The following is a 124506-nucleotide window of genomic DNA, read 5'->3' as shown; positions in this document are numbered from 1 at the left end:
AGTTCCGCTAGTAGTGTAGACAAGCAGGCGGCTGGGAGGCAAACATGGCCCTGTAAAGAGCCCCATTCCCTGGTCTGCCCATGGCTCCATCATCCAACAGAGGGAAAGGAGGAAGAGCAAGCTGCAGCAGTGCTACAATTCATAGTAGTGACTTCTCGCACCAGCCTTCTTCTGGGAGCTGTTGGTCCCTGCCCTATCCAGGACTCAGACCACTGGCTCTTAGCAGTAGCTTCTTGCCCACCCCACATGAAGTGAGTTTTACCCCTAGCTTGGGACTAGTGGCCTGAGGGATATTAGCCCACTGGGATTTTCCCAAGTAGCTTTAATAGTCAATTTGTCCCTGAGTGTAGAGCACACCAAACAAAAGCAGACTACAAATGAATGAATTAGTAGTCTGCTACAAAGCAGACTACAAATAAATGTAGTATTAGTCTACAAGGATCTTGCAAAAAACAAACCCCATAGGGTTGCAGTTCCCTATAATTGTGATCGTTAGGGTTGCCATTCCCCCACCCGGGGTGGGGGATCCCCTGATCCCCCCCTTCCCACCCCGCTCCCACTTACCCACTTGGCAGGGGGGCGCACACCCTGGGGTGCCCCCTTCTCGGGGGAAGGGGGCGGCAAGCCCCTGGGTGGGAGGGCGTGCTCCCGCACCGTGAGAGCAGGCGGCGGTGGTGAAAGCAGGCCGCTCTCGATGCCACCGCTGCTGCCAGCGTCTCCTGCTTACACCACCACTGCTAGCTCTCATGATGTGGGAGCCGCAGCACTGACGAAAGCAGCTTGCAGCGGCAAGAGCAAGCGGCAGCGGCAGCGAGAGCGGCTCGCTGTCACCAGCGCCAGCTGCTGCTGCTTGCTCTTGCCGCTGCAGGCTGCTTTCGCTAGCACGGTAGCGGTGGCAGCAGGTGGTGCTGGCGACAGTGTGCCACTGCTGTCGCTGCTGCCACCAGCAAGCTGCAGTGGTGGCAGCCAGGAGAAAGGGGACACAAGCACCCTTTCTCCCACGCGCACAGTGATGCCAGTCCCGGAAGTGCCATCATCACGCACCTGCATGATGACATCACTTCTGTGAGTGACATCATCACGCACGCCGAGGGGCGTGCACTTTGTGCGTGCGAGAGAGAACTTGAAGAAGAAGAAAAAGTAGGGTGGGTGCCAGGATCCCAGTCCCCTGCTGGGGGACACGAGCGATCTGGCAACCCTATTGAGTGGTCTGTGCAGGCACACACTGGGACTGTGCACATGGAAGCCAGCCATAGAGATTTCCCGAGCTTTCTAAAGGAGTAGGAGAGCCCCTCCTCCCTTTGGCACTTTCCCACCAAATGCATCACATCACTAGAAGGGGCACTATTACCTCAGTTCTCTCCATGCTGTTACCAGAGACCCACCAAAACTAAGGTTACAGAAAGTTCTGAGTTGGGCAGGAGGTAGGGTTCCCAGTCCTTCAATGGGGATGAGGGATCCCTTGCTCCCAGCCTCTGCCCCCTCACCTCTTACCTGGCTGGCGGGGGGAAAGGGTGCAGGGAATGGACCCGGGAGCTGTGGAGCTGGAAATGATACCACATCTTGTGCTTTTTATGTATTTGTGCATTCTGCCATCACAGTTTTGTATCTTTCTATCAAGGGCTGATTGATCCTTCCATAAGAACACCTGGCTCTGTACATGTGTCCTTAACACCTGTATCTTGAAATAATTTTTCTGTGTTGAATAGGGAATTGCAGAGAGTATGGAATGTCTCTGTTGAATAACGTTGGTATACTGGTCTCCCTTTGCCCAAGCTGTTTCTGTGGTTTTCACATAAAGAGCTTGATCTAAGATTACAAAGTATTTTGCAATTCTGGTTCTCTTCTAGTCAGCTCTTATTGGGTCAGAATGTCTATAACTAAATCCATAATTGTGTGGTTTATAATTCTATGGTCTTTATTACATAAATATGAATGTCACATTCATATATGTCCCTACTATAGATGGGCACAAAACAAAACACGAACCAAAAAGAACCACAAACCAGCCTGGTTCATGGTTCTCAAACCAGTGGTTCATGGAAGCTCCTTTCCACGTACTTCCGAACTGGTACACTGGTTCGTTTGGTTGGTTCGTTTAAAAAAGCAATGCCCTTTTCCGTGCTGCTGCAAAGCATTTAAACCCGCCGATCAGCTGCTTGTCGGGGAGATCCTTGACAAGCAGCTGATCATTTAAACAGCGGGGCTTGGCTGCCTCACTGGGAACTCCTGGCCGGCCAGCCAAGCCCCACCTGCAGTTTAAATGGCCATTTCCCTGCCGATCCAAGCAGCGGGGAAATGGCCATTTAAATTGTGGGTAGGGCTTGGCTGGCCGACCAGGAACAGCACTGTTATTTCTCACCTACTCCCAACATTTATGTTCTTTGGCTACTCTTTTAAGATAAGATTTGTTGTGTCACAGCTTTCTGAAAAGTGAATGTTGGAGAGGACACTGCTTTGTTAGACAAGTGCAATGACAAAACTGGCCCACTAACGTTTTCATGCATAACACAATTTTTTGATACATTGATGCTCGTGTTCTATAATTCCTCAAATAGATATTTTCAGATTCCATTCTCCTCATACTAACTGTATTATTTTGTTATGAGCAAAGGAGACCACACTATATAACCCAGCCTAAGGCAGGTTTTGCATTTTCTAGCAGCTACTGACTAAACTAAGGTGTGAATTTTCCTTCTCACAATATTTCTAAAACTGTACTTTGAATGTACTCTACAACATGCCTCAGGAAAAACTTGCAATAGTAGCTGCTCTTTCTCCAGGTCCTTATCCACATCAGGTTGTGTTCCTCAGAAGCCATAAGGCAAAGAAACATACATCTCTTTTCTTTGTTCTCAGTTATACAGTGAAAAAGGAAGACTTGCCAGTACTGACCAAAAAAAAGGAAGGGAAAATGTGGACTTTGACTAAATGAATGTGGTCCTTGTGTATTTTTTGCTTTGAAGGTATAATGTACAATAGGGTAGACCTGAAAAGGGTTACACCGCCTAAAAAGTTGGTTATCATTACACTAATTCTATAATACTCATTTCTGACTACATATTGTGGCATGTTGCTTTACCTTAAAGGCTTTAAAATTTGTAAAAGAAGCACATTTGAGTGAAATGCTTCTGTCCAACCGGAAATCCAGCTTCATCAGAATTTGTTTGACAAGCATTTCTGAGAGGTTCTATACTTTTAAATGGATTAATCAAGGGGGAAATGGCAAGAGATTTAGATAAGAATGGAACCAACCATCATTACTTGGATTCTAGCAAATTAGGTCAGAACAAATTTTTAGCAAAAATCAAATATTGTTCCTGTTTCTAAGAAAGCACGGATCAGACTTGTTGGAAGTGGAAATTATATAACTGCATATTAAGCTCAGAAGAAAACATGCTGGTGTTTCTCAGAAGATTGTTTCTCTCCCATCAGTCAAGAGTGCCAAATAATAGGCCTGTTTTGTCTCTGGGTGGGTGGATGGGGAAGAAAAATTTAATTGTGAATAGTCCACTAAAAAGAAAGGAATGAGCAACTATATCTCCAGAGACAGTAACACAGAAAAGAACACCGATACTCCTAACAAAACAAGCAAGTGAACATGAGCTCTACACTGCTGTAAGAGGGTTGATATAGCCTTTTAATATTTAAACAGAGCTAGAAATGTTTCCCAGAGAAGATCATCCCTAGAGAACCAGTTTTGGATGTCCACTTTTCAAAATAGGCACTAAAGAGTCTATGTTGCAGTAGAAATATACAGATAATTAACATATAACGCAAAACAAGGCAAAAGTATCTTTCAAATTAAATGTTATAAAAGTGAAGACTGTTCAACTATTTCTAGTTATTAACAAGCTAGTTAACCATGTCTAATTTTTTTGCCCTGTAGCACTGGTAAGAATCAAATAAATACAGTGTATCAGAAGCATGTTGTTTCATACAAATATGAATCAAGTGATAGTCTTAATTTCTTAGGCCCAGTTCAGACTTCCAAGTGAAATACATCTACATATGCTGCCAACCTGGATTAAAATGCAGTTTGGGTATGCTGTTAAATCACAAAAGCATACACTAATACAGGGGAAATGGGAGAACGCATATTATCCTACAATCTACTTCAAATTCCTATACCCTGGTTTAAATTTTGTCTGAACTGGTCTCAGTCATTTTATCTTTTAACTCAGTTGACAATATTTTGTGTCACTGATGTAATGTTTTTGGAATGGTCAATGTATTTCCTCAGCTTTGCTGCAAGACGAGAATGATATAGCCCTAAAAAAGTCAAGAAGTATGTTGTTAAGGGACCAAAACAGAAGATTGGTATAATCATAACATAAACTAGCATCAAAACCCAATTAACAGCAAACATGGTTAAAGTTTGTGTGAATTTAACCCTTAATCATATTTAAGGCCAGTAAGAGAGGATAGGGAATATGCATTGGAAGGAAAAGGGTGATTGGGCGGGGGGGGGGGGGACCGTTTCCACAGCTTGTTCCAAATTCTTTAATTGTGGTAAAGAGAGAGGTTTTTCTTTGTCGTCGTCCCCCCCCCCCACACACAGGAGCTGTTCCACCAGAGGCAGCTAAACTAACTCACAGTCCTTCCATGTACAATTCATATATTCTAGATTAGACCTGCAAACTACAAACTCATAACATTCTTATTAGCTTTTTTGCTCATTTGTTGATCATTTGAGGCCTAAAGTTAAAAAATAACCCATTTTCAAAAAAATTCCTGTTTAGTTTCCAGTAAGCAATTATTAATTGCCAGAGATGACCTGTTTAGTACAAATCTATGCTCTCCGGTATAAAAAAAGAACAGAAATTGGTCTGACAATATAATGGTATGGATATTTTAAAAAAAGATTGTGATAGCATGCATCACAAAGCCAATCACATTGTGAAATGGATATAATTTAACCTCTCTAAAGACACCAGCATTGAATTTTATAACATAACCAAGGGTTTATTCCACAATATAAACTGCAACATTTGATACAAGCTACTAAAAAGAAGAAAAAGCCAAAATACAGCTGTGGCCATTACTTTACAGAGCTTTTCTGTCTCCTACATCACTAGTCCGTCAGTGACACTAGAACCTAAACATTTGCTTCCTGTACATCAACCAATGCTAAGAGCACCAACACGCTGTTCAGAATTATAATTCCAGTCACTGAAACCAGACACAGAAGTTATTGCTCAGATAAATAAATCTAGTCTACAAAACCAAAGTGAGGGGAAAAAATCTAAAGTTTTCAAAATTGTCAATAGAGTAAATGGGGATTTCTTCAAAAGAGGACTTATGGGAATTCTTAGTGCAATGCTTTGCACCTAAACAAAGATGATTAAGTGTGCTGGTATATTCAAAAGAGGTAATTTAATGCTGTACATGAAAAGGTGCATGTTGTATGATGCTTCCAAACCGGTGAAACTTTCTGGCTAGTCAGCATTTCAAACCTCAATAATCACAAACAGCTTAAAAGATAAAAATACAAAAATGTGTCAAACTGTTTTAAGTTCTGAAAAATGATCCCATGAGGACAGAAGTAGCACCATTGCAACTTGGCTCTAAAACCAGCCCCGTGGCTTGATGGGAGAAAAATCTAATCATCTTCTCTTGTAGAGTTCTGAATGTTCAAGTAGGCATTTTACTTTTGATATGGAGAGACCTTTCCAGTACAGCTCACACAGATGTAGTCTTCTTTTTCTGCCATCTCTGGAGAAACACCCACACACATCTGATGGAACCACTGGTTACAACAGCCATCACATTGGACCCAATCCACCTAGACACAAAATGCAGACAAGTCTTCAGGGAGGGCAATAAATATGATACATCACTTTTATGTGCAGTCACTTTCAAGTCTATGTAGCTCCAAAAACCAGCAGTCTACTATTTCACAAATGTCATATAATTTCTACATCCCCTACACGGTAGTGTAAGTTGTTTCCCTTCCATTTACCTCATCACCTTCAGGCTGCAGGCAATTCACAGCTGGACAAATGGCATCCTCATCTTCAGACTCTTCTTGTTCAGAGAAGGACATATCTGAGAGAAGCAACTGGCTTTCACTGGGGCGCTGAATGTCAAACAGCCTCTCTCTTTCCAGTTTGCCAGTGCTTAGCTCCCTCAAATGAGTAAGTTTCAGTTTTTTCTTGTTGGGAGTTATTTTTCTGACTCTTGTTCTTATCTCACTGCAGAAATCCCCTCTCTCAAAGCGCCTCTTTAGTTTTCTTTCCGTAGAGCAACTTGCATCTCTCTTTCCTCGGAAACAGTCGTTCTATGAGAAATATAATTAAAATAAGAATGTGAAGCATGGTACAGCTAGTTGTTTCAGTGACTTGATCTTTCCTTCCACACCCTGAGAGCCAGACTGCAGGTTATGCAAGAGATTCAATCACCTGACATTTTTGTTTTTATTTTAAAGCAACTGTAAGGGGCTTCTAATCTGATCAGAGTGTGATGCTGGATGAAGAAATATTTACCTCACCGTATTATTTTCTTGTCTTAAATTGGCTCACCAGGCTAATAAGTACTTGGGATGAGGTGGATTTACAGTAGAAAAATGGAAGAGTTCCCCCTATACCACTGCCCAATCAAGCTGATTTCCAAGAATGCTTTAAATTCAAAATAAGAATATCAAGGTGTTGCAGTAATACAGATTGAAGCACATTACACAAAGCAATACACATGAATCCTAAGTGAACTGCTACACTTTGCATACACTGTCTTGTGTGGGTTTTTTTCAGAGCATTGTATAACTAATACAGGTGTATTTTCATCTTTGACAGCTAATTAAAAATAGTGGACACTATCTAGATTAATGTTCTCCAATCATAGAATAGACCAATGGTGATCTACTAACTTAACTCTTTCTGTCATTTCTCACAGATTTATAGTTTTGTTTGCAAGTTGGATATAACGTCACTTTTTGGCTAATAAGAATATTACACAATAGAAAATATGAGTATTTAATTAAACATTAAACCAATTATAGTTTATCTATGCTATCACATGAAAAAGATCTCAGATATTTTCATAAGATAACCTGTAAAACATGTCAACTCAGTATGTCAGAGTTTTGATTAGAAGAAATCTCATGAGAATCTAGGTGAGAATCTTACCTTTGTATTGTATGCTATAGGAATCTTAATGCATTTCACAGGAACTTTGTTTTAAACAGAGTTAATTAGGAAACCTAATTCTTATTGCGTTTCTGTGTTCCATCTTTGTAGGATTTATATTAATAATCATATATATTTTGATATCTTGCTTCTTTTAAAGACTAGAGTGTATTTCAATAAAAATAAATAAATAAACTCTAGAAGGTTTCTGTATGCCTTGATGAGAAAAAGCTTTGCAAGAAGAATCCTATAATAGACATGGGTACAAATCGAAATACGGGCTGATTCGTGTTTTATGAAACGCGTTTTGTGGGGCCGTGGTTTTCACAAAATTCACGACTTTGGGGGCCGATTCATTCGATTTGTGAACGATTCGTGATGCCAGACAGGCTGGCGCCAATCCATTGATTCCCTAGGCAACATAGGCCCGGAATGTCTGCAGACCCTTTGTTTCCATTGGAAACCCCAATCTTAGCCCACATAACCTTGATAGGCAGCTCTCCCTGCCAACTGAACATCTTCCATTCTGCCCTATACAGCAAGGAGCAGGGGGGTTAATCCCCTAGGCAACTGAGGAGATGGGCCTTCTGTAGCTATGAGAACACCAATCTCATCCCTCCAAATCCTGTTAGGCAGGTCTGTCTGCCAACCAGTTCCTGTGTCCCTGTTCTGCTCTTATGTTTCTATTTCTTATATAAGGAACAGCTCTCTGCCTTGTGCTTTTCAGTTCCAGTAGCCAGAGGGAGAGGGAGGACCTGTTGCTGGGATTTGGAGTGAGAGAGTGGAATTGGGAGCTTTTAGCTGGATTTGCTGCTGCTTTAAAAGAGACTGAAAAGCCTCTTTCTTATTTTCAGCTCTTGGCCTTGCTGGGAAGGTCGTTGGGTGAGGGTGCCTTCTTTCCTCCACCCCACCCAACCCCAGTCTCAAGGCATTGCCTGGCTCTGGGGCCTAGCTTGACTGAGGCCTACCTTTTTTCCCCTTTAATTTTCTTTGTTTATATTCTCATTTAGAACATTTGTTCTTCTTGGCTTGTTGGGTGACGGTGGGTAGAGGAGCACCTGCTGAAGTCTCCCTGCGAGTTTGGCATCTCTAGGTATGAAAAGGGCCATTGAAGTGCTCTGGGTTCTGATGAATCATGAAACTAATGAATCATTTTGTGAAACGGGACAATTTCGTGAAAGTTCATGATTCGTGGAATGTGAAGAAACATGAAACGCTCGTTTCAGTTTTTTCCCATTTTGTGCCCATCTCTATAAATAATGTACTGATAAAAAGAACTTGTTCAAAGAGCAGGTTCTGTTTAGTAGGTCTTAACTTATTGCTGAAAGCTATCCAAGAGGAAAGATAAATCTTTCTTCTGGGATAGCGGAAGCCTTAGTAAGACACAAATAAAAATCCATTACAAAGGGATCTCAGTTATGGCTCCCAGCACATACATAGTTTGAGATCTTCAATTAGAAGGACATGTTCAGCATGTTACTTCTCTTCTGGTCAATTCTGAAAGGAATGTATATGTTATATTGCTTTGTATAATTTTAGAATTATATAGTTAAAAAAAGAAAGATATTTTTCTTTCTTGCAAAGTGCTCAAGTATATATTAATAAGATTTGATGAAAAAAATTCATGCCAATTTTCAAAACTTGTAATTAAAGGTGAGGGGTCTGCCATAATAGCTGGCTGCAGGTGTATAAGTTTTTCCCATTGTTTGAGCTCATGATGCTGCAGTTAGTGGTTTCATGGTTTGTTGAAATGATTCCACAATAACTACTGGCTGACTTTGTGTGATGCAATGAAATGTTTACAAACAAGCAATTTAGGAAAAGAAGAGGTTGCATACAATTCATGTCAGGAGTAGGAAAATGTTAGGAAGACCAAATTTTTGATGTATCCTGTTTCTCAGACCACTTACATCACTTGCTGGTGGCTAGCAATATTAGGAGGAAACGGTTATCCTTGGGAGAGAGCTTCTAAAGCTGAATGTATGCTGTGGGTGAGAAGCTACATTTATAATAAACCTTTTGTTTCTTCTAACATTCATTGTCAAGAACTATTGCATTTCTAGATGTATGGAACTCCTTACGAATTGTTATATTTTGGGTTTTCTATGGTTATGTTTTAAGTTAATGTGGAATGGGTTTTGTATGGTTATGTTTTAAGTTAATGTGGAATGGGTTTTGTATGGTTATGTTTTAAGTTAATATGGAATAAATTTATTGTAAAAAAAATAATAAATAAACCTTTTCACAAAATTTTACTTATGTAACCATTAAAATGAGTGAGCAATTGCTCTCTTTCTTGGAGAAACTCTGGTCCAAAAATACATGCCTTTTCACTTGTTGATCCTACTGATGACTTCTGTTCAGTCTTTGTCATAGGATTCTGTTTTGTGAATAAGATCTCGTAGAGCTCTTGTATTTCAGGTAGTGAAACCTGTAGCAACTGGGCCTCCATCATCAATTCATTCAGTTCTGCACTTATAGCTATAATGACAACACAAAAATAGGTCTTTTTCCAACAGTGACAGTCATATATTTTTAAAATTCTCTTTCCAAACCAAAATTTGTTCACAAGATCACCCCTAACATATGAATGTACACTTCAAAGCTGCAACACAAAGAAGATCCTGTAATTTTATGTTTAAAATATCACCTTTGCTAACAAGTAAAAACATATAAGGACCCACAGCAAATGCTGCACAAATGTTTTCAACAAGCTCTTCATCACTCCTTCAGCCTTAGTCCTCCATTACATCCTCCCTGTGAGGTTATATTTTCAGGAGCTTGTTAATTTCCTCTCTCATGATAGTCCTAAGGGTACCCCTTTAGGGTATGTTTCCCAATAGTCTTGCAAAGCACAAGATAGTGGCTTGAAGGTTTGGAATTATTGGAAAGGGGGGGGATTGATTACTCTTTACCACACCCTCCTTACCACAAGAGGACTAAAGTTGATCGTCCAAAATCACTTTAGCAGGCTTCTCAAAAATCTGCCCCCAAAGCTCTTGGTGAAGGGTGGTGAGCAATAGACAAATATATATGTAGCCTTACTTCCTCCTTGAATACATATTGTTACACACAGTCTTCATATACAGACCTATACATCCTTCCCCAGGAGCAGCATCTGACGTTTGCCTTAGTGGAGTTTGAATGGGAGCTTTTAAATACTGAAAATTACGTTGGTGAGATAACCATCTTTGAAAATGACTTAGAAATGGGACCACCCCCACCCCCAAATGAACCAGTCTGCCCGTCAGATGGTCTAATCCAACCTGCATGTATTCGGACCTATATTTGAAATTTGACCCTATAAACTTTTTGAGTGTAAACTAAGAAAATTGATGGACTTTAGAAGTATTAATTGTTCATAGGCGGTATCATCATGGTTTTGCACTAGCACTTTATGTATAGGCCTGTATATGAAGACTGTGTGTAATAATATGTATTGAATGGCAGTTTGAATTATAAAATAACAGTAAAAATAATTTTGTAGTTTTGTAATTTTTCTAAATCTTTATTTCGTTAAGTTTTCACGACTATTGTAACTTTTTGCTATCTCTTTTTGTGATTCTTCGCTTTTTGTTACTTCCCCCTTGGGCAAACATACTAATAGCCTTTCCTGCTTTGTTAATGCCTGGGGTGAAGATGAAGTAAAATCATGCTCAACCCAAGCCCCAACCAAATCAAGAGTGCTGGGAGCAAACATTCCCACAGGATGCAAAAGGTGAAGAATAGAAATTGAAAAATCTAAGCTTTAGCTTTTAAAATTACAAACGGAAATCTTCCTGGGGTAACAGGGAGTCAAGGCAACATTCTCCTCACCTGCACTTTCAGTCCCCTATAGCGAGGAAAGCTCATCATGAATATGCTGCCTGTACTCGACGAAAATCTGCCCAGCATATTTAAAGATTCTTCTTTTCTAAAGGCAGCCAATACATACCAGTGGCCCTCAAATTATACCAATCCAAAATGCTTCCCCAACTTTTGTACGGTACCATGGTTGGTTCCATCTTCTTCGTGTTTTGCTCCTTTAGAGAAAACACAATCGAAATTTCTGAGAGCTTTATTTCAATTCCCCAGTAGACATGGGCACAAAATGAAATATGACGCAAATTTAGTCACGAGATGGGCCGTTTCGTGTGTCACAAAAAAGCATTTTGTGGGGCCATGGTTATCATGAAATTATCATGACATTCATGACTTTTTGGCCTGTTTCATTAGCCTCGTGAACGATTCATTATTGCAGACAGGGTGGTGCTGATCCATTGATTCCCTAGGCAACAGTGGGCCCAGACCTTTGTGGCCATTGGAAACCCCAATTATAGCCCACTTACCCTTGATAGGCAGCTCTCCTAGCCATCTGGAGAGCTTCCATTCTGCCCTATGCAGCCAGGAGCTGGGGGTCAATCCTTTAGAAAACCGAGGAGGTGGATCTTCTGTAGCCATGGGCACGCCAATCTCATGCCTCCAAACCCTGTTAGGCAGGTCTGTCAGCCAACCACAGACCTCCTGTTCTCCTCTATGTCAGCGTTTTTTATAAAAGGCCCCTCTCTCTCTGCCTCGTTTTTCAGCCCCAGTAGACAGAGGGAGAGGGAGGAGGACCTGTTGCTGGGATTGGAATAGTGAGAGAGAGTGTGGATTTGGGATTGTGCTTTTGGCTGCCGCGGCTTCATAAGAAATGGAAAGAAACCTCTTATTTGAAGCTCTTTGCCTTGCTGTGGGAAGGTCTTTGGGTGAGGGTGCCTTTTTCCTTCATCCCACCCCACCCCTCCCAAGTCTCAGGCCTTAGCCTGGCTCTGGGGCCTAGGTTAGACCTCCTCTTTTTTATTTGCTTGTCTTTGTCTCTTCTCAATTCTTTCTCTGCTCTTTTGAGGGCTCATTCTTGCTGTTTCCTTGTTTCCTTTGGTTTTGGTTTAGGGCCTCTCCCCCAAGCCCAGTCCCAGGGTCACTGCCTTGCTCTGGAGCCCAGCTTTGTGTGGGTTCCTTCTGAGGTCCCAACTCTCTTGCTTTCTCTGTCTCTCTTGCTGAGCACATCTCTTTGTTGCAGCTCACTCTTGTTTTTGGGCACCCACTGTGTGCATCTTCTTTTTTATTTTGAGCACCTCTGCCACCTGGGCAGGTGTCTTTCTCTGTGCTGTTTCGGGGCTCTTCCCCAAGCCCAGTCCCAGGGCCACTGCCTTGCTCTGGGGCCCAGCTTTGTGTGGCTTTGTCGCCTGAGGGCAGAAATTCCTCAAAGTTATCTTGTTTCTTTTGCTTCCAACTTACTTTTGTGTGCAGCACTATAAGGTGTGGAATGAAGAGCAAGGGTGGTCATGGGGGAAGGAAGTGCACAGCTTGTCCTGGTTGCCCATCAGAGCCCAGCAATACTGGTGGGGGGAGGTCTCGGGGGCACCAGAGACTCCAACTGTGATAGATCTCCCTGCAGAGGCTGTAGAGAAGGCAGAACAGGTCTCACCACTGGCGGGACTGGATCTGAATTTCCTCAAAATTTTTGAGGAAGATGACGAGGAGGAATCTCAGGAGGAATGGTGGGGTTTTGGAGAGACATCCAGCTCCCCCCAATCCCAAACTCTTGGGACTGTTCCTGCCTGCAGTCTGCCCCTCACTCCGTCTTCCAAGCCCCATGCCACACCGCAGCTGGTAATCCTTCATCCTCCTCCTGACTCGCCAACTCCAGGTCGCCGTTTTGGTCAGGCACTGCAGCAGCACTTCCAGCCCCTTCCCAACAACCCTGGTGTGGTGCCGTTCCTGCAATGCCCTGGTGCGTAGGGGCTGTGACCCTCAGCACCTGTTGTCAACCGCTCTCCACTTGCATCTGCAGAGGCACCACCTGAGCCTGCTGCCTCCAGAGCAAAGCAAGTCATCTGGCAGGCGGAAGAGGAGGGCTCCTGATCAGAATGAAGGGGGAGGGTCACAGGAGTCCACCCCAAACAAGAAGCCTTGCCCCGAGGGTGATGCGGGTGGGAGTGGAATGTCCAGGCAGCCTACCTTGCAGGAGGTTGTCCCCTCAGGTTCGGGGACAGTACCTATCAAAAGAGTCGGGGGAGGGCTCAGCAGGCGGGCACTCATATGCTGGCGGAGACGATTGCCCTAGAAGGACTCCCTTTGTTTATCATGGATGGTGTGGGCTTTTGGAGGCTGCTGCGTCATTTCGCTCCCTGGTTCGTGATGCTGTCGCGACGGACCATTGGCTGGTGAGTCATTCCCGCCCTCTACCTCAGTGTGTGAAGCATGGCTGCTCAAGAGCTGTCGCGTGCCAAAGGTCATACCGTGCTCTTCACGGCAGATATGTGGAGTGGCTGCCATCACGGCTACCTTGCCATGAAGGACCTCCGCTGCCCTAGGGAAACATCCAGGCCCCGGGATGAGGTGATACCCTTGCAGCTGGGGTACAGAGTGGTCATGCTCCAGGCACAGGGGATGGATGATGATCACACAGGGAAGAACATTGCTGCCACGATCAAGACTGGGCTGAGGGAGTAGGCGCCTGGGGGTGATTTTGTCCATAGCATCATGGTCACCGATGCAGGAAGCAACATGCTGGCAGCCCTGAGAGAGGCATCCCTCGATGGCCTTGTCTGCCTGGCACATAAGCCACACCTGATCTTGGTGGATGCTCTTGGGCTAGGTAGAAAGGTCAAGGCCACCTGGGACCATGGAACGTTGTCCCTGTGTTTCTCGTTGGACATCTGCCAGTGTCTGACTTTGCACTTCTCGTGCAGTGTGAAGTCTTCACATGAGCTGCTCCAGAGGCAGGGGGGTCGATCCCAAGCACTACCTGTAGCAGGACATGCCCACCCGCTGGAACTCTACCTATGACATGGTTAGTCGTCTGGTGGAGCAAAAAAACCCAGTCCAGGACATCATGTCATCTGTGGCTATTATGTGGGAGAGAGAAGAGGTCAGCATCAGCTATGCGGACTGGTTGGCCCTCTCCCAGATGGTCCATGTCCTTAAGCCCTTTAAGGACGCCACTGAGCTCCTATGCTCATACCAGTCCACCCTGGGACAGGTCATCCTCCTGATCTACAGGCTGGACCGGGTGCTGGTCAATGAACTGGAGAATGAGGACGATCTTGCCCCCTGGTCTGGGACTTGGTCAGGAGGTTGCAGACAGGCCACCCACTTGCATCCTCTCTGCCAGGAGCAGCTGTACAGACTGGCCAGCATATGTGACCCCTGGATAAAGGGCAGCATCGCCATGTGGGACGGCCAGCTGCAGGACTGGAAGAAGGTTCTGCGCAGAGCAGTGCACAGGTATCGGGCACAGGAAGCGGGACAGAGGGTTGAGGGTGTGGCGGGGTGGTGGTGGTGGAGGAGCAGGAGGCTGTAAATGATCCGGCCGTCCCCAGCCATGACAGCCCTCCCAATAGGAACCTCTGGTCATATTCAGTGGGCTGTGTGGTGGACGCCAGCAGGGTTGGTGCATCTGTCAGGGCGGAGGACTCGGTGGGGGCCATGGTGCGAGAGTACCAAGCTCACCAAGTCCCCCCCCACACACACACACATCAACCCCCTGAAGTATGGGGCATGAAAATCTGCCATCCGGCCAGACCTCTCCATCATGGCCACTAACATCCCCTCCTGCCCTCCCACAAGTATCCAGAGTGAGTAAGTATTCTCCCACCTGGGAGACCTCCGTTTCTGCTGCGCATGTCTGCACCCGGACCTGGTGGAAATGTTGTCCTTTATTAAGGTCAACCTCCCCCTGCTTGGGTACCCCTCCCTGGACCTGGACTTGTCTGGGCCCTGAGCCACCCCAGATCAATGTGTGTCTGCCCTCCTACCGCCAGGCTCCAGGGAAAACTTCCTCCTGCGCTCCTGTTGTGAGGACTCAGTCACTCACTCTTTGTTTTATTTAATCCTTCACTCTTGTTTTCTGCCATCTTCCTGCATGGGAAGGTGTCTAAGTGCTACTGCTGATTTGTTGGGGGGCTCAGGGTCAAAGCACAGTGGGCACCTCCCCTGGAGGCTCATGCAGGACAACGTTTTGCTTTTGTTCCTCCTTTCTCTTGCTTTGAGCACCTGTCCGTATGCTGTTTTGGCACCAGTCTCGGGGCCACAGCCTGGCTCTGGGGCAAAGCTGAATGTGAGCATTTTGTGGGCATTTCTCCTGGAGGCTCACACAGGACAACCTTTTGTTTTTGTGTCTCTGTGCTGTTTGGCACCTGTCTCGGGGCCACAATCTGGCTCTGGGGCAAAGCTGAATGTGGGCACCTCCCCTGGAGGCTCACGCGGGAAAACCTTTTGTTCTTGTTCCTCCTTACTCTTTCTTTGAGCACCTGTATCAAACAGCAAGGTGTCTGTGTGCTTTTTGGGTGCCAGTCTCGAGGTCACTGCTTGGCTCTGGGGCCAAGCTTATAGGGATCCTCCCCCAAGGGCTCACAGGACTGATATTCTTTCTTGGAGCACCTGTCCTTAATAGTAACAGGTCTGTGGGTTATGTCCCCCCTGTGCCAAAAGTAAAGTGGTCCACCATCAGGCTCTGTCTGGGCCACTCTCACATCCTTGAGGGGGAAGGCCATGTCAGTCGGTCTGTAGCACTGTCAAATCTCACGGGGGAGCTGTTTCAATTATGTGTTGCTGTAGGTACTGCTGCAAACCAAAGAGCAGGAGGAATCTGTCAATGCTGCCAACTCCAACTAGTGGGTTTTACTGGTAGAAAGCGGAGTCTTATTTTGAACACTGGTCCCTCTTGAGAGGGTGTGGAGGGCATCTGTCAGTACCGCTATATCCAGAGGATGGGTTCTGTCGGTGCTGGCAGCCACACAACTCCTGAGCATGAGGGACAGGCATAGCTCAGCTGTGCTGGCCTGCTGTCTCCATGCAGTGGACTGTCTCCTCCCCTCCTCAATATGGGGCAGGGGTTCTGCTGGTGCCACCATGTCCGGCAGCTGGGTTCTGTGGGTCCCAGTTGGTCCCTAGCAGGGGAGAAGGGCATAGTTCAGCTGTGCTGCCCTGTGGTCTCCATGCAGACCAGAGGCCTTATTTTGCGAACCAGTGCCACCTGGAAAGGTGTGACCAGTGAGCATGATTCCGTTGTGTGACTCTGCTGTCCCAGGGTGAGGAAGAGCCTACCCCAGGCATGTAGAATTTCCTCCCCCCAAGGGGGAGGCGTCCATCCGTGCTGCTAGGGCAGGTATTGCATGCACCGCTCTGTCCAGGCGACTGTTTCTTCCCCTCCAAGCATGGGGGCAGGGGTTCTGCCGGTGCCACCACATCCAACAGATGGATTTTGTAGGTCCCTGTTGGTCCTTTGCAGGGGGGAACAGCAAAATTCGCCTCTGCTGCCCTGTGGTCTCCGTGCAGAGTCCTTATTTTGAGAACCTGTGCCGTCTAGAAAGATGTGCAGGTGACCGGGGTGAGGGAGATTGCCCACCCTGGGCATGTAGAATTTCCTCCCCCCAAGGGGGAAACGTCCATCCATCTGTCCCACCCACCCATGCAAGTCCCGGGGTGAGGGGAGATCCCCCCGGGCATTTCAAATTTCCTCCCGTCCCACCCACCCATGCACATCCCGGGGTGAGGGGAGACACCCCCAGCATTTAGAATTTCCTCCCCCCCCCCTGCAAGGGGGAGACATCCGTCAGTCCATCCCACCCATCCATGCATGTCCCGGGGTGAGGGGAGACAACCCCCGTGGGCATGTTTAGCATTTCCTCCACCCAAGGGGGAGGCGTTCATCCATCTCCAACCCTCCCATGCACATCCATCTGTTCCATCTACAGCAAGGTGTCTGTGTAGTGGTTTTGGCCTCTCCCGTTCTCGGGTCCACTGCCTGGATCTGGGGCAAAGCTAAGTGGGCTCCTCGCCCAAGGGTTTGCAGTGCGCAGGTCTGTAATAGAGGCCACGTCCTCTCTGTGGGGGGGGGGTCATGATGTCTCAATCGTGTGCTGTGGCAGGTACTGCCATAGCCCAAAGAGGGGTAGGTAGACATCCGTCCAGCCAGTGGATCAAGGGGATGACCTGTCCCAGGGAGTAGAGGAGATGGGTGGTGTCCTCATCCTCCCCCAAAGGGGGAGGCGTCCATCTGTCCATCCCACCCACCCATGCACATCCCAGGGTGAGGGGAGACTCCCCCAGGCATTTAGAATTTCCTCTGCCCAAGGAGGAGGCATCCATCCATCCCATCCACCCATGCATGTCCCGGGGTGAGGGGAGACCGCCCCCCCAGGCATTTTTAGAATTTCCTCCCCCCAAGGGGAGTGCCACTACATCTGGCAGGTGGGTTCTCATCAGCCACCACCAGTCCTCCTCAGAATGAGGGCTGGGCATCTTTCCATCCTCGATGCTTCTCCCCCAACCAATGTGGGACAGTATCCATAGGTGCTGCCATGTCCGTAAGGTGGATTCTGCGGACAGGCAGTGGGCAAGAGTCCGTCCCATCAGAGTACCGTCCCCCAACCTCTGTCCATTCAGTGCTGCCATATCTGGCTGGTGGGTTTCGTCAGTGGCTGCCCCCAAAAGTGGGACTTATAAAACCCACATGCGAGATGTGGTGTGTGCCCCTTAGGGCCCAAGGGGGTGTTGTGGGCCACCCCCGAGCCCATAGGTGGGGGAGAAGGCCCCCCATAAGAGTGGGTCTTAGAGTAACCTCCCCACAAGAGAGGGAGGCATCCGTCTATCCGTCCGTCCCTTGCTGCCACGTACGGCAAATACAGACTAACACAGCTAACTCCTCTGGATCTCCTCCCCCCCAAGAGGGGGAGGCATCCGTCAGTGCTGCCATATTCAGCAAGCACGCTATGTCTGCGATGAGGGGTGGCCACCGACAGAACCCACACGCTGTCTCTGGTGGGCACCCCTGAGGGCACAAGGGAGGTGCAGGCCACCCTGTCCACGAGCCTGTTCCCCACAGGGGGTCAGAAGGGAGGCCGTTGGCTCCGCTGACCACTTCTCCGGGCTGCTAGGAGGGGCAACCACCAAGAGAACTCACACACCATATTTTGGGGCTGCCCCTGAGAGCACAAGGGGGTGTGGACAGCCCCAGGGGGGCACAAGGGAGGCTGATCACCTCCCGGGTCCACGAGGAGGGGCAACCACCAAAAGAACCCACACGCTGTATTTGGGGGCAGCCCCTGAGGGCAAAAAGGGGTGTGGGCCACCTCACCGCCAAGCCCATTGGCCACAGGGGAGCACAAGGAAGGCTGATCACCTCCTGGTTCCATGAGGAGGGACGGCCACTGAGAGAACCCACACACCATCCCTGGTGGGTGCCCTTTAGGGCGCATCTCAGCATGAATGGTGGGGTTTTGGAGAAACATCCAGCTCGTCCTCCACATCCCAAACTCTTGGGACTGTTCCTGTCTGCCATCCACCCCTCACTCCATCTTCCCAAACCAGCTCCACACCATGGCCAGTCCTTCGTCCTCCTCTGATCCAGCAACTCTCAGTCCTCATTTCAGTCATGCACTCTGGCACAGCACTTCCCTTCCCATTGACCTTCCTGATCAACGTATTGCAAACTGGGAGGGCGGGTAGAGGAGAACCTGCTGAAGTCTCCTTGCGAGTTTGGCATCTCCGGGTATGAAGGGGGCCATTGAAATGCCCCGGGTTCTGATGAATCACAAAACTACCGAATTGTTTCAGCAAATGTCAATTTCATGAAATTTTGCGATTTGCGATTCGTGGATTGTGATAAAACACAAAACTCTCATTTGGGGTTTTTCCATTTCATGCCCATGTCTATTCCCCAGCTCTGTTTCCAATGCTAGCTTATGTTTGGAATCTGGCCTGATAAAGAATTGAGGCCAAGGTTAATTTGGCCTCCCTAAATTTATGGCTTAAGCTAAGTCATTTTCCTTTTGATATCACATCATTAATATTCCTCACTCAAGGCAGTCCATCAGAAGTTAAACTTGTTAGGTTTTTCCCCTAAGTCCCTCCAAATAATGTCCCTGGAGCAAGCCAGGGCCATAATCAAGCAAAGGGTCTACGACACTGAAGGGCAGGGAGATATCAACAGAGTCCCACATTTTTTGGCTCCAATGAAATTGCTCTATGTTGTCACTGCAGCAGCCTACCTGTCCTCATTGGAGATTCCATCCTACTGCAGGGCCTTCTCTATGGCCAGATGTAATGTTTTCCTCTCTGCAGTTGTCGAGGGATGTTACAAAAAGATTGCAATGGCAGAGAGGGTCTGTCCCTGCGGAACAGGCTTGGTCAAGTCTATAGAAAACAGAGTTGTGCTTACCGTAACTACTGTTCATTGACGTCTTCTGTGCAGACACACATGGGACTGCGCCTGCGCAGGCCTGCCGACCGGATTTTTCTTTTCTAGCCAACGTCCACTAGGGGGCGCCCGTACGCACCAATGCGCCTGCGCGGCTTTTCCCGCCCAAGCGACATTGGGCGACGTCGCCCCCTTCCCCTCAGTTTCTCCTTTGCCGCCGAATGCCTTCACATTATCTGGAAGAACACAGCGGGGTAGGAGGGAGGGTTTGTGTGTCTTCACAGAAGACGTCAATGAACAGTAGTTACGGTAAGCGCAACTCTGTTTTCACTGTCCATCTTCTGTGCAGCCCCACATGGGAGACTCACAAGCCACTTACCCAGGAGGCGGGCATGTGTTCTCATTGAAAAAGAGACTAAAGTACTGCCTGACCAACAGCAGCCTCTTTACTTTCCCACACATCTAGAGCATAATGTTTAGCAAACGTGTCGGAAGACGACCACGTTGCAGCCCTGCAGATATCTTGCAAGGGCACTCCCCTAAGGAAGGCCGCAGAGGAAGCTTGTGCCCTAGTGGAATGAGCTTTTACTTCCAAAGGGCAAGGTAACTTAGCATGCGAGTAGCAAGCCCTAACAGTTTGAGTAACCCAGCGAGAAATTGATTGAGCTGTAGCAGCTTTTCCCTTCCTGGGCCCATAATAGCACACGAATAGTTGTTTGGCACATCTAAACTGTGAGGTACCTTGAAGGTAAAATAAAATAGCCCTTCTCACATCCAAGGAATGCAAGGCCCTTTCAGAGTTATTAGAAGGGTCAGGAAAAAAGATAGGCAGGACAATGTCTTGTGAGGTATGAAATTGAGTGGAGACTTTGGGTCTAAAACGAAGGTCAGGTCTCAGAACCACTTTATTTTGATGGACCTTCAAAAAGGGAGGATCCCACCTTAGGGCCGCCAATTCGCTAACTCTATGGGCAGAGGTAATAGCGATCAAGAAAACCACCTTAAAGGACAGCCATTTTAATTCACAAGTAGCCAGGGGCTCAAAGGGTGACTTCATAAGCCCCGCTAACACCACTTGCAATGACCATTGAGGAACAATTTCCTTGACTTGTGGAAACATGTTATACAACCCCTTTAAAAAAGATTTCGACAGGCTGTGGGAGAAAACTGTTTTCCCATCTATCGTAGGGTGGAAGGCTGAAATGGCCGCCAAATAAACTTTAACAGAGGAATTAGAAAGTCCTCTGTCCTTTAGAGACAGAAGGAACTCAAACACAGATGACAGATGGCAATCCCAAACATTCACTCCTTTGTCATTAGCCCAGGTCTCAAAACGCTTCCATTTAGCAGAGTATGACCTGCGAGTAGTGTCCCTACGTGCATTCAGTAAAATCTCCGCTACTCTGTCAGACATCCCTTCCGACCCAGAATGTGCCAAGCAGTGAGGTTCAGTTTGGGTAGGTCGTGATACCAAACCCCTTTGTCGGACAGAAGGTCCGGGTTCAGAGTGAACCGATAATATGACCCTTGTGAAAGCTGCATGACATGTTGGAACCAAGCTTGTCTGGGCCAAAAGGGCGCAACTAGAATTATGTGAGGCCCATCCCTCTGAACTTTGCTGATGATTCGAGACAACAGCGGGAACGGAGGGAAGGCATAAAACAGGTGCCCTGTCCAGCGTATCTGGAACGCATCCCCAAGGGAGTGGTGACCTAGACCTCCCCTGGAGCAAAAACGTGGGGCCTTCTTGTTGTCCTCTGATGCAAAGAGGTCTATGTCTGGGAACCCCCAGTCCAAAAAGATGGCGTTCAGGTAGTTGTCTGCTATGGTCCATTCGTAACTGTCGGACCGCATACGACTCAGTTTGTCCGCGATGACATTTGTGGTGCCAGGAATATGGACCGCATGAATGAACACGCCTCTGTCCATGGCCCATTCCCAAATCCAAACGGCCTCGTCGCAGAGGGCCTTGGAGGTAGTGCCCCCTTGCTTGTTCAGGTAGAACATCGTGGTGCAATTGTCCTTGAGTACCTGAACAGCTTTCTGCTGCAGCGTGTCTGCGAACACGATAAGGGCATAACGGACCGCTCTCAGTTCTAGCAGGTTAATGTGATCTTCCCTTTCCTGCTCTGACCAAACCCCATGTGCCCTAAGGGTTCCACACTGGGCTCCCCATCCTATCGTGGAGGCATCAGTCGAGATTGTGATCTCGGTTTGGATGGCCCCAAATGCAGTACCCCCAAGGAGATTAGCCTCATCAAGCCACCATCGTAAGGCATGGAGAATCCCTCTAGGGATGGAATACCACTTGTTCTGGGATTCGTGTTCAAAATCATGAACAGAGAGGAACCACAGTTGGAGAGGTCGCATGTGCAACCGGGCCATAGGAGTAACTGCTGTAGAAGAGGCCATAAGGCCCAGTAGTCTCTGGATAGCAGTTACCGACTGGAACCTACATCTCAAAAAGAGATTCACCATCCTGCCAATCTTTAATGCACATTCCCTGGGTAGAAAACCTCTATTTACATCGCCATCCAGTTCCATACCGATAAACAGTATTCTCCTGGAAGGGATAAGGTTAGATTGTTTGAGGTTAACCAAGAGCCCTAACCAGGAGCAGGTAAGCATCACCTTATGAATTTGGACCCGGAGTGCATCAGCAGAGGGTGCTGCCAAAAGCCAATCATCAAGATAGGGATAGATGGTACAAACTTGTTCTCTCAAATATGCCACTACAACAGCCATACATTTAGAAAAAACTCGGGGGGCTGTTGACAGTCCAAAAGGGAGTACCTGATAATGGTAGGCCTTATTGTTACAAAGGAACCTAAGGTATTTCTTATGATTAGGATGGATGGCAATATGGAAGTATGCGTCCCTGAGATCCAGGACGGCGAACCACATGTCCTAAGGCATTAACTGGAGGACTGTATTTAAGGTAAGCATTCTGAACCGCTTAACGAGAACGAATTTATTCATTTCTCTCAGGTCTAAAATGGGTCGTACACCTCCATCCTTCTTGTCTACAAGGAACATCCTAGAGTAAAAACCCAAGAGGGGGTCATGAGGGAGTACCTCCTGTACGGCCCCCTTCTGCAGCAGTGTTACAACCTCAGCCTGCAACTTATCAGAAGAGGATTGTACTGAGTGGTCAGGAAGAGACAACACTGGGTAAACATCAAACTGAATTTTATAACCAACTGTAACAATGTTAAGAACCCAACTATCAGTGGTAATCTCTGCCCATGCTGAGGCAAACTGAGCCAATCTGTTTCCAAACACGACAGATTGTTCAAATTCTAGTCAGAACTGTTTAGGTTGAGTTGCTGACTCTTTGGCATCGTGGGCTTGTTGACCGCGACGTGGGCAGTAGCTAGGCCTCCGGCGCTGAAAAGAGCTCGCAGGGGGCTGGAATTGCCTGTAGGACCCATAACGTGGATACGGTTGATATCTCTGCTGTCGACCACGATAGCCCTGCGAGGAACGATAATGGAATCGATTCTCGGTGAATGGCCTGGCTGGGAGAATACCGTAGGAACGGGCTGTTAGTCGATCTTTACGTTTTTGTGACAGGTATTCATCCGTTTTCGATGAAAACAGAGATTGACCCTCAAAGGGTAGATTTTCCACTTTGTTTCGTGTCTCGACAGGTAATGCAGTCATGCGGAGCCACGCATGTCTGCGGAGCACGATCGAAGATGCTAATTCTCTTGCAGATGTGTCAACCGTGTTGCGGCCAGCATTTATTTGTTGTCGTGACAGTCGTAGGGCCTCATCAAGCACTACTTTTGCCAACACTTTCTGGTCTGCCGGAAGCTTTTCCATGAAGACTGCCATGCGATTCCATAGGAAAATTTGATAGGCACCCATGATTGCCGAATAGTTAGAAATTTTGAGTGTCAGGGCAGCAGACGAGTATAATTTCTTGCCCAACGAATCCAGCTTTCTGCTCTCTTTGTCGACGGGTACAGCATAGGACCCTTGGCGCTGACGGGTCTGCATCTCCTCAGTAATGAGGGAAGAAGGCGGTGGCTGTGCAAAGAGATATGTACAGACGTCATCTCTTGTCTTATACAGAGCTTCTAGTTTACGAGATGTTGGGTAAACGGAAGCCTGTTTGTCACAGATTGTGGTAATGATTTCCACCAAACCTTCAGTGAACGGGAATGCAATGGTTTGAGGATTCCCAGACTGGACCTACTGTAGAATCTTATCCTTTGGTTTCGGATCTACAGCCGAAATCTCAATATTCAAAGAACGGGCCATTCGGATCATCTGCTCAGTATAGAGCTGGTAGTCCTCCGAAGGTGAAATACGACCAGTCCCAATAATGATGTCATCAGGTGACGGGTCAGACGGAGGGCTAGGGCTTGGACCTTGGTAAGGCTCAGGCTGCTGGTAGGGCGAAACATGCCCAGGAGAGCCATAGTGGGAGAACTCACTCCGAGTGTCACCCCAACACTCTCTGCCAAAGGACAGAGAATAGGATCTGTGAGACCTTGCATAAAGGGAACCTTCCCTTTCATATCCACTCCTAGGCAAGCAATAAGGTAGATTCTCTCTACCAGAGTAGTCACCAGCAGACCACTTATGGGCCACACGAGGTGAAGCGTCGGGCAGGTCACCATCATCAGCAGAGGAATGGTACGACGGAGACGACAGGTGCAGTGAAGGAGTCGTGGGCTTCTCCCAGAGCACCTCATCAGTTTGGACGGAAGTCGACTGTCTGTGCTTCGACTTCTTTTTAGCCTTCTTCTCGCCTTTGGAGGCTAAGCCCTGGTCGGCGCTCCAACTCCGGTCCACCGGATCCGGCGATACCAAAGTAGGCAACGGATCCGAAGCCTTGGGTTCCGACCTGGCACTAGTCTTCGGACCCAGGCTAAGGCGAGTCGATTCCGTAGGCTTTGGAGCTGACGGTGTCGATTCCGTTGTCGGTTCCAACGACTTAGGAGCCAATCCGGCCAGAATGTTCGGATCCGATGAAGTCCTCTGTACCTTCGGAGCCGGAGTGGAGGGCGGTTCCGACCTCGTCGGAGACTTGGAACGGTGTCGTCGCTTCAGAGTCGGATCCAACTTCGGGGTTTGATGTTTGTGAACCGAAGTGGAGCCCGAAGCGTCTTTCGGATCCGAGGTCGGAGTCGGAGCTTGTCGGAGCCGATCTGGCGAGCGGGAGCGAGAGGTGGAAGTGGAGCTACGAACAGATTGTCCGACCACCGAAGGGGTTTCGGCCGTCCCACTAACTGGCAGTGGCCCCCCAGGGGTATCTGGGGCTCCTGACACCCGCATAGCCCTCCTCCAAAGCACGGCATTCAACCTATTCGTCCTCTCAGCCCTGGCCTTAGGCGTGAACCGCTGACAATGCTCACATCTCTCGACGACGTGTCCTTCACTCAAGCACTCGAGGCAAACGGAATGGCCATCCGTTCTCGTCATTTTTGTCGAACAGGTCGAACAGCGCTTAAACAGCGACTTCTCAGACATACTTGACAGAGAAAACGATCTCTCTCACAAAAAACGAACGATCTCTCTCACAAAATGGCGTTTCTTCTCACAGCGGACAGCTAGATCTTCACCGGTCGGCGGCAAAGAAGAAACTGAGGGGAAGGGGGCGACGTCGCCCAATGTCGCTTGGGCGGGAAAAGCCGCGCAGGCGCATTGGTGCGTACGGGCGCCCCCTAGGGGACGTTGGCTAGAAAAGAAAAATCCAGTCGGCAGGCCTGCGCAGGAGCAGTCCCATGTGGGGCTGCACAGAAGACGGACAGTGAACACACACTGCTTCACTGCAGTTTCTACCAGGAAGCACATGAGAAAATTAGGATGTTTCCTACCTGCTCAGTTTTGGAAATAACTAAGAAGCTATTATCTGATGCAACTCCAGACTTCACATGTGGTTGCGCTAGATTCCTTGCTATAGCACTTAGAACATGCAAGGCTCAATTACAGAGGGCATTGGACACATGATACTAGCGTCCTTCAGGTTTTATTTGTTTCTCTGAGCTTGACTTTTAAATTTTTAACTTTAAATTTTATATTGTTTTTATATTTTTATATTTACACCAGTAAATCCAACTGAGTTGATTCATCACAGAATGAAACCAAAGATTTTTACAGCCTATGTCTTTGGTTCATTTCAAGCTTTCTTTGATACTGACACTGTTCTTTTATGTACTTCGTAGATTCATTTAGGCTGTTATTGTGCTGGTTATGTACCGCAATAAACATTTTGGATTTGAATCACTCGAGTTCCCTATAAGCACATTATAAGCAATTTTGATTAAGCAGAATAGAAACAAACATCAAGTCACTTGCTTCCACTCTGCCTATCAGGAACCAAAATGAGCGCCCATTCTGTATGGGTTTTTTTTTACAGAAGGAATATCTTCAGGTTCCGCCTGATATGCGGAAGCCTCCCTCTTTACTGGGGCTGGTCCGACTATGCTGCTTTCATTAGTGATATGAGAGTCATGCATTTTATTGTTAAAAGGAATAACACTTACCATGAAGGGGGATGCAGTTTTGTCCTATAGAAAATGGCGAGTGTAAATGCATGGGCCTGTTATTCCAATCATGAGGCAAAGAAAAAGAGGTAGCACCAATTGTCTGTGATACCTAATGAAAGAGAAGCAATTAAACACAATATTTTTTTCCTCCAACATAATCTGAACTTGAATAGTAATGGTATTCAAATGTACTTTTAATTAAATTATAAATTAAAATGATCTTCTGTAATTAAGATTTTACAAAGATACATGCATGCCAATTATAAAAGACAGGAGTGTTTTTCATTTAACCAGACGGATCAAAAACAACAAGCTGGAGTGAGGAGGCAAAAAATTACAGATCCATCAACCTAATTTCTATCATACATAATTTGGTAAAAAGCACTGTCAAATCTAGAATTATTAAATGCACAGAAGAACAAGCTTTTCTTTGACAACAGTGAGCAGTTTCTACAGTCTTGCCTCCCCAAACTTCCAGAACTTTTGTGAGTATCAAATATAGATTGGGGTAGTCTGACAGATATATACCTAGATTTCTAAAAACCTTTTGATAAAATCCCTCTTTAACCTAACACTCAGAGAACAAGAGTACAGGTCCTCTTATGGATCATTAACAGGTTATAGAACATGATTGAGAGAAAATACAATTTTCACAATCAAGTGGAATAAGCACTTTGCCTCCCTGGATTTGTATTGGGGCTGGTCTTATTTCAGTATAGGCTGCATACACACTCATTGGAACAAGAGCTGATGTTTTTGCTGCAGGGTGAGATCTGCTCTCCTACAAACAGGGCCAGATCTAGGGTTGCTGGCACCCAGCGCATGCTCCCAGCGCTGCATGATGACGTCACTTTCATGACGTCATCACGCAGGGGCAGGCATGCCGCCCATGCAGCAAGCTGAGCACCCTAGCGCACCGCGGAGCTGGCAGCGGCGGCAGCACGGGCGTGTGCTGGGGCAGCTGGCTTGCTGCAGGGGCAACTGAGCACAGGGCTGGGAGGCGCTCTGCGCGGTTTGCCTGCCCCACTGATGGGGCAGCTGGCTTGCCGTGCATCCCTGTCCTGCACGCGCAGCAAGCCAGCTGCCCCATTGGCGGGGCAGGCGGAGGGCCTCCCAACCCTGCGCTCAGCCACCTGCGCTGCCACCGCCAGCTCTGGCATGCTTCTGGTAGCTGGGGACACTGGGGGCAGGCTGCCCTCCCTCAATCTGGCCCTGCCTACAACCTCCTCATTACTGTCACTTGTACCTGGCTCTGGTTCAAAAGCTGATTTTTGCTACTTTTCCTTGCTCTCTACTTCATGTGAGCTGTCCTTTGTCATTGCCTGGTAAGGTTTACACTTACAGTTCCAAAATCTCTGCAAAGGTATGGGGAGGGGACCTATTAGTATGGTCTGCCAAGGAAGCAGATAGATCTGAGTGAATTCCTGACATGCCTTGGGGACTGTTTAGCTAGCAGAGTTGGGGCTCCTGTCCATGTCCTAGTAGATTTGTGGAATATGGAAGTAACCAAAGCAACTGATACAAATTGCTCCCAATCATCCACCACTTTCCTGCCAAGCTCAGGTAGCTCTGCAGTCTGCAGATGAACTCAGGGTATTGAAAAGGGTCAGTAAACATTTAGAGTGCAAATGAAGGAAAACCTGCAGAAAGTCTGATAAGAACATAAGAACATAAGCAAAGCCATGTTGGATCAGGCCAGTGGCCCATCCAGTCCAACATTCTGTCACACACAGTGGCTAGAAATCCAGTGCCATCTAAAGGACTGTCAGTGAGGCCAGGACACCAGAAGCCCTCCCACTGCCTTCCTTCCAGCACCAAGACAACAGAGCACCACCTCCCCACAAAGAGAATACCATTTATCTCCTGTGGCTAATAGCCACTGATGGACCTCTGCTCCATATATTTGTCCAGTCCCCTCTTGAAGCTGGCAATGCTTGTAGCTGCCACCACCTCCTGCTGATCACACACTGGTTAGAGCACATCATTGTGCCTACCTATTCAATGACAACGATGGTGGCAGAGTTGCAATATTTCTCTGTTAGAACATGTCTGCAGCATCTAGGCAAAGTATTTCAAGCAGTGAGAGGACATATTAGAAAAGCCCCTGATGAGCCTCCGTGACTTTGTTAGTATATTATAGATAGAATTGCTCATATCTGTGACAATTTGGATGCCATTATTATAGTATATCAATCTCAGAAAGTCATAAAACCATAAGCAGAGCCTGTTGGATCACACTACTTATTGATCTATCTAGTCTAGCATACTGTGTTTTACACAGCGGCTAACTAGTTGCCCTGGAGGACTAAACAAGCATGGCATAGCTGGCAACGCCATCAGAGCACAGTCTTACCAAGTTATGATGAATTTTATTTGGTATAGCATGGGACATGTTGCTTGGGGAGGAGCATCGTACCTCATTGATGCTTGGCCCTTTATCATCTTGGTCCCAGAGTGAGCCAGAGAGAATTGTACAGATAGATCTTAGGAGAGGTAAATGTATCATTGAGGGAGGAAGTAATTCCATCTGCCTTGAAAAAGAGAGTACCAAGGTTCCTCCTTATGAAGCCCTCCTTGGACCCCAAAGATTGCCCAGTGGCAAATATCTTCTTTTTGGGTCAAATGCTTTGAGTCAGTAGTAGCCATCCAACCGCATGTGTCCTTAGAGGAAATTATCTGGGACCCATTTCAGTTGCTGGCGATGGAACAGCAACTGCCATGATTGAACTGGATGACACTCTTTGTTGGGAGGAAACAAGGGGTATGCACCCTCATTAATTCTCGTGGACAAATCTGCAGCATTTGCTAAATTTAATGAAGCTATCTGTCTGGATCAGTTGATAGAAGTGGGGATGTAGGCACCATGTTTCAGTGGTTTTGATCATTATTATTCTCCCTACCATTTCCTTTGGAAGGAAACATTAATGCACAGCAGAGATCCCAAGGGAGGGCCTTTCAACAGCAAGACCAGGGCAAAATTAACACAATCATGAGATAACACCTCAGCCTTCAAATGGAGGTCCCTCTTAATAGCAATAGAGAGTCCTGCAGAGCCTCTTCCCTTACTATAAACCTTAATCGCGGGGGAATTAAATATAACGAAACCATCCAACGTAGGAGGGGCTGACTCCAATGCCCAGGTCTCTTGGAGTAGTAATATCTCTGAGTTACTAAAAAATCTTATAAATTCAGGGTCAGATTGTTTATTCCACATGCCCTATGTTCCATGACAAGAACCTTAGGTGTCAGGAATCTGAATTGATCATATCCAGCACACCCTCAGGATCATAATAAACACAACCACACCCCTTATTAATCCCTTGTTCCTTCTCTATCACCCCTCTCTTCGTAACCAAACTCACAATGTGAGAATGTGAACCAGAGACCCCTGAGATATCGTTAATAGCCCCCAATTGCTTTTTTTGTTCATTAACAGTTGATAAATTCCCCAAGCAAGAAGTACTGTCCAAAATGCCTGGATCATCCTGCAGGAGTGTTTCCGCTTCCATTTGTCCTTCAGCTTCTGTGTTAAAAATACCAATCTTTCAATTAAATCTTGTTATTTACTTTGGAGTAAATTTCCGAATGAACTCAAAAGTCCTTCCTCCAAGGAATTTGCTAGAAACCTACTAGGAGCTTGAGTCATAAGATCCATAAATTTATTTTCCTTCTCTGGAGCCACAGGTGATTGCAATTTGGTTGGCAGGCTTCCTATAGTTGGAATTGTATCATCCAAAGTTATTAAGTCCTTTTGTACAACGTCTGTTTCCATCCGTTCCTCAACTAAAGGTTCAAAAATAGGGTTTACCGAGTCAACACACTTAACAATCAAAGGCTTGATAATTAAGTTCACAAAAACCCTCACTGGGAAAACTCCTCTAGCACGAAACCTGTTTTCCCATTTATGGATTAAGGAGGGTAATTCTAGAAGAGGCAAAGGTAAGTAGAACCTTTTGAACCTGGCTAGGAGGATTAAGTTGCTGTATTTTCCCTGGCTGGCTGATTGGTTCCAGATGGTGGAGAATGGGGCACCATATTTCAGTAGTTCTGGTGCTAGGGTATCACTTCTTAACGTCTTGGTCCAATGAAATAATATTTGAAGGCACTGCTATGTGTGCCCCTAACATACTGAAGCTAGAGGGGATGTGCGGAGAAAGGCCATACCTCAGTGGTACAGCATTTGGTTTGCATGCAGAATGACCAGTTGAGTCCTTGACATCTCCAGTTAAAAAGATCAGGTATAGTGATGTGAAAGACCTGTGATGCTAGAGAACCAATGCAGGTCAGACTAGACAGTACTGACCTTCACAGGCCCATGGTCTGACTCAGTATATGGCAACTTCACGTGTGCATAAAAAAATAGGACCCTCTCAGGAATAGCACCTGTATTGCAGAACTCCTTCCTTATGACAGAAGATCACCTAGTGTCAAGTTTACATTCTTTTAAGTGCCAGGCAGATACATTTTATTTTCCCATGTGTTTTAGATCCCCTGTATTGTATTTGTAAGTACCACATCTGTTTTTAACCCTTGTTGAAGCTCTGTAAATATTTAATGGATTTTGTCAGTCTGATGTGTGAGAGACTCCTTATTTTTATGAACAGTGTTGATTTTGGGGGTTGGTGTTTTAAGATTTTAATCAGTTATTGCAATTCTAATATGCTGTAATCCATTTGTAGACACATGGGGGTATGAATACCTTAAATAAAGTAATTAAAAATCCTAGCTTCACAGATATACTAAGGTTATCCAGAAGAGAGATCTTGGGGTTATACTGCAAGCAATAGTGAGAAAGGCAAGCTCCATGTAAGGGATTATTTGGAAAGGACTGAAAACAATATGACCAATGGCACAGTATCTTTTACACAAGTCTATGTGCCAGTGCATCTACAGTACTGTACTCTGGATCCTAAGATTTTAAACTTTGTTCCATATATGGGGGTATTTCCTGCTTCTCTGTCTGCTCCCCTTCCCTGCATTGAAATGGTTGGAGGATCATCAGGATTTGTAAGGAATATAGCATGGGGGACCACATCTCAGCCTTTTTTGCACGGATTATTTTTCCGCTTTTGGCCCCATACCTCTTGGGGTTTCCTTCTGAATTCTGGACAATTAACTCCTCCTACAACTTTCAATGTGGTGTTTCAAAGATTATCTTCTGAATTTTCTTCCCACGCAGAAAACACAGGCAGAAAACTCGGAAGAGAACCCTTGAAACACTGCATTGAAATCTGAAGAGAGAGTTAATCACCTGAAATTTGGAAGAAAACCCCAAGAGGTATGGGGTCAAAAGCAGCAAAAACAGCTTGTGCAAAAAAGGCCCTCAAGTAGAGGAATCCATGAACACTGTGGTGTTACCCTTGTAGGCCTTTGGCTCATACAAGGGCTCCTACAGATCCAACTCTATGTATGGTCCTGGGTGTCCCACCTCAACACAGGTCTTGCAGAACTGGAAAAAAGTACAAGAAAGGATAATTTTTTAAACAAACGAACAAAGAGCTGAAGCACCTCCTTAAAAGGAAGGGCTAAAGGGTTGAGGCTTTAAACAACTATGGTTCTGTTCAGAAGTTCAGTTTGTAAAGATGCCTGGTTTAGACTAAGAAAGCACATGATAGAAGTTTATAAAACATGAATGGTATGGAAAGGGCGGACAGCAAACTTTTTTTTGCTCCATCGTAACATTTCAACCAAATGAAATTGATTAGATTTGAATCATGGGTTGTTTCCTCACGTTCTAAAAATAGCACAACACTCACCAAACACTGGTGGCTTCTTTGCATGATTTCTGACATTACTGGTTTACAAAACGGATGCAGGCAGTTATGATTCCATTTTCGTGCTGGAATCGATTCATAACTGCCTGCATCTGTTTTGTAAATGGGTGATGTCAGAAATTGGTAAGTGTTGCACTATTTTTAGAATGTGAGGAAACGGCCATTATATACTTTTTTAAAGAAGGACATATTTCTTAGGTGTTAGGCGGATTTTCAAGACAGCGCTTACTGGCAAAAAATTAATTGCAATAAATGCATGTGCTAACTGGAGGATGCATTTATTTCTATTCAAACCTTTTCCAAAAAGATACTTCTGTTTTCTAAAATGGCAAATAACTCTTAATTGGACCTGACATAATAGAGTGTCTTAAGAGAATGAGTTGGGATCCAGAAGGTTCCTAGATCGTGGCAGAGGCGAGATTTTAACTCGCTTGGTTGGTCATAGGCAAGCCACACTCACTCAGTCTCTGTTCTACTTCTCCAAGCACGATGTTGCCATCCTGCCTCCTTTTCAGGCATGCACAGTGTCCTCCTTAGGAAGGAGGCGACAGAACTGTGGTACCAACTGGTAAATCTAAAAGATCCTGAATGATGTTCTATGCACATACAGAACCATGAAGAAGGTTATGGTGACAATAACACTATTGTAAGAATAACATAATAATGTATGCACAGTACTTCAAACACTGAAAACACCATATACTTATTAAGTGTTATTGCTGATTACATTCCTTCTGTTAGTCAAATAATACGGGCTTAGTGCAGTAGTTCAAAACTGGATAAAATCTAGAATCAGGACCCTCATGGATACACAAAAGCAGTACTTCAATGGAGAGAGCAGCAGGACTCTAATCTGGAAAACTGCTCCCACTCCTCCACTTGAAGCCAGCTGGGTGACCTTGGGTCGATCACAGCTTTTCTAGAGCTCTCTCAGCCCCACCCACCTCATAGGGTGCTTGTTGTGGGGATAATAATAGCATACTTTGCAAACCGCTCTGAGTGGACATTAAGTTGTCCTGAAGGATGGTATATAAATCAAAAGTTATTATGCTATTATTATTATTGTCCTACTATACTACTATAAATGCAAGACAGTGGCAAGAAGCTGAACTACTGGAAGTTCCAGCACAGAAGATGTTATAAGACAAGATCAGATAATATGCTGGTATTTATCTGCTGACAAGGTTGCACTTATTCTGTCATCATATCTTAGAAATAGCAAGATTAATCTAAACAAATATTCACATCATAGAGTTAGGAACATTAAGACTGAGCTAGTTGGGCAGAGGTGAAAAAAGTCCGTGAAAAATTTCACTCCTTGCCAAAATGTATATACACATTCTAACCTTCATCCCATCCTGAGACATGCAGGTGTTGGAGGCTAAGAAAATTAGCCCCCCCTTCAACACTGATGTTGTGCAATGCCAGGTCCATAAATAATATGACTAAACCTCTGCAAGATGTTTTCACAGCAGCTAACATAGACCTGGTATGGACCTGGTATGCATGACTGAGACCTGGGTGAGGGAAGGCAAAACGTTTTGGGTGAGCTGACCCCCCCCCCCGAGATACTCAGTCCTTCATCAGTCCCAAATGGGTGGCTGGGGGGTGGGGGTGGCAATCCTTACTCGAGAGGCTTCCTCCTTCAGACTGCTCTCCCTGTCCCCGAGATCTCCGGCATTGATTGTGTGGACCTGGTGTGGAGTGCCAAGGAGAGTTTGGCTATCTTTCTGGTGTACCGACCACCAGCAGATACCCTGTAGCACCTGCTAGAGGAGGTGGTGGGGTGGGCCTTGGAGTACCCCAGGCTAAATGTGCTAGGGGACTTCAATGTCCATGTCTTTTTTTTTTCCTCAAAATTTTTTATTGGATTAGATTATAATATTATTCAAAACATGCATTACCCCCTTATAGATCTTTTTCTAACCCCCTCCCTTTCCTCCCCCCTTTTTGTTGACTTCCAACAGTTTTCCAACCCTAAGTCTATCTTCTTATTTAAGTACGTAATATCTCATATATCCTATTATACACACATTTAATACTCTTTTCTCTAAGCTTATTTAATCTCTACTAAAAATACTCTATAATATAAATTTCCCTTTGGATGCCTCAATTAAACCACATATCCTACATAAAATAATACTGGCATAATAATATATATTAGCAATCAAGATATTAAAAGATATAACATTGTATTCATTTTACTTTCCAATCACCTATGTTCTTTGCTTTCCACCATCATCCTAACTCTAATATTAGCTTAGACTCTAATACTCTATTACTCATCCATCTTTTGCTATTTTTGTTCTAGGCTTCTTTTAAATCTATAAGGTAATTGTTATATTCAAATATCTCTTACATACACTTTACTTAAACTATATATTGTAAATAATATCTAACTACCTTAATCTTATATATCCATAGTGAAACATCCATTATTTAGTACTCTATAGTTTTTGATTTTATCATAACTCCATTAATAGCTTAGATTTTTATAATTAAATTCCCCCCTCGGTAAAGTCACTTCTCTCTTCTTCTGTTACATTTCAATAATTCTCGAACTGCCACAGTTCTCCTTTCACGTCCCATTTTTTTTCTAAATATTGTTTCAATTTCTCCCAGTCTGCATTATACTGTCCTGGATCAAGATCTTTAAGTTTTCTGGTCATTTTATCCATCTCAGCCATGTACAACAATTTATACATCCAATCTTCTATAGTTGGTATTTCTTGTACTTTCCACTTCTGCGCATACAAGAGTCTCGCTGCTGTAATCATGTAAAATAACAATGTTCTATACTGTGTTGGAATACCTTCCATTCCCAAGTTCAGTAGCAACAATTCTGGGTTCTTATTTATTTGGGTTTGCAAAACCTCATTAATTGCTTCAATTATATCTCCCCAGTATTGCTTCGCTACCTCACAAGTCCACCACATATGATATAGTGATCCTTCATGTTTTTTACATTTCCAGCATTTATTTGACATGTTAATATTTCCTAATGCAATTTTCTTTGGTGTCAAATACCAACGATAAATCATTTTGTAAACATTCTCTTTAATACTTGTACAAGCCGTAGTCTTCAGAGTCGTTTTCCACAAATATTCCCACGCCTCCATTGTTATTTCTTTATTAAAAGTTTATAGCCCACTTCACCATCTGTACTTTTACTGTCTCATCTTCTGTAAACCATTTTAAAAGTACTTTATAAATCCTTGAGATTTCCTTTTTACCTTCTTGAAAAATTACCTCTTCTAGTTCTGAGTTCTCCGTTCTTATTCCTCCTTTCAAACAATCCGAATTGTAAAGACCTCTGATCTGTCTATATTGAAACCAACTGTAACATGAAGACAACTCCTCTGTTTTAATTCTCAATTTTGAAGATTCTACTTGAGTTATCTCCTTATAGGTTAAGCATTGCTGCTCATTATCGACAGTCCTCGGATCTATTACTTCATATGGAACCACCCAAGAAGGAATTCCGTCCTGTAGGTAATTTTTATACTTCTTCCAAATTGTGCTATTGAATATTATGACAAGCATTGTGATAGAGAAGTTGGTTTCTTCTTCGTGGACGCTGAGAAAGCATTTGACAACTTGAACTGGGACTTTATGTTTGCCACTATGGAAAAGCTGCAAATGGGTGAAAAGTTCATACGAGCAGTGAAAGAAATATATAGAGACCAGAGTGCAGCAATTGTGGTGAATGATGAGGTGACTAAAAAACTGACAATAAGTAAAGGTACAAGACAGGGTTTGTCACCTTTGTCACCATTGTTGTTCATCTTGGTTTTGGAAATATTGATGATTCAAATACGGGAAGACGATGCAATCCGAGGAATAAAAATAAAAGAGTTTTCCTACAAGGTCAGAGCGTTTGCGGATGATATAATGTTAATTGTGGATGATCCAATCGAGAATATGCCAAAGGTGATGGAGAAAATAAAGGAATTTGGAGACTTGGCTGGATTTTTTGTAAATAAGAGGAAATCAAAGATATTATGTAAGAATATGTCCAAACAGAAACAACAAGAACTAATGGAAATAACGGATTGCGAAGTAACAAATAAGGTAAAATATCTGGGTATTGAACTGACTGCGAAAAATATAGACCTATTCAAGAATAATTATGAGAAATTGTGGACACAGAGCGAGATTTGATAAAATGGAATAGGTTAAATTTGTCATGGTTGGGAAGAATTGCAGCAGTAAAAATGAATGTATTGCCAAGAGTGATGTTCTTGCTACAAACAATTCCAATTATCCGAGACTCCAAACAATTTGAAAAATGGCAAAAGAAAATATCGGACTTGGTGTGGGCAGGCAAGAAACCTCGTGTGAAAATGAAAGTATTACAGGATGCTAAAGAGAGAGGTGGATTGCAACTGCCCAATCTAAGACTATATTATGAAGCAATATGTTTGGCATGGATAAAAGAATGGATGACACTGAAGAATCGCAAATTGCTGGCTTTGGAGGGACATAAAAAAATATTTGGATGGCATGCATACTTGTGGTATGACAAAGTAAAAGCAGACTCTATGTTTCTACATCATTATATTCGACTTCAATGTCCATGTCGATGACGCCACCTCGACTCAGGCTGTAGACTTGGTGTCAGCCATGGCAGCACTAGGACTCTCCCAATTTGTATCGACCCCTACACATAATGCAGGCCACATGCTGGATTTGATCTTCGGGATGGGGATGAATGTGGTTCTGGATGAGATAGATTCAGTACCATGGTCAGACCACTTGGTTCTGAAGGCTCAGTTGGATATGCCACCCCACCTGCAAGGGCGGCGAGCTGATTTATGCTTGCCCTTGGAGAATTATGGATCTGATTGGTTTTCCGAATGCTCTGTGGGAAACGATGCTCCATGGAGGTTTGTTGGATGAGCTGGTGGAGGACTGGCAGGTCCGGCTCTCCGAAGCCATCAACGAAATCGCATCCCATTGTCCTCTTTGCCTTGCCGGGTCCCTTGGTATATGGAGGAGCTTCGGCAGAAGAAGCGAGAGCTAAGACAGCTTGAGCGCTTGTGGTGGTGATCTTGGGATGAGGAGGCAAGAACATCTTATAAGTCATTTATGAGATCCTATGAGTTGGCAGTGAAGGCTGTGAAGAAAGAATTTTACACAGCTTCCATTGCGGCAGCTAGCTCATGCCCAGCAAAATCATTCAATGTGGTACAGTCACTGGTCTCCCTACTGGGGGAGGAAAGTCAAAAAGTTGAATTTGGACATTAGCTGTGATGCTTTTGCAAGCTATTTTACTAACAAAATCTGGTTTCTCCGCCATGGCCATGGTTGATACAGTATGTGAACTAGAGGTCCCTTGGTAGTCTTCGGGGCTGATTTTTGATCATTTCAGTCCACTTTCTGGGGAGGAGGTCAACAGGATCCTGCAGGCAGTAAGGCCTACCACATGCCTCCTGGACCCGTGCCCATCGTGGCTGGTGAAGGCCAGTGTCGATGGATTGCGGGATTCCATGGAGGCTATTATCAACTTGTCCTTGGGTTCCGGAGTTTTCCCCAGGGCATTAAAGGAGGCTGTGGTGAGGCCTCTTTTAAAGAAACCATCATTGGATCCCACTGACCCAGTCAGTTACTGTCCAGTTTCAAACCTCCCGTTTCTGGGTAAGGTGACTGAATGGGCGGCGGAGATGCAACTGCAGAGTTTCCTGAAGGTCCCCTTGGTCCTGGACCCCTTCCAGTTCGGTTTCCACCCTGGGCACAGGACAGAGACATTGCTAGTTGCCCTCACGGACAATCTTTGCAGACACCTGGATCAGGGTGGGTTGGTGCTGCTGATATTATTGGATCTCTCAGCAATGTTCAACACAGTCGATTACGATCTGTTGACCTACCACCTCGCCGATGTGGGGATACAGGGGACGGCACTGCAGTGGCTTGTCTCCTTTCTCCACGGTCGGGGACAGAGGGTAGCACTGGGGGAGAAGTTGTCATCCCGCCACCCGCTAGTATGCGGGAGACCGCAGGGGGCAATACTCTCTCCATTATTGTTTAACATCTATATGTTCCCCCTCGTCCAGTTGGTGCGAAGTTTCAGTCTTGGGTGTCACCAATATGCTGATGACACCCAGCTATATCTGTTGACGGACAGACAGCCTAGCTCTGCTCCGGATGCCCTGGGGCATACTTTTGAAGCCGTGACTGGATGGTTGAAGCAGAGTCAGCTGAAATCAAACCCCATGAAGATGGAGATCCTGTACTTGAGTCGCGGGAGTGTGGAGCCGAGTACAGCACACATAACTCCAGTATTGCACCAGCTGCATTGGCTGCCAGTAGAGTACCAAATCAGATTCAAGGTTTTGGTAATGACCTATAAAGCCCTATGCAGACTGGGACCCGCATATCTGCAGGACTGCCTCTCCCTATATGTGCCCCAGAGGATACTCCGATCTAGTGATAAACATCTATTAACGGTCCCTGGCCCCAGGGAGGCCCGCCTAGCCTCGACCAGAGCCAGGGCCTTTTCAGTCCTGGCTCCAACCTGGTAGAATGCTCTGTCTAATGAGACCAGGGCCTGGCAGGATTTATCTTTCCGCCTGGACAGTAAGACAGAGCTATTCCACCAGGCATATGGTCAGGGCCTCGTTGGGCCTCGCTGGCCCATTTGGAAACATCCGTATCAGGAATGTCCACCACCAGACTGTGTTTTTATTTACCTATTTGTTATTTGTTGAAGTAGTTCAATGACGGTTAGGGTAAAAACAGATGGATTTCTGTGCTGCTGTTGAAACTTTGGAATCTTGTAATTTTGTAATTATTTAAATATTTATACTGTATTTATTGTGGTTTTAAATCTTTGAAATGTAATGTTTTACTGAAATGTTTATGCAGTGTAATCCACCCTGAACTTGCTGGTGTGGGGAGGGCAGAATATAAGTTGAAGCAAATAAATAAAAACATTCCACCTCAGTGATTTTTAGTGGGTGGGTGGAGATAAATGAATGAAAACATTTACTTCAACTGTATGTTTAATACAATCCAGTTTGTATGCTAGAAATGGGACCACAAAGATGTAGATATTGGTTACAGGTCCTGTAACCAACACCACACGTAAGGTCAGATGCAACAGGCAAGAGCGACTCACAAATTCAATTAAAATCTCAAAGGGGGTCAAACAAGGTTATATTCTTGCACCCTCACCTTTTACTTTCTACATTAATAACTCGTTCAGATGCCTAGGTGATACAGACCCTCCCCAGTTAATGGATCATATGATCTCTGTTACTGTATGCAGATGACACTAATTCTATCAAGGACCCCAATAGGACTCAAAATAGCATTAAGGGCGTTTGCGTAACATTGTAGTAATGGCCATTTACAAATAAATTACCCAAAACTAAAATGGGTTTTGGTAGGAGACCTAAGATCCGGGCATGTAAATGGCCACAAGATAGAGCAGGTGGCCAGTTTTAAGTATTTGGGGATTATACTGCACCGCTTGGGCTTGAGGAAAGCCCATTGTGACTATGCAGCTGATGCTGGACAAAAAGCTGCCCATAATATAATCAAATTCATCCAGACTAAGGGTGGCCATTGTATTTCAGCTGCTCTGAAGCTATTTTGGGCCAAAACATTGGCTCAATTCTATACGGGACCATGAAAATCAAGCGTAACCCCCTTGGCTTTCAAGACATTTATCAATCAACATTGCTAAAGGCAGTTAGAACTAAACTGGCAATTTTGGGCTTTTCCACTTGTTCTGTTCTGGAAATGGGGTATGAGCAGGTGAAACAAGTTCTAAAGCAAACAGTGATAGATATCAAGCAGCAGATAGATCTAGAGAGGGTACCGACCTTTCTATGTTTGCAAAACTCCAGATATATAGCTTCTCCAGCTACTTATCTCTTTCAATTGGCAATCTCTATTCACAGGAAGGCATTTTCTCTTGCGAGATGCCAAGTATTACCCTTTGCAGTTTTAGATGGACAATATAAAAAGGTTCCCAAGATAGACAAGCTATGCCCTTGTGGTTCAGGGGAGATCAAAACTATAGAACACATTCTACTTCATTGTTCCTGGTATCAAGAGGTTTGTTCTAATTATGACTATTATGTATTTTTATAGTTCACTTATCTTTCTGATTCTGGATGATATATTTGTTTACTTGTAGCCTATTTGTCTCACTGAATATATTACAGAATATGTAATCTTGTTTGATTTGTAGTGTCTTGTAAACCACATGAAATAAAAATTATATGTAGGCCGGGAGTGTTGTTTGCACTATGATTAGTGACACCACACAGCACCAAATCTATTAAGAGGATTTAATTTCACAAATAATTCTTATAACTACTGATACTCATTTTGGAAAGATTCCCAATTAATCCTAAAACAAGTACTTGGCCAAACCTGATTAAGCTTACCATGACCAGCCCCCCTATATGGGGGGAGTTAGGTTGCCAGTCCCCCCAGTGGGAGCAGGAGAACCCCTGCTCCCAACCACCCCCTGGCACAACTGGCTGGCAAGGCGAAAAGGCACGGGAATGGGCCCAGGAGGCAAAATCCCTTCCAGGCAAGCCCATAGCAGGCATGCTCCCGGTGTAGCGCGATGACATCATTTCCAGGAGTGATGTCATTGCACTGCCAAGGAAATGCTCCTGTGCTTTGCTTGGGGCCAGTTTGGGGGCCCCAAACAAGTTAGCTCTACATGAAACGTGGGAAGCATTCCTGCTGCCAGTGCAATGATGTCACTACTGGAAGTGACATCATTTGAGTCGGTGCTGTAAACACCCATGACAATTTTCAAACAGGCGAGTACAGGGTCCTCCCTCCTGCCAGGAGTGTAAGGGGACTTGGCAACCCTAGAGGCGAGCTACAGTTTACTGGAGCCTGGCGGTCCAGAAGGTCTTGGCTACAGCCCAGGCTGTAATCCCCATTATCATGGGGGGAAACTGAGGATAAATTGTGGATCATTCCCGAGTATGCTCATAGAAACTTATTTCCTTTTATCTATGCATCTATCTACCAGATGTCTTGTGAGATTCGCTGAAGCCAATCTCAACCAACATTCTGAATTGCTCAGCCTAAGGACCTGCCCTAGAATAGAGACAGTGTGCTTATGCAGTTAGTCTCATTCACAGTTTGAAAATAGAGATTTGTTCTCTTCTATTTGACACAGTCTATCATATCAAGAACTACAAGCCCCAGAATTCGGTGTGCATAGACCAGAGGGAGGAAACCTTGTGGGAAGGGCAAAACAAAGCAACTGCTACTTCTTCTGGTAGGATTTAGAGGCCCCAAATAAACATAGGTGTCTAATTCACTCAAAGTAGGGTTCCCATTCCCCTACCCAGGGCGGGGGATCCCCCGATCCCATCCTTTCACCCTCGCACCCACTTACTTAGCTGGCGAGGGGCGCACTCCCTTGGGCACCCCTTCCCCAGGGGGTGCATTCCCCCGCTGTGAGAGTGGGCAGCGGCGGCGACAGGGGGCTACTCTTACTGCCACCACCCGCTCTCGCCGCCACTGCCTCTTTGCGCCCAACGAGAACAGGCCACAGCGGTGGCAGCGAGAGTGAGCCACAGCCGCCGCAAGAGCAGCCCGTGCTGGTGAGGAAAGGACGCCCTTTGACCCAGGGGCGCCCTTTGACCCCTGCATGATGACGTAACTCCTGGAAGTGATGTCATCACGCCAGTCAGAGCGTGCATGCACACAAAGAAAGAAGCCAGGGCTAAGTGGCTCGCAATCCCCCGCTGGGAGAGTCCAGGGACCTTGGTATCTCCCAACGAGGGACTCCAGGTCCCTGGCTACCCTAACTAAAAGTCATTCATTCACATACACCATACTGCCATGTCTGGTGGTGGCTATAAATATAAATCAGGCAGCCAGAAATGCAATGCAGAAAAAGTGGCGAAAAGAAAAAAAAAGTTAAAAGGATACCAATTTATCTTCCAGTTTTTCAAGTCAGACAAGGCCTTTCTGTTGTCAGGCAAAATACACTAACTAGAGAAGCAGATAGGGATCCCATTCCCCAGTAGGGGCAGGGGATCCCCCGCTCCCAGCCTCCCCCTCCCCCCGCCACCACTTACCTGGCCAGTGAGGGGAAAAGGGTGCGAGGAATGGGCCTGGAAGCTTTGGACTTCCTTGTTGTGCCGAGAATTACGTCATTCTCAGCGTGGCAAGGAAGTGCGCACCTCCTGCTTGCCCCCCCATGACCCCCATGATTAATCCTGTTTTAATTACTCCAAAGCTACAAAACAGTTAGCAAACTTGTAGGACTCTCAGGCTGTGTATTACTATTTAACAAAAGTAGCAAAGGCTATTTTTCAGAAATATAGAATATGTAACAGTAATTTCAAAATTAAAATTAAGTTTTTTCATGGCTCATAAGACTATATGTATAGGACAGTGTTGACATGGAAGAAGTGGGGGCTGAGTTGCAAGTCTGTACCGGAACAAAAAATAATGCTTGGGCCCAGACCATTACTTGAAGTTGCCTTTGGCTCAGCTGCTCTCCAGGACAACTGAGAGCCTATGGAAGTCCAGGCAGCTAACTTTGGCAAAAGTAGCACAATCAAGAAAAGACAGCAGGCAGGGCAATTAGAGGTACAAGAGACAATTATAGAAGGTAGCTATTACAATTAAGACTCGGGCATAAATTGGATGAAATCCATGACAGATTTCAAGGTAGTTTGGACTGAGAGAAAAATAATCATGTCCAAATGTAATGGCGGACCCTTGCCTAGTAACTTCATATGAACCTAGCCCTGAAAATTATTCAGTAAAATATATTATTTAGCACAGTAATGTTATCCCAGAATTTAAATGAGTGTATACATTGTCAAATGCAAGTGAAGATACTGAAATGCTGATGAGCCCACATGACTCCATATCAGGAAGTAACTGAAGTCTTACCTTACTTGTCTCTTGCAATTGGCCTGCCATGGTTTGCCATCTGTTATACAGTATTCCTGAGTCTGCTTTGTCTTGTGTAAGTTTTATATTCCCTGAGGATAGCATTTGTTGTGCTCTGTGTTGCCAGTTCACGGTTCTCTCTATCATATAGCGTAAAGCGTCTCCCTCAGGTAGTCTCACACGAATACGTTGCAAAGAGGCCAGTAAAGGCAGAATCTTTTCTAAAGGAGGTTTTTCTGATCTATGGCAGTGAGGACAGAGCCACACCTCAGGTTCCTGCAAAGTGCTGGGCACTGAAACACAGCTGGTATGGAAGATCCCTCTGCAAAGTTCACACTGGATCATAGGTGCTGCTGGCTCTCTCTGGCATAGGCAAACTTTGATCTCTACATCCTGAGCATTAGAGAAGATTTTTTCTTCATTTGTTGCTCTCAGAGAGTGCAATGCTTCCATCTCCTTTAAACGAGCTTCACCTAGAGTGGCCATCTGAAAATAAGGTACAAAATGGATATTCAGATTATTTCGTTTATCAGAAGGGCTGAAGCTTCTTGAATACAGATGTCATTTTTTTAAAAAAAAAATTATCCCGTGAGGTGGGTGGGGCTGAGAGAACTCCTAGAAGCTGTGACTGACCCAAGGTCACCCAGCTGGCTTCATGTGGAAGAGTGGGGAATCAAACCCAGCTCTCCAGATTAGAGTCTAGTACTCCTAACCACTACACCAAACTGGCTCTCACCATATGATAGAACATTAATGAAAAAAAAACAGCAAAATGAATTTTAAAACTGAAAGCTCTGGTTTCTCGTGGGTTCAATGAACGTCTGCATTTACTACTGCTCACTGGGACAGCCCAGGCAAGCCAGATCTCAGAAGCAGACATTGGCAAGTGACCTCTGAATGTTTTAATTTTTTAAAATTTTGTTTATACCCCACCTTTCTCCCCAATGGAGACCCATAGCAGTTTACATAATTGTCCCCGCCTCCATTTTTTCCTCACAACAACCCTGTGAGGTTGGTTAGGCTGAGTGTGTGACTAGCCCAAGGTCACCCAGAAAGCTTCCCTAGCAGAGTAAGGCATTGAACCTGGCTCGTACTAGTCATCACACTACCCACTACACTACACTGGCTCATCTGTCTATTGCCTTGGACACCCTAAGGGGTCTCTATAAGTCAGCTGCGACTTGACAGCAAAAGAGAAGAAATAAAAACTGTGTTCCCCTATTATTTTAATCTGTGAAGCTCAGCTGCTGTGGGGACTTTCTGGCAATGCTACTACAGAGTTTGGCTATATCCCACCTTATAAAATGTATGTGCATCTGTGAGACTAGTCTGTATCGTTTACGAACTATGATTCTAATATATGCATTCCACAATATATTTTGCTAAAATGGACCTGTGATGAAACTAACACTGACTTACCAGTATGTACTAGCTTTTGGCTCCCAGGATATCAACATATTAGCTATTTTTCTCACATGCTCATCTATTACTGTCTCATCAAAATTTGTTTTTAAATTACCAGTGCTGCTTTCTCCACATCCACCACCCCTCTGCATACCCCACCCTATCCAATCATGCCCGCTATTGTCATTCTGCATCTGAAATCACTCACCAAGGTATAAGGACAGATGGACTCACATTCTAGCTGCATCTGAAGAGGTGAGCTGTGACTCATGAAAGCTCATACCCTACCACCAATTTTGTTAGTCTTATAGATGCTACTGAACTCTTGCTCCTTTTTACTCTTAAATGTGTTTTTAATTATACGTGTTCATTATTTTTTAAACTCCTCTATATTTATATTTTTTTCAGATCCCCCGATGACACATAGGCAAAACTCTCAGAGGTTATCAAGTTCAATAAATATTTTTTCCACTTCAACAATCATCATTTTGCCTTTCCTTTTTCTTGTTACTGCGGCAGCCCTCTCATTTGGACTACAATTATTGTTACACATTTGTTTAACAGTTTTATTAACATGCCTAAATTAACCTCTTAAGATATAACTGTGTTAGAAGCCCCTTTTACTGAGTATGAAGTAGCTGCATTAGTTAAGAATCTTAAAAATAATAAAGCACCAGGATCTGATGGATTTATACTACAGTTTTATAAGCAATTTACTGATTCAATTAAAATTCCATTTACTATCCTATTAAGTGATACTAATAAACCTCAACAAATTCCCATATCATGGAAAGAGGTCAAGATAACTTCAGTATTGAAACCAGGAAAATGTCCTTTGGATGTGAACTCCTATCAATCTATATCTCTTTCTTAGTGGAGACGGCAAAACTTACAGCTTTGATCAGAGACAAAACATTGTCTATCTTTTTGGCTAACTGGAAACCTTTTATTGACTTTCTGCACGAAATGAGGAATAGTGACTTGATGATTTGTGGTTTTGATAATTAAGAAGATAATAGGGGAATATAAAACAAGTAGAAGGGAAGCAGTAGTGAAAAAGAAAATTTTGGAGAGGCTGTAATTTTGTTTTTAAAAAAAGATGTGTTGTAGAGAAGAATGGAAATGAAAAACAGGGTTTCTCACCTGTAACTCACACACATTCCCTCCCACCTACCCCGCTGTGAGTGCTTGGTTGACTAAGTTGGTTCTCCGGCGGCTCAAGTGAACTGAGGGAATGCCGGGGACGTTCGGATATATATACATTCAAAATTGGCGGGAACACCAGCGCGCATGCGTGGTGGATCCGAACGTCCCCTTCACATCTCTAAAAGCTAGAAAAATCTTTTCCGCGGCTGGCCTGCGCCTGCGCAGTCCCAATGTGTTTCTGCACAGAAGAGACTCGACGATCAACAGTTACAGGTGAGAAACCCTGTTTATCGTCGTCGTCCTTCTGTGCAGCCCCACATTGGGAGAATAACTAGCATCTCACCAATGGGGGCGGGTGTGAGTGTCTACTTGAACAAAGAATGCAGGACAGCCGTGCCAACAGCTGATTCACACCGTGCATTCACGTCCACAGAATAATGTTTGATGAAATTGTCTGCAGTGGACCACGTTGCGGCTTGACAGACGTCCCGGAGCTGCACTCCTTGCAGGAAGGCAGCAGAAGCAGCTTGCGCTCGAGTAGAATGAGCGGTAACCAACAAGGGGCACTGGACTCCAGCTTGCTGATAACAAAGTTTAATCGTAGACACAATCCAACGAGAGATGGATTGGGCAGAAGCAGGCGAGCCCGTGTGAGGGCCAGAGTAACACAAAAACAGAGCAGGAGATTTCCTAAAACATTTGGTGCGATGTAAATAAAACAATAAAGCACGTTTCACATCCAAGGTGTGTAGCGCCCGTTCCCCTGGGGACAAGGGTGTCGGAAAAAAGGGAGGACCACCTTTTGCTGCAAGTGAAATTTGGAGACCACCTTGGGCAGAAATTCCATGCTAGTGTGGAGCATGACCGTACCGGGGAAAAACTGCAGGAAAATCTCAGAGCAGACAACTCCCCAACCCGCCTAGATGACGTGACTGCCACCAGAAAGGCTACCTTCTGTGTGAGTAAAGGCAAGGGACAGGTGGACAGGGGCTCAAAGGGCCGGAGCATCAGTTGGGAGAGTACCAGGGACAGACTCCACTGAGGAATCGGCGGGGCCCTAGGAGGGAAGGTCTTGAACAGGCCCTTCAGGAACTGCTTGGAAAGCCAGTGTGCAAAAATGGTCTTTCCATCAATCTGCTCATGGAAAGCAGAGATCGCAGCCATGTGTACTTTAATGCTCAAAAAGGCAAGACCCTGTGAGCACAAGTCCAGGAGGTAGTCCAGAATGATAGGTAAGGGACAATCAAAGGGAGAAGCCCCCCTGGGGGCCAACCACCTGGAAAAACGTGACCTCTGGTAGGATAGTCTGGTTGATTGCTTCCGGGCATTCAGAATAACCTTAAGAACCTCTGAGGAGAGGCCTACTCTGGAGCGCACAGGAGCCAGGCAGCCAGGCTCAGAACTGCCACATTGTGGTGCCTGACCCCGTCCCTGATCAATAGGTCTGGGGCAGGTGGCAGCGCTAAGCATCGTCCCTGAGAAAGGGAGAGTAAGAGAGGGAACCAATCCCGGCGAGGCCAATGAGGGGCAATCAGGACACAGTGGGTGTTCTCTTCAGATCCGATCCCGAAGCCGACTTCTTCAGATCCGGCTTTGACAACGCCTTTTCTCTCGGCGATTTTGGGGACATCGCCACCTGTGAACCCGCTTTTGAGACTGCTACACTCACCGGTCGAGATGTCGACACCGACTTAGCAGATACCACAGAGCCCGCTCGTGAATGCCGTTCGGCCGAGGAGCTAAGGGCAGCCTTTGGGGAGGACAAGGGAGTTTTCCCCACCACCGAAGGGGGTCTGGAAGTCTCCTCTCCATCCAACACTTTCTGCCACAGCGAAGTTTTCAAACGCGCAGACCTCTCCTGTCTGGCCTTATGGGTGAACTTCTGGCAGATTTTACACGCTGGGACATTATGACCCTCCCCAAGGCAAAAAAGGCACAGATCTTGCCCATCTGTTTGGGCCATCTTCATCTGGCACTGAGCACAGTGCTTGAATAAGGCCTTAGAGGCCATTTAGGGGTTCAGGCAATACACGTCGTCAAATAACAGTCCGAATCAATACACACTGAGTCCAAAATCCGTCCAAATCAGTCAGAAGAAGAGTAAGCCAAGTCCGAAATCCAAGTCAATACCGAAATAACCAATCACGAAATAATCAATCACTATTAAGCACGGAGCTGCGAAGCAGACGTTCCCTTCTAGCGGCGGCAAGAAGAGAACTGAGGGAAGGGGCCGTTGGTCGCTGTTGGGGCACGTGACCGTTTGGGCGGGAAACGGTCGCTGAGGCGCACGCTCAACGGCCCCTTCAGAGCTGAGGAAAGCGATAAAAAATCTTCCGGCGGCTGGCCTGCACCTGCGCAGTCCCCATGTGTGGAGGCACAGAAGAACGAAGATGAATGGTAAATATCTCTTGCCATTTTTCTACCTCTTTTGCTTAAATTGTTATGAGAAGTTTTAAAAAAAGATAGCTTAATTTTAATTTTAATTTTAGCCATTTTAATAGCATTGATTCTTCCCGTAATTGTCAAATGTATCTGGGACCATTTCTTAGTATCTTTTCTTATTTGTCTAATCACTAGGTGAAAATTTAGTTGCTGGAGTTTATTTAAATTCTTTGAGATATTTACACCTAGATATTTGAAAGATTTATAAAATATTGGAATACCCAAATTATTTTAGATTTCATATTGTATTTTAGATTTGACATTTATATATAATGCTACAGATTTTTTTATAATTGATGCATAATCCTGCTATTATTCCATATTCATGAATCTCTTCAATTCTGGTATAGCTTTTTTTGGGTTTACTGTTAATATTGCCACATCATTGGCAAATATATTGATTGTGTGTATTTGACCATTTACTTCTAGCCCTCTAATATGCTTATTGGGTTTTATGGCTATTGCCAAAGGTTCTAGTGAGAAGACAAAAACCAATGGTGATAAAGGTCACCCATTTAGTTCCTCTAGCCAGAGGAAAGCTTTCTGAATCAAATCCGTTTACTTGCACTCTAGCTTTTGATTTTTGACAAATTGACTGTATTGTGTTCATAAAATATTGCCCTATGTTTAATTTTCTTAAAAATCCAGATATAAAATCCCATTCCAAATGATTGAATACTTTCTGTGCGTCTAGAGATACGATGATATAAATGGCATTTAATATTCTGTGTACTGAATCTATTTGCCTTTGAGGTACAAATCCCAACTGGTCTAAAGAGACAATCTTTTATTATGGAGCTGATTTGGGATACAAGAACTGCGGTGAATAATTTTGCATCTTGGTTTAATGATGTTATTCCACGGTAGGATTCTAGTTGATCTATTTGCTTGCCAGGTTTCAAAATCACTGTAATTCTTGCATCTTCCAATGAGCATGGTGCTTGTTTGTCTTTTATTACCTGGTTAAGTAGTTTTGTCGTATGAGATAGTAGCAAATTTTTTAATTGTTTGTAAAATTCTGGACCATATCCATCTATGCCTGGGGATTTTCCACATCCTTGTCTCAATCCTTATGAAATCTGGCCTACAAGCTGTTTTCTGTTAATGGCACTGGATGGTGTCCCATATGTGTATTTATCTTTTTAGAAAATCTGTACTTCATATTTCATGTAGACCTCAAACACAGATCAGTTATAGCCTAATCAGTTGACGTCAAACACAGATCATCACCTTTCCTCTGCCCTCTCCCCAAATTTTACCTTACATAAATTATGGTTAAAAAGCTACAACGCTATTGGGGTATGTTGCTCCCCTCCTCAGAATGAAAGGGGAAAATGAATAGGAAAATAAAAGCACTATACATTCAGGATTATGTGTTTATATTGAGCCAAAATTCTCTTGTGTTTTGGAGTTTTCATAATAATGTGTCATTTTCGGAATGTCTTCCCCATGAGAACTTCACTGAAGTCAAATTATATCCCAAATGGAAAACCTAATTTACCTTTATATTCTTTATACAGCAATTATCCCTTTCAAACAATGAAAGAATCAATGTTTTTTACTTACAAGGTTGTGATAAAAAATCCTATTTGTCCAAAAGAATCATTTCAACCCCCTCCGAGCTTTCCATCAGACTGGTTGCTCTCTCCACCTCCCACCCCATGAATGTTAATAGGGCAGGACATATTTTGGGAACCACCATGAAATTTTATCATTGTATGAACTGTTTTATATATGTTTTATTGTGTTTTAAACCTGGTTGTTACTCCACTATGAGAACTGCCATGGGGAGAGCGGACAAAAAATCCAATAAATGAAATGAAATATATCAGACACTATGACAGCTAGCTACTGAAGGCATGCAATTATTTGTACACTTTCACTAACTGAATTGGCCACCAAGGTCTAAACTGCTGTAAATATTCAATACCCTTAAATACTATCCTCAAATGACACTGCCCATCAAGCACAATGCTATACAATTAGAGCTTATGTATAGCTAAATAGCATCTTCCAGGCTATTTGCTGCTGGCAAGCTTCTTGCATAATAGGTGGGGTCAGTTGGCAATGTTTAGAATGCAGAAAACTATTGACTCTAACAGTGTCCATGTTGGATTCATATTCCTTTACAAGATTTTTTTATGTTAACATGAGCTCATTTGCTGTATATCATGCCCTAATAACTGATTTACACCAGTAGGTTTTTATGATAGAAAAAAATTACTGATCACCTCCATGTCTTGATTATGCAAGCAAGAAAAGCATTATGAAAAAAATAGCCAAGCCTAAATAAAGTTTCACCCAATGAACCTTTTATTTCCAAAACCACATCTAAATGTATACATACCGCAACAGCAGTCTCCCTACTCTCAGATAAAGCTCTTTCTAGGTCATTTAAACTCTCCAGTTTTGTGTTCTTCTTTTTCCCATTTGGGACAGGATCTTTTAATTTCTTCGGTTTTCTTTTAAATCCCAGTGTTCCAGTATCACATCTGGGACACAGCACCTAACAAAAAGATTAAAAATAAATAATTCTAGTGTAAAGTATAAATCCGATTCATTTCCTCTTTTTAAAGTGCTATCTAAAGGACTGTGCAGCAAAAACAACAGATGTGTACATCTAATTCGTTTAATATTTTGCCTACAGAAGATAATAAATGGATCCTACAGTCTGCAAGTGATCATAGTCATCTGCTCCTTCCCCAAGCAGCCTCCTGAGGCTTCCAAAAGCTAATGTTTAGAGTCATGGGACTCTGTAGACAAAATGCCATTGGGCATGAGGTTTGCTGTGAAGTGGGGGAACTGGGCAACATTACGTCCAATAAGTTTTTACACTGACAGATCTTCTTGAATCAGTGGGAAGTCTGCTGGCTAAAGAACAAGGAGGGATGATGCTGCCCATTCCCCTTCCTCACAGGAATCCCCTGCCTACCACATCACATTTTTCCCTACAAGGCTCTCATGACTCCAAGCATCAGTTTTTGGGACATTTCAGAAGACAGCTGGAAGAAGGGGTAGATGGAAAAAATCCATGTTTGCAAGGGCATCATAGGATCCAACCCAATAAACACCAATAACCCTCCCAAACCAAACCAAACAATCAGATTAAGATGATCTGAAAATTCATTGGAGCTTCCCCCTTGTTTGCTCCATAACAGAGATATCTAAACACTACTCAAGAGGGAACTATTCCGAGAAACAGCCTAGAAATAGCACATCACAATTTGACAATCTTTAGGGTTATCATTTTCAACACCATTCTTTCTCTATGCAGAGGAGTTTAAGTACAAACTGTACATTATAATTAGGTACATAATACAATATCCTGATAGCTCTTTACAAACCTTTCTTATATGGGTTCAGATTGGAAGTCACACTAATGGGTTCAGATTGCAAGTCACACTAATGGCATTACTTCCACCTAAACTGTGTAAAAGGGTATTTTTACCGCCTATCCCAATGGCATTTTATCCTATAGTTCAATACTACTATATAATGTAAATGAACATCCATATTCTACGTTACTTGTTAATTATATTGTAGAGATTCATATTTTCTATACTTTTTCTTTAAAACTGTAGGTTTCTTTTGTTTCTGGACTTCTCTGAGGTTTGGGATTTGTGTCTCCTCCTTTTAGGCTTCTTTTAAGTGTGGTGTGGCGGGCTTCTTGTGTTTATATTCCCCAACCCACCCTCCAATTCCAGCTTGTGTACGTGTGTGGTTGGCTCCATCTCCTGTGCCAACCATTCTTCGGCTGGTTATGCCTCCTGAAAATGGGATTTTGTGGTGTCGCTCAACACCCCTCTCAAAATTCCAAGTGTACCTGCAAGCTCAGAAAGATTGGGGACCCCTGGTTTAAAGTACAGTAGCTTGCAGTTACATATTTTGATATATTTGTAATTTTTTCTTCATAAAATGAAAGCCATTCTTCTTTTAAAATTTCATAAATACAAACAGTCCTAATTGTTATTCTAGATATATTTTATATCCTCTTATACATACTCGTACATCCCAAGCAAATGACTATGTACTTTAGATTGCTTACCTCCAGAAGAGAATAAGATGAGTTCTCAGTCAAAAAGGTATTTGCCGCACACTCTTTCCAGGCTTGAACTTCAGCAACTAAGGACTCTAGCCTTGGCAGATATTCCAGATGTACTGGAATAGAACGACTTCTTGACACAAGTTCCACAAGTGTATCTAACACAGGCACACGCCCACCAGCCTAACAATACAGATATTAAAAATGTATACATTAATAATGACAAAAAGACATGAAATCAAAAATATACCACAGATGAAACAAACATTGTACGCTGTAAAGAGAGATGAGTTTCTGGCTATTTACAGTCGTATTACAAAAATAATCTGGTCTATATGCAATATTTTTAAAAATTATTATACATTTTTAATTGGCGCAAAAGAGCTTCAATATAAAACTGCTAACAATAAGTTAAATGTAACTAGGTGCTTCCACACCGCATGTCTCCTAAGGAGATGCCTGTTATGTAATTGTAACTTAATTTTGTCCACAATCCATTTCATGAGGTCCCAAATGGAACAAGTGAAATCATACTGATAAACAAACTAGGAGCACATCCAACAATTGGTAGTCATTTTTCCTACCTGGAGGCCCTCCACTTCCTGTAGCCAATCTTTGGCCTTTTTTACAGCCTCTTTCAGAGCGATACCATTTGGAAGATAAGCAGGAATTTCCTCTATCTCCTTCACTGCTGCTTCAAGACTGCTTAATGACTGCCGTGGCCTTAAAATAAATAAAACATACAGCCAAAAATGTGGCATCATATTGTTATACGGAAATTAATGTGAAATTGCTATCTGCCCAACAAGTGTAGTAGTTTAGAATAAAATACAACAATATGGTGATCATTAGACTAAATTATGAAATAGAAATACTAGCATTCCTGTGTGCATGTGTGCACACACACATTCAGTTTCCAGCATTTATTGCAAATATTCTTCTAGAAGCAATCATCTCTTTAAACGATTCTGTACTATAACTAAGGCCTAACTTCTAACTGAGATGATAAACCTGAGCCTCTTCAGATTATAGGCAGGGGCTCAAATGACTGTATGCTCTTTCAGTGAAAGAGCAAAACAACAACTGTAGCCTAGTCTTCTCTTGGATATACCAGTTTTTTTTTATACATGAGGAATAATTTTCGTTAGAGAGGATCCGGTTATGTGAACTACCACCACCACCAGTCTGAAATAGTTTAGCATTTTATTCCCTCAGTGAGAACTAGGACTTGTAGGACTCTAGCCTCTCAAATTCAAATTTTTAAAAAGCTGACCAGTAGAAAACTTTGGATTAAGACAAACACCAACAGTTAATTCTCTAAGCTGCTGGCAGACATCCACAGAATCAAGCAGATGTTACAGTGCTATGACCCAAACTCGGCCATAGGGTAGCAGTAGCTAGTTTAACTAGGCTTGCCAGTTTCCTAGTGGGGAGGGGGAATTCCCTGACCCCAGCCTCTACCCCCCTGCCACCTCTTGCCTGACCAGCAGAGGTGGAAAAGATGGGACAATGCAGTGGTAGGGGTGAAGCACATCCTGTATCGTGCTGGGAGTGACATCATTCCTGTCACGATGTAGAAGTAAACCGTCATGCTGGGGGTTATTGGCCTCCAATTTTTGTGGTAGATTTTTACTCAATTGGCCCCTGGCACAACCTATTACGTCCATGTCATGCCAGGAGTAATGTCATGAAGTGCCCCCAGCAAGACTCACCCCCATAACCCCCCATCCCCTGCTTTCTCCCCCAAGGAACCTAGCAACCCTAGGCTGACCAACTTCCTCAATATGACAAATTAGCTGCCAATTGGTAGAGGGGGGACAACATTCCAAGATTTCTAGTCATTCCATTATCCCAAAGCTGCCTCTTCTCTGTTGAGCCCATCCAGAACATAATGCCTGATGAAGGTGTCAGCCAAAGTCCATGTTGCCGCTCTGCATATATGCTGCAAAGGTACCCCTCTAAGAAGCGCTGCTGAAGATGCTTGCAACCTGGTGGAATGACCATGGACTTCCAAAGGACAAGATAGTTTAGCCTGCTTGTAGCACAGTTTAATGGCTTTGACTACCCACTTAGCAATTGTTTGTAAGGTAGCCTTTTCCCCTTTATTTGGACCTGTGTAACAAATGAATAACTGGACATCTAATCTAAAGGAGACTGTACAGTCCAAATAAAAGAGAATCACCCTTCATACATCTAGTGTGTGAAGTGTACTTTCAGCCTCAGACACTGGGGATGGAAAAAACACTGGGAGTATGATCTCCTGTGAGGTGTGAAACTTGGAAACCACCTTCAGAAGAACTTCCATACTAGGTCTAAGGCCTTCCTTTTCTGTGTGGATTTTAAAGAAAGGTGGGGCCATGCGTAATGCTGCCAATTTGCTTACTCTTCTAGCAGAGGTAATTGCAACTAGAAGTGCCACCTTCATAGATAAAACACTCCGGTGATATGTAGCTAAAAGGGTCCCATTAACAGCTTTGCTAATACTAGCTAAAATAACCATTAAGGCACAATCTGGGATACAAGTGGAAACTTATTATGTAATCCTCCGAAAAAGGGTTAGCAGTGTAATGGGAAAAAACTGTCTTCTTGACTATAGCGGGGTGGGACGCTGAGATGGCAGCTAAATGCACTTTAATAGACGAGATGAATAGACTGTCTTGTTTGAGCTTCAATACGTATTCTAATATCTGAGCTAACGAGCAATCATAAGGGCCCCAAACCCTTATTCCTGGCCCAATCAACAAACTTGTACCATTTGATGGCATAGGACTTTCTGGTGTTAGGTTTCCTAGCGTTAAGGATAACTTCAACTACCCCTTCTGGGAGTTTCCCTACTGTACAATCAACCAGGCTGTCAGTTTGAGTCTGAGTATGTTATGATATGGATTCCCCTGTAAGGGAGTAGTTGTTGAAAGTTTGTTGAAAGTGAGTGGGCAGTTGTTGAAATTTGCCTCTGGCCAGCTGTAAAAGCTGGTGGAACCATGGCCAGCAAGGACAGAACAGAATCACTACAATGGTGTTCATTCCTTTAGCCTGTATCCTGCTGACCATTTGGTCGATTAGAGGGATGGGAGCAAAAGCGTAAAATAGGTACCCTGATCACTTTACTTGAACACATCTCCTAAGGACTCTGGAGCAGAATAAGAGAGTCTTTCAGTTCTTCCTTGTGGCAAAAAAGGTCTATATCCAGGAATCCCCACTGCTGGAACAGTGGTATTATGCACGATTCTTTCAGCGACCACTCATGAGTGGAGGAGCTTAATATGTTCAGTCTGTTTGCAATGAAGTTGTTCACTCCTGGGACGTGGATGGCCAGAAGTGATGCGCCCTGTCTGTTGGCCCATTCCCAAATGAGTATGGCCTCCATACAGAGAGTTTTGGAGATTGTGCCTCCTTGCTTATGTAGAACATAGCAGTGCAGTTGCCCGTGAGTATTTGAACAGTTTTGCGCCTCACCATATCTGAAAAGGAGATAAGTGATTAACGTATCTCCCTCTACTCCAAAACTGATATGCAACCTCTGTTCACTTTCCAACCATGTGCCATGAGTAGAAAGGCGTCCACAGTGAGCACACTGACCAAGTGTTGAAGCATCTGCGGTGAGCAGGACCTCAATCATAGGTGTACCAAAATGAACTCCCTATAACAAGTGTGAATCTATTGATCTATTACATCAGTGCTTAGTTCTCATAGCCCTTTCTTACATACTCAGGGTAATGCTGATCAACACTTTGGAGTCAGGAAGCAATTTTCTCCAGGCCAGTTTGGCCAGGGATCCTGGAGGGTTTTTTGTCATTTTCTGGGCATAGAGTAGGGGTCACTGGGTGCATACGGGGGTGGGTGGGATAGTTGTGAATTTCCTGCATTGTGCAGGGTGTTGGACTAGCTGATCCGGGAGGTCCCTTCCAACTCTATGATTCTATGATCACCATAGTAAAATTTGACTACAGTCCTAGGTAAACTGTATTTTCTCTCCTGTGAGTGTATCCTTGGACAGTGTATTGACAGGAACCAGAGATGAAGTCTCCTCATTTGTAGCCTGGCTAAGTGTATTACAGCTGTTGTAGCTGCCAGGAGAGTCTGAAGTTTTAGTGCTGACTGGTATCTACAGGCTGTAAAGGATCTCACTAGGGATTGTATCCTTTGTGCTCTCTCCAATGGCAGAAAGACCTTGTTTAGAGAGGTGTCAAGGACAGCTCCTATAAATTGCACCCTCCTAGGAGGGTTCTAATTAGATTTCTTGAAATTTATTATGAGTCCCAAGTTACAGTACATTTCTATTATTAATTTTATCTGCTCCTGAAGCAGGCCTCTGGAATGGGCCAATATCGGCAAATTGTCTAAATAAGAATATATGGAGCATCCCTACCACTGCCATGCATTTCATAAAGACACTAAGGGCTGTACCCAACCCAAATGGTAGAACCTGGTATTGGACACTATTCCCTTCAAATGTAAACCTCAGGAATTTTCCATGAGGAGGATGGATAGAAATGTGAAAATATGCATCCTTCAGATCCAATACCATGAACCAAGAGTTTGAGGAAGTAACTGTAACACCATGTTAAGAGTTACCATCCTAAATGGAAAGCCAGTTTGGTATAGTGGTTAAGAGTGCGGGACTCTAATCTGGAGAGTTGGGTTTGATTCCCCACTCCTCTACTTGAAGCCAGCTGGGTGACCTTAGGGTCAGTGACAGCTTGTGGAAGCTCTCTCAGCCCCACCCACCTCACAGGGTGATTATTGTTGTGGGGATAATAATGGCATACTTTGTAAACCGTTCTGAGTAGGTGTTAAGTCGTCCAGAAGGGCAGTATATAAATCAAATGTTATTGTTATTAAATTTGAGGACTCCAACATTATTTGTTTAAATGTCTTAAATCTGTGTCTGAAGCCCCCATCCTTTTTCTGGACCAGAAAAAAACTGAAATAAAATGCCAACTGGGATTTGGATGTGGGGATGTGCTGAACTGCCGCTCTCTCTAATAATGGTCTCCATTCTACAGTCAAAGCAGGTGAAGAGTCCAGTGTAAACTTTGGAGGAAGACTCAAGACGTGGTAAACTGTCAAACTCAGCTTTGTAACCATTTTCAATTATCTCCAACACCCATAAATCTGAGGTGATAAGGCCCATGCTGAACAAAAAGGGTGAGTCTATCACCAAATACTACACACTGCTCCTGTTCTGGTCAAACTGTTTTGGGTTCTAAGCCTGATTTTTGTTAGAAGATGGGTGAGTACCCTGCCTCAGTTCATGTAGTGGCTTCCTTCTTTGATACTGCCCCTGGTTAACAGGGATTGAGTGGCTCTGAGGATTCTGATATGGTTGGTATCTATAATGATGATGATGATGATAACTGCATTTATATACCGCTCTTCTAGACAGATTAATGCCTCACCCAGAGTGGTGAACAAGTTAGTGCTATTATTATCCCCACAATACAGCTGAGGAGCTGGGGCTGAGAAAAGTGGCTTACCCAAGGCCACTTACTGAGCTCATGGCAGTAGTGGGATTCAAACCAGTGGAGTGCTGATTTGCAGCCAAACCACTTAACCACTGTGCTACAGCAGCTAATAATGCCCCCTGTATGACTGATATTTTCTGTGGGGAAACCTTAATCCTGATTGTTCGCCCAGTGGCAGGATCCCATAAGACTTCATGGTCTGTTGATCCTTTTGCTTCTGCGAGAGGTAGTCATCATTTTTTTTCAGAGAACAGCATTTGACCCTCGAACGGCAAGTCCTCCACTCTGCTCCATGTTTTACTGGTAAGGCTATTGAACAATGCCACGCATGCCTCCTAAGCATTATAGCTAATGCCAACACTCCAGTGGATGAATCAGTCACATTCCTGCCCATGTTGATCTGCTGTTCGGACAGCCTCAATGCCTCTTCCTGGATCACTTTCACTAGTGTTCTCTGGTCCTCTGGCTGCCAGTCATTGTAGGCTGCCATCTTGCTCCAGAGGAAAATTTGGTAAGCCTCCATAATTGCTACGTAATTTGCAATCTTTGTATTAAGGGCTACCAAGGCATAGATTTTCCATCCAAGACCGTCAAGTTTCTTTACCTCTTTTTCAGTGGGTGTGAAATGAGGCCCCTGTCAATTTCTGGATTGCATCTCCTCAGTAACTAGAGATGACAGAGGGAGGTGGATGAATAGGAAGGGGTATTTATCCTCTTTGGTCTTATACAGACCATCAGCCTTTTTTAGACCTAGGTGACACAGATGCTGGTTTCTTGCATAGAGAAGACATGATTTCTACAAAACCCTCAATCATAGGGAAGGCAATATTGGCTGGGTTCCCAGAGTACAAATGCTGGAGTATCTTATCCTCTGATTTAGGTGTCATAGATGTCACATCAATGTCCAGCAATTTAGCCATATGGAGCATCTGTTCCATGTATAGGCAAAAGTTGTTGGTAGGTGAGTCCGATCCTACCTCTCCCACTGCCTCATCAGGGGAATGGTCAGATGGTAAGCTGGAGCTCCGTTCACCTTGATAAGGTTCAGGGTCTGACTTAGACAACTAGAATGCCATAGAAGATTTAGGGATGGAGTGAGGCATTGATGCAATTTAGTTTGCATGAAACGTTCAAAGGCAGATCTGACCGATTCTGCCCTCAATGGTTCTCCCACATCAACATCATAAGCTAAAGGCATCTCTTGGTGAAACCAGGACAGGCATCTGTGAGTACAGCAAGGTTGGTATAAGTCTTGCTTGTAAATCTGATGTCTTAGCACCAGGTTCGTTCTCAGTAGTTCTCCCTCTTCCTCTGAAGAGGAAAATGACGACAACTTACAATACAATGAAGGTATGTACGGAGGCTCAGTGACTTCAACCTCGCATGGTTCGGCCATAGCATTAGTCACCTTGACAGAAGACTCCTCTGTTTGGAGGAGTGATGGAACTTAGATCTGGTTTTCTTTCTCATTGACTCTGAAAACTCCAAAGTCTATGCCTCTATCTCTTCGGATCTGTGTTCAGATCTGAATGAGCAGCTGAAGCTATGTGCATCACACTGGCTGGCGCAATTGAGGATTCTCGTCTTTGTGTGCTGTTGGAGCGTAAGCATTTGAGTCAGATCAGAGTGGCTTGGAGAGCCCAAGGTAGAATGATGTTGTCAACTTCGAGGCTGTTCTGACAGATTCTGATTCTCCAGAGTCGAATGGAGTTGTGGGACCTGAGACATCGATGTTGATTCCAAAGGGCTTCGGGCCCTTGACATTGGAGCAGATGGTGACATTGGATCTAATCGCTCAGCTACTCTGCAAGAGCAGAGGACTTAGCAGTTTGGTGGAGGTGCTCGCTGATGCTGATAAAGCCGGTTCCCACAATACGGCTTTGAGCCTAATGGCTCTTTCTGCCCAAGCCTTGGGAGTTAAGTCCTGGCAGTGTTTGCAAGAGTTCACATTGTGTCCTTCTCTCAGATGTGGCAAAGAGAATGCCCGTCAGTCCTCATCATTTTGGTACTGCGCTGAGTGAATCTTTTGAAAAGGGCTTTTTCAGCCATTCTTACAAGACAACGGATGTCTCTGCTTAACTTTCTCTTTCTCACTGTTAGGTTATCGAAAGAGCAGGAATAAGGCTCAACGCAACAAGAATAGAGGAACGTGCTGCAGAAGAACCTCTTAGACCGGTGGCAAAAGAGGAACTAAGAGATGAGGGTGCTGCCTCTTCCATAGCATGGGCTGTTTCAACAGGAAGCAGCCGTGCATGTGCTCTGGGGGGAGAGCTGCTCCCAGTGGCTTGCTGTAGATCTGGAAACAGCGGGGTTATGTTGGTATAGGCAAAACCCTCACTGGAAAAATCCCTCTGGAATTCAAGTGGATTAAAAGCTGCAAAACATCTTTGATTGGCCGGCCTGCGCATGCATAGTTCCATGTGCACCTGCACGCATGGGACACACAATGAACATTTATTGTGTGGGGCCAAAGGCTATTACAATAAGAATGCATAAAAAGGAACACAGACAAACTACATCAAAAACAATAAAGGGAGGATGAGATAACACTTCTGGGCAACTCTCTAGGCTGCCGCATCTACTGTCTTCACCCCAAAGACTAGGGCAAATTCCTAAGGCATCATTATGTGGAGTCCATTTTTTCCTTAGGGATGGGAAATTGGAGTGGGGTGCTGGTAATTCCTCAACCTAGGGAATGTAAATGGGAGCCCTGTACCTTCCTTACACTGAACATTACCAAGAATGCATTGAGAATTTCACAGGTGGAAAAGCAGGGGTATAAAATAGAAATATTATTAATTGAAACTCATATTGAATCATTACAGAGTGACTGTTTAAATAACAACTTATTTCCTAAGTGTAACCAAGTGTTAAGAACGTTAACTGTATCCATTCTATCTTTCTCCTCTTTGTTTTTTCCACTGGGGGCAGCTATTTTGCCTATGAAACAATGTAAGGCACCATATACAATGACAACTTATTATTATTAACAATATGAGCTTGCATTTTAAAAGAAATTATTTTAATCTTCAACTAAAAGCATGAAATAGTGAAGTTAATAATGCAGATGAATATTTTAAAATGTTTATTATGAATGAAAAGCAAAGATAATCAGACTTTGCTTTCTTCTATACTAAGATGATAAACCACATCTCACACAATAGCCTCAGCCTAGCATTCTTTTCATTTTATTCTGTGCAGGTTGAAAAAAGTTAGTTACTTTAAAGTAACAAACAGCAAATTGCAACTGTGGGGTGGGGGAAGCAAGATTTAGCTTCTACCTGGACTTTATTAGGGTTCGGGCCTTGTCATCCCAGTGTTCAGATACTGTTAAGAGCTCTTGAAGCCTAGCCATTGACTTCTCAACTGCAGGGTGAGGAGCTAGTCCAACACCAGAGTCTATGAGTCTTCTCATATCATCCAGAGTAAGTGAATTTTGGTCCAGGAAAATCTGCTGTACATCTTCTAGCCAGCGTGCTTGTTCAAGACGCACTCTCAAGTCACCGAGCTGGGGAAGATCAACATCAAAGTCAAAACTGACATCCAAGAGTTCCTGTAGTTCTGAAGCACTGGGAATTTCTTCAGACAGAAGTTTTTGGCTATATTTCTGGAATTCTTCCACACGATTAAGAAGATCCTGAAAATACAACAGAAAAATTTGGCAAAATGTGAGAACTCTCATGTCAGAATTTCTATTACTTTAAGCACAAGTCACAAGCAAGGAGCCTCTTAGGATCCATTCATATGTCATGAATAAACAGACACTTGTTTATAATGGGCACAATCTTGTTTTGTTGTGATGCTTCTCATACAGTATCTCCTGCAATAGATGGAAGTAATCAGTGGAGTCCAACAAGAAGTGGTTCTGGGACCAGTTCTATTTCACCTGTTCATTAAAAAATCCAGAATTGGGGTGAGCAATGTAGTGGCTAAGACTGTAGATGATGCTATATTATTCAGGATGATAAGGTATATTCAGAACAGCTTCAAGATGATCCCTCTAAATTGAGTGATGTGATGACAGTGGCAAATTAACTTAAACATAGTTAAAGTGATGCACACTGGAACAAAAATTACCTAACATTAAATATATACTGATAGGATCTGAATTGGCTAAGACTGAGGGAAAGAGATCTTAGGAGTGTAGTGGATAGCTTGATGAAAACGTCAACTTGAAGTGCAAGTAGTAAAAAGGTAAAGTAGTAAAAGGTAAACTACATGCCGGAGTGTATTAGGAGAGGGAATAAAAATAAAATGTCCAATATTGTAATGCCCTTATATAGAACTACAGTGCAGCCTTGTTTGAAATACTATATGCAATCAGGATATCATATCTCAAAAGGAATACTGCAGAGCTGGATAAAGCACAGAAAAGGGCAACAAAAGGTTGGAGTACCTTTCCTATAAGGAAAGGTTAAAGAGTCTGGGACTTTGCAGTATAGAGAAAAGTGGATATAAGATAGTGGTTTATAAATTAATACAACTTAGAGAAAGTGGATAAAGAGCTTTTTCTTCCTCTTCCATAATACTAGATCTTGGGCTGCACCTAATGAAATTGATGGACAATAAATTCAGGATAGACAAATTCAGGACAGATTCAGATAAATTCAGGACAGACAAAAGGAAGAACTTCTTTATTCAACAAGCGATTAAATTGTGGAATTCACCGTCAGGGGATGTAGTACTGAACTCTAGAATAGATGGGATTGGACAGATTAATAGAGGATAAGGTCCATCAATAGCAACTAGTCATGATGACTAAAGGAAACATCATCCAGAGGCAGCATGCCTCTGAATACCAGTTCAAGGAGACAACATCTGGAGAAGGCCTTGGTCTCTGTGCCCTGTTAATCAGCCACCAAGGCACCTGGTTGGTCACTGTGTGAAACATCATGCTGGACTAGATGGGCCACTGGTCTGATTCAACAGGGCTACTTTTATGTTCTCTGCTGCACAAGGGAGATTGAGCTCTTCCACTTTCAGAAAACTCCAGCTAACCTCAAAGTCCAAATCAATCAGGCTGGGCTAACTGGAGTTTCTTTCTTCCTCAGAAGGCAGGATTCTGAACATGGATTTAACATGGGGGCCTACAAGGAGAAAATAAACTCTAATATGGCTCCTGTTCATTGGATTTGCCCGCCAAATCTGAGTTTGAAGGTTTCTAAAACAACAAAACTTTCATTTTCATGAAGTATATATTGGTTGCATATAATGAACACAATTTTAATTTATATATAAATTCTATGTGCACATTTCAGCTATTGATAAAGTAAGAAAAACACCAGGTCTCTGCTAAATTGTTTTACACTTTAAATTACTCATATACTTTTAAATTTAACAGCAAATACCTCATATATTTACCCAAATCTCTCAGTGTCCTGAAATCATAAAGCATATCTTAGAATTTATCACCTGAAAAATATTTTCCCTCTCATCTCCAAGAGTTCAGTTACCTTCAGCAATGCTGTTTGGCTGAGGACACATGGCAAAGCATAGAGCTGTCTAACAAATAACCGGAGTTCATTCACAGTCAGCTGATTTTGGGATTTTCCTCCTCCAGACCGATACCTACAATTACACAGACATTTTCATATTCCTTAACTTTCAGTATATGTGTCGTCTCAGATAACACAGGGAATATTCATGTTGGAATAGATACTTTTCTCCCTGTATTGAAGCCATAAACATTCAATGTATTAGATGGAACAAGCTGAAGACCCATATGGAACCATAGTTGGCCAACAATTGGAAAATCCCACACTTGTAGATCTCCAGAATCTCTCCCCTTTCTCTTTTTCCTGAGTTACCCTCAGCTTCTCTTAACATTGTAACCATTCTGGATCACATTTAGCCCTCAGCAGGCTGGGTTTCCCCCCTCTTTTGGTTAGTGTATAAATCTAATTTTCTCTATACCCATGGAATCCCTTGATTGAGCAGAGACATCTGCCCTGTCTGTGGATGACCCCACTGTGCATTTTTTGTTACAAAAAAAGGTCAGCCAGTTAATTGCTAAATGTAGTAATTTAAACCTTTTGCGCTCAAAAGAAACATTAACACTGCTAAAAACCATACACTTATAAAATACTTTAGTCCGCTTTCCCTACAAGCAGGCTCAAAGCAGATAACATCACATATGAATACAACCACAGTAAAATCACATTAAAAGACATAAAATTGAGCAGTGTATAACTCAAGGCAGCAGCCCATATTGCTCAACAGAAGCCAGTAAATCCCATGAGATTGAACTGGTAGACAATATTAAGCATGTCAATGGTAAACTGGGGTGAAGAGACCAGCAAGGGAGCTCGCCCACACCACAACCTCAGCCCATATGCCTGGCAGAACACCTCCGTCTTACAGGCCCAGTGGAAGGATAGCAAATCTTGCTGGGCCCCAGTTTCAGGGCCACCAGACTGATGCCCAGACCGAAAATGTCCTGGCCCTGGTCAAGGCCAAGCGAGCATCCTTGGAGCCATGGACCAGCAGCAGCTGTTTTTTGGCTGAATGGAGGCATCTTCTGGGGAACATATGGGGAGAGGCTGTCCCGCAGATATGCTGCTCTCAGTCCGCTAAGGACTTTGTAAGTTAACACCAAGACCTTGAACCTTATCCAGAACTCCACTGGAAGCTAGTGCAGCTGGCACAGAGATGGTGTTATATGTGCCCTATATTGCATCCCCATAAGGACATGTGCAGTCATATTCTGGACCAGTTGTAACTTCCATACCAGACCCAAGGGAAGCCTTGCACAGAGCGAGCTGCAGTAATCTAATCTGGTGGTGACCATTGCCTGGATCACTGATGTTAGGTCATGGGTCAAAAGGTCAGACATGGGTCAAAAGGCCAGACAAGCTGCCTGGCCTGACGCAGATGAAAAAAGGCAGACCTGGCAATGGCTGTGATTTGGGCCTCCACTGACAAGAACTCCTAACTGTCAGAACGGGTGCATGCGATGCCCCATCGACGGCTGGAAGCCGGATCCTGAACCCAACAGCCCATGATCCAAGTGCAAGACCTCCCTCTTTGTGGGGTTCAATTTCAATTGACTTTGTTTCAACCATTCAGTCACGGCCTCAAAAAGTTTTAGCCAAGCCATCTGGGGTGGAGTTGGGCTGGCTGCATGACTCTGGATACAACTGGGTGTCATCTGCATATGACACCCCAGTCTGAAACTTCGTACCAGCTGGGTGAGGTGATGCATACAGATGTTAAATAACATTGGTGAGAGTATTGCCCCCACACTAACAGGTGCCGAGTTGACAGCTTTTCCCCCAGTGCCACCCTCTGTCCCCAACTGTGGAGAAATGAGACGAGCCACTGCAAGGCAGTCCCTCGTATCCCCACATAGCACACAATGTTTTCAGCACATGAGCTGGTTCCTGAATCCCAATTATACTCTCACAAGCGGAGGGGAAGAGAAGAATTTTCACCAATTCTCATTGCAGAGCCCCATATTGTACCCCATTCTCTTCCAGAGAGTGCCAGGACCTCCAGGTACTACTTTACAGGGACCACGTGGCAAGGAGGAGGTTGAAGCAGGAATGGGAATGTAAGAAAGATAATTTCTATGACCACCCTTTGGATCAAATTCATTATGTCAGAATTTTGTATTCAACATTTTTTTTAGAAAATAAGCAAATTACAAAGCTTAATTATATATCCAGATGCATGTAATGATGATTGCCACATATACCCTCTCCAGCAGTTCAAAATCACTGACAAAGTAATATTACCTGGTTTGCCTCTTGCCATTAAGAAGCTGCTGTGCAACTGAGGCACATTTTTCTGCATCCTGAGTAACTAAACGGAGGTGTCGTAGTAGATCATTGTCTGGGAACTTCCTTATTTCTGATTCTTCAATTAAAGCCTTGAAACTCATGAGACCTTTGGAAAGATAAACTTATGATTATTATTTTAATTGACTCATTTTAGTCTGTGTTTTTATTACTCACTAATGAATGTTTATATTAATTTGTCTGTTTAAGGCTGCAATCCTTTGCACATTTACTCTGGAGTCCCATTTAACCAAGTGGGAATTGCTTTGGAGAGAACATAGATAAAATGAGGCTGTTGATTTCATAATGTTTAGTGGTACAAAGCAGATAATGAAATATACATACTTTTTTTATTATTAACTTTTGCCTCCAAAGCTTCATTAACATTAGATGCCCACTCATTGTAGGATTCTGCCCGCAATTTAAGTGCATTCATCATCGGATAAAGTTCATCTAGTGTATATCGATATCTGGAAGTAGTACAAAATGTAAACAATTTTACTGGCATTTCAAATGTGTATATATATATATATATATATATATATATATATATATATAAACCATGCACAAGAAACATTCCTGCATTATGCACAGAAGTAAGGTAGAAACTCTATGTTATGGAAATTATATAGCTGCAAAAGGGAAAGCTAAAAATCTCCTGTACTCTCTCTTCTACAACATCTAGCAAACTCATTTGCACGATATCTTGCAACACAATGTTTTGTCACATCATACTTTTTAGATTACTAACACTCCAATCCTGTAAAAATTGTTTCAGTCTAAGGCCACTAAAATCAATGGGCTTAGACTGGAATAAATGCCTAGGATTTCACTGTAGCTATTTCAGGAAGAGATTTACAAAAATTATTTTATTAATATAAAATCCAGGCATTTAAAAAATATTAAGTTCTTGTCAAGGTCGATGATTAAAGATAACTTGAGACAGTGTATATCATCTCCGTCTGTCAAAATTGTCTTCAAGACCACTAGGGATCATTGATTTCTATTGGTATACACTAGAGCCTCTCATCACTACTTCACAGCAGGGTGCAGACAGCAGCACTAAACCAGGAAATATACAAGTCTGCATCTTAAACTATAGAGTGGTACAGAAGAGTCTTGCAACAGCAGACAGCTAAAATGCAACTATTACCACATTAAAAGCTTTCCCACAAAACCTACATTGTGGCAAAGAAAGACAGCAAGCATACACTCTATAAAAGTTTTGCCTACTTCTATTGTTATTTAGTACTACAAACAGGGAAGTTACAAATAGGGTAGTTCTTCAAACTACCACAAGGAGAAAATATGCCTGCACTGTAAGTCATATAATTTGTGACTTAATTACAAAGTACTTGTTTTCAACCCACTTGACAATTTACAAATTAAACTACTAACTGGCAGAGTAGAGAGAAGCTAAAAAGATACTAGCTCCTAGTGAAAGCTAAAAATTCACGTAAGAGATCTGCACTTATTTTTTAAGCAACCACATCCCTGTAGTCCTGCCCTTCTTCTCAACTAGAACTGTGATCTACTCTGAGAAATTTAATTTATATTAAACTTTTAATGTATTGACTTACATCAAGACAGCAAACAAAATTCATTTGTTAGACCTCTACTGCACAACCTCCAGTGGATTTAGCAATTAGATTTTCTATTTCTATCCAATATATGATTCAGGAACTGAAAAGCAGAAGAAACTACAGGTCTGCAAACAAAAGCTTACCCCATTTTATATTTATATGGGGCACATGTGCAGAGATCTTCCACATGATACAGGCATACCAATAGGCCAGGGTTACATGAACAGGAGACAGCAGACATGTAGCAAGTAGTTTTACACTTTATGCACTGGCGCTCATCATCTGGCAATATTTCTAAATTCATTCTCTCTGAATCAGTAACTCCCTATAATAAAGCAAACATACATTTCATCAGAGATTAAATACAAAAAGTCCATTTAAGTAAGTAGATTCCAGAGAAGATATACAGCACCCTTCACTGAAAGTTAGGCATGCTTAAGCTTCATATCAGGTGTCCTCAACCTTTTGGAGCCTGCAGGCACATTTGGAATTCTGACACAATGTGGTGGTCACAGTAACAAAATGGCCACCGCAAAATGGCCACTGCAGCTTACCTTTAGTCACACAGTGAAAATCCTTGTGCTATGGAAGCTGTTTCCGCTAAAGCAATGTTGTTAAAAATCTGAACAGCCATTCAATACTCTAATGGACTTTGCAAAAGTCCCACCCACTTTCTAAAAACACATTGTGGGCACCAGGAAAGGTATTGGCAGGCACAACTGTGCCCATGGGCACCACATTTGGCATCCTTGCTCCATATAAATAAGATTTTAAGCACTTACCTATACCTATCATGCAGATCAGAAAAATGGCTGTTTAAAGATTAACAGCTTAAACCAATAAATAAACTGATTGAGAAGTTAATTACTTCATCATTAATAAACGGACAATAACATTTATTTGTAAAAGAGCTTGTGACTATACTGATGGTATAATCTTCTTCAGATGAAATAATTATGAGGCAATTACTATTTAGAGTAGCAGAAACATTATATGGCTTGCATCTAGTGAAAATCTCTGCTGACAGAAGGGATTTCTGTCAGTGGAACAGGACTTCCTTGCTTCTCCTTCCTGCTGCAGCCACAAGTACCACCTTAATTGCCACCACTGGGGAACCAAGGACACCCTGTAACAGCATGAGGGGTTGGGGGGGGGGAGTTCACCTCCTCTGCCTATTAGAAATTTTTCATTGGATCTAATCTTACACTGGTTACTATCACAAAACACACAGATACACAGGTGTTCTTAAAGTGGTTGTTTTAACATACAGAAATTGAACCAGCAATAAAGCTTCACAAAACGTACCAGCTTACACACAGCCTCCCGTAAAGCTTTTTCATCTTCAATCATAATAGCCATGTCTTTTTCAACAGTAGAAGCTACCACCACATCAAGACTTTCTGCTTTGGCGGCCATTCTACATATCATTTCATCATGGGAAAACACACAATAGCGGTTTAACAAGCGATAGTGTTCCACACACTGGCGACCCAAGGGCAACTAGAAGAAAAATGACAGCAACTGAAGTTTTCCTTTTAAAACAAACTTACAGAGTCTTTCAAAAGACTGTTCAATTACTCTGTTTGGTTAAAGCTACCCACTTGAACTGGGAGTGGATGAGTGGGTGGAAGAAAATAAACCTCACCGCCGCCCTTTCTTGGACCTAGCACAAAACCAATCAAAAAGATTTATTTAAAACCATTTACTGCAGGCATTCAAGATTACAAGCATCATACTCCATTTCCCTAACCATAAAAGGTGCAACCTGTACTATCACAGATTAGGAAACCTATGTTTTACAAGAGTTCCAGGAGTACAATGGAGTTTTGATACTTTAGATTAGAGTTTAAAAATAACATCAAGTTCTCGAAAACCTGACTTCATATTCTGAAATCAAACTTCACAGAGGCTGAAAACATTTGGCTTTGGCTCTTATTCTTCAACAGATGAAAAGTGCTGCACTGTGTTAAGATCGATGGCCATACTGTACCCCTACCAAACATTTTTTGGTTAGCTATCAAATAATGTCTTTAAAACACTGAAAAAATTGCCCCCAATAGTGGGCACTACCATACATAGTTCAGAATCCATTTTCAAACAAAAGTTCACAACATGATTTACAACATACCCAGTCAACTGTGCAGAAGTTAACAGCTTCAGCAAAATTGAAACCTTGATTAAAGCCACTGTGATAAGCTCTTGGAAACGTAATCACAAATTCACCAGCACACTGGTTGGTTCGGTAAATCTGGGACAAGCAAAATAAAGACACAAAATGAATTATAAGAGCCTCTATTTTAAAAAGAGCCCTAACCAAGTGAGACCAAGTATCAATATAGTCCAGAATTTTGTCTCCTATAATGGCCAAGCACATGCCTCCAGGAAGCCCATAGGCATGGCTTATGTTATTAATAGCCCTTGATAGATTAGTCTAATCCTTTAAGAAAGTCATCTAAGCTAGTAGCCACTACTAATTTAAAACTAGTTAGGAAGTAGTCACTGCTATATACAATCATAGAGGCACTACTTGGACTTATGGATGCTGCTGATTGGTCTTAATGCACCAATTATACATGACATGTCAGGTTGTTCTTAAAATAGAAGGGCCCCACTAGGCACAGCTTTGTATGCTGGAAGAAACAGCAAGCCACTTGTACTTTATTCCAGCTGCTACTATCCCGTGTCCACTTTCTCTTTTAGTCACAGAGAACAGGGATGATAGATGCAGAGTTTACATCACAGCAGCACACTCTCAGGGTTGGGGGAGAGAAAAGATGAGAAGACCGTAGGATGTATATTGGATGAAATGTTGTAGTTAGATAACAGGTCTTGCCCTTGCAGCAGCTCACTCTTCTACAAATGCATTACACCAATGGCCAGATACCAAGTTTTCTACATAAGACCTCCCACCAAAAATCTGGATGCAGCCCTGAGAGAATTTCACTGACTCCTTAAAGCAGCATGGTTCTACATAAGTGAGACTGCAAGAAAAGTAACAAGGAAAATTAGAAGCTCAACTCCTTGAAGTACAGACATTTAGAAATTTAGTTTCCAAGTTGCCTCTGACATTATTAGGTATGTCAAGTTCCTTAATTGTGGACATTTCAACCAAAGAATTAAAATTAAATCTATACTATAATTCTGTGGACAGCACAGGGGCTAAAAATTTAGCCACATTTTAATTCAAGAGATTAATAAAAACTCACAGTGCAGCTAATCATGCTACAGTCAAAAAATAAAGACTCCTATTTGCAGTCATTATGTTATACATGCTTACAGGAAGAAAAAATTGCAAGTCAACCACAATCCATATTGGAATAATAGTAAATAATGCAAGAAAACCTATTTTTAAGATAGCTCTCAAAAATAAAAAAGAATTTTTGTTTATTTTTCAAAATGAAAATCAAGACTGATTTAGGACTCAATTGTTTTCATTGTAGGATTCTACATAAAGCAAGTTACATCTAGATTTGGTTAGCCTTCTTCCACCACTAAAATGCATTTCTAACATCAGTTTCCACGGAGTAATATAAGCATTGTTTGTCAACATGAAAATGAGGCTAGGAGATATTCAGACTCATGAATGGCTCAGAATGGATAATGCCCATATTCATATTCATGAGTTTTTTACATCTAAACCACAAATTATGGTTTGTTCTCTCCACACAAAAAAATCAAAACGAACCTTATTTTAATACTGGCATGGAGAGTAAACCCCATAAAGGGTAGATAATACGCCATAGCTTGTAGTTTAGACAAAAGAAGCTATGGTTTCCCACACAACTAAAAATAATTTCTGAACTGTGTGCAAGGGCAGGAGATCATGCCAAGTCAAAAGATTCCACAGGTTAATTCCTATAATGAAATCATGGTTTGTCATTATGCATGATTCTTGCCATAGGGAAAGTGTTGCACTAGAATGAAAAATCAATTCAGATCATACCCAAAAGCTTCATAGGAATAAGATTTTACATCCTATTCAGAACTTCTTCTATTTAAATTTTCATTCTGGTATAATTTTTTTCTACCTGCATTCTTTAACAGAAATCACTCCCCAAAGCTCCTGCTTAGGTTTAAAAGTTACATCGGAACTGATCCAAAATCGTATTTTCTTCTGGAGATTACGAGCTGCACAAAAAGCAAGCCATTCCCAACAGAGGGATCTGCAAGTTGCAACCCCCTACTGTTATATTAGATTCCTAAGACAACTAGGCAAAAATATGAATTCAAAATTACTAATCACAGTTATTTTTAAAGTTATTTTAAAAAGTCTATATGCCACCTCTCTACAGGATTATTCAAAGATGCTCAAAAAATAAAACATGATAAAATCATTTAACAAGCCGTTAAAAATTGAGACTAGATATGCTCATTTTTCAACTTAGACATTAAGAAGCAATGACTGGCACTGGCCTTTGCATCAAACCTGTTATTTTGTAACTCAAGCCAGCTATTGGTGTAAGTAAAAATGGTTCACATACTGCCAAAACCTGCAAAGGAATTTCTTAAGGTGTGAATATTTCACCAGAAGGAGGAGGGGAAAAAACCCAGGAGATCGATGACATACAGGCACACCGTGAGACATTAGTGTATTGGGATTCATAATTGTAACCAGTTGGTGTAAAAGATCTGGTTGAGATTCAAATAGCTCAGGAGCCAGCTTCTTCATCACATCTTCCAGTTGTTCAGCTGCATACCCTGGGGCTCCATACCATGTTTTAGGCTCCCCCCTGCAGACAGATTTTTACAAAAAGATAAAACTGAGTAAATAAGCAACAACTATGTAGGCTTTTTGTTTATAATTCTATATCCCAGATAGGCTAAGACAAGTACATATTGATATAATTTCACCCTTTGCTTGGTTCTCTATAAACTCACCAATGCAGGTAGTTAATGGAATAACTCCAGTGATCTTCAATATGCCAGCAAAATGAAGAAAAGCACATCCCTACATAAAGCCAGGGCAACTTCATTCCACATATATCAGCAGTGATGTGAGCAAGGACAGACTGCTCCATCACAGGCATATTGTTCAAATTCCAGCCACTATCAAGATACTCCTAAAAGAAAAGCAAAAAGTGAAATCCACAGGTCTAAGATAAACCAAGAGAAAAGAGCAAAAGAGTTTCTAAAGAGTATTTCTCTCAAGTATGAAACACCATAAACTTGAACATCTGATACATACTGCTCCAAGTCCAAGTACTGCCACCTAATCCTAGATTGTTATACGTATGTCATTCTTGGCTCAACCATATTACCAGCTGTACTAGACAGGAAGCATGGGAATGGGGGAGAGAATGTTACTGTTGTATAACACCTTGTTTCTTTCTAAGACCATTCTTCCTCTTAAAGTCAACAAGATGATCATCTGAGGTCTGAAATGGCGTAGCAACTATCTTTCATAATCACAATATACCTCTGAACAAGACAATTTGTGTATGGGAAACCAAAAGTGTTGACCCTACCCAAGACTGAGCATGTTTTTCCAAAAACATTCATCTCAGTTGTGAGCACATATGTAAGCTCCATCCCTATGATTGGGAATGTTCAAAAAGTAGCGTTCCTGATTGTAGGAATGAATGCCACACACATACAATGCATTTTTCCTCAAGGGTGGAAAGGGGCAAAGACACAGAACCACAGTGTATACACATCTAGTCACTGTGCTCACAGTGAAATGAATGCTCATAGGCGAGGCCCAGAACATTCAATTCTACTCCCATCTACACGTGTTGCCTTCTACATAAATCTGTCATTGTACAGTTCTACAGATATCATGAAAGAGATAAAAATGCAAGTACAAATTCAATGGATAGAAGAACAGGGTAGTGGCATATGGGTCATTTCAGTCTTTTTGTCCGTTACTTATTTTAGGTCCATAAGTTTCATATATGTCTCTAACAACCTACATTAAAACCAGTCTTCATTCAATTAAATCTTACCTCTTCTTCTGGTCTCAATTTTATTTTTCCCCCTCTCACAGGAAACCCACTGCCAAACTCCTTTGAAGCAATATCAGCACCATATTCCACTGTGACATCTTCTTCAATTGTGCTAACAAGGCGCCAAAACTCTTTCTCAACTAGTTCTGTGGGAACCATCTGGACATTAGACAGATGAAATATTACTTACAAGCAAAGATATTAATCAAAACAAAAATACCATGTCAAAACATTTGTGAACATGAAAGAGGCAAATGAAATAGTAATGGGGAGACTATTCAAATAAGTACAGAACCTAATGAAGAGGATGCTAAAAAGGAAGCTATAGAAGAATATCAAGATAGCAGCAAAAACCAGGAAGAGCAACATTTTTCAATTTTCCTTTGAACCACCTAGATGTCCTTGAGTGAACTAGACGCATAAGCACCAAATCAGCAAATGCTTCAGGAATTCCATGGTGAACACCAGCAATGATGCCAATATCCAGGCTTACCTGATCCAGCTACTAATCTCACTGTATTACTCACAGAGAATAATTTCCGCAAAAGACTTCCCAACATGAATTAAATGAGATTCTGAGTGCACAGAATCAGTGTTCAGTAGACTATGCCTCAAAGCTACTTGCTTTTTAGGTGCGCGCGCAGTTTTTTAAAAAAGTTCACTGCTTACTGATTGCTGTAAACTGTGATATCAGAACATCCAACCAAACATTTTTTTTTACTGGATATCTTCTCTCATTGGGTCAATTTTCCTGACTGTTTCTTGAAAACATTGTATGTGGTTGTTGCCATACATCCAGTGATTTGATAGGGGAGGGATTTCAATTTTCAAGTTTATTTATTTATAGTCTGCCTTTCTCACTAAGACTCAAGGCTGATTACATGCTGTAAGCCAGTACAATAAACTACAAAGACATTTCAATAAACAATGTAATAGGGTATATAAACGCAAATGTGCAAAGATTTGAAAACAAGCAGAAATCCAATATAGAGCTGAGGAAATACTGAAACACAGCATAAGCAAATTCTGAGCCTGACATATTAAACACAGAAACTATCCAGTAGGATCATATTTACTGTAACAGACAGTACACAGGAGTATAGTTTATAGTTCCTACCTCTTTACTAATGCATCTCTTTAAGATTACCTCCTTACAGTATAGCTCTTCTATCTTGGAAAAAGCCCTCTTGAATAAGTTGGTTTTGCATATTTTGTGGAAAGTTAGAAGAGTATAAGCTTTCCTGACCTCTACTGGTAGGCTGTTCTATAAAGGTGGGGACTACTACAGAGAATGCACATGTACAGGGAGCTGTTGATTTTGCCCATATGCAGGGTGGCACCTGCAGGAGGCCCTGTTCAGATAACTGAAGCTTACATGGCAGAATATAGGGAGAGAAACAGCCCCATAGATATGAAGGACCAAGGCTATAAAGAGCTTGGTATATAATAGCCAATACCTTGAACTGAGCCCAGTAACTGATGGGTAGCCAATGGAGTGGCTGCAGAATGAAATATCCATGCTCCTTCTAGCTCCTGATAATAATCGAGCTGCAGAGTTCTGCACTAACTAGAATCTCTGAATTAACTTAAAAGGGGAGGCATATATATAGTGCATTATAACAGTCATGTTTCTATGTTATCATGGCCTGGATGCAGGTGGCTAGATTGGCTGCGTCAAAAAAAAAGGGCCATCTTCCAGGTTAGCCTAAGTTTGCGGAAAGTGGCCTTGGTGTTGTGTGGAAGGTGAAACCAATCTTTCATTCCCAAGAGGAGGTATGATAATACACAAACATGTGACACTGTCAGCACAAATGAACCAACACTACAAGGTGGGAGACTACTTTATGAAAACAGGTGAACTTTACATGAATACTTGCCAAGAAATCTTACAAATATGAAGCTGATTCTGAACCAAGCTAAGGGAAGCTTGCCTATCAGTTGCACAGAAAGAGACAGATACTATTTCTTTTTTTTAAAAAATCATATTGTTAGAGTAATAGTTTTATCATATAGTCTAAGGGTCATTAAAAGATGGATGAGCACATGAGAATCACTGATTATTTCAAACATTCTTTGCAACAAGTAGTTCCTTCCTCTTTGAGCACATGCAGAGTTGTATAAGTATTATAAATAAAATATTTATATTAGTACTGTTAGGTGGTATTTTGCCATACTTCATTAAAGCCTTTCGATTGTCTTCTCAAAGAAATGAGAAAACAAGGAGAAATACTGAACAAATACCCAAGACATTGGCATACTGGGAAAGTATTCAGAAGGGGAAATAAAACCTCTTCTCTGAGGCAAACTAAATGTTATGGGGTATGGATCATGTGTTAAAATGTGTATTGTGTTTTTTCATATAAAGCAGAGGAGGGGTGATTGAAAACTGAAAATGTAGCATGGGCAGGCCTTTGTATCCACCCCATAATTTTATCTAACACAAGTTAATGTTAGTCTTACAGCTCTAATGGAAAAAAACAAGTTGTAAAAAATGGCTCTGGATGTGATGAGGAGAAATTATTCAGCACACCCCCTTCTCACCTGTCAATTCTGCTTTTTTGAATACCTCCACCCCCACATACACATTTGTTTTTCAGGGATTCAGTGTCAGCCCCATTCCAACACACAGATGTGTCACCATCATGCCTAATTACCCCTTCCCCAACAGACTTAATGAAAATATTAACATACGTGCACTGGCATGTTAAAATAATCCGACTTAAATGCATCTGCCATTTCTCCAAATGTGCGAAGTGTGTAGTCTCGTGCTGCCTGTTCAAAACCAAATGCTTCTTGTGGTTTACTACATTCCTGTGCAATTAAAATACAGCAATGATTAATAGAGAATGAAAACCGAATATTGCACATACAATTAGTACTTTAAGTAAGCTTTATAAATACGGGCCAGCCAATTTTACAGCATAGTTGTATAAGCATACATTATTGTATGCTGATGTAAATGAAGGCGTATAACTGTGAATGGGATTGCAGTAGGACCTGTGTTTATATTCAACTGGATCTTATGGATGCACAAGAAAAAGGTTCTAGTGGCAGTGGATCTTCCTCAGCTTGCTCCACTGCACTTCCTCCACCAGTGGAACAGGAAGGTGGAGGTAATATTGACCAAATTCCCATCTTCACCATTCCACTCTAACTTGGAGGTTTTTTGTCCACAGGGATCCCACAGCATCTTGCAATGCCTTTTCAGGTTTCAGACAGCTGGCTGCTGTAGGCAGAGAAAGGCAAGGGAAAATCTGCTCCTGAGCGCCTTTCATTTGTGCTACCAGAGGATCAAACTCATTCTCTCCAAACTCCTCAAATTAGTAAAATCTACTGACAGAATGCTTGTTGGCAGCTTTAGAGATGTGGGGCTACTAGTGCCAGTTTTATCATCCAACCTTAATCATGGGGGCTTAATCACTCACAGCTGATGACCCTTGCAGAAAGACAGATAGAATGAAGATAAGAATAGAAAGGAGGAATGCAGACAGTGGCCTCCAAAGTAAAAAGCACTATTGCATAAAATATTAATGTCCTGCCATGATTTTAAAAATATTTTTGAGACCTAGGACCCCCTGCCCAGCATTTCATCTACCTACTATTACCTGAGCCAGACACTGGGGACATCTCCAGTCCCCCTTGGGAACGTCATGAAGTGGTGGAATTAAGCAAAAGGTATGGTAACTGTCATCACATCCATCACACAGGAGCAGACGATCCTCATCATTACCACTACCACATAAGAGACACACATACAAATCCACCTGTAAAAATAAGTTGCCCAAGTAGGAAAAAAGGTGTCATTTTTCTTCGTGTTGGATCATTCCTGATAAACATATAACCAACAGGGCTGGATCGACCGGGGGGGGGGGGAAGGGGGGTAGTCTGCCCCTGGCACCGCCAAAGAGGGGGGCGCCAGGCGCAGCTGCCAGCCCCAGGAGCATGTGGGCAGCAAGACAAGGGGTGCACTTGCCGCGCGCCCCTTGTCCTGGAGAGCTGGCGGCAGCAGCGCAGGTGGCTGGGAGGCTGCCTGCACCATTCACCTGCCCCGCAGGACAAGGGGTGGCTGGCTTGCCGCACGCCCCTTGTCCTGCGGGGCAGGCAAAAGGCAGCGCGAGTGGCTGGGAGGCCTGCGCCATTCACCTGCCCCGCAGGACAAGGGGCACGTGGCAAGCTGGCCGCCCCTTTTCCTGCAGGGCAGACGAATGGCGCGGGCGGCCTCCCAGCCACTCGCACTGCCGCCGCCAGCTCCACAGCACGCTGGGACAGCTGGCGTGCCACAGGGTGGCATGCGCCACCCGCATCATGACATCATGGAGCAACGTCATCACACAACGCCAGGAGCACATGAGCGCTGTGCGCGCACACGAGTGGCCAGAAGATCCAGCCCTGCCAAGTAAGGTGTGACTTAAGTCTGTTTCATTTTTGATTCAATATATTCCAGTGCTTTGTTTTCAGGCATAAACATCTCAAGATCCCTAATGGCCAAACTGTTTGGATAATGGTCCCTTATGGACAAAAAAAACTCAAAGTCAAATCAAGATTTGATAAAAAAGGCTACAAGAATTGTAAAAGGCTCTTGAATCTCATCTTTTCAGAAAAAGAAGTTATGATGCTAAACAGTAAGGAGACTTCAACACAGACTTCAAATGGAACAACTAAGCCAAGATTAAGATCTCTTTCTAAATGAACGAGGTAGCAGTGAATACTCACTAGTCAAGTTATTTACAGAGTAACTACAAATGTTATTATATAATTTTTTATTCCACAGCATGAAAGTCAAGAAATAATTTCCCACTGTTTATAAAAGCTATGAACTCAGTATTTTTTGTAATCAGCATTAAGATCCTTAAATGAAAGTACTCACTGCATTAAAGCTCTTCTTAGAACGTCCCTTTGGTTTTTCTCTATCAGTTTCCCAAATTGGCTGTTTTTTCTCAACAACTTCTCGCTTCACTATGCCATGAGATTCTTTATCTGATAGAGCAAAAAGCAATTTAGATATTACTATTAAAAAAATTGCGGCAAACAAGAATGCTTTGAAAGTCTCTAAATATGGTTCCTACTCAACCAAAGAAATCTTAGTCAATTGTGTGAGTTGTAATTGATCAGTTAAATCAATTAAATATGCATGCATTTACAGTAAGAGTGGAAAGCTCTCTTTTGTTTGCTATGACACATCTTAAAAGAGGCATTCCTGCCTGAGGGAGAAAAGAAAACATCTACTCTAAAACAGCTTCTGCCACCTGCTCATAAGCAGTTTTTGTGAGCGTTTGAATTAACAACAGTTAAAGAACAGTTTAGAAAATATCCAACAGTCTGCAAACATAATTTTTCTTCATACTATAAATGTTAGCAACTTTAAAAAAAAATCTTGGTAACAACCAATGAATTATTTTTAAATGTTTTGTTTTTTAAATCTTCATAGCTTTGACAAATACTGTATGCAGATTATTTATACTACTATGCTAAGCTGCAATTTGGAGTTTAAAGTGGAGCTCTATAAATGGATACCAATTTTATTATTTTCCACTGATAGATTTACCATTGTCAGGCTTTGAGGGTGTGCTTCCCATTCTGCGTCTCAAATTGTGAGTCTTCGGTTCTGCTGTTTCCTCTGAATCAGTCTTAATGTTAGTCTAAGGGAAAATAATGAAACAACATTTATTTATTTAAATATTAAGGTCAGCACTAAGCTCTCAAGAGTGGTGCTTGATATTATACAAGGAGCTGCAGCTGGAAAGGGCAGTAGTTGGAAAAAATAAGGAAGCCCCTTTCACTTGTACTTGCATAATGTTCCCTTTGGACCCAAACTAAGTTGGTGCATATTTGGATGGTATATCTCACACTTCTGATTTTATACCTCAGTGCTAAATCAAAAAGGATGTTGTTTTTTTCTCAGCCAAAAGAAATACTAAGACTGTATTGTCGAAGGCTTTCACGGCCGGAGAACGATGGTTGTTGTGGGTTTTCCGGGCTGCATTGCCGTGGTCTTGGCATTGCAGTTCCTGACGTTTCGCCAGCAGCTGTGGCTGGCATCTTCAGAGGTGTAGCACCAAAAGACAGAGATCTCTCAGTGAGGGACTGAGAGATCTCTGTCTTTTGGTGCTACACCTCTGAAGATGCCAGCCACAGCTGCTGGCGAAACGTCAGGAACTACAATGCCAAGACCACGGCAATACAGCCCGGAAAACCCACAACAACCAAATACTAAGACTACTGTGCAACGTTCTTTGCGGACACAAGAGCCAAGGAGATGGTAATTAACATTAATTTGGGTAGTACATTCTATTGTAAATTTTAGCTTTAAGTGCCCTCTAACCCATTTGCATTGACACACTGCATCAAAATCTTAAGAAACCAAACAAAAAGTTGGTAAACCAGCTTTAGTAGGCTTCCATTGAAAATCCAGGAGAAAACAGGGTTGCGCTTATCTGTAACTGTTGTTCATCTAGTGTCCTCTGTGCAGGCACACACTGGGAACTGCACAGGTGCAGGCCAGCCATGGAGAAAGATTCTCAAGCTCTCAAACAGCAGGGGGGCTCCCCCCGCTCAACGTGCATGCGTGGGCTTTTCCTACCAAAAACCAGCGTTGCCAGGTGGAGCAACCCGTCCCTCAGTTCCCCACAGCCGCTGGAGGTCAAACTTGAAATTCTCACAGTGGGGTAGGAGGGAGGGAATGTGTACCTGCACAGAAAATACAAGAGGAACAACGGTTACAGGTAAGTGCAACTCTGTTTTCATCATCGGTCTTCTGAGCAGTCCCACATCAGGAGTATAGCAATCTACTAACCAACGGAGGAGGGTGTGAGAGTTCTAGCTGAACAGCAAATATAGGGTGGCTGTCCCAACTGCAGCATCCCTTCTCACATGAGTATCTACTGAGTAATGTCAGATGAAGGTGTCTGCTGAGGACCAGGTGGCAACTTGAGAGATGTCTCACAGTGGGGTTCCATGGAGAAAGCAGCTGATGAAGACTGTGCCCTGGTAGAATGAGCTCTGATCATCACTGGACAAGATACCTTGGCCCGAGTGTAGCACATTTTAATAGCTGCTAATATCAAACTAGAAAGAGACTGGTTAGCAGTCTTTTTTATGTGCCTCCTCATGAAGAGAGCCTTGGACTTTCTGAAAGGACTTGTTCTGTGTAGGTAATATAATAAAGCCCTCTTCACGTCCAATTTGTGAAGCGAATGTTCTGATTCAAAAGTTGGATTGGGAATCCAACTTTTAGTAAACTGCAGTCGTGTTGTTGATGCGTACCTGAATTCTTTTGTTGCATAAGAGACCTGCAAAGGAAGCAAGGGAGTAACGGATTGCCCTTAATTCTAGGACATGTATGTGCACATTTGTTTCTGAGTCTGACCAAGTATCCTGGGTGGAGTGGTCACCACAATGCGCTCCCCAACCTACAAGAGAAGCATCAGTGGTGATGGATATGTCTGGTAGCTGGATTCCAAACGACATACCCCTAAGGAGATTCTCCTTATGTGATCACCAAGCAAGTGACCTACAGATCTAGGGATGGAAAACCTCATCTGTTGAAAGTCCCTGGTTGGGTCAAAATGTTTGAGGAACCAGTTCTGTAAGGGTCTCATATAGAGATGGGTGAAAAGGACAACACTGGTAGTAGCTACCATAATCCCCAACAGCCTCTAAATGGACAAGGCTGACTGGAAACAGAGAGCAAAGGATAGAAGTGACCCTGCCCTGTCCAGTGGTAGAAAAACTCTCCCTACTGTAGCATCAAATCTAGCCCCTATAAACTGGATGGTTGGGTGAGTGAAAGGGAGTGAAAGGGAGTGAAAGGGAGGATTTTTTCAAGTTAATGCCCAAAGTTAATGCCAATGCCCAAAAAGGACATTGTCCAGATGGTAATGTCAGTGTGCTCTAGGAGCAGGTCCCTTGAGCGGGCAACAAAGAGCCAATCATCTAGGTAGGGTAGACAGAACATACTTTGACCTAAGAAAGGCAATTACAGCAGCCATGTACTTCATGAATACAAGTGGTGCTGAGGATAATCGAAAGGGAAGGGCAGTATATTGAAAAGTTTCCCTCAGAACAAAAACCTGAGGTATTTCCTGTACTCAGGGTGTGTAGCAATATGAAAATATGCATCCTTAAGATTTATAACAGCAAACCAGTCACCTGGTTCTAAGTACTGTGTCCCACTGGACAGGGTTAACATTTGAAACGTTTCAACTTTAATAAACATATTCAAATCATGGAGGTCCAAGATAGGATGGAGTTCACCATCCTTCTTGTCCACAAGAGAATATCTTAAGTAAAAACCCAGGGAGGACTTCTGAGGTACTCTCTCTATAGCTCCTTTGAAGAGTAGCTCTGTGGTTACAGGATAAAGTCCCTTAGAACAGGTTGAAATGTTCCTTGATGGGGATAATGGAGGTAATTCTGAAAAATTTAAACAATAACTCTGGTTTACAACTGACTACCCAGGAGTCAGTTGTAATCCTGTCCCGATTGGACTGAAAGAAGGCTAATCTGTCCATAAAGGAGTAAGGATGTTTTGGTTGTGGAATGGTCAGTCAGAAGAGTAGTTTTCTGTCCTTGAGAGGACTTTGGAGACTGAGGTTGAGGTTGTCTGGGCCTGTTCTTGATAGCCCGTTCCCCCCTCCTCAAGGGTAAACGACCATTGGTAGACTGTTTCCCCCTGGTAGACCATTCCCCCCCTTCAATGGTAACTTCTCTGGGGTTGGTATGGCTGGTACGGATACCTCGAAGAGCATTGGTGATATTGATATTGATACTTGGATGATTGTTGTTGTTGTTGCTGTTGTGAATGAGCAATGACCCCCAGAAAGTGGGCAGTCTGATGGTTCTTTTTCATTTAAAGAACAGCATCATTGGTCTTCTTTGAAAACAGGGATGTACCCTCAAATGGAAAATTCTCAATCTTGATGCATTTATCCTGTGGTAAGGCAGTGGAACGTAGACAAGAGTGATGACGTAGGACAACAGCAGAAGCTATAGACCTGGCAGAGCCACCGACATCTGTTCTTTGGCCAGTCTTTGTGGCCTTACCTTACAGTACTCTCACAAGTGCTTTCTTGTCTTCAGGTGGGCCCTGGACGTAGTTGGAAAGACGTTCCTATAGGAATAGGTTGTAGGAACCCATTATAGCTTGATAGTTAGCTATTCAAATGTTAAGGGCTGCAGAGGAATACATTTCTTTTCCTAGTGCATCAAGTTTGTGTCCTTCTCTGTCCACAGGTGAAATGTGAGATTCATAAGGGTATTTTGATAGGATTTCTTCAGCCACAAGTGATGAAGGGCATGAATGTTTAAAGAGGAATGTACAATCTTTTTGATCCAGTTTATAGTAATTCTCAATCTTCTGAGAAGTAGGAAGTATGGATGCTGGTTTATTCCATATGCCATGGGCAATATCTAAAAGGTCTTTGACTCAGGAAAGGCAACAGATGCTGGTGAGTACGTGTAAAGAGCTTGGAGGACCTTGCTCTTAGGATGTTGCTGAAGAGATGTCAAGTTCCAGGGCTCCTGCCATTCTCAGCATTTGTTTGGAGAAGAAGCGGAAGCCATTATTAGGTGGATGATGTTGACGGAACCGATGAACTTGGATCCATATTAAAGAGGGAATGTAGTTCCTCTGTTGGGCTCACCTCTACTTTCTCTTGGTGTAAGGTTGGAGTGGGTGGAGGTGAGGGAGTGGAAGGAGCCGTAATAATTTCTTCCTCGGTGTAAAGGAAAAATGCTATGTTCTAACTTAGACAGAAGCCATCCTTTTTAGAACTATGGTTCAGAGGCTTTCTGTCTGCACAAGCCTCTTGCTAGGACAATTCCTTCCTCCACACTCTCCCCTTTTCGTGCTACAGAGGCGTCTCTGAGAATGAGCTACTTTTCACTTTCTCAGCTCCTAGTGTCCTTGAGATAAAACTTTGTAGCTTGTTAACACTCCATGGCGGAGTTCTCTTTGAATTAATTATTTATCAGTTCACACCTGCAGGACTGAATGTGCCAAGTATTGCAGACTTGTCACACCCCTCCTTCTTCATGTATGTACCTCCTTTTCAGGTGATGTCAGCAGTTGCAACCTGATTGGCTATCCAGGCCTGGGGCACTCTGGTTTCAACTGTAATAAAAATGGCTATTCAGCAATAAAGCTTGAGCTTGTGGTGGGTTTCAGTAACAACAACTGTAACTCGCCCCTTGCTTCATGTTCTCGCTCGAGGACTCTGAGATGGACGCTGAGGCACCCATCTATTCGACTTGCTGTGATGCCTATTTTGACTCTTGACTGTGGTTTTCACTTGTTTTGCCTCCTTTTGGAAGTGCTGTGGTATATACTAGTAAGAGCTTAAAAGCTATAGGCTTTATTTGTTTTATCCTCACATTCTGTCTTGTGATTTTTAGTAATCTTGCATTTAATTAATAAATAATTATATTTTATTTCTGTGTGGGTTCTTTTGACTCTGAAGCCTCAAAGCTATAAATCACTTTGTTGAACTCACTCTGTGAGTTATGATAGGTGTGACTGCTTGTGCACCACCTCCCATATTATTATTTTGTCTTGTGAATTCTACTTGCAAGCCGTTCTTGTAAGGTAGATTTCTGTTCTGCTAATTCCCTAACTGGTTGTGGAGCTTTGTTCCTTTACTCCTTTGCCTTGGGATAGTCAAAGGAACTGGGGGCAGCCTACCTAGACAATTGTGAGACTCTCTCTCATTTCCAGTTTTGTAATCTGTGTGATACCAGCCTACAGGGCAGGCCGTGGCTCCTTTCCTCAGCTGAGTCAAGGCAAAGGGGCCCTGTACCCATTACACTTGCTAATCAGTGAGGGTGTTGAGGATAGCAAGTGATGGTGATAATGATGCGATAAAGTGAAAGCCGGTCTTCTGGGATGTTTGGTCTCTGTCTTCGATTTTTTTTTTTGGTGGTTCTGAGACAGCATGCTTAGATAGGTCTAGTGATCGGCATTTAGCGGTGTGGCCGTTGTGCTTTGGCCGTCAGACAGGTGTTGATGCCAAGGTCAGGCAGGATTCAGCAAATGGTGCAGTCAAAACTGGCGAATGGTTCCACGTTGGATATGGTGTAAGAGCTGACAACACCATCTCCCATATCGCTGTCTTCAGATGAGAGGCCCAATCACTTCTGTCCTTTGGGGTAAACTGCCAGCAGTGCCAAGAAGTGGAAGTGTGATGCAATTCGCCCAGACAGAGAAGGCAGAGTTCATGTTCATCAATATGCAGCATATTGGTGTCACATTTCACACACTTTTAAAAGAGTGCTTTATGAGACATACTTGCCTCTATAAAGTTTTACTTTTGCCTTATAGCAGATCAGGACATAAGATCATGGCACCAGTTGTTTGTATTTTTTTAAATATGTATCTGGTTTTAATTGTATAAGTTGTTTTCCACTCTGAGCCCATTCGCAGGGAGGGCAGGGTATAAATTTGATAAAATAAATAAAGATGAGTCCGAAGAGTTAGTGATGAAGAGTAATCGAGAGAAGAAACTTTTTCAGTGGCAGCAAAAACGGAACTGAGGGACGGGGGCGGGGGTCACTGACTGACAATGCTGTTCTTTGGCAGGAAAAGCCCGCCTGTGGGGGGAGCACCCCCTACAGTTTCAGAGCTTGAGACTCTTTCTCCATGGCTGGCCTTCATCTGTGCAGTCCCTGGTGTGTGCCTGCACAGAAAACCAACGACGAAGGAGAGCATATGTAGTATGAGAACAGTGACCTCCCATCTGAATAATGATGACACTGAAGATGCAGTCCAGGTAAAGTGATGGTTCTTAAGGCTCTTGATTTCAAGAGGTATTAAGCATATCTAACTTTATATGAGTTGGACATGGAGAGAAGAACTCTGGTAAGTCACAATCTCCCAGCCCATGTTTATTGCAAACTGGGAATTAGTGAGAATTATAGGACTGAGACTTATTAGTCCCTTCTGCTAAGTAAGGAGCTTTCTTCCAATGGAGCAAGTCTCTTAAGTTAAGCAATCCATTGGGTCATATAAGCGGAGATGACTGAGATAAGCTTTTAGAACTCTATACTTTATTCATATTAAAATGTGAGTAGCTTCACACATTGCAAGGAAGTACAAGGGAATGAAACCAGAACTTGGTTTCAAATCCTGGTTAAATGAAAACACTAGTTAGCTTTAACCATAATTAAAACTGCTGCCAACATACCACTTAACTTATGTTTAAGACAGGAGGACTTGCTCACATGAGGATAAGACACAGTTGAAGGGAACAAGTAGTGCTACTATGGATCTTCCCTTTATGTCAATTAGGAATATGCCTACACTAGCCCAAAGAGAAAACCGTGTACAAGTAACCCTTCATACTGCAGATGGAAAGCTCAACACAAGATCCCCTATAAATGTTGTGATTATGTTAGCTTCTAGAGGAGAAATTCCTTATTAAAGGAATTGGATTACTGTATTTGGATTAGTTTGGATTACTGTATTTCCATACTCAACATACCTCTGTTCTCATCCGTTTTGCTCGACGTGCAGGTGGGCAACTTTCAGATGGCTGAACAGATTGTCTTTGAGGAATATCATGAGGCTTGTATTCCTTGTCCTTTGTATCACTGGCAAGATCTGGCTTCTGAAGACACTAAACATGCAAGCAAAAGAAGAATTTTCCTCTATATATTTTTACAAAAAAACATTAGAAGTCTACCGAATGGATCCAGCAGCTCCCTTCCACTAAATGAGCAGCCTCGTTCCCCTGCAGGAAAACTTTTTTTAAAAACTTAATGAAGGGAGCTATTGGATTCAAGCTTATGTTAAGTATCTTTAATTTCTGGGAAAAAATACATACGTAATGCATGTTAACTAAAAATGAACTGGTATTTTTGACTATTCTGAATTCAGACAATTTAGTAATTTTATAGAATTACAGAATACAGCAAACAGATAGTAGAAAAATAGATTTTATTTATTTCATTTATACCCCCACCTTTCTCACCAACGGGGACCCAAAGCAGCTTAAATCTTTCCCCTCTCCTCCATTTTATCCTCACAACTACTCTGTGATTTAAGTTAGGCTGGCTGAGAGTGTGTGACCGATCGAAGGTCACTCAGCAAGCTTCCACAGCAGAGTGGGAAACCAAACCTGTGTCTCCCAGATCCTAGTCTGACACTCTACCCACTATATCACATTGAATATAATGTTCATAAGAGAACCAAAGTACTTCTCAAGTCGCCTGAAAAATTATTATTGACAAGTTTATCAATTCTGTGCTTGCCACTGATAATGACATCTGAGTTTTCAAGACAATCAAAAATCTTGAGGGCTCTTAGTTTTGCAAGGAATTTATGCTACAGACTACAACAGATAATGCTAGAAGCAGCATTAAAGATAAATCTGCACACCAGTGATTGAGCCTGTTGAGGTATGAATATCCTGGACTTGTTAGGATGACTTAATCTTTAAAAAGAAATGACAAACATTTTTATGTATGATTAAACTTCGTAGAGCCAAAAAAAAAAAAAAGTGCACGACTATTCCAAATAGAACAGCTTTATTAAGGAAGAGAATATTCAGGTAACATTTTAATAATTAAGATATTACATATATTAAGCTATTTGTATCTTCAAAATTTGAAGAAACTTGAGCTAACCTGGTATTATACCTGAAATTTCTGTAAAAAATAAATCGAGTTCTAAAAGAGAAAAGTATGAATTGTTTTATTTAGGATTATGAAGGGAACACATGCATTATTTAATAACTGATAATGTATATGTATACAAATTATTTTTGCCACAATGAAGGTGGCCAAAACTTATAATAATACCTTAAGGTTAGATTCTATTCACAAATCCTCAATGGTTTCTATTAAGTTGTATGGGGCAAAATAAGCAAGCTACTATATAGGACACAAGTGAGAAAGAGGCAAAATTTGCTCTTTGCCCAAGACACTGGAGTCATTGGAAGGCTTTGCTCTCACCTAACAGTGCCCTTGAGTATACTCTTTTACTTTCTCTCATACAAGCAAATGGCTGCCATTCACTGCTACTGGGAAAAAGTAAAAGTTCTCTGGTGTCTGCTGGCCCAGATACTACAGGAATGGGGTGGTGAATTGCCTTTTTGTGCAGATCACACAAATACTGGCCTCCCAGCCAGCAGCCTCCACTGATAAGGCCAGGGGCTGCTCTTCGCCTCCCCGGAAGGAGGAGACAGTGCATTTCCATGGCATCTGGGTCTCAGCCCAGGGGGCGGAGACAAGAGCCTTATGAGGCAGCTCTGCCCAGCCGGCTGTCAGTTGCTCTGCGTGCTCGGCCTGAACAAAGTACATCTCAAGCTCTCTCAGCCAAGCCCCTCTGAGGCCGGTTTTACCAAAGGCCCTCATGGCTAAGCAGTGGTAGCTGCCTTGGAGAAGCTGTGATATTTCCCTGCTTGCTACCTTCAAACTCCAGGAGGAAAGCCAGGGCCCAGCGCCAGGCTCACCTGTTTGGCAGAGACTTTTTCTTATTTACATTTGGGACCTGTTGTCTATTAGTCAGGAGGGCTAAGCAGGGTTATGCCCAGCCCTTGCAGGCCTCTGGCCTACCTAGGCTTCCCCCCACACCACCACTGTTTTAATTTGTTGGGAGAGAGTACTTCCAGCAGCAGCAGCAGCAATAGGCTTTGCTGTAGGCTGATCACACAAAAACATACACCACACATCACCCACTATAACGATGATGTTTAAGACAATTTGTTGCAAAAATGAAACAAAACATTAGATCCTGCTCTTTCAAACACACAAATTATGATGCTTTCTCAAAAATAATATTCCAAAAGGAAAACTGAAATGCTTATGTTTTAATTCTGTTTACTTTATTCAACCGAAACATTCCCTGTGCTTTCTACTTAATTTATCATTATAACATGCGTGTGAACAAAATATTGAGAGAAATTCTTCTCATTGATGGGATGGAAGGTAGTATTTTTGGAATGGTTAACTCCTAGGGTTGCCAGGTTCCTCCCGGTGGGAGGGTTGGGACCTGGCACTTACCTTTCGCAGTGCCAGTTTCAATTTTTGCACAATCTCTGGCATCGGCATGATGACATCACTTCCAGAAGTGGAAGTGTGTGGCGATGTCACTTCTGTAAATGATGTCATCGCGCTGGCCGAAGGAGCACTCCTGTGCTCTGCACAACTCCAATTTGGCTGGTTTGGGGCCTAAATTGGCCCCAAACAGAACGCGGGGATGCTCTCGCGGCTGGTGCAACGTCAATTACGGAAGTGACATCGCTGCGCCAGGTGGGAATGCACACACAATGCACTCTCCTGACATGCCTGCCAGTGGCAGGCAAACTCTGGGAGTTTGCCCCCTCCCACCAATTGCTGGGCAATCAGCAGACAAGGGGGCAAAGCCCTGGGAGTTTGCCCACCACTGGCAGGCACCTGGGAACCCTACTAACTCCTCTTACTCACTCTGCAGTCAAGGCTATGTGAACTAGGCAGTCTTTCCCTTTTAGAGGAAGGAGGCTCCCTCTGTTTTCGTTCTGAGACTCACAAAAAGGAGCATTTGAACTTGATTAACATAGCCTAAAACAAACTATAAACAGTTATTAGGATAAAGGAATGGAAATAAGTTCCTTCTGTAGGGAAAAGGATGGCTTTTTAAGAACTCTAGGAGACATTAACTTTAGTAAGAGAACCTGGATATCCTCCATTCCATTAGAGAAGAGGTACAATGTCAAGAGGGTGAAACAATCTGGAAAAGAGGCCTAGGGATTGAATCTGATTTCTAGATCACTCCCTTGTCTGGGTATCTATGGGAGCAGCTGGATGCTCTAAATCAGACTCAGATAGTCTACCTATGTCCTCTTCGTGATCAGACTCATCAACAGGAAAGCACAGATCCATAATCAATTCCATGTCCCTCAACAGGCCATTTTATTCTTTGCTTTCAAATATGATTTTATTTTTCTGAATCTTCTACATGTTCCAATATCTGCAACTGAATATATCTGCCTTTCATGAACCACTCTGCAAGGGTAGGGAGCAGTACTGATGGAAAATTGGCAATAAGCTTTGTTTGAGGAGCCTGCAGCCTTTTGCTTGGGAGAATTTCCCAAATGAAGAAACTGTATAAGGAGAAGCAACTTAAAGGCAGACTGAGAAAGGAGCTTTCAGTGCTTCGGTGACATCACCACACCAGTCAATATAGCAGGTCTTATCCTTCTTCTCACAGCTATATGCCCAGTATATAGCAAGAGGGCAGGGAGAATGAAATGAGGGGGAAACACAACTGTTCTTGATCTAATCAGGGAGCAATGCCTTGCCATGCATCATGGGAATAAATTCAGCAACCAAATAGACACACTGAAGGGAACAAAAACTAACTCAGGTATTGCTTGAATGCAGAACTGACTAACAGTATAGGATTTGGTTGATGGAATAAATTATTTCAATGTTTCTCCATACAAGAGGTAAAACACGCAGAGAAAAAAATCATTTTGGGAAGAACTGGTCCTCCTTGAACTACATTTCATATACATTCCAACAAAGATGTTTTCCGCATACACACTTACACCGATTGGATATTCAGTCTGCAAGGATTAGGGCTGCCAGGTCCCCCAACCCTTCAGGTAGGAGGCTGGAGGCCAGGCACATACTTTATGGCTTCTCCTATCAAGTGCGCATGGACCACACGTGCTCCCAGCCTGCACGATGATGTCACTTCTGGGAAGTGACATCATCGTGCGGGTTACATGCCACCCTGAGAGCACTCCCACGCTCCCTAAAGGGCCCAATCAGGCCTGATTTGGGCCAATTCAGGCCCAAATCAGCCCAAACTGGGCCACTGCGGTGTGCAGGAGCACTCCTGCACTCTGCAGCGGCCTGAATTGGGCCCGATTTGGGCTGAATCCGGCCCAAATTGGGCTGATGTGGTGCAGGAGCATGCTGTGCCATCCAGGAGCATGCCCCAAGAGGCGTGTTCTCCCCCACCGGCCAGGTAAGTGGGGCAGGGTGTAGACAGTAGGAGAGGGGGATCCCCTACCTCTAGTGGGGGTCTGGCATACCTAGCAAGGATCATACCTGCTTTGGGCCTCTGTAATTCCACACTTGAGGGAGTCAAACTGAAGTGGTGTTGATTTCCTTTTTCTGCACTAGAAAATTGCTCAGTTTCTGCTACAGGCTTCTGGGGAACACATCAGCTTCATCAGCTGATTGGTTGAGAAAACTTGCAGGGTTTTTTTAAGGTATCAAAATTGCAACCTTGTGGTTTTTTTTAAAAAAAAATGCCAAAAAAGAATGGACTAAAAAGTACAGGAAGCACAGAAGGAAACTTTAAAGTGTCAAGTGGGATTCAGGGCTCTCTGCAGAGTTTTTGTGTTAGGCACAGGGGCGGCGCAAGGGTTTACTACGCTCGCGGCCGGCCAGGCACCCCCATGCGCGCACGAGTGCGCGCGCGCACCGGCCTGCGTGATGACGTCACGCGTGACGTCATCACAGGAGCGCACGCGCCGCCACCGGCCCGATTGCTGCGGCGGGCGGCCTCCGAGCTCTCCCGCTCGGTTGCCTGCGCCGCCGCAGATGCCTGCCTGCGGTGGCTGCGCCTGGCCGGGGGGTTGTGCTGGCGGCGGCAGCGGCGTGGGGTGGGAGGGATAGGAGGCTGGTGCTTTGTGGCGCGCGCTCCCGCCCGCCGCGCCTCCTCCGGCGCTCCCTCCGGCACCCCGTGCCTGCAGCCACCGCCTACCTGGCCTCAATAGGCCCGCCGGCCCTGGTTAGGCATATTGCAGGGGTTTTTGCCTAGTCATTAGAAAGTTTTTTTGTAAGGCACCAATGTTGCAAAGTTGCTGTTTTTTAAAAAGAAGTTGAGGGAAAAAAATGGATTGGTTGCTGTTCACCCAATCAGGATGCAGGGGGATAAAGCAGAGGCAAAAGGCAGGACCAGGGCCAGAAGAAAGCATTTTGCACTTTTAAAAAAACTGCAGTTTGACTTTGCTGGGGAAAAAAACCATTTTGTGTATGTGTGCAGAGAGAAAAGGTGGGGAAAGACAGATTCTTCAGCAGATGCGGCCTTTCTCCTTGCAGAAAGCAAAAAAGTCTGGGAAGCAGTTTGGAGACTGAATCGGGGTATTTTGACTGTGTGTGCAGAACTCTAGAGAGAAATCAAGGCATGATGGGTCCAGAACTGATGAAAAAGCCTCATGCAGAAAAAAACCAAGCCTATAGGCAAACATAGTCTAATGACAAACTATAGCAAAGTAGTTTTAAGGGATGCGCTTTCTGCACGGGGCAGAAGGGTAGTAGACAGAATCAAGTGGGTTATGCAAGGATAACAACTATATAAAGTAGGCACCAATGAAATAAAAGTAAGGCAAAACATATTGGGTTAGGGAAGTTCATTTCTCACAAACCGTGATGAATTTGAGCTTGGTTCGTTTGGTTCATACTTCTATTTGTCACTGCAACAGCCTGGCACCGATCAATCACTTTCCTAAGACAACAAGAGGGTGGGCTCTCTGCAGACCTTCTGCTGACCCGGAAGTGACGTTTTCACAAACTGAACGAACCAGTTCACAAACCGGGACAAGTTTGTGAAAGGTTGTGGTTCGTGAAATGTGATGAACCACGAACAACATGATTCAGAATTTTCAGTTTGTGCCCTTCTCTACTTGCTACAGTTATCAAGTATGCAACAAACTATCTATAGTAACAAGAATTTTCCTTTGTGTTGATGAGGTTAAGTAGGACTGTTTTCAGGGGTGAAAGTAGATGACAGCCAAGAACCTAATGTGCATCTGCTAAATCTTCTGCCCGGAATTTATATTGTAAGCACTTAATGAATATATGAATGTTCCATTTTGTAGGCATTCATAACTGTGAAGCTTGGAGCCATTTTAACAAAAATGTTTGACTTTAAGATACCAATAGGTTCCTTGTAGGTTGTGCAGAATGACCCACTGAGGAATAATACTCACGCTGTTAAACATCCTTGTTTCCCAGAAAAATCACACACAGTTGACCTTGCTGTGAAGTGCTGACTAACTTAAAACCACATGTTCAGACAAGGAAAAGATATGATGGGATAGGTACATCCCAAGGTTATGTCTTTACCTAACCTTGTTCTAAAGCACAGATTACGTCCAATCTTTTCAATAATCAGATATAATAATCAGAATTTTGATGCTTTATAATAAATTACAAATTAATGGTAACCACTATGTACTAAACCTTAATGTCTTCAAGATAACCAAGTCTGAGACCTTTTTTAGTTGGTTTTGTTCTACTTCCCTAACAGGAAGGAGCCAAACCTCATAGAAAAACAAACACCCCATAGTTTTCAATTACTGCTGTGACCAAAGTACTCTGAACGAAAGTCTGTGAGCATATAAGTTAAGGGAGTAGAGGTGCCCTGAACAATGCAGGCTAAATAATGATTCTGTATCCAACAGCATTTGTTGAAGAACAGAAGTTTTACATAAGAAAAAACTGAAGTTTTCGTATCAAAAAATAACCTAGGAACCCTAGATATGTAGTATTTAAAACTGTATAACACTCTCCCACAACCAGAGGAGTTAGCCATGTTAGTCTGTAGTAGCAAAATAGAAAAGAGTCCAGTAGCACCTTAAAGGTGCTACTGGACTCTCCCACAAGCATGTAAAGTTACAAACCCCACAATATCAGATTTCTTGGCTTCTAGCACTTCTTTCCATTCTCCTACAGAACTTCCTGTGTCTCCAGGCAATCCTATTCATCCTCTCTATTAACCTAAGGTCGCTGGGCCTTTCTCTGTTCAATCTCCCTTAATATTAAAGAGGTGACAGGAGAGAAATGAAGGGCAAATTCAGCCATACGACATTCAGGAGACATTGTCTGGCTACCTCGACATGTTGACTTGGACACAAGCTTCATATTTCCATGAGCTGAAGGGCACTTTGATCAGAGGTGAGTAGACAAGGGCACGAATCAAAATACGAATCAAATTTAGTGACGAATTGGGCCAATTCGTGTTTTGCAAAACGTGTTTTGTGGAGCTGCAGTTTTCACGAAATTCATGACTTTTTGGGCCGATTCATTCAATTCATGAATGATTCTGGATGCCAGACAGGCTGGTGCCGATCCATTGATTCCCTAGGCAACATAGGCCCGGAATGTCTGCAGACCTTTTGTTGCCATTGGAAACCCTAATCTTAGCCCACATAATCTTGATAGGCAGCTCTCCCTGCCAACCGAAGAGCTTCCATTCTGCCCTATACAGCAAGGAGCAGGGGGGTTAATCCCCTAGGCAACTGAAGAGATGGGCCTTCTGTAGCCATGAGAACACCAATCTCATCCCTCCAAACCGTGTTAGGCAGGTCTGTCTGCCAACCAGAGACCTCCTGTTCTGCTCTATGTGAACATTTCCTATATAAGGCACAGCTCTCTGCCTCATGCTTTTCAGTTCCAGTAGCCAGAGGGAGAGGGAGGACCTGTTGCTGGGATTTGGAGTGAGAGTGGAATTGGGAGCTTTTGGCTGGATTTGGTGCTGCTTTAAAAGAGACTGAAAAGCCTCTCTTATTTTCAGCTCTTGGCCTTGCTGGGAAGGTTGTGGGTGAGGGTACCTTCTTTCTTCCACCCCACCCAAACTCAGTCTCAGGGCATTGCCTGGCTCTGGGGCTTAGCTTGACTGAGGCCTACCTTTCCCCCCTTTAATTTTCTTTGCTTATATTCTAATTTAGAGCATTTGTTCTTGCTGGCTTGTTGGGTGACAGTGGGTGGAGGAGAGCCTGCTGAAGTCTCCCTTTGAGTTTGGCATCTCTGGGTATGAAGGGGGCCATTGAAGTGCCCCGAGTTCTGACGAATCATGAAACTAACAAATCGTTTCGTGAAACGGGACAATTTTGTGAAAGTTCGTGATTCGTGGAATGCAACGAAACACGAAACGCTCATTTCATTTTTTCCATTTCGTGCCCATCTCTAGAGGTGAGGCATACACATAATTTTTACCAATTCCTCCCAACTGCAGACCTCATATCATGCCCAATGCCATTCCTAAGGCTCCTTATTCCTGGAGGATTCAGAGAGTGCCATGGGCTGCCATAGGAAGGAAGATTACATTCCATGACTTGATTCTATTCGTGTTTTGGATATATGCTTAAACACAATTCCTAAATATAAAGAATTCTTCAAGCTTCCAGAATGTAACACTAGGATGCTATCACACAAGGCAGAATTATCAGCAAAAAACGCCCCCTGAGAATGATTTAGCTCACAAATAATGTATTTCTCTAGATTCCAAGGATCCAGTAGTGAACTTGATAAATGCACGAGGAACGTTGGGAAGATACAGTTAATTAAAATAACATATTACAGGTCTGAGCTTCTGGATAAATGAAAAAACACATCAGTCAATACATTTTTATAAACCTATCAGGGAAAGATGTAACAGAAAAAAACCTGCAAGGGCAGCAAAGGAAACCAAAACCAACATTCATTATTATCTCACTTCACAGAAAATGGGGTTTAAATGTTTTGCAAAAGAGGATGAACAGGAAACACTTCTGAACAAAGACAAGGAAGGACTGTCATTCAAAAAATTATATTGAACATACCTTTTCCAGAACTGCATCATCGACTAAACACATCAGTTTGGAACAAATGTCAGGTGCCTATTGCAAGAGAGAGCTTGGAGAGTTACAATTTAAAAGAAATGTGACCTTGTGAAATCAGGTCTGAAAATAATTTTCTGCTAAAGTAGGCTTTTTCTGAAAAACTAAGTTTTAATTTCAGAAATATCAAATACTTAAAACAGGTCTAAGGTTTCAGTAGCATGTTGACATTTAGGCACCTGTTTTAGGATATAACTAGAAGACCCTCCCTCTTTTTTATGTTTCTATCACAAATAAGTATGAGAACTTGTATGGATAAGGCCAAGTAAAACAGCTCCACAAAAAGAAGACATGACCCTCTAAATCTTCATAACAAACAATCTTAGATTAGTAAAACAAATTGATATTTCAGTACTAGTTTCCAGAAGGCAATATGAATGCATGACAAAAATATGATATAAAATGACTTTCTTGGAAGATAAAACAAATATTTTTACTCAATTTTTTGTTACAGCATTGATATTTTCACAAAGCAATGACCAGAATTGTCACAGCTTTGAAAAAGTATGAAGGTATACTCAAGAAGATAGGGATTTTAAAATATGGTTTGATTCTTTTAAAGTTTTTTTTTAGAAAAGTAGAAAAAGTTGTATAAAGGATATTTAACAAATTTATCACACTGTGTTAAATTTAACATATCTTTCTTTGAAGAAGGTATCTGAAGAAGTGAGCTGTGACTCACAAAAGCTCATACCCCACCACAAATTTTGTTAGTCTTATAGGTGCTACTGGACTCTTGCTCTCTTATGAATGTGACACTTAAAATATGGTTCTTATGGCAGACAGTTGGTTGCTCGGTTGAGACAAAAGTATTTACTAACTCATTCACAAACCCCTTTCAGTTCATGAGCAGTCATGGTTTTGCTTAATATACACTGACTTTTAGCTGATTTATCCTCTAGTTGGTGGTTCTGTGTACTCCAAAAACACTGGCTTATATGTATCATATTTCTAATTTAGTCAATGCTGAGCAGCAAAGAAAATTAATTTATCTATGGACTCTGTACTGCAAGCTTATGACAAAGACCATGGAGTCTTATAGCTGAACTGATCACATTAGTAAAAACAGCTTTCTATATAAGCTATGACTGTTGACCAATTCATATTAAATTAACAGTCCAGCTATGGAAGGAAGCAATAGGTATGCCTGTGTTACAAAAACAGCCAGAGTTCCACTCAGAGATTGTTGTACTGATTACTCCTGTGCATTCAGAACCTCACTGCAAGCTAACCTGGTAAGCAAATCGTACAGATCCATACAGCAGCAATTTATCAAATTGTCTGTTTCTAAATAAAGTTGCCGTAACATTCAGATTTACCTCCAAAATGCTAGCAAACTGCAAAATGTAAAGAATGAATGCAGACTATTTTGAATTTCACTGCACAAAAGGTGGAGCAACTTGAACATAACCTCACTGCTTGAAATATGAAGGGTTGAATCCTACAGATGTTCCTTTAGAAAATGCAGCTCTTTCCCCACCTTCCTCTTTCAGTCCATTGTGATTCCACAAAAAGGCATTGCTGGAAGATGGAGGACTTTCACAGGTAACAGCCACATGTGTCAGGAGTAGGATTGCCATGTCCCCTTACCCTCCCAGTGGGGGGTGGGGAATTAGCACTCACCATTTTCTGATCCTCATATGTGCACCCTCTGAGGCCTGTGCAATGACATCACTTCCAGGAAGTGACATCATTGTGCCACCCCAAGAGCACTCCCACACTTTGCAGTGGCTCAGTTTGGGGAAGTGACATCATTGCACTGCCCTGAGAGTGCTCCTGGGAGGCCTGTTTCCCCACCTTTCCCCACCCCACCGGCTAGGTGAGTGGTGGTGGAGGGTGGATGATCCCTCACACCCCCCAGGAGACTTAGGCAGCTGCAAAGAGAGTAGAGGACATCAGGCAAGATCACCCCCTTTCTAGTAACATAACATCCTTATGTGCTATATCAAAGAAACGATTTTTTGTTGTACCTGCAGACATTAAAGATTATCTGACTATATAACATCATGGTTACTAAACAACCACTAAAGAGCCAATCATAAATCTAACTTCTCACCAAAAAAGAAGTGCTATTTATCACATTAAACAGGATTTTATGAAGTAGTAAAAGCCTAGTATATTCAATCTAGTTTTTTGTTCCAGATACTCTTATCAGTTACTCTACTAAAGATTGCCAAAGCCCCTATATTTAGTTACTCCAGAAAAATAATTAAAACTTAATATAATTTATGCATCTTCATTTTGTTAGGACCAAAAAAGAAAAAGAAACAAGAAAAAAGAAGAGAGCAGCCCTGTATGCTGTTTTTCATTTGCAGTCATAAAACTTCAGTACCTAAAACTTCTCAACTCATAGGCTTTTTCCAACAAAGCCTATCTTTTTCAGTTACATTTTTGTCCCAAGTCAGTAGAGCAGGACCACTCTGGGCCCCTACTAGTTATTCAATACTATCATTTCAAAGACAGATTAACAGATTCAAACTATTCAACTATCTCAGAATCTATATGATTGCACCTTAACTCCTACTTTTAAAAAGTCAAAAGCAAGGTGCTCAACCCTGTTTAATGAAAGAAGGCCAAGCAAGTTCCATAAACATAGACTGATGTTTAATATGAAGAAATGCATATTTTATTAATGTATTAAAAAGAAGCTAGAAGCCCAAAATCCAGCTACAATTTTAGAAATAGTTCAAGAATAGACTACTTTCTGATAATGAAGGAGAAGTAAGCTAATCCAGATCACTTTTCTTTATAGTGGACAAGAAATATTAATTACAAGTTTCTTGATAAACAAAAAGGAGAAAATTACTAAACAGCAGCAAATATTCAGGACATTCTTTTCCAAACTGCAATTAAACTCCAATCTACTGCATTGGCACAAACAGTGTTTATTTATTGTGGCCCCAAGCTCCCCCTGCAACCGTCTGCTCCCATTTTGTGCGGAGCACAAGAAAAGTTTTCCAGCATTCAAATAAACTCCAGTTGCCCATGACATCCAAATGAATCACACTGGTTTGTTAAACTAACTCCATCTTCCAGAGACACCTTCACTTGGACATCTTAGGCAACTGGGAGTTTAAAATCTAGAAATCCTCTAGTACGCTCAGATTCCTAAAATGGATACTACCAAATTATCTGTGTAATGTAAGTTCACAATCTAGACTGAGTTAGTAAAACTCACCAGTAGGCTAGCTCCAGACTGGAATAAGTTGTAAGGATAAAGAATGCGCTCATAATGGGCACGAATATGTGAACCCACTGCTTTGCCAGGAGCAAACCCCATCTTGGTAGCTATTCTGGTCCATTTTCTATCTTTACAAACCACATCAAATCCACCTTCTTCTGCAACTAGCTGCAAAACAAAAATGGTGCACATCAAAATGTATGCGGGTACAAGCTGTTCCTGATTCACACAATTCAGAAAGGAAAATTGCTCTACTTCAATATTCAGGTGACGTTTAATAAGCATATGTCGTACATCTGGATGAACCTGTACCTTGCTAATTTAGTATATCACAAAGAACGAAACATGAAGTAATTAATCCGTTCACTTAAGTTTCATTTATCTAGATTCTAGATTCTATAATGTGTCAACTCAAGGGCTTTTCAGGACCAAACAAGTCTCTGCTAATCATAAAAAATAAGCATCTTCAGTTACAGACACCTGTGAAACTTACCCTATTAAGCTGGAACAAATCCAAAATCTTTCTTTCTACATGTGGAATTTTCAGCGTACATCCTTGAAGTTCCCAGAACTTTGCAATCTGGTCCAAAAAATTCAGTTTTACCCGGGTCTGAGCCTGTTAAAAGATAATACACATTTATTATACAGCACAGTTCAGGCATCATTTTGAAATCTCAGCTTGACTATTCTTTAACATGATTTGAATACTGAACAAATATTAGAGAAGATGGCCTCTGATTTTATGTGCTACAACATATATTCTTCAAAGTTCACTTCACTGATGAAAACAGAGGCAGGGAAGAATATTCTTGTATACTACCTAAATTAGACATTTCTATAAAAATACTGCTGATCTTTCAACACAAAACTAAGTACTGAAACATATACAGTTTTATTATAACTTACATTATTGTAAATTACCTTAGATCCTTAGTTGATCAGAAGAAAGGCAGGCATATAAATATTTTCAATAAAGAACTTTTAAAACATTATTTGATATATTAGGTAGAATTTTACATTAAAGGAAGTCAAAACGAGCAGAACAGGCTTGTCAGCATTAGGGTTGTCAACAGTGGGGTGGTGGGGCAACATTACTGACATCATTTCTGGGTACAACCATGTGATACAGGGTTGCCAACAGCCAGGTGGGGCCTGGAGAGCTCCAGGAATTACAACTGATCTCCAGACAATAGAGATCAGTTACGTTGGAGAAATGGCTGCTTTGGAGAGGGAATTCTATAGCATTATACCCTGGCTGAGGTCCCTCCCCAAACTCTGTTCTTCCCAGGTTCCAGCTCCAAATCTCCAAGAATTTCCCAACTCAAAGCTGGCAACCCTAGAAATCATGCTGAATACAGAAGCATTGAAGGCCCCTCCAAAATCCATTATGGGTGCAAGGACAAGCCCATGTTCTTCTCCCCAACTCCAAAATGGCTCATCAGAACATATCCCTACTATTCCGAGCTTCTTTCAGACTGGACAAGATCTGGGAGAATCTTCCACACCTATTTCCCTTGCTGGAGAAAGCAGTTTTGAGACAGTGACAGGGATCAGCCAGTCAGCATTCTGCACTGCTGAAAGGGGAGGCAAGTGGCTTCAAGACTATCATAGCCAATCAACCCTCAGCAGAGCTTGCTTAGTTGGGACACAGGAAGAAAATTTTGCTCATATTCACTCTGAAACTTCTACATCTTCCTAAAAAGGTATAAGAACAGATCTACCATTCAAGGCATGCATTTCTATATGCAGTCTAAAGTACTCATTACAGTAAGCCCCTTGTAAAATTGTTTATTTTAGATTGCTGGATTACCTCCAATTCATTCAGTCTTTGGATTCGTGGAGTAAAGTGAAGTTTATCAACATCACATGCAAATGGAGGCTGCCAGTCCTAGGAGAAAAAAAATGGGATACAAGGGAGAATCATCATCATACTTATAAAGGAATTTGTCCTCAGATACTGGGTGCATGCTATGTTTATTTTCATAGTGAACAAGTACTACTAAAGAATTATCACTTCAGCTGTTCTGCATTTTCTGTATCTTCAACAAGAACAACGGCACTGTTCATCACAGTGCATGCAAAGCATTCCATTCTTCACAGAAGATGAGAAACCCCTGTGTGCACACTGAGCTAGTTCACAGTTTCTTTTTTAAAGAATAAGAATTTGAAAGCCCCATATATATTCATCAGCTTTGTTTAAATATTTTGCTTGGCTCTCTACTCCATGTTTGTTTTTTAGTTCAGTGTAGCACAAAACTTAATTGGATAAAATATCATAATATCTATACCTTGAAAGTGACATGAGAAGCTATACTTTTGTAAGCCCATTTTTTAAAAAGAGGATTTTTAAAAAAATTCTGCAGTCTGAAATCTCTGAATAGGGGACTGTAATGAATTTAAGTGTGTGTCTTTAAATGCTTGGTGTGGTACAAATGAAGAGTGGGGTGAAAGAGAGGGATGAGTAAGTGAGATGATTGGTTGATGACTGAGAGTGTGGGCAGAGTGAACTGTTGTTTTTAGTTACTCATCAGAGAGAACATTCAGTCTGGGCAAAGCAGGCAACCTGTTGGAAGTCTGAACTGTGTGTGTTTGTGAGAGAACTTTCATTCTATCTGAAGCAGGCAAACTGTGTGTGCGGCTGAGAGGGAAAGTTTATGTATATCTGTGTGACTGAGCCTATGTGAGGAAACTTTAAGAACTGAAAACTATCTTTGAAACCATCAGGCTTAAGTACTAGTAGGGTTGCCAGGCCCCTTCAAGTTGCCTTAACCTCCGGACAGGGGATAGGGGCCTGGCACTTACCTTGGGGGAAAGGGGGTGCGCGCACGGAAAGCTTCAGAAGTGACGTCATCGTGCAGCCCCTGGGAGCATGTCCAGGCTCCACAGCGCCTCAAAATGGGCCCGTTTCAGCACAGATCGGGCCTGTTTTTGAGGCGCTGTGAGCGCAGGAGCTCTCCTGCGCTCCGCAGCGCCTCAAAATGGGCCTGATTCATGCTGAAACAGGTCCGTTTGGGGGCTCTGCGGAGCACAGGCGCTCTCCTATGCTCCGCAGCACCTGAAAATGAACCTGTTTTGTGACAGATCGGGCCAGTTTTCAGGCACCGCGGAGCGCAGGAGCACTCCCATGCTCCACAGCAGCCCCAATCCAGGCCAAAATGGGTCCGATCCTGGTGGCTGCTGTGCACAGGAGTGTGTCACGCTGCGGGGGAGCCCGCAGAGAAGGTGCGCACCCCCCACTGGTTAGGTAAGTGGGGATGGGGTGGAGGGAGCGGGGGCAGGGGCAGGGGATCCCTAAGTACTAGAATGAAACCAATACACTTATTGTAAAAATAAGTTTGTTTATTTATTTTTATCCCAGGGAATCTGATTCCTATATATCCCATTCCTATCCTCAGGACCACATAGTTCCACGAAGGAGCCTGACGCTTGGGCATGTTATTAAAAGGGAAATTTAAATTACTTATTTTGGAATATAATTCCTGGTGGCAGCAATCTACCAAGTGGGTGTAAAAAGAGGGTTAAAGGAAAAATCTAATGGAGAAAGAAAGGGGCTCATAACAGGGATATTTAGGAAAAATGAAACAAAAAAAATTTATGAAATGTTTCTCTTTCAGAATGAATGAAAAGCAGTACCTTAAAATTGTTATTTTCAAAGAAAATTCAAAAATGCTAATCTAATATCGATGTATGTAACTGTGTTTATTAGATTACTAAATAATTGCTATTTCTTTTTAAAAAATGCTGTTGGAAACCACTTTCTGTATTTCAGAATATCTTCAGGTTTCAGTGCAAAGAAGCAACGTGGGAATCTGCCAAACACATTGCTCCTGTAGCAACACAGTAAGAAGGCTTCTATACAGCACAGACCAGTCCTCTTTTCATTTGCCTCAGTTTTTCATATTCTGTATCAAGTGAAAACAAGACAAGGAAGAAGTGACAAATACACTTATTATAAACTGTGGGAATCTTCCATGTTCTGAATTCATCTTGTTGCTCAGAATGAAAGTGTAAAATAAAAGCAATGAATCTTTCCCACATGGATTCCAGCAAACCTGTACTATTTTCAATGATATAATACAACGACAGGATGAAATGAGGATGTAAGTTAAATGAGAATGTCTAATTTTTGCCATACTAGCTGTGCCATGTTCTGCATATGATAAACTACACCAACCAGTATAAATAGCTCGCCTTACTGCTACACAGTAACACAAACATTTTTATTTTCTTTTTTCCTAAAATTATGGGCTTCTCTGATTTTGCGTGATAATGCCAAGGTCTACAAATTGGTTCAGTTTCAACAAATTTCCAAACCACAATTTGGAAGGCCGGAAATGAACTATGAGCTATCACACTTTTGCTCACAGTTCTCTTTTCAGTTTACTGTACAGTGCTAATCATAGCTTGCCAGGACATCCAAGCTGGCAAAGTTTGGTAAGTACCTAAGGATCCCATTTCCCTGGTGTTTTGAAGTATTTTGAAGAAAATGTTTGTTCCATTTTTTGGAAATGATCTAAATAAAATTAAAATTTCTTCAATCCTTGAATGAAGTTAAAAATACTTTTCTCAGGGAGGAGATACTGTTATAGGTATGTTACCTAAGGTTCTTCCTCAAGCACAATAACACATACAATGGATCTATAGAAGGCGAATATTTGTGGGCAGGGTAGTGGGGCACTCCCAAGAGGAGAGCGCTCCAACTAGTGTAGCACAGCAACATTAAAAACAATCCTGCTTCATGTTCACTTTTTTCTTTTTCTATAGTGCCAACAATTTATTTCGCATTCTGCTGTTCCCTGTTGCTGCTGTTTCCTTGTGCTTTGTAGTTTTGTTCCAACAATGAGGGGAGAATCCAAACCCTTCGTTTTGACACTCAGCATTTTGCTGCAACACTGGGTGTTCTTGCACTAATCTTCTTCATCACCCAAGCACAAGCAAGCAGGTACAATGGTTTCTGAATTCCTCCCCTCTCCCCAAACAGACCGATACTTTCCCCATAAGTTCTCCTTTTGATGTGGGGGTAGGCAGGATTGTTTTTGAAAAGGCAAAGATCTGCTGTAGCACAATGGTTAAGTGGCTGGGCTTCGAGCCAGTACTCTGCTGGCCAAAAGGGGGTCCAATTCTGGCTGTTCTGGGCCCGATCCAGGCCGTTCTGGGCTCCAAATAGGCCCAAAATGGCTGAAACGGCCTGGATTGAGGCCAAAATGGCCTGGATCAGGTTTCCCTGCCCGGCAGCAACCCAATCTGGGCTGTTTTTGCCCCAAATAGCCAGGACCTAGGGCTCAAAACAGCCAGGATTGGGGCCGAAATGGCCTGGGTCAGGGCAGAAACAGCCAGGATCCGGCCGGTGCTGGGTGGGGAGAGGTTCCATTTAGGGCACAAAACAGCCAGGATCAGAGCGAAAACAGATCGGATCAGGCCCAAAACGACCAGGATTGGGCCTCTGCCAGGTGGGGGAACACTCCCCTGCTGGCAGCTGCCCGATCCTGGCTGTTTTGGGCCCCTTTCGGCAGTTTTTGGCCCACTTCAGGCCCAAAGTTGCTAGAATCGGGGCGCTGCCTGGTTGGGGAGTGCTCTCTCGTGTGGCAGCAGCCTGTTCCAGGCTGATCTGGGCCATTTCAGGCCTGTTTTGGCCCAATTTGGGCACAGAATGGCCTAGATTGGGCCCTATACGGACACGCTCAGGCTGCTGCCCTGTGGGGGAGTGCTCTCCCATGTGGCAACAGCCTGTTCCAGGCTGATCTGGGTCACTTTGGGCCTGTTTTGGCCCAATTTGGGCTCAAAATGGCCCAGATCCAGCCACTGCTGGTCAGGGGAGTGCTCCCCATGGCAGAGCAGCCTGTTCTGGGGCAAATTGGACCCCCTGGAGCACAGGAGCACTCCTGGAGCAACCATGCCTGTGTGATGACGTCACTTCCTGGAAGTGATGTCATCATGCAGTCCCAGGACCGCCCAGAGTTGCCCTGGGTGAGAGTTCCCCTACCTCTTTCCCCAGAAAAAAAGCTCGGTTTCCAAAACACGATTGGCACAATTACTAGGCTATGTCATCATCCAGAAGACAGCAGAAATTAGGAGTTTAAGGATGATATGGTCTATAAATCAATCTTTTGACATGACTCAGGTTTAAGATGACTGAGTACCTTTATATTCAAGATGGCTGCACCATGGTATACTGGCTGGTATGTTGTTCTTGTTTATTTTCTCTCTCTCATTCATCCACATAGAATTGCAGACTAAGAAAAGACATATTAGCTGCTCTTCTAATAGACAGAAGTGTTCACTTAGTCCAGTATATACTGAGGAAAGTGAATGCAGACTATATTTCCACTAAGGGTTAAACTAGATATTATTTCAGCAAAGCAATGGTTCCCAATCCCACTTTTGTTAAGGCAACAGAGGAATGCTAGGGTGGAATGGAAAGAAAGCAAGATGGCTTAACCCCTCCTGCATGTGCCACATACCCATTTTTCTCCTGGTGTACTCATCTAGTTTCAGAACTTGGGGGAAGGGGATATATGGTCCCCTTCCCCCATATAGCAAGTGGGGGGTGTTGCCCACTGATTCTCAAATGAACACACAGGAAGCTGCCATGAGCACTTAACCAAACTATTGGTCCATCAAGGTCAGTATTGTCCATTCAGACTGGCAGCAGCTCTCCATAGTCTCAGACAGAAGTATTTCACACCACTTACCACCTGATCCTTTTAACTGGAGATGCCAAGCATTGAACATGGGATGTTTTCCATGCAAAGCAGATGTTCCACTACTGAGCCACAGCCCAACCCCCTGCAAGTGCCATAATAAGCCCTATATTAATGTATTAAGGGAAAACAGAATTAGGAAATCCGTCAGTTCCTTGTAGAGCTGCCAGGTCCCCTGACCCCCTGGGTGGGAGGTTCAAGATCTGGCACCTACCTTTTAGCTTTCTGTGTGCGCGCATAGCTTGCACACATGCCTGGCCTGTGTGATGACATCAGTTCTTGGAAGTGACATCATCATGCAGGTCATGTGCTGCCCTGGGAGCACTCCTGCGCTCCATAGGGGACCAAATCTGACCCGAATCTGGCTGAATTGGGCCCAATTCGGGCTGAATCTGGCCTGATTCCAGCTGAATTTAGCCTGGATTGGGCCACTGCGGCACCTGGGAGCATGCCCCAGGAGGTTCATTCCCCCTTGCTGGCCAAGTAAGCGGGGGCAGGGGGTGGGAGCGGGGGACTGGCAACCCTAGTTCCTTGGAACATCTAGTTTAACTCCATGAAGCATGCAGTACAAGATATCTTTTTTGTGGAAATGATTTCCAAACACAAAATCATAGCTAAATATGTTATCTGCACAATTTACACATAGGATGGTGTACATGGTTTTCCAATAGAGAGGTTACATCCATGTAGGGAAACATCCTATATGAAGTATATAAAGGTACTGTAGCAGAGGCACGTACCTACCTATTTGATCCCTGTTTGCTGTTGATGGTATATTCCTGAAATCTCTTAATGAAACAAGTTTCCCAACTTTACAATCAAAATACAAGCACTATGTTCTCTACCCCATAGGAACACACCCTTATTTCATACAGATAACTCACCCAAGTTACATTCACTGAAGTAACCGCTAAGATAAAGAAGAAAAAACTTGCTCATGCTCTGTTCAATACAAATAATACACAAAGTTAAAGATAAAAAGAATTATTTCTTGTAATATTTTTTAAAGATACATGAAATGAGAAGACTGGCACACACTGTAAGCTGCGCTGAAACATGGGCTGAAGAGGTCTGAAAACTGGCTATAGGCCACCAACTTAGAACACAGCAACAACCTTGTTCTTGGACAATACCATGTTTCGCTACTGTAAATCATTTACTGTATAAATGCACTACTTCAAACATATTGAATTAATCATTCACTGCTCTCTATTTAAATCTTTTTAAAAGTCTACTGTTTTATAAAACAAACCACAGAAATATTGCAGGCTATATTTGATCCACTACTTCAAAACCAGCTCTCCAACCTTGGAATTTAAGGTGTGGTGGTCAACAACCTTCTTAATTGGTGCAGCACACTGACTGGAGGCAGCACTAACTGCCTTGGGTGCATTCACTTGTCCTCTATCTGGTTCATCACACATGAGACATGCCACAGCATGCAACAGTCCACAAGAAACATCAAGTTGGTTTCTAAATACTGAAAGATGCAAGAAATAAGTCTTACACTGCTATAGATAATATTAGACCAGGGATCACTAGGCCTTCTCTCACCCCTTACATACCAGCATAAAGCTTCTTCAGAAATGAAAATACAAGATCAGGTTACATGAATAGTATTAAACATAAAACACACAAGAAACACAGTCTCTGTAATATTCACTTTTAGATCTCTTACAAAAAGGGGGAGATGGTTACTCAACACAACTTTCAATAATCAAGCCATGGGAAAATCTATAGAAGACCTGAACCATCCATCACATCTCCTACACATTTATTTAGTAGAATGCAAGTAAGGGTTTCTGCAGTTAGGTTACTAATAGTGATTTCAATGGGCTTAGACTGGAGTAACTCTGTTTAGGATTTCACTGTTCGTTTCCATGGAAAGAGAATGGGATAAAATATCTTCTACTGAGGAATGTGTGTTTTCACAATAAATTATGCAATTAAATCCAGAATATTGAGCAACAGCATTGGAAAGAGTTTTCAAGAGGCCTGGAAAAAATGTCCTGTCCTTTTAATAAAGTCTTAATGTGCAACCACCTCTTCCTCATGTTCTGCCTTGGCAGCTTCACTCATCTGAACCTGGCCTTCCGCAGATACCATCCTGCAGTTGGACAAAATCAACAGCTGTCCATATATATGCTTTCTCTGTGGTAGCCTCAACCTTACCTGAAGAGATCAGGAAAGCTCCCACATGTCTGGCTTTCCACAAATTATGCAAAACTGATTTTTCCAGGAGGGCTTTCTGCCCAGATTTTAGAGCTGTGTCAAAGGAATAGCTCAGAGAGATGACTTGGTACGGGACAGGGACTACAGACTATGCTACAGGGTTATGTCTGCTTATGTAGATTTGTTCCTTTTAGGGAGTTTCTGTGTTGTTAAAAATGCCATGTTAATTAGTTACACTTTGTTTCAGAAAGATTTCATCTCTATGCTCAACTTTATGCTTATTTTCAAATTTTCTGCTAGCATACTCTATTGTAACACGGAATATTCTAACTGTTGTTCAGTATTATATTTTTCTCAATGTTTACATTTATTATATTGTATTTCACTTGCACTGTGTAATCTACCTTGGGTCTCTGTGACTAAAAACAAACAAACAAAAACAAACAAACAAGTAATAAACCTCTTTTAACAGGACTTTTTTCCTCCAGGCAGAACTGCAGTTAGCAACAGAAGCTGAGATGGAACTAGTAATATCTTTACCAATGAGGCTAATAAGGAAAATATAAAAGATCATGCTATGAAGTAGTTCGAGAAACAAATAAACAAAAAATCATCTGAAAAAACTGCATGACCTAATAATGTTAAACTCAAAGAGCTGATTCTCAAGATGCCTTTGCATCTCCAAAAAGACACACCAGCTCTGCAAGGAAAATGTTGAAACCTGTATGTCTGCCCCCCCCCCATCAAAGTATCCAGTTGAAATGGCTAGAATATAGTGGAAGAAGCCTATCAAACCCACTAACATTTTATGAACACGTGTACCTATTTTCATCTGCCATTTCGCAGATGGAGAAGATTACCATGTTCACTCCTAAAGCACTAATAATTCCATCCAGCTTTGGCAAGCTAAGATCTACCACCTTTTTCCTGAAAAAGAGGGAATTCTTTGACAGCACCGAGAAACTCAATGTATGCAGCCTTTTCATTCAAGAAAAAATATACCTGTTGCGTTGTTGCCTGCCATCTAGCTGTTAAATGCCTAAAGTGGCTCAGAAAAGGTGGCTCTTAGTAAAACTTTTATGATCATCCTGGACTGACATCACACAGTTCTACATTGCTATAGATATGGCACACCATTTACATTCAGAAGTAATAATTAACTATTGTTTCTTGTTTCATCTGAATACAGCTGCTGTATAGAATAGGCACTATGGGAAAAACTGCTGTGGAATACTGGACAATGACATATCTTTTGGTGTTATTTGTTCTTCTTATCCTGTATGCTGTGTTTGCTATGGTTGATCATTTGAGTGGTTTAGAGTGTGACATGGGAATTGAAGTGTGGCCTTGAGATTATCTAAGTCTTTTTTCTTAACCAATCATATGAAGTAAATTACAAGAATGAGGAATAGGCAGTATAAGATTTGTTATGGACAGGGCCACAGGTTCAGTGCTCTCTCCCATGTTATTTAATATCTGAGGCCCCCTAATAAGTTTGCAGTTGGATGTCATGTTAAATGGACCTCTGGCTATCACCATTTCTGTTCTGGGCCAGTGCCTGCCATGGTCAAGTGGCTGAGAGTAACTGAATCCTGATAAAATGGAGGTGATGCTGGTCAGCAAGGCATTTATTGTCGAATGGGCTGCGATCCCCAGATTAGATGGAATCTTTACACAAACCTTTAATCTCTCATTGTCTCTTAGCTTGGCTGCTGTTGCTGCAAACAAGTCTTATTAACTCCTCCTCTACTCTCTCCAGCTGCAATTGAAATGGGGACAAGGGTAGTTTTAGAAGGTTCCATCCCATCCTGATTATTAGGGATGGCTATTCATGGCGTAAAAAAGCACACTGTAACATTCACATTGTATTAATGCACTCTAAGTAATGGCAGCTGGAGCACTGAGGAGGTGTATCTCTTGAGAATGAATTCAATGAAACTCCAACAGCCAACTGGGAATTAACTCCTGGGCCCTCCTTGTTTCTTTACACTTCTGGACTACATCAAAAATGGTTGTCTTATATCTGGATCAGAAATTAGCTTTTTGGTCATTAAAATAAGAAATCCTGAAGGCTGAAAAATGAGTCTGACTCCTAAATTGTGGGCTGCATCCTAGATTTAAAGAAAATTTATCAAGACTTTGACTAATTGCAATGTGCTTTATGTAGGCCTACTCTTGAAAATTACCCAGACTCTGCAATTGACATAGAATGTAGCAGCCCATTTATTACTCTGGGAGCATGTTACCCAATTTTATAATATCTTCATTTATTTCAGGGTAATGGTGTTTACTGTTAAACCCAGGCAGGCCCTCGGGCCCAAACACTAGCTCTTCTATTATGACCTTAGCAACAACACTGCATAGGAATGCTTTCTGGTTGTCCTACCACTCTACTTAGGAGGAATCAACTACTGCTGCCCATTTGGTGCCTTTTTTCATAGCTGCACCTCTTCTATGGAACATCCGCCTGGAAGAGCTGATACGGGCCTCCAGTTTGAGAAAAACTCGGCTCTGTAAGAGAGCCTTTGATGTCTCTTAATTTTGGATACGATCTAAGGGTTTATATGCTGATCAGACTTTTACCTGGGCAGTGGTTTATTTGTCATTTATATTTTTTTGCTGGCTTATTTTGAGGAACTCTTTAATATTTGTGCTATTATTTATGTTTACCTATGATGATATATTGCTTTTAATGTTTGTTACCTGTCTTTGGTCCCAGTTATTAGGATAAGGTAGGACTATAAATGTTTCAAATAAATAATCAATTCAAATAATTCAGTTCAGAGTCAGATATCATATCTGAATTTTATGGTTCTTCCACAAATATGCAGTAAATTCATTTAAATGAATGAGGGCATTTAAGCTTCACCTTTTTATCAAGGCACACAGATCAATCTATGTTAAGAGGAGTAAGATGTGTTATGATATCTATTCTTCTATCTTGGCTAGGGAAAGATTGCTCACAGCAAAGTATTGCTTCATGACAAAACATACTGGGAAAAAAGATCATTATCTTTATCAGACTGACTATTTTTACTTTATAGTTGCAGCTGCGCTAAGGAAGTTTGTCATTTATATTACAAAGAAAGAAGATTTTTGTTTGTTATATTTCTAATGACAATTACTTGGGCGATAAGGAAAAGCCTTCCTCCTTTATCTTACTGCTTCTGAAACAGGGAGGGACCACTTGAAAAGCAGATGGTTTCCAAACTCAGCACTTTTCCAATGAGAGCCCCCCCCCCCCAAAAAAAGGGCAGGCCATTAATCTTCATTGTATTTTGACTATTTTCTCCTATGGGTTGTAAAAATTGTACCTTTTCTCCTAACAGGTCCTATAGAGTGATTTGTACAAGACTAATTTTAAAAGTATGCTTGCAACTGAATATAAAGTCATGAACAAAGAATGTAGATTAAGGGGGGATTTAGGAAAATATTACTGGGGCACAAATGACTGTTACCACAAACACAGAATTGGACCCCATGGAAAAACTTGTGGAAGGAGTTGGTAGAGATTTTCCTGTGCCTTTCCTTTCCACAGCAATTTGTAGGTCCCAAAAATCCTTTCTTGAGGGTTAGGGGATTCTCATGAAAAAAAAGTACCACAGTATGGGAGACCGCCAAGGATGGCCAGGATTTCTATGCAGATAGAGGCAGGCAGTGGCAAACCACCTCGGCTCATCTCTTGCCTTGAAAACCTCAGCAAGGGCTGCCATAAGTAGTCTACAGCTTGATGGCACTTTACACACTTACAGGAGACTGCAGAGAGGAAGAGGAACTGGTTGCTTATATTGACAGAGAATGGGGGAGCCAATTCCACCTGCTCCTTACTACAGCCCCTGATACCATGGTGTATATTGTTCACGATGGTCCCTCGGAAAGGATATTTGTACAAAAAGGTGCCTGAGGAAGGGAAATATTGGCTCTACAATTCCATTTAAAAGTTTTTCCATGGGATCCGACCCAAAGTATTATGTGCCATGCATTAAGATAATGCTACAGTTCAGTTAAACTAGATATGCAAAATTAAAGCAACTCAGTGCCAAGATTTCAGCAAGACTAAAATGATTTAAATCCAAATTTCGATGGGTCCATCTGGTGTATTAGATATAATCCATAAATATGATTGATTGAACAAAACCAAGCCTTTCCCTCCATACCATGTAATTCTATTGTTCATTTTGGAAAGATAGTGTACTCTAGGGAAAGATGCTTACCATCAGTATACATAACATATTTCTATTATTCTGGTGTAAAGAAGAGAAATCAGACATACTGCAAAGTTTGGAGAAATGGCTCACTTCAGGCAATCTTCAAACATGTCATGGACTGTCTCCCTTTCCATATCCACTATTCCCTTTCCAATTTCCACAACAGGACTATGATTTGTAGAATCGGAACATGACATCTGAACAGGGCCAACATGAAGTTGGAATCCCCTGCTTATTTGAGCAGAATGCTTTTCAGGAAGTTGGACATGGTAGCTGGCTTTATTTCCCCAGGCTGAAATAAGTGGGACAGGAAAGGAATAGAAGCAAACCAAACACTCCGTGATCTCAATAAAAAAGTTTTGAAACTCAAAGAGAAGTTTTGAACCTCCTTTCTGATTCGATATTATGATGTCCTGCAATGGTTTATCCATCTTCTAAGAAAAATTCAATGTTCATATATATATCATGAGGTGATGGCTATATGATTATTAGGTCATCAATGAAAAAAACTGATATATGGTATTTACAAACCATTTAATCAGTTTCATATTCTGAGAATGAACAGTAGCTCTAAGTAACTTCTTGTTAATGTACCTGTTGTGAGTGTTTAATAAAAGTGCAGCAATTAACCCAGTATATGCTTGTCATAACAGATATGGTTTTATCTTAAGTATTTAGTCTTTAGGGAGAAATCTAAAGGAAAATAATATTGTTCTGATTCTGTGTAACTAAAATTAATAGGAATGTTGTTTACTTAAGTTCAATAGGTATATGATTTGAGTTTTATAAGAAAAAACATTTCCATATATCAATTAGCTCTGTCCCTCTCTTCCACAGGAGAAATCGTTGTTCCTTTTGGTTGATACACTGCCCATAGAAACAAAAGAACAGCAATTCATATCTTGAGCATTTTAGACAGAAAGGTCTTTTGTCCAGAAGCACACACTTTTTGCATCAAAGCTGTAACAATGAGTGAAATTTTGCATTATTACATATTGTACTCAATATCATGTGAGATGATCATACTGATATAGAGGGTTTTACAAACCTATAGATATAATCCAGTGCAAGATTACATGTACTTGAATTTGCAGGCTTCAGCTAAGTCTATATAGAAATAAGTGTGGCTGAGTTCATTGAAATAACTGGGTTTAGGCATGACTAGCTAGGCACAGCACCATGCTGCATTCTAGCTTGCAGGCCTAAAACATGAGGTATTTTGACAGCAGTACAGAAAAGTTTTCAGTCACACAACTGATGACATCTGCTGCCCAAACTCCTTTTTAAGCACCAGATGCCTGACTTTTTGCATCAATATGAAATACTGATTTCTACTATCTAGATTCATTACATATGATAGACATTCTACCTTCTATCCACTGAGCTGTGGACAGCCTTAACCATTCTCAACTGTAGTTCTAGATCATCTCAAAATAATCTTTCACAATTTTAAAGTGAAATCTATCCAGTCAGATTGATCTTTATAAGGAAATGAGGGCAATGGCTGCTCAAAATTTAGAGGAATAGTGACTGTAATTCATTATAAGTCCACACAACAGATTTTTCCGTTAGATCACCTCATTTAAAGGTAACATAGGAGTTCATAATAGTTGCCATTTCTAGTATACTGAGAGTGTCTCTTTCAAAATGGTGTTAGATTGCACCCTATGCCACTGAGACCTTTTGGGGGAAAGAAGGTATAAAAGTGTTTTAAATAAATACATACCAGGATATAACCTCTGCATTATAGATTGGAGTAGAAGAGTTGCTATAAATTCATGTAATTCCTCTCCTGTAAACCCTCTTCACTAAGCAGAAGGTACAAAAGAAAACTATTTTCTTTACCGCAATCAATCAGGCAGCAAGATAGACAAGCCTAACTTGCCACCAGAAATATAATTATTTCTAGTACTATCAAAAGCCTAGTCAAAAATTGCAGAACTTAATTTATTTTTGTTTCAGTGTAACAAGCAACAAGCCAGTAATGAATCCATTAGAGCAGAGGTGGTCAATTTCTGTATTTCAAGGGTTCCCTTATTCTCCATACAATAAAATGTACTAAATCTGACCATAATCTGACCATCATAGATTTACTATAATAAAGATGGTATAAATATGAAACAGGGTCAACCTTACCGCCAAGGAAGACCAGAGGTTGCTACGCAGAGGCAGGCAATGGCAAACCATCTTCGTTAGTCTCTTGCCTTGAAAACCCCAGCAGGGGTCGCCATCAATCAGCCATGACTTGAGGGCACTTTTTACCACCAAGTGTGATGCACATATGCTCAGATAGCACAAGGACACAGATATGGAGCTGGAACACAGATGTACTTCTAGAAAGATCTCAACGGAAAGACTGATTTCAATCCTTCACCTTTCAGAGTGTAGCAAAACAATAAAATGTATATGGAACACAACCCAGATCCCATTATTTTTCTTTGTCAAGTAAAACTGTGATAAAATTGTTTACCAACATGCCTTCACTGAAATTTGACAGTATTACTAAAGACCTGATTATCTCATAGGACACTAGTTTGACCAGCCACCATTAGAAATATTTTTCACAAATACATATTAGGCATTTGTTCAAAGATGCTTAAAGTGAGAGCTGATCACAAACAATCCAGTCAGAATGAATTTAGAAACAAAGGGATTAAAATGGATGTTGGGCAAACAGGCCCCTCACACAATTTTTATTCAATTAAGAGTTTTTACCTCATTCAGCAACAAACTTTTTTATGTACCTACACAATTAAAACAAAGTTACAGACAATGGAAGATTATCTTTAAAAGGCAGTATAAGCATATATACTACTAATTTTTAAATCAGAAGTTTCCTGAAAGTGCCAGCCACCAAGCACTGCTTCCACACTAACCTTACTGAAATAAGCAGGACTGCACAGGAACAAAGGTTGGTAGGTTTCAACCAGTAGAACAAGGCAAGTTTCTGCATACCATTTGCTTTAGTTAAGTGTCAACAATTTTTCCAATGCATACTAAAACAGATACTGAAACGTTTCTGAATGCAGAGAATGGCTAGAATTAAAGTTTCATTGTAAAAATCATAAAAATGCATCTCTAGTCCTCAGCCTAATTAAACTCTTTCAATGGCCTATTTCAATTATTGCTTACTATAAACTACCAAAAGTCGCATTTATCATTAGCTCTCCCTAGATTAAGAAGGCTGTAAATAAAGGAAACATGCATCCCCTTTTTACAAGCAAATCTTTGTTTCATCAAATCCCTCCTCATCCACATTGTTTAAGCAGGCAGAAATAACTGCTAATAGAACTACAACATATTACACTGAAACAATACAATAAAATAGTATCTGAAGGAAGTTTCAAGCGCAAAACTATCTTTTCACAGCCCACAAAACTCTCTGTTTATACTTCTAATGATGGAGACTTATCACCCTTCCCAGTATGTATTGCACTCTAAAATGGTGGCCATGTCTGCCTGGGATTCTGAAAGAAGAGATCTCTCAAAACTCTGTCTATATTTATATATTCCCAACTTACCATTATATTAGGTACCTGTATTAAATGTTATCCTCAGATAGTTCTATAGAATAACCAAAGTAAAGTTTTGATGAGTATAGAAAATGGAGAAATAAGGAAATTTACAGTATTACTTAGCTTAACCACAATGCCAACATGGAGGGCAACACCCAAGCAGCTGTCTCACATAAGGTCTTTACACAGTCACTACTGTTTCATATTTCTATGTAAAGTAATAGCCAGCCACCAATAATTTCATTAAACATAAACTTTGTTGGATGAAGCACCTGAACCAAATGCCTATTTACTCTGAAAGCCTCCAGCTCCATGGAAAGATAAATGGTGACAATGGCTGCCTCTTTAAAGCCATAAAAGAATTCTCTCCAACTAATTTTACTGTAGAACTTTACAGATTTTTTAAAAAACCACTTAAAAAGCGAATCGTGCACACACTGCTCTTCATCAGTTGTCTACAAGATTTAAAATGCCTTACACTCTGATTAAACTGGGGGCTTGCCGGTCAATTTCTGAGCTTTTAAAGTTTATTTCCATTTTTAAGCGAATTCCCAGGATGCTCGTCTGTATCTCGCTCCGGTAGAGAAACAAAAGCCTCCACTACGCCCACCTGGCTACTCTCAAACTAGGCATTTCTAAAAATAAGACACTTCTGAAATCAAGGAGAGTAACTAACTTCTCCGTTTGGCCCGGAGCTTAGAAATGCGCCTCTTTGTGTGCGCGTGTATGCGCGCGCTCGCCTCTCCGGCTCCAAAACCGCCGGATGGGCACCCAACGAGGCAACTTCATTCGGGGCGGGGGGAGAAAGCGAGGCGAGAAGAAGAGACTTTTCCAGAGTTGAAAGCGAAGCCCGGGGCCAAAGTAGAAGCGATGAGGGGGCCGGGGTGGCTCACTGGCAGCCATATTAGAGTGGGTCTCCCTCCGGCAGCCAAGCCTCCAAGTCTGTTTGGGTTGAAGAAGCAGACCGGGAGGGCCGGGATTCTACACACCGCCCCACCAGCCCCGGCTCCAATTTCTGGGGGGGAAGAGGGCTTCTGGGCCCCCACAGGAAGCAATGCGGTGATGGGGTGCCAGTTGGGACGCGAGACTCCCCAGGGACAAGGGACGCGCTCCTCAGGCCCCAGCGCCTCCTCTCGTCCAGCCGTTGGCAGGCACACGAGTTCAGAGAAGGTCCTTTTCCTCCGCCCGCTGGGAAGGCGCGCGGGGCTCCGGGGACTGGCGAGGGCAGGGCTGCAAAAGTTTCCGAGCGGGATATGCACGGGGATGCCTCGCCCCGCGTTCAGGGGTATCGGCTAAGAGGAGGCGGAGGCCGTGCGGGGGGCTCGCAGGAGCGGGGGCGCCTCTGCCCAAGGCCCCTCCTCTCCCGCGAAGGGCCGGGGCCGTGTGTGGAAAATAGGTCGGGGTGTCCGGCAGGTCGCCGCCGAGCCTCTCTCCCTCACTCACCGGTGGCGGCCGCACCTTGCAGATCCCCGTCTGCTCGGCTATGGGCCGGATCTTGTGGATGAAGGCAAAGGGGTCGGCGAACTCTTCCCAGCTGGGCTCGAAAACGGGGCACTCGGGAGGCGGCAGGAACTCGGCCATGGCCAGGTTAGGCGGCCGGCTGGCAGAGCAGCTTCGCGGCGAGGCGGCCGTTCCGAACAATCCCCCAACAGCCACAGCGTCGTTGAGCTCAGCGAGAACTAACAGTGTGCATCCGCGAAAGCTGGAGAGGGAGGGGGGAGAAAAGGAGTCCGTGGAGGAGGCCCAGCCCTGTGGGAAGCGCCCTCCCTCTTCCTGGCTTAGGGACGCCCGCTCACTCACGCCACAGAGAGCGCCTGTCCCCGTTCCCCACCCCACCCCTTTGTTCAGAGGGCTCGTGGACGCCAGCTGTCTTTTGACAACGAAGGAGCTCGCACAAAATACGCTTGGAGGACCAGGAGGCCCCTCCACGCAGGAATATAGGACAGACAGACCTAAAAAGTTACGCGTTTGAGCTTCAGGGGGGGAAAGGCCTTCTAACCACGAGAGACTTTGGCCCGGTTTGAGCTTCCCTCGAACTGACTTGCCTCCCTTTAGACTTATCTAGTCATTGGGGAGAACCTACTTCCTCTAAGAGGCATCCTTGCCCTAGCCTCCCCCAAAAGTAGTTCACATCCTAATATCTGTGTTAACAATCTCAAAAAGCCCAGAGAAGCAGGAAGAATAACCCTTCTCACACTTTGCAAGAATATACTGACTGAAATAAGAAATATTTAGCCACTGTAACACCCCAGGGTTAATGTTTTTTCCCAGATTCTCAGCATCTTCTGTTTTATATCGTGTTTGTTCATTGGGGGCAGTCCATTCTTTATGTGATGACATCCAAATATGGAAAAATACTAAGCATATTTACTTGGAAGTAAATTCCATTGGTTTCAATTGAACTCACCTTATTTCCATGACAATACACCTTTATATGTTTATTAATAATTCTGGAACAGAATTTCTTGGTTCCAGAGAAGATGAGTGGAAAATCAACATATCTTGTTTTCTTATTATGCTGTTTTTATGTTGACATCACCATCCAATATTTAGCAAGGGGGAGGCTGGTATTTGAAATGCAATTTGGTTTAGATATTATAGACATAGAAAGCAGTATTTGTTACTTTGTTACTTTTTGCTGAGAAGATGTCCCTCTTAGCAAATCCAGAATTAACAATTATTGATATGGATTCAGATGCAGCAGTTCTGTATGATGATACACATGCAAAGATGAGGCCACGTTTAGATCTCAATACTTTTATGAGCATTTCTGTTGTGAAAGATTTAAAATATATTAATTTTGGATTAATTTCGGCACAGTACAGTACATCGGTAAAAGAACAGGCTGATATAATTTGAATTTTGACTTGCTTTTTTATTCATATTTTGCACAGTGTCATTGAAAGAGTCTAACTTTCTTTAATAATCTATTCTAATGCAAAATATAGGGTGAAGCCATTGGCATTAGTGGTATGCTGTCTTCTTTTACACTAGTTGTCTTTGGCTGCAACCCTAAACAAATTTACTGTAAAATCCTAAACAGAGTTACTCCAGAGTGGAGTAACTCTGCTTAGGATTTCACTGTGAGTGAGGAGTTCACTGGAACTTCCTTTTTGAAGCATACATACTGCACATTTTCTAGATTTTTTTGATCTCTCTATGATGCATCTATTGGAATTAAATCAAATAGCTTCATAGTATAGTCCTTCTAAAACCATTGATTACCCTATGTTTCGGATTGCACTGTAAATAATCCAGTCCTATCATAAACCTGCCTAACTGGAAGCAAAGCTCACCGAACAGGTCAGATTGGCTGTTAAGGCCACTGGGGAAAGTTCTGGTGGGTTGATGGCCCCCAAGCAAGCTGGCATCTCTGCTCTTCCTCCCTTCTCTGATCTCTCAGGGATGGAGTGGGGTGGAGATGAGCACTTTTCTAGAGCTGTTTTCATCTCCCAGTCTACCCCTGCCCCCTTGTTCATGATATATACTCCCAGCTCCAAAATAAGTATATGTAGGATTGTAGCATTTATTTGATCAGTATGTTTCAAACAGTCAGAATGACTATGAATATTTTAAAAAACAAAATGTTAAAGCTAACACACAACATTTTTTTGCATGCATTTCACAATTTTGTATTGCTTTTAGAAGCATGCTCAAGTTCTAATACTGGGATGGTAAATGATATAATGACTTGGAAAAGTAACTGAGAACATCTCAGAGTATATCTTCAATATTCAATATTTAAATTGTTAATGGATTATCTAATCTTGAAATTTCAGAATTAAGGGAATAGTGGTGATCTTTCAAATATGTATAGATCTTGTTTAGTGCCATGGATTTTGCCATAAAACTACAATCCTTGATCTGTTTCCTATTAGAGTAATTCTACTGGCCTGAAAAATTTCACAGCTCTAAAATAAGATGACCTTATGTTAAAGTTGCAATGCCTGAGTTTAAATATAATGAAGAGGAAGGGGAATCCATTTGTAAACCATAGCAAACATATTTACCCTTAATCTGAATGTGTGTCGCTAACTTTTCTGTAACAATTTTGTGGATCCAGAATAAAAAAGACACAGATCAATTTTTATGTTTTATAATAAAGTAGAGCAGGGTTCCATAGAATTCACAAAATTTTCCTCTGAAACCCTGTTATATAAAACTTTTAGGTTTGTCTTTGTTCCGGGTGCCAGAGAGGGGATTGTCTCAATGACAGATTCACGCCAGCAACAGGGGATCGCTAGAGGCCTCTAAACTAATAAGCTCCATGCAGCGAACGCCAACCGCATGGGTCTCTACTCTCTAATCCACCTTCTTTGCTTTTATGATCTATGTTTACATGTGCGGAGCGATCCTTCACAGCTGACAACTACCTCAACGCCGGCACTTCTTTTTTTAAAGAGCCTCTCCTTTCTCTAGGATAGGCCGAGGGCTCGGGGGGACGTCAGAGGGGGAGGGAGGCTGAGCTGTTCATTGTCTCTGCCTGGCTCCGTGCAGTGGGAAAGCCTGCCCTTTCCAGTGTAAAGCACTGCACGGGGGTGGGGGGGGGGGGCGCTGCTATCTGTGCAGCTTTGCAGCTAGCATGCAGGAATTAAAGGCCCTGGGTTGGGAGGTGGGGGTAGAGCAACTACCGCGAGTCTGAATTTAGTTGTGTTTACGTGGAAGTGTAGGATTAACTCGAAAGTAAGTGGCCCAGGTTGCGCCTTTAATCTTTAGGATACGAGGCAGAAAATGCCACGTTTCGAGTGAGAAAAAAAATTGGAGGAGCTTGCAGCTGAGAACGTTTCTCCTCCCACTGGATTTTCCTGGATGGCATGGTTTCGCAGATCCCACCAAAACATAGCTTTGTACCTTCTTTGCCCTCCTTTTGCAGCGATCTCTTGTTTCTCTTGCTCGTGTACAATTTCCCCCAAGTCACAAGCTACCTCCTAAAATTGATCGTACTTTCCCCATAACAGGAGGGGGCTACCTGCATCATCCCTTTCTTTCCCCCTGGTTTCCTATCCCCTTCGCCCATGCTCAGGTTCAACATTTTTTGTTTGCCTCTTGTCTTAATTCTTCCATGATCTCTCCCGCTCCCCAATTCGCCTCCTTTTCCAAGTAGAGACCAGGCCCTAGTCCAAAGAGGGAAATATTGGAATTGTTCCAAAGTTTTGTACGCGCGCGCACACACACATTCACTGGCGCCGGTTACAGGGTAGACCTAACACAAAGCTGCCCCTCTCGCTCGTGAGGTTGGCCCTTTGTCCGGGGGGGGGGGCGCTGTCACTCTCTTTGCGTAAGAGAATCAGACCCAATCATATTCCCCAATAACATTCCAACCCCACCCCCACCCCCAGTTGAGCGCAAGCCTCTTAATCTCTTTCCATGGCCGGGCTTCCATCATTCAGTATCACCACACAAAACCCCGGGGCTTCGTACCCCACTGCATTCTCACAGCCTTTGGAATTTATTTCCATCATCCTTCCAGTGCCCTGCAGAGATTGCACTATCCTTCCTGCCATATAATCCCAAAGCTGCAAGTTTCTCCATCTTGTCATTTATTATTATCGTTGTTATTATTATTAATAATAATAATGGTGGTGGTGGTGATGATGATGATCTCGGACGGCCCCTCAGCTTTGTTATTCGTAAGGAGTAGCAGAACGTTGTTTTTGGATGCTGCTAGAGGAAGGTGCAAAGAAGGAGGCAGACTCTCCGAGGGTCACTTGGCCGATGGCTGCTTGATGGCCGGAGCCGTCAGTTCGGGTTAGCAAATAAGAACCAGTTGATTCCTATCTTGGACACTGCTCAGTTCCAAGACAATTAAGGAGGAGAAATGGAGAGGCAGATCTGCCTGGTATCAGATTATCAAGGAAAGGTACAACCCACCCAGGATGGGGCCAGGCCCCGTAGATGGACCTCAAATCCCTCCCTCGCCATCATCTGGCGGGTCCGGTTTGTGTGCAGGAGTGGGGAGAGGAGGAAAGGGAAGATTCTCTATTTGAGCATAGACACATTAAATCTTGCCAAAATGTGTTTGAGGGGAGGGGGTGATGAAACACGACCCTCGTCAGATGCACATCTAATAAAAATGAACGGGGTCAAAGAACCTTCAATAGTATTCGGCCCCCCACCCCTGGAAGAAGAGGAACCATTAATTGCCTCTCTAGGACCCAGGGGAGCAGCAGGCGCTGCACGTAGCACACGTGTATTCGTTCCCATATTTCTGGGCCAGTCTGATCTCCCCACCCCAAGCTTGTAGTGGCTACTCCTTCTTTCCGCAATCTTACTCCTCCTCTAGTACCACCGACTTCTCCATCGCTCCATACCTTTCTGTTCCTCAGCTCTTGTGTATGTACTAAGCAAGTTCACCAGCATGGCAATAACAGCCTAAAGTACAGATTTCCAGCGACTTGAAATCACATCTGGTTTTTTTGCAGCAGCCTTTTGGGTTCAAGGGAATGTGATTTCCATACTATGGACACACATTGTTAAGGGTTTGGGGTAGTTTAGATAGCCTTTTTAACTACTTTCTTATACTCACAAGATGGTTAATGAGTTACAAAAGGCAGGAGCTATCCACCCTTTTGATGGGTATCTATGAGTAAAGAAGTGTAGCTTCCAAATAATGTTAGTAATTGTAAATTCATAATCACGAGTGGCATTATTCTGAACTAAACTAAGTGCACAGGTATAATCTTGTGTATATGGTGCATAATAAGTAGCAGAATTCCTGCAATTTTATATCAAATCTCCTAATTAGAAGGATTTCATGTTTCAAGGTAATAATGAAAGTATTATCCCCATATACACTCCTTAAGGGCCTCCTCTACAGTTTTATTTCTGAATATCTGCCATCAGTTTTCCATTTGATATTTAATGGTGCTTAATATGTGTCAATACAGTATTTTTCACTGACAATATTAGATGTTTATTTGACAATCAACAATTTTGTATTAGACACTTGTTATTTGGTCTGTGATAGTGTTTGAGATTTGATGGCATCTGTTATAGATCGCTGTATTTGATAGATGACAGCCAATTTTCTTAAATATAAATGTCGGTATTTGCTAGTAAATCTTTTATACTAAATAATAGTTAAAATTCTAGATATAGTATATAATATTTTACATACCTATTTTGTTTAAAAGCTGATATTTAATAAAGATAGTAATACATTATATTGTATTAATTTTGCCACAAATGGACTATGTTCTTGGAAAACATCCTTTTATAGTAGTCATCTAGTCCCAAATATGTAGATCAGCATCTTGAATTCCACATTAGAATTGTATATAGAACTATTTGATTAAATAGCCATAAAACATGCAAAACTAGGGCTGTGTCCACACATGGCTGGATATTGTGCCATAACAATAATTTGCAACTAAACTGTCTTATCCATATAGGAAAATCCATTTGCAAGTAGTTGAGATAGTGTAATAGCCAGTGATGGGTGTATGTAGCATCGGATAGACTCTTAGCTAATATAATCAAAGCTAAGATGCAGCCATTATAACACAGGAGAGCTTAAGACAATATACTTTTTGACTGAAGTTGCAATTCTGTATTCCCTTGCCTTGGAGTAAGCTCATTGAACACTGTAGGGGTTACTTCTGAAAATGTGCAATAAGATCAAACTATGAGTAAAATATTAGGAATTGTAAGGAAGTTATTAAATATTGTGGAGGTAAAGAATACAAATAGTTGGTCTTATGGTACATAACCCATTGCTCTTAGATTTGACTAGTTAATGGTAGAACCTAAGTCCTTGTCTAGAATACTTACTGTGCAACTCTAAGCAGAGTAGACGTCATTGACTTCCATGGACTTAGAAAGGTATCTCTCTGTTCAGGATTGCTTTTTTTTAAAAAAAGACATAACAGTTATAAGGGTAATGCCTTCAGAAAATGTATTTAACATAGCTGATAAAAACTATCTGATAAAAACTATCTGTCCTTCAAGTTAAATGGTTCAGATTGTAAAGTAAAAAGCTTATTTCTGAAATTTCAAAATAAATTTATTTTTTTTTCATAATTTCATTTCAGCTCTGTTCCAAATATCTTCCTGGATGATTCAAAGGCTCAGATAAAGACGCTTGTGCCATACCATACAATGCGGGGGGGAACTATTCTCTCATCCTATCTTGCTCAAGATGGCAGGCATGACCTTTGAACCACACGAAGAACAGCCTTGGCCATGGCTACAGGGATATGGCTCCTGAAAACATTCAGTATGAATAGCCTCTTCTCCTTGCTGCTCCTTTCATTAAATCTGGGTATGTTGCCTGGGATTCCCAGCACTCAAACCTAGCAACAATTTAAAAAGTAAGCTCAGTTCTTCATGTACAAAATGGGAATGTAGTAAAGAGTCCAGTAGCACCTTTAAGACTAACCAACTTATTTGTAGCATAAGCTTTTGAGAACCACAGCTCTCTTCATCAAATAAGTTGGTTAGTCTTAAAGGTGCTACTGGACTCTACTATTTTGCAACTACAAACTAACTCAGCTAACCTCTCTGGATCTATGAAACTGGGAATGCTAAGTGATCATCAGAATTATGGATTAATAAATCCAGGGTAAAATAGTAAAAGCACTTTGCATCTACACCTGAAACCAAAAAACACGAAAACAATCCACAATTTATTTTTTTTCTAGGATCTTTGGGGATTGGCTCTGCCAGCTGCCATTTGCAGTTCACAATATGAACAATTATTTCTGACAAGCTGGCCAACACATCAGGAACAGACAGAAGGTAGATCCCAATCTGCTGGAGATTCCAGGTGGATCCCCTAGAACTCCTGGTTCAGAAGTCACCGGAAGTTGTCATTGTGCAGTGCTCCCTGGCTGAAATGTCACTTTCAGTGCAAGGCAACTTCGCTTCCTATATCTCGATTTCTAGAGCACGCCCACCCCCATGTGAAGGCTGGTCACTGTTGCTGTGACAACAAATCTAGTTGGTTGCACTGCAGCCACTCCTCTCTAGTAAAATCACAAATAAGAATGTTGGCACACTTGCTGCTGTTTGAAAATGGTAAATAAAAAAGGCTTAGTATTCGTCATCAAAATGCTAGAATTAATTGGCTTCCTGTGATCAGATCTTTTGTCTAGCATTTTTCATATTTGATGTTGGAATCCCAGATACATAATAACTCAGATGTGAATTTGTACTTGTGCAGGCAGACATCCCAGGGTATGGTTTCTGTGGTGCAAATAAATGACTTTGCCCTCTGGGGAAGCCATTTTGCAACTGATTCCACATATCCTGTGGAAGTCTTTTTGCAACTGGCTTTAGGTGGTAGACCATGGAGCAATAGCACAATGGAGGAGGGTCCAAAGTCTGCCCACTCCTGCCCTAGATCAGCTGCTTTATTCTCATTTTCCACTAGATGGCAATCTACATATTTGCTTAGCTATATACAGAAATGTCTAAAACTGGGACATTCTTACATCTAGTAGTAAAAGTTCAGAATAGAGGCCAATGCTGACACAGAACAAGTGAGTCAGAGAGGAGAGAGAATGTTGAACTGTGGGAAATTTGTTGCCCAATTCCTCAAACACATTGGTTAATCTCTCTCCATAGGGAAGAAAACATTCACAAAGAAATATGTCTAACAACTGGACAAACCACGCATACATGGGACTTCCCCTTTTACATACTTGAACAAAACTTGGGTTTAGGAGTGGGAGTTTTTACTGGCAGGTAGTAACATACCTGTGCTGACAGGTATGCTAACTATGCAAACACACACACACACATTTGCATTCCTCTGTTTTTCTTTTAACAAATGAAATGATCCTCCCCCTCTGCATAGGCACTTTCCAAGAATGAAATAGGTTATTTTATGAATGCTTGGAGAGTCTGGAAGTGGTTTTCTGTTCATATGACCAAAATAATCTTCCCCTTTCTCTCACTACAGTTCCAAGAATGCTTATTCACATCTGAAAAGCTGCCACAGAAACATTTGTTTGTATGTACCACACATTATATTTGTTACCAAGTAGTATGCTAAGCATCCTAGAGAATACAATATAAGGTTGCCATCTCTGCCCGTGAGAAAATAGCCTAGTCTGCTTTTGTACCTTGAATAACTGCCTGATCTGCAGAAATCAGCAAGTGAAGCTTTCAAAACGGAGAACACAAACTCTGTATACCGTCTTCTTGAGCTTCTTGGAGGAAAGGTCAGGTCAAGGACAGGATCATGTTTGCTACTGATGAAGGCTCAGCTGCAGGTTGAAAAGCTGACAATCCTACATTAGGCCAAGATATATTGTCATCTCAGTAACATACAGAACGTAGGAATGAAACTGATGAGGTTGCTGGTAGCAATTATTTTTGTGTCATGATTCTTACGACTTTAGTTGCTCCATGAGGAGGAAATTCATCTGAAGAAGGCTGTCCCATCACTGTACCTCCATGCAAAAGAAAGTTTCCTTTGACGAATTTTTGATTTCTGTGCAATTGAGTCATTCTAGAAAATCTTGGCAACTGTGTTAGAGGCTGAATTAGAATTGGTTTCGATTTGAATCGGAAGAGTTAACAGTGTTTGGTAACAGAAGGACAGAAAGAAAACAGGAAGAAGGTACAGATCAAAAATTGAGAATATTTAGGCAAGGAAATTTAAAAACCACGATCAGGTTGCAGCTTCTTGTATTATCTTTTGGATACTTTCCCTCAGGAGCATGAAATGCATCCTAGGGAAGGCCAGTTCTTCCATGACACTCCTGAGGTCATTACAGGAAGTCAGCAGTGGCCCATGTGGCTTTGTGCTGACCCCTGTGTTGAATCTCATTAGGTGTGTAAACTGAAGAACTCTGCATAGGTGGATCATTAAGGCATTTTCCACATGGCGACAGCCTTGTGTCATTTCCCTGCTGCTGCTGCTGCAACACAGCAGGTTTCCCTGCTAT

At 42.7% G+C, this 124506-nt stretch overlaps 1 protein-coding gene across 1 annotated transcript; it reads right to left on the bottom strand.

Annotated features, from left to right (window-relative positions):
* Positions 1-3619: 3619 nt before the first annotated feature.
* On the bottom strand, positions 3620-115255 carry KDM5B (lysine demethylase 5B). The gene is made up of 28 exons (XM_054979489.1): positions 115058-115255; positions 98829-98906; positions 97512-97634; positions 97016-97186; positions 93781-93837; positions 84724-84858; positions 77796-77889; positions 77118-77227; positions 75856-76014; positions 74942-75061; positions 72251-72409; positions 71187-71368; positions 70876-71038; positions 68437-68556; positions 67614-67808; positions 66452-66633; positions 65071-65195; positions 64684-64834; positions 62404-62518; positions 60232-60587; positions 52070-52208; positions 51489-51668; positions 49791-49949; positions 42452-42937; positions 25788-25899; positions 9451-9605; positions 5963-6280; positions 3620-5785 (listed from the first exon to the last, which is right to left on the bottom strand). The coding sequence occupies exons 1-28, from the start codon at positions 115193-115195 to the stop codon at positions 5648-5650; spliced, it is 4620 nt and encodes a 1539-aa protein (XP_054835464.1). The 5' UTR covers positions 115196-115255; the 3' UTR covers positions 3620-5647.
* Positions 115256-124506: the final 9251 nt, after the last annotated feature.

Source organism: Eublepharis macularius, chromosome 5 (genome assembly GCF_028583425.1).
Source record: "Eublepharis macularius isolate TG4126 chromosome 5, MPM_Emac_v1.0, whole genome shotgun sequence".
NCBI classification, from domain to species: Eukaryota; Metazoa; Chordata; class Lepidosauria; order Squamata; family Eublepharidae; genus Eublepharis; species Eublepharis macularius.
The sequence above is the reverse complement of the archived record's forward strand: the minus strand, read 5'-3'. Positions and strand labels throughout refer to the sequence as shown.

Bases quoted from the DNA above. Each gene is read 5' to 3' on its own strand.
- KDM5B (XM_054979489.1), bottom strand. From the start codon at position 115,195: ATGGCCGAGTTCCTGCCGCCTCCCGAGTGCCCCGTTTTCGAGCCCAGC. The intron at 52,209-60,231 runs GTAGAAGCTAAA...ATTTATTTTAAG, and splicing joins CGAACCCTAATAAAGTCCAG to GCCACGGCAGTCATTAAGCA. The intron at 9,606-25,787 runs GTAAGTGTTATT...TTGTCATTATAG, and splicing joins AAACTGCATCCCCCTTCATG to CTATAAGTGCAGAACTGAAT.